Source organism: Nicotiana tomentosiformis, chromosome 1, assembly GCF_000390325.3.
Source record: "Nicotiana tomentosiformis chromosome 1, ASM39032v3, whole genome shotgun sequence".
In the NCBI taxonomy this organism is placed as follows: domain Eukaryota; kingdom Viridiplantae; phylum Streptophyta; class Magnoliopsida; order Solanales; family Solanaceae; genus Nicotiana; species Nicotiana tomentosiformis.
In genome coordinates, this window is record NC_090812.1 from 9,029,780 (window position 1) to 9,173,958 (window position 144,179).

Consider the following 144,179-nt stretch of genomic DNA (forward strand, 5'->3'; position numbering starts at 1 on the left):
TGGAATTTCAAGGAATCAAGGATTGGGATGGTTTGCTTGATCCACTAGACGATGATCTTCGCGAAGAGATTCTAAGGTATGGAGAGTTCGTCGAAGCAGCCTATTGCTGCTTCGACTTTGACACGTCATCATCCACGTATGCAACCTGTCGGTATCCGAAAGGTTCCATGCTGACACGCTGCGGACTTGGCCAGAGCGGGTACAAGGTCTTAAAAGACTTGCATGCCACGTGTGCTGTTCAAATGCCACGGTGGACAGAAAGATTTCCTAATTTGGTGTCGCCGCGATCCAGCTGGATTGGTTACGTGGCGGTATGCGATGACGTGGACGAGATTGCCCGGCTAGGTCGCAGAGACGTCGTGATTGCTTTTAGAGGTACTGCCACTTGTTCAGAATGGCTTGAAAATTTACGTGTCACGTTAACTTGCTTGCCTAATGACATGACACCTGAAAATAGTGAACCCATGGTACAAAGTGGACTCTTGAGTCTGTACACTTCGAAAATAGAAAGCAATCCAAGTTTACAAGATACAATAAGAAAAGAAATTGCCAGCATTCTCAGTAATTATAGTAATGAGTCTCTTAGCATAACAGTCACAGGACATAGTCTTGGAGCTGCCTTAGCTACACTTACTGCATACGATATAACAACAAAATTTAGTGATTTGCCTATGGTAACAGTGGTATCATTTGGAGGACCTAGGGTTGGTAACAAGAGCTTTAGGTGCCAATTGGAAAAAAATGGTACAAAGGTACTCCGAATTGTGAACTCTGATGATCCCATAACAAAAGTTCCTGGGTTCGTGATCGATGACGTGGCAAGCCGAGGAGCAGCCACGCTGGCAAGATTGCCAATCTGGCTTGGAAAGTACATGGAAGATACTGTATGGGTGTATGCTGAGGTGGGGAAGGAGCTTAAGTTAAGTAGCAAAAGTTCGCCTGATCACCTCAGCAAAGGAAATGTAACAAAATGTCACGATTTGAAGACATATTTGCACTTGGTGAACAATTTTGTTAGCTCATCGTGTCCCCTAAGGACCACCGCTAAGAAAGTAGTATTAAAGAGAAAACAACGTGAAAGAAAAACAGCAATAGATTTAGTTTGATGAATTTTCTATAATTAATCCGTAGAATAAGAATAAGAATACAACATTGTTTTACCATTTTTTTGGGTTCGCCATATTCCCATCGGTGGCCATCCTGAGAGACGGCTTTACCATTATCTTTTAAGAAAGCCTTCCCCCCTCATTGTATATCATTGATGAAGAAAACGATATTTTTATTGTATATATGAAGATACATGAGTTACTGAAAGCCAGACATTATATTCTCAATTATTTTCTCGAGTAATCCTTATAGCAAATTGTAAGTTCATTGTCTAAAAGTGAACTCAGAGCGTATTAAGATTTTTCATCGAAGCGATTGCATCGAAGGAAGGAATTATGCTTTTTGTTAAATTTCGCTGAGCGCTTTACTCCACTCCCTATGGATAGATTCTATTTTAAATATGGAAACGCAAAGATTTTAGTATTGAAATTATAGAAAGAGACATGTATTCCCTGATATTTTGTTGGTTGAAGTTATGAAATTTCTAGTGAATTATAAGATTGGAAATTCAAAAATAGCCAGATTTACAAGTGTTAATTGAAAAATAGCTACACTTTCAAAAGTAATCGAAATTTAGTCACTTTTCATGCAAAGATAAATCTGAACGAAAATATTGTTCAAAATTTAGAAAATATTCCAGCATAATATACTGGAGTTCCAGTATAATATACCGGTGCAACATAATATGCTGGAAGTTCATACACATGTGCACCAATGACCGGTCCGTGTTGCAGCAAAATAATGGCTATTTTTCAATGACTTTACAAATACTGGTTTTTTTTTAATTAGCAGTCTGAAAACTGGTTAGCCCGTGCTATTTTTACAATAATATACAGGTGTTTAGTTTCTTATCAATTGTTAATTCTTATATGAGCCAAAGAATGAACACTAAGTCATTGCTACAGTTAAAGCAAGAATGTGAAAACTAACAAATGAAAATAGTCTTGTATATATTTTGAAGAGGGCGAGGTCTTATATGCTATTTCAGGCATGCTAAAAATTGATTATTTGGAGTCAGTAAACCTTTTTATCTCAGTGCTGCGCAAGTTTACATATATTTATGTTTACCCGAAAAATGAATAGAGTTGAATTTATACGTAGTTTCGAGGATATGTGGCATAACTTAACACAAAATGTAAGGATAAATAGAAATGTAAATATAGATTGCAGAGAATGCGAAATAGATAAGGTTGTCAGGAACAATGAATCTTAGGATTCAACAAATAGAATCAATCTAAGAAATCTGAAAGAACGATTCTTTACTGTAAAAGAATATAGCGCTTTTATTACAATGCAAGCCTGAGAAAAAACTTATTTTACAGAAATGGTAACCAAGCCCTTTTATAGTGGAGGGATTTGGCTCTAAACATAATAAAATAAATATTCAGTGGGAGACCCATGATAAGTCAGTTTTTCCATAATTTCTGCCAAGATTCTCTCTAGTGGGATTGCAACGGCTTTTGTCTGCGAGCTCGATCTTGCTTAGAACCCTCGATTTTGGTTTGAGCTTGATTTCGATTCGAGCTCTTGATCTTGGTTCGAGCCCGATCCTGGCTCGAGCTCTCGAATTGATTCGAGATCAATATTGGTTGGCCTCTGGATTATCAGCATGATAGATCTACTCTGCATCATGGTTCGATTTCGATTCGAGCTTGATAATGATATCGAACTCGACACGGATCGGCCTCCCCGGGTTCGAGGTTAGTTTGTTCCACCTTCAGGTTCTTACTTCGATAGATCATCGTTCCAACTCGATCGGACGTGTTAAGGCCGAAATCTATTTCGACCGTATACAGATAGTCCCCTCGTTTCTCAGAAAGAATGTGGCGAGAAACGATATGATTTTTTAACGGCTCGATCGGATTATAACCTGACGTTTCCATCGGGTTCGATCATGACGCATCTGGTAGCTGTCCCGTCGGTTTAGTCTTTCAAGGCATTTAATGCATGTCAGGCGGTGGTCGGCCACCGCTGATACCGAACCGCCATCGCTTGAACCTATAAATAACTCTTTATTTTATCTTTTACCACTTTTACATCTTCTATCTTCCAAATTTCCCAAGTTCTTCTTCGTACTCTCCAACTTACCAGTAAATCTGTGATTTCTTTCTGCAAAAGCCCCTCCTCAATTTTACCAAATCTTTGTCATATTCCTTGCTTCTGAACTCGAAAATGGCGAAAACATCACAAACCATCCCTCAGAAAGAGAAAACTTCATCTTCACAGTGTGCCGTCGATGATACGCCGGCAGAACCACGGCCTGAGGAGTGCATTCCTAGGGCGTACGTCCTTACTTCTGATTTCAAGGTCGATTAAGGATCATCGGTGCCTGGTCGATGTGAACCGGTATCGAGGGATATATGTTCGATAACCGAGAAGCACCTCCAACAGCTAAAGAAAGATTGTAATTGGGATAAAAAAGAAATAGTGATTCCTTCTTCTGACGAAGATATCACTTCACACGTGAGAGGGTTTTTGAATGTGTATTCTTATCATTTCACGTTGGGTCCCCTCTATTCCGTTATCATTGATTTCTGTCGTCAATACCAAATAACCCTAGGCTAGGTCCACCCTTCTTTTTGGCGGATCGTTATCCTGATCCGATATTTCGTAAGCAAAATCAAGGGTTAATAAAGCTTCAGCGTCGGGCTACCAAGGCTCTGTTCTCGAGTATTGATGAGGACAGGGACCGGGGTTGGATGGGCAGGTTCATTCGAGTAAGGACTTCGGACCTGATTCCGACTGAAAAGACGCCCTTTCCCGAGGAGTGGAATATGAAACGTAACTGTGATCTTGCTGTTACTTCTACTTTGTTCTTTCATTTATTCTCTCGTCGACACTCCTCTTTTTGTGATGTAGCGGTTCCCTGGATGCCCGGAGTAGTTCCCGATCTCAAGAATTGGGTACGAGCCCTTATTTCGACCTCCACATATGCCGAGCGCTCATGGCGTGATTTGTCAAAGGGTCGGTGGGAGGCCAAAAATCACGGTAAGCTCATTTCTCGTACTCTTTGATGATCCGAACGAGGTGGTTTTCAAAATATTTTATTAAGGTTTTCCATATGCAGGTTTGGGTAAGGACGCAGTTTTGAGGCCCTTGTCCAATGAGGAGAAAATTTCGGCCTCTGTCCCAAAGCCGGTGAAGGAAAATAAAAGAAAAAGAGCCTCCATTCCCGAAGATCCAAAACCGAAGAAGAGGATGGATCATAAGCTGAACAACAATGTTATTCTTTTGACCGTGGAATTTGTTCTGCGTCTAAGAGATGAAGATGAAGAAGAAGAAAAAAATGATGAGTCCGTGCTGGCGGTCCGAATGAAGAGAACCACCGATGCCTCACCGGCGGCTGGATCGATGATGCTCCATGAGGCTCCGCCTCGAACTGAGGATATACCGGAGAAAGATTCGGGTAGAGTCCCCGAACTATCGGATATCGAAGACGTATCTCATCGGAGTCAACGGGCAGGGGATATGACCGAAGGGGCCCTCGAACCCCTTCGAACAGAGGAGAATGCTCCAGGCGATTCATTTGGGGCAGCAGCAATCAAGGATTCACCTACCTTTCCCGCTTTTTCCGCAGGGGTGATTCGGGAAGCTCAAGCTCTGGGAGCCCTCGATCTAGACAGGCCTCACGATGAAGAAGATCCCTTTTGTGACCTGTTTATCGGCATTGAGGACGTTGCCGGTGCTGGTGATGAATCATATCTTTTTCACGGATTGTGGCAGGCTTTGAATCAGGTGAGCTTTTAAAATTATTTTGCCGGTACTATCTTTATGTTCATTTTTCGTTAACTTCGCTTCTTGTTTCTTTGTAGGCAGTGGCAGTTCATCGAGAACAATGTTCTCGATCCCAAAATGAGCTGCATCGATACGAGGCCGACCTACAACGGGCTACTGATGAGAGGAACTCCCTTAGACTTTCCTTAGGACAGAGAGAAGAGGAAATAAAAGACCTCCAAGCTGAGGTGGCCAAGGCTTATCGAGATCAGACCGATTTGTCTGAGCAGGTAATGATGCTTTTGAAAGCCTATGGGCTTGATACCAGAACGATAGCTAACATTTCGGTCTCACAGCTGCAGCAAAAAATCGAGATGATGGGGAAGCTTCGTGAGGAGGTCGACGTGATAAGAACGGAGTCTTTGCGGTGGAAAGAAGGTATGGACTGCTTTGCTGCAGAAAAAGAGACTGCTCGAGCCCAGTTATCATCGTCCGAAACCCAACTTCAGAAAATGAAGGAAAAAGGTCTGGTTCAAGCAAGAAGAATTGAGGATCTTGAGGCTCGGTTGGCCTCTGTACTTGCCAAGGCCGAATCTGATGCCGAAAAGGCAAAGGCCGATGCGGATGCGCTCGTGGCTGTCTATCGGGCCGATGCTGAAGCTGCCCAAGTCCAGACAAGAGAGGCAGCCGAGTCCGCCGATACTCGAACACATTGGGTCGCCGAACTTGCTAAGTGCCGATCCCGAAGGGAAACTCTCGAGAAGATCCATGCTCGTATAAAAAGGGCCAAAGAACTCGAAGTCGATGCTGAAGCTCTGGTTTCTGATGGCGATGATGATGACGATGATAATGATGATGGGAGCAAGAGCGGATCCGAGAACGGGGGGGCTAATAAAGAAGAGACCGCTCCTGACCGAGAAGTTTAGTTCTTAGTTTTTATGTTGTAATCACCCATGCAGATAAATTTGTATATAGATATATCCCCTTTTTTGCCGACTTACTTCTGTTTTTGTTTCCTGTCTTATGAGGACTTTATTCACGCCTTATGAATGTTTTCACAATGATTAAACAACTTAATCAAATTTGGACTTCGTAGCCTCTGTAACCGAGCGAGCACTTACTCAAACTTAGAGCAATGTAGCCCTTAGGCTTATTAGTTGAGTCAATGATTCGAGCTCGAAGAAATATAGCCCGTAGGCATAATGGTCGAGTGAGTGCTTGCTCGAACTAGAAATAAAAGTAGCCCGTAGGCTTAGTCGAGTGAATGATTCAAAGTCGAAGTAATATAGCCCGTAGGCGTAATGGTCAAGTGAGTGTTTGCTCGAACTCGAAATAATGTAGCCCATAGGCATAATGGTCGAGTGAGTGTTTGCTCGAACTCGAAAGAAAAGTAGCCCGTAGGCTTAGTCGAGTGAATGATTTGAACTCGAAGCAATGTAGCCCGTAGGCGTAATGATCGAGTGAGCGTTTGCTCGAACTAGAAATAAAAGTAGCCCGTAGGCTTAGTCGAGTGAATGATTCAAACTCGAAGTAATGTAGCCCGTAGGAGTAATGGTCGAGTGAGTGTTTGCTCGAACTCGAAATAAAAGTAGCCCATAGGCTTAGTCGAGTTAATGATTCGAACTCGAAGTAATGTAGACCGTAGGCGTAATGGTCGAGTGAGTGTTTGCTCGAACTCGAAATAAAAGTAGCACGTAGGCTTAGTCGAGTGAATGATTCGAACTCAAAGTAATGTAGCCTGTAGGCGCAATAGTCGAGTAAGTGTTTGCTCAAACTCGAAATAAAAGTAGCCCGTAGGCTTAGTGGTCGAGTTTATCTTAATTCTGATTGCATAATAAATCTCAAAATAGAGGAATTTTCCTTGGATATACGATGCCGATAAAGAAGAGAACTTTCTTCGCACGTTATACACACCTGGGTTCAGGCCAATCTATATGAGCATGGTTCGCTTCGACTATTTGTCTCTTACAATTTTTCATATTGGAACCCTGTTGTGAAATAACTCTCTTGCGAGGCCTCGGATATTGTTGTAAATGTTGCACGGATCAATGGTTGCCTCATTAAAAATCTTGCCAAAAAACCCATTTGGGATAAAACCGGTCTAAGGGAAAAAGAGTGCAACATGTGCTTTCAAGCGAGAGATCCATCTTAGCCCTTGTTCGGACTTCTGCAGGGGTCAATTTTGAAATATAAACGAATATGAAAAGGTCGTACCTTAGCAGTAGTACCTTTTTAGATGTGATACATTCTAGTTGCTTGATAGTTGTTTGCCGTTTATAATGCCGAGCATGTACGATCCCTTTCCGATGTTCTCGAGCACCTGATATGGTCTTTCCCAATTCGGTCCTAGTTTTCCTTCGTTCGGATTTCGGGTATTGATGGTAATCTTTCTTAACACTAAGTCCCCGGGCTTGAAATGGCAGAGCTTGCTTCTTTGATTATAATATCTTTTGATTCGCTGCTTTTGGGCGGCTAATTGGACGAGAGCAACTTCTTGTCTTTCGTTTGATAGTTCGAGGCTGGTATTCATAGCCTCGTTATTTGATTCTTCCATCGTGAATCAAAATCTGGCACTGGGTTTACCAACTTCGACCGGTATCAATGCTTCAGACCCATATACTAAGGAGAATGGGGTCGCCCCCGTACTGGATTTTGATGTCGTCAGATATGCTTAAAGGACTTCGGGAAGGATTTCTCTCTATTTCCCTTTAGCGTCGTTCAACCTCTTCTTTAAGTTTTGAATGATAGTTTTGTTCGTTGATTCGTCCTGTCCATTCCCACTGGGGTGGTATGGCATCGATAGTATCCTTCTTATCTTGTGGTCTTCGAGGAATCTTGTTACTTTGCTGCCAACGAATTGTTTTCCATTGTCACACACTATTTCGGCGGGTATCCCGAATCGGCATATGATATGATCCCAAATAAAGTCTATAACTTCTTTCTCTCTTATTTTCTCGAACGCCTGCGCTTCAACCTATTTAGAAAAATAGTCAGTCATAAATAAAATGAATTTGGCTTTACCTAGGGTCGATGGCAGAGGGCCGATGATATCCATTCCCCACTTCATGAACGGCCATGGGGATAGGACTGAGTGGAGTTGCTCTCCGGGTTGGTGGATCATCGGTGCAAACCTTTGACATTTGTCACATTTACAAACAAATTCCTTCGCATCTTTGCCCATATCGATCCAATAATACCCTGCTCTGATGATTTTTCGAACTAATGTATCGGCTCCAGAGTGATTCCCGCAAGTACCCTCGTGCACTTCACGTAGGATGTAATCGGTATCTCCCGGACCCAAACATACTGCCAACGGTCCATCGAATGTTCTTTGGTACAACGTTCTGTCTGAAGCCAATGTGAATCGAGCAGCTTTGGTCCGTAGGGTTCTGGAATCTTTAGGGTCCGATGGGAGTTTTTCGCTTTTCAAGTATTCAATATACTTGTTTCTCTAATCCCAGGTTAAGCTTGTAGAATTTATTTCGGCGTGACCTTCTTCGATTACCGATCTCGAAAGTTGAACAACATTCCCCGAGCCTGAGTCATCTACCTCAACCGATGACCCCAAATTCGCAAGCGCATCGGCCTCGTTATTCTGTTCCCGTGGTATATGCCGTAAAGTCCATTGTTTGAAATGGTGCAAAGTGACAAGCAGTTTATTTAAATACCTTTGCATTCTACCTTCTCGAACTTCGAAAGTTTTGTTTACTTGACTCACCACTAGCAAGGAGTCTCAATTGGCTTCAATGACTTCCGCTCCCAAGTTTCTAGCTAGCTCGAGACCTGCAATCATGGCTTCATACTCGGCCTCGTTGTTAGTCAACCTGATAGTTTTAATAGATTGCCTAATAGTGTTATCCGTGGGTGGTTTCAAAACTATGCCCAGCCCGGACCCTTTCACGTTCGAAGTCCCATCCGTAAAAGGATCCATACCCCCGATGATGTACCTGATTTCAACAGGAGTTCTTTTTCGACTTCGGGTACGAGGGTTGGCGTGAAATCGGCCACGAAGTCTGCTAAAATTTGATACTTGATAGTCGTACGGGGTTGATATTCGATATCGTACCCACTGAGTTCGACGGTCCATTTGGCCAGTCAGCCTGATAACTCGGGTCTGTGCAAAATATTATGAAGCGGGTAAGTGGTTAACACACATATGGGATGACATTGAAAGTACGGACTTAACTTTCTTGAGGCGCTTATCAGTGCAAGTGCCAATTTTTCTAGGAGCGGATATCTAGTTTTCGCTTCTCCTAAGGTTCGACTCGTATAATAAACGGGGAATTACGTACCTTGCTCTTCTCGAACTACGACACCGCTTACGGCAACTTCCGATACTGCCAAGTACAAACAAAGTTTTTCGTCTATTTTTGGAGTGTGAAGTAGTGGTGGGCTTGATAGATATCGCTTTAGTTCCTCTAATGCTTGTTGGCACTTCGGGGTCCAAGCAAACTCGTTCTTCTTTTTGAGTAGAGAGAAAATTTTGTGACTTCGGTCAGATGATCTTCAAACGAACCGGACTAAGGCTGCAATCCGACCCATTAGCCTTTGTACGGCCTTCACGCTGTCCACAACGACGATGTCTTCGATGGCCTTGATTTTATCGGGGTTAATCTCTATTCCCCGATGTGACACTATGAAGCCGAGAAACTTGCCCGAACCGACCCCAAAAGCACATTTTTTGGGATTGAGCTTCATGTTGTATTTCCTCAAAATTTCGAACGTTTCCTGCAAATGGGTCAAATGGTCCTCTGCGCATAGGGATTTAACTAGCATGTCATCAATATAAACTTCCATTGATTTTCCTATTTGTTCTTCGAACATTTTATTTACTAGGCGTTGGTAAGTAGCCCCTGCATTGTTTAGCCCGAAGGGCATCACATTATAACAATACGTTCCATATTTGGTGACAAATGAAGTCTTTTCCTGGTCCTCCAGGTTCATCTGGATTTGATTATACCCGGAATAGGCATCGAGAAAAGTGAGGATCTCGTGGCCGGCCGTGGCTTCGATCATGCGATCGATGTTGGGCAGCGAAAAGGAATCTTTGGGGCATTCTTTGTTCAAATCCTTATAGTCCACACACATTCTAAGTTTGTTCCCTTTTTTAGGGACTACAATTATGTTGGCTAGCCATTCGGGATATTTTACCTCCCGAATGGACCCTACTTTGAGAAGCTTGGTTACCTCGTCCTTTATGAATGCGTGCTTTCTCTCGGACTGGGGTCTTCTCTTTTGCTTCACCGGTCTGAACCTGGGGTCCAAACATAGCCGATGCATCGTTATGTCCGGCGGGATCCCTGTTATATCTAAATAGGACCAAGCAAAACAATCGATGTTATTGATAAGAAATTGAACAAGTTTCTTCCTGAGTTCGGGGCTCAACCCCGTTCCCAAGTATACCTTTCGCTCAGGCCAGTGCTCGATTAATGTGACTTGCCCTAGCTCCTCGATTGTTGATTTGGTGTATTCGGAGTCATCGGGAATCAAAAAGATCGAGGGACCCTTTGATCATCATCCTCTTCAATTTTTTGGTTGTCTGGCTGGGTTGAAGCCGATGTCTGTGATTGCTATTTGGTGTCCCGTTCTCCTTCCGGGCCCGATCCTGTTATCGGTGAAAGTAAGGACATTGGTTTAGCATCGTCGACGACGAACATTTCCTTTGCGGCTGTGTAACGACCCGGTCAGTAGTTTTGAAGGTAATAGCCCCGATCCCCTATTAACTGATTTCCCCAAATATTTTTCTGCTATTGTGACTTGCCGGGATGATTGGTTTTGAGTTTCGGAGTGTTTTGGAATACTTAGTCCCTAAATGAGAGCTTAAGCCCTAGGATTTGGACCGTAGTCGAAACTATGTGAAGAAGACTCCGAAATGGAATTCTGTCGGTTCCGTTAGCTCCGTTAGGTGATTTTGGGTTTAGGAGCGTGTCCGGATTGTGTTTTGGAGGTTCGTAGCTCATTTAGACTTGAAATGGCGAAAGTCGAATTTTTGGAATTTTGGGCCGGTAGTGGAATTTTTTATATCGGGGTCGTTTTTCGATTCCGAAAGTTGGAGTAGGTCCGTAATGTTGATTACAACTTGTGCGCAAAATTTGAGGTCAATCGGATGTGATTTGATAGGTTTCGACATCGATGGTAGAATTTTGAAGTTTCAAATTCTTTAAGTTTGAATTGGAGGGTGATTCATGATTTTAGCATTGTTTGATGGGATTTGAGAGCTCGACTAAGTTCGTATGGTGTTTTAGGACTGGTTGGTATGTTTGGTCGAGGTCCCAGGGGCCTCGGGTGTGTTTCGGATGCTTAACGGGTAAAAGCTTGGACTTAGAGAAATTTCTAATTTATGCTGGTTCGGGTGTTTTCGCACCTGCGGTGGGGAGTCCGCAGGTGCGGCCTCGCAGAAGCGTGGCTTGCAGGCACAGATGCGAGAAAGTCGAGAGTTGGCCTGGGGTCGCAGGTGCGAGGAAGTTCCATATCTGCGATGCCCGCAAATACGCAAAGTTGTTCACAAATACGCAAGATGCGCAGAAGCGGAAAGGTTGTCCGCAGGCACGAGTGCGCAGGTGCGGCCCTTCCATCGCAGGTGCGAAGGTAGAGGTGGTAAGTGAGTTGCGCAGATGCACACGTTTTCCGCATAAGCGCACCCGCAGGTGCGAGCCAAGGTTCCGCAGGTGCAGAAATACCTGGGCAGTGATTAAAACCGAAAGGCTTCGCGATTTTTATCATTTTTGGCTTTGCAAACTCGGGTTAGGGCGATTTGTGAGAGAATTTTCGAGGATGAGCTTTCTAGTTTCATAAATTTTGTCGGGTTTCGAGACGTGGGCCCCGGGGGCCGGGTTTGAGCCAATTTCGGGTTTTTGGCCTAATTTTTGTAGTTTTCTTGTGGGATACATTCCATTAGCGCGTATTGATGTTATTGTACTGTTTTGAATGGATTCGGTCCATTTGGAGTCGGATACTCGTGGAAAGAACGTGATATCAAGTTGATTTGAGCGGTTCGAGGTAAGTGGCTTGCCTAACCCTGTGTTGGGGACTTCCCCCTTAGGATATCTTGATATTATTTGGTGTGTGGGTGCCGTGTACGTAAGGTGACGAGTACGTACACGGCTATTATTGCAAAAATCCCGTTTTTCCTTTCTAAATCATAAATTATTTTTTTTTTCCTTATTAAATTACACTAATACGTTTAATTGTGAAACTTAGACTAGAGAAGCATGCTTACGTGTTTTAGCTGCCTAATTGATATTCTGTGCGTCATGTTTAATTAAGTCCTTATTTGCCTTATCTGTGTCCAATATAAACTGTATAACTCGGTGACATACCTGCCATTTCATCTTGCATTGCATATTTAAATTGGGGCTACAGACGTATTCCGGGAGATCCCCCTGTACTGCATATTGAAATTGGGACTACGGACGTATTCCGGGAGATCCCCCAGCACTGCATATTTACTTTGGGACTACGGACGTATTCCGGGAGATCCCCCATGTACTGCATATTCATTTGATACTACGGGACGATATCCCGAGAGATTTTCCACTGTGTTTACCTTGTTCTGAGCCGAGGGCTCCCTTTTTAACTGTGTTATCGTAAATTTTACTTATATCTTTTACTGTTTAAATTACTATATTTACTCCGGTAGGGCCTTAACCTGACCTTATCACTACTTGACCGAGGTTAGGCTTGGCACTTACTGGGTACCATTGTGGTGTACTCATGCTCTTTCCTGCACATGTTTTTCGTGTGCAAATCCAGGTACGAGCTATCAGCCTTGGGATTAGCGCGTGCTGCTGATTCTAGGAGACTTCAAGGTATTTCTGCTTGCGTCCGCAGATCTTCGGAGTCCCCTTCTACTCCCTCGTCTAGAGATTTTTCTTTATTATCTTCAGACTTTTGTATTGAGCTACATAGATTATAGCAGCTTGTGACTTAGCGATATTCCGGGTCTTGGGAAATTATTTTTTATATGCTGAGTGGTACTAGTCTTGGCTATTTATAATATGTTGTTTATCTTTTAAATGTTGTGTTTCTTTATATTTTTAGCAATATTAGGCTTACCTAGTCGTATAGACTAGGTACCATCACGATACCTTACGGAGGGATAATTTGGGGTCGTGACAAGTTGGTATTAGAGCACTAGGTTCGTAGGAGTCGCGAGTCACAAGTCGATTTATTAGAGTCTCGCGGATTGGTGCGGAGATGTCCGTACTTATCTTCGGGAGGCTATGTAACTGTTAGGAACAATCATATTTATTTGATTTTCTTGTCGTGCGAGTTATTGACACCAAAAATTCTAAGATTCTATCCTATTCTTTCTCACAGATGGTGAGGACCCGCAACGAGAGGACCAACGATCAGGCACCCGAGCCCCTTGCCAGAGCCACCAGAGGCCAGGGTCGGGGTAGAGGACGACCACGCGGTGCAGCCCGAGCACCTGCGAGAGCTGCGTCAGAGGAGCCCCCAGCAGCTCCAGCTGGAGGGCCAGCGCCGGAGATCCCTATTGCTACTCCAGCCCTCTAGGAGACTTTTGCTAAGTTCTTGAGCATGTTCAGCACTCTGGCTCAGGCTGGACTATTTTCGATAGCTCCCGCTACATCTCAGGCTGGGGGAGGGGCACAGACTCCCGCAGCCCGCACCCCTGAGCAGAGGGTCCAAGTTGATCAGGCCCCACAGTATATTCCTATGCCCCCGGTGGCTCTGGTTCAGCATGAGATCAGGGTAGCTGCTTCTGAGGCAGAGCAACTCAGACTTGAGAGGTACAAAAAGTACCACCCACCTACTTTCAACGGACTAGCTTTAGATGATGCTCTGGGTTTTCTTAAGGAGTGTCATCGTATTCTTCGCACTATGGGCATTGTGGAGACGAGTGGGGTTTCTTTCACCGCTTTCCAGCTGAGGGGAGCATCATATCAGTGGTGGCATGCCTATGAGCTGAGTAGTCTGGACTAGGCAGCCTCACTCACTTGGACTCACTTTTCAGAGATGTTCTTGCATGAGTATGTTCCTCAGAGCCTCAGGGATGCTTGGCGTGCAGAGTTTGAGCAGTTGCGTCAGGGTTCTATGACTGTGTCGGAGTATGCAGTCCGTTTCAGTGGGTTAGCTTGCCATGTGCCGGCTCTGGTTGATACAGTCAGAGAGAGGGTTCGTCGCTTCATTGAGGGACTCCACCCCAGTATTCGGACCAGTATGGCCAGGGAGTTGGAGATGGACATCACTTATCAGCAGGCAGTGAGCATTGCCAAGAGAGTGGAGGGGATGTTCGCCCGTGACCGAGAGGAGAGAGAGGCCAAGAGGTCTCGAGAGACTGGTCATTATTCAGGAGCTCGTGCACCAGCAGCACGCTATGGTAGGGGTTTTGTGAGTCGCCCTATTCATTCAGCTCTTCCAGTAGCCAGTGGTGTCCCAGCTCCTCCTAGACCTCAGGAGCCCTATTATGCACCGCCAGTATCCAGTATGCCTCCTACTCGAGGTGCTATTACCGGCCAGTCCAGCAGGCCAGGTCCGAGTCAGTCTCAGTCGTCGCGTCCTCCGAGAGGTTGTTTTGAGTGTGGTGACACTCGTCACGTGGTTAGAGATTACCCTAGAGCCAGGAGGGGTGCACCTCCACAGACTTATCAGTCTCCACGTGCTCCACCGGGTCCTCCGACCATTCTTCTACCACCAGTTGCTACCCCACCTCCTCAACCAGCTCGAGGTGGAGGTCGGGGAGGTCGAGGTCGCCCTAGAGGGGGAGGGCAGGCCAGGTACTATTCCCTTCCAGCCCGTTGCTTCAGATTCAGTTATCACAGGTATCGTCCCCGTCTGTCATAGGGATGCATCAGTATTATTTGACCCAGGCTCTACGTATTCATATGTGTCTTCTTATTTTGTCCCACATTTGGGGATATCTCGGGATTCATTGAGTTCCCATGTTTATGTATCTACTCCTGTGGGAGATTCTCTTGTTATGGACCGCGTATATCGGTCGTGTTTGATTGCTCTTAGTGGTTTTGAGACCAGAGCCGATTTGTTATTTCTTAGTATGGTAGATTTTGATGTTATCTTGGGCATGGACTGGTTGTCGCCCCATTATGCTATTCTTGATTGTCACGCTAAGACCGTGACGCTAGCTATGCCAGGTTTGCCGAGATTAGAGTGGAGAGGTACCTTAAAGTATATTCCCCACAGGGTCATTTCATTTCTTAAGGCTCAGCGAATGGTTGAGAAGGGGTGTGATGCGTATTTGGCCTATGTGAGAGATGTCAGTATTGATACCCCTATAGTCGAGTCAGTTCCAGTAGTGAGGGACTTTCCAGATGTGTTTCCAGCTGATCTTTCGGGTATGCCGCCCGATAGAGATATTGATTTTGGCATTGATTTATTGCCGGGAACTCAGCCCATCTCTATTCCTCCATATCATATGGCTCCTCCTGAATTAAAGAAGTTGAAGGAGCAGTTGCAGGAGTTGCTTGATAAGGGCTTCATCAGGCCCAGTGTATCACCTTGGGGTGCTCTGGTCTTATTTCTGAAGAAGAAGGATGGTTCTATACGTATGTGTATTGATTATCGGCAGTTGAACAAGGTTACAGTGAAGAACAGGTATTCTTTGCCTCATATTGATGACTTATTTGATCAGTTACAGGGTGCCAGGGTGTTTTCCAAGATTGACTTGCATTCTGGCTATCATCAGTTGAAGATTCGGGAGCCGGATATCCCGAAGACTGCTTTCAAGACCAGATATGGTCACTATGAGTTTCTTGTCATGTCATTTGGGCTGACCAATGCCCCAGCAGCCTTTATGCATTTGATGCACAGTGTATTCCGGCCTTATCTTGATTCCTTTGTCATTGTGTTTATTGACGACATCCTAGTATATTCCTGGTCTGGGGAAGATCATGAGCAACACCTGAGGACCGTGCTTCAGACTTTGAGGGAGAAGAGGTTGTATGCAAAATTCCCTAAGTGTGAATTCTGGCTTGATTCAGTGGCATTCTTGGGCCGAATAGTGTCTTGTGATGGGATCAAGGTAGATCTGAAGAAGGTGAAGGCAGTGTAGAGTTGGCCTAGACCATCATCAGCTACGGAGATACGCAGTTTCCTTGGTTTGGCGGGGTATTACCGTCACTTTGTGGAGGGATTTTCATCCATTGCAACACCTATGACCAGGCTAACCCAGAAGGGTGCTCCGTTCAGATGGACCGAGGAGTGTGAGCAGAGCTTTCAGAAGCTCAAGACAGTTTTGACTACAGCCCCAGCATTAGTATTGCCTACAGGTTCAGGGTCATACATTGTCTATTGTGATGCCTCGAGGATTGGCCTTGGAGCGGTATTGATGCAGGACGGTAGGGTGATTGCCTACGCGTCTAGACAGTTAAAGGTGCATGAGAAAAACTATCCAGTTCATGATCTCAAGTTAGCAGCTATTGTTCATGCCCTGAAGATCTGGCGTCATTATTTGTACGGTGTTCCCTGTGAGATTTACATTGATCATCGGAGTTTGCAGTACTTGTCCAGGCAGAAGGGTCTTAATTTGCGTCAGCGGAGGTGGTTAGATCTACTTAAAGACTATGACATCACTATATTATACCACCCGGGGAAGGCCAATGTAGTGGCCAACACCCTGAGTCGCCGGGCAGAGAGTTTGGGGAGTTTGGCATATCTTCCGGCAGCTGAGAGGCCCTTGGCCTTGGATGTTCAGGCCTTAGCCAACCAGTTCGTGAGATTGGATATTTCAGAGCCTAGCCGGGTATTAGTTTGTATGGTTGCCCGGTCTTCTCTTTATGACCGTATCAGGGAGCGCCAGTATGATGATCCTCATCTTCTAGTTCTTCAGGACATGGTTCGATGAGGTGATGCCAGAGATGTGACATTGGTGATGACGGTGTGATGAGGATGCTTGGCCGGATCTGTGTGCCCAATGTAGATGGGCTTCGGGAGTTGATTCTTGAGGAGGCCCATAGCTCGCGGTACTCCATTCATCCGGGTGCCGCGAAGATGTACCAGGACTTAAGGCAACACTATTGGTGGAGAAGAATGAAAAAGGACATAGTTGGGTTTGTGGCCAAGTGTCTCAACTGTCAGCAGGTTAAATATGAGCAACAGAGACCGGGTGAATTACTTCAGAGGTTGGAGATCCCAGAGTGGAAGTGGGAGCGGATCACCATGGACTTTGTGGTTGGACTTCCTCGGACTTTGAGGAAGTTCGATGCTATTTGGGTGATCGTGGATCGGCTGACCAAGTCATCCCATTTCATTCCGGTGCTGACTACATACTCTTCGGAGAGGTTGGCTGAGATTTATATCAGAGAGATTGTCTGCCTTCATGGTATTCCAATATCCATCATTTCAGACAGAGGTACACAGTTCACATCACGGTTTTAGAGAGTCGTACAGTAGGAGTTGGGTACTAGGGTGGAGTTGAGCACAACCTTTCACCCTCAAACGGACGGGCAGTCCGAGCGCACAATTCGGATTCTTGAGGATATGCTCTGTGCCTGTGTGATGGAGTTTGTAGGGTCATGGGACCGTTACTTGCCACTTTCAGAGTTCGCTTACAACAACAGTTACCAGTCCAGCATTCAGATGGTACCGTATGAGGCTTTGTATGGTAGGTGGTGACGGCCCCCAGTGGGATGGTTTGAGCCGGGCGAGGCCCGATTATTGGGTACAGATTTGGTCCAGGATGCCCTGGTTAAGGTAAAGGTGATTCAGGAGAGACTTCGTACGGCCCAGTCCAGGCAGAAGAGTTATGTAGACCATAAGGTTCGTGATTTGGCATTTATGGTTGGTGAGCGGGTCTTGCTTCAGGTATCGCCTATGAAAGGGTGTCATGAGGTTCGGGAAGAAGGGCAAGCTGAGCCCGAGGTTCATTGGTCCTTTTGAGATATTGCAGCGAGTTGGGGAGGTTGCTTATGAGCTTGCCTTACCTCCCAGCCTAGCAGGAGTTCACCCGATATTCCACGTGTCTATGCGCCGGAAGTATCATGGTGATCCGACTCATGTATTGGATTTCAGCTCTATCCAGTTGGACAAAGATCTATATTATGTTGAGGAGCCAGTAGCCATTTTGGACAGGCAGGTCAGAAAGCCCAGGTCAAAGAATGTTGCTTCAGTAAAGGTCCAGTAGAGGGGTCAGCCGGTCGAGGAGGCGACTTGGGAGATCGAGCAGGATATGCGCAGCCAGTACCCTCATCTTTTCACAGTTTTAGGTATGTCTTTATACTCGTTCGAGGACGAACGATTGTTTTAAGAGGGGGAGGATGTAACGACTCGGCCGATTGTTTTGAGAGTAATAGACCCGATCCCCTATTAACTGCTTTCCCCAAATGTTTTTCTGCTATTGTGACTTACCGGGATGATTGGTTTTGAGTTTCGGAGTGTTTTGGGACACTTAGTCCCTAAATGAGAGCTTAAGCCCTAGGATTTGTACCGTAGTCGAAACTATATGAAAATGACTCCGGAATGGAATTCCGTCGGTTCTGTTAGCTCCGTTAGGTGATTTTGGGTTTAGGAGCGTGTCCGGATTGTGTTTTGGAGGTTCGTAGCTCATTTAGGCTTGAAATGGCGAAAGTCAAATTTTTGGAGTTTTGGGCTGGTAGTGGAATTTCTTATATCAGGGTCGTTTTCCGATTCCGAAAGTTGGAGTAGGTCCGTAATGTTGATTACAACTTGTGCACAAAATTTGAGGTCAATCGGACGTGATTTGATAGGTTTCGACATCGGTTGTAGAATTTTAAAGTTTTAAATTTTTTAAGTTTGAATTGGAGGGTGATTCGTGATTTTAGCGTTGTTTGATGGGATTTGAGAGCTCGACTTAGTTTGTATGGTGTTTTAGGATTGGTTGGTATGTTTGGTCGAGGTCCCAGGGGCCTCGGGTGTGTTTCGGATACTTAACGGGTGAAAGCTTGGACTTAGAGGAATTTCTGATTTTTGCTAATTTTGGTGTTTTCGCACCTGCGGTGGGGAGTCCGCATGTGCGGCCTCGCAGAAGTGTGGCTTGCAGGCGCAGATGTGAGAAAGTCGAGAGTTGGCCTGGGGTCGCAGGTGCGAGGAAGTTCCGCATCTGCGATGCCCGCAAATGCGCAAGGATGTTCGCAAATGCGCAAGATGCGCAGAAGCGGAAAGGTTGTCCGCAAGCGCGAGTGCGCAGGTGCGGCCCTTCCGTCGCAGGTGTGAAGGCAGAGGTGGCAAGTGAGTTGCGCAGATGCGCACGTTTTTCTGCATAAGCGCACCCGCAGGTGCGAGCCCAGGTTCCGCAGGTGCGGAAATACCTGTGTAGTGATTAAAACCGAAGGGCTTCGCGATTTTTATCATTTTTGGCTTTGCAAACTCGGGTTAGGGCAATTTTTGAGAGCATTTTCGAGGCATTTCTTGAGGTAAGTTCCTTGTGCTTATTTTTGGTCAATAATCTTGCCTTGCCATGTATTTTCCCACCTAGTTAATATGTATTTAAGGTGGGAATTTGAAGTTGGAGACTAGGGATTTGGGAGTTGGAATTGTGGATTGGAGGACCATTTGGTGTCGGATTTTAGTAAATTTTGATATGGTTAGACTCGTGAGTGAATGAGCTTTCTAGTTTCGTGAATTTTATCGGGTTTCGAGACGTGGGCCCCGGGGGCCGGGTTTGAGCTAATTTCGAGTTTTTGGCCTAATTTTTGTAGTTTTCTTGTGGGATACATTTCATTAGCGCGTATTGATGTTATTGTACTGTTTTGAATAGATTCGGGCCATTTCGAGTCGGATACTCGTGGCAAGAACGTGATATCAAGTTGATTTGAGCGGTTCGAGGTAAGTGGCTTGCTTAACCCTGTGTTGGGGACTTCCCCCTTAGGATATCTTGATATTATTTGGTATGTGGGCGCCGTGTACGTAAGGTGACGAGTACGTACACGGGCTATTATTGCAAAAATCCCGTTTTTCCTTTCTAAATCATAAATTGTTTTTTTTCCTTATTAAATTACACTAATACGTTTAATTGTGAAACTTAGACTAGAGAAGCATGCTTACGTATTTTAACTGCCTAATTGACATTCTGTGCGTCATGTTTAATTAAGTCCTTATTTGCCTTATCTGTGTCCAGTATAAACTGTATAACTCGATGTCATACTTGCCATTTCATCTTGCATTGCATATTTAAATTGGGGCTACGGACGTATTCCGGGAGATCCCCCTGTACTGCATATTTAAATTGGGACTACGGACGTATTTCGGGAGATCCCCCAGTACTGCATATTTACTTTGGGACTACGGACGTATTCCGGGAGATCCCCCACGTACTGCATATTCATTTGATACTACGGGACGATATCCCGAGAGATTTTTCACTGTGTTTACCTTGTTCTGAGCCGAGGGCTCCCTTTTTAACTGTGTTATCGTAAATTTTACTTATATCTTTTACTGTTTAAATTACTATATTTACTCTGGTAGGGCCTTAACCTGACCTCGTCACTACTTGATCGAGGTTAGGCTTGGCACTTACTAGGTACCATTGTGGTGTACTCATGCCTTTTTCTGCACATATTTTTCGTGTGCAGATCCAGGTACGAGCTATCAGCCTTGGGATTAGCGCGTGCTACTGATTCTATGAGACTTCAAGGTATTTCTGCTTGCGTCCGCAGATCTTCGGAGTCCCCTTCTACTCCCTCGTCTAGAGATTTTTCTTTATTATCTTCAGACTTTTGTATAGAGCTACATAGATTATAGTAGCTTGTGACTTAGCGATATTCCGGGTCTTGGAAAATTATTTTGTATATGCCGAGTAGTACTAGTCTTGGCTATTTATAATATGCTGTTTATCTTTAAAATGTTGTGTTTCTTTATATTTTTAGCAATATTAGGCTTACCTAGTCGTAAAGACTAGGTGCCATCACGACACCTTACGGAGGGTTAATTTGGGGTCGTGACAGGCTGGTTGTTCTCCGTACACCGTTTTGACACCTCTCGATGTCGGGAATTTGAGGGCCTAGTGTAGGGTCGAAGGTACAACTCTCATGTTGTGGATCCATGGCCTTCCGAAAAGGGCGTTGTATCTCATATCGCCTTCGATCACGTGAAACTTTATTTCCTGGATGGTTCCGGCCACGTTTATTGGTAGGATTATCTCACCTTTGGTGGTTTCACATGCCATATTGAACCCGTTTAGAACCAGAGTTGCGGGTACGATCTGATCCTGTAGGCCGAGTTGCTTTACTACCTTCAATCGGATGATGTTGGCTGAGCTACCTGGATCGATTAACACACGCTTAATTTTAGTTTTATTCATGAGTACGGATATTACCAGTGCGTCGTTATGAGGTTGGATGACCCCTTCTGCATCTTTATCATTAAAGGACAAAGTCCCCATGGGTGCGTAATCTTGAGTCCGAGATCGCTTTTCCCTCACCATCGATGTTTTAGTGCGTTTAAGCACTGGTCTCTGAGGGGTATCGATGCCGCCGATGATCATGTGGATGACGTGCTGCGGTTCTTCTTGCTCATTTTGCTTGCTGAAATCCCTGTTTTTAAAATGGTTCTTCGCCCTATCACTCAGAAATTCCCGAAGGTGCCCTTTGTTAAATAAGCGAGCTATTTCCTCTCTTAGCTGCTTGCAATCTTCCGTTCTGTGTCCATGGGTACCATGATATTCACACGTTTGATTGGAATTTCTTCGGGCAGGATTGGTCTACATGGGTCGAGGCCATTTAGTGTCTTTGATGCGTCCGATGGCTGACACGATAGCGGATGCACCAATGCTGAAGTTATATTCTGATAATCGAGGTGCTTCTATAGGATCGACATATTTATCGAAGCCGCTCTTACTCATAAGCCCCCGAGAATTTTGCCCTCGATCAATCCTTCGATTGTTCCGAGCTGCATTGCGTGCTGAACCATTTTTCACCCGATCTGCGACGTACGGTCGATATCGGTCTCTGTTCGACCTTTGTTCTCTGTCTATCTCCTTTTGGTTTTTATTAACTGTCCTGTTCTGATGAACGGGTCCGTACGGAGCTCCCAACTGATCATCCTCGACCCTAATTTTTGATTGGTATCGGTTGTGTACATCTGCCCAAGTTATCACTGGATACTCGATCAAATTTTGTTTCAACCGATGTGATGCTGTCAAACTTAGCTCGTTCAACCCTTGGGTGAAAGCTTGTACGGCCCAATCGTCTGTGACCGGGGGTAATTCCATACGTTCCATTTGAAATCGGGATACGAATTCCCTCACCATTTCATTCTCCCTTTGCTTTACTTTGAAGAGGTCTGATTTCCTTGTTGCAACCTTCATGGCACCAGCATGTGCCTTTACGAACGAATCTGCTAACATGGCAAAAGAATCGATGTAATTCGGCGGTAAATTGTGGTACCATATCATCGCTCCCTTCGAGAGGATCTCCCCGAACTTTTTCAACAACACGGATTCGATCTCATCGTCCTCCAAATCGTTGCCTTTTATGGCACATGTGTAAGAGGTGACATGTTCGTTAGGATCGGTCGTACCGTTATATTTGGGATTTTCGGGCATACGGAATATTTTGGGGATTGGCTTCGGCGCCGCACTCGACAGAAAAGGCTTTCATATGAATTTTTTTGAATCAAGCCCATTTATCATTGGTGGAGCCCCCGAGATTTGATCGAACCTGGCATTGTGCGTTTCCACTCTCTTGTTGTTGGCTTCGACTCGTTTTGTGAGTTCCTCGAGCAATTTAGTAATTCCGGGAGTAGTCCCCGATTCTTGCTCGTTAGATTTCACTATGGCGGGCTCTGTTCTGGGGGTGACTTCTCGAAGTGGATTGGAATCCGTCTTGCTCTGTGCGCGAGTTTGGCTCTGGAGCTGTGCTATCGCTACTTGTTGGGCTTATAGCATCTCGAAGATCATACGTAAGCTGACCCCGATTTCCCCCGCGTTTTGGGTGTCTCGGCCTACGGATCGAGTACCGTCCTGAATGCTTCTTTCCGGTTCGGAATGTTGATTTGCCTCCAAAGCTATTTGTGAATTGATATCCAATGGTATTTCGGCTCGAATTTCGGGTACTTCGATTCGAGCCTCGGTGCCATCGTTAATTGGCCTTCCGGCCCCGGGTGCCAAGTTGTTGGTTTCATCTTGAAGGTCGGCTTCGTTATCGATCGGTGAAGCCATTTGATTGGTGGTTATTCGTAGCTGCTCCAAAATTCAAGATGTTTTCGGAAATAAACGCAAAGCACAATTGCGTGTTTTTCAGATTTGTATCAAATAACCACTGTTATCCTCGGCCCCACGGTGGGCGCCAAACTGTTTACCCGAAAAATGGATAGAGTTGAATTTATACGTAGTTCCGAGGATATGTGGCATAACTTAACACAAAATGTAAGGATAAATAGAAATGTAAATATAGATTGCAGAGAATGCGAAATAGATAAGGTTGTCAGGAACAATGAATCTTAGGATTCAACAAATAGAATCAATCTAAGAAATCTGAAATAACGATTCTTTACTGTAGAAGAATATAGCGCTTTTATTACAATGTAAGCCTGAGAAAAAACTTGTTTTACAGAAATGGTAACCAAGCCCTTTTATAGTGGAGGGATTTGGCTCTAAGCATAATAAAATAAACATTCAGTGAGAGACCCATGATAAGTAAGCTTTTTCACAATTTCTGCCAAGATTCTCTCTAGTGGGATTGTAACGGCTTTTGTCTGCGAGCTCGATCTTGCTTAGAACCCTCGATTTTGGTTTGAGCTTGATTTCGACTCGAGCTCTTGATCTTGGTTCGAGCCCGATCCTGGCTCGAGCCCTCGAATTGATTCGAGGTCAATGTTGGTTGGTCTCTGGATTATCAGCATGATAGATCTACTCTCCATCATGGTTCGATTTTGATTCGAGCTTGATAATGATATCGAACTCGATACGGATCGGCCTCCCCGGGTTCGAGGTTAGTTTGTTCCACCTTCGGGATCTTACTTCGATAGATCATCGTTCGAACTCGATCGAACGTACTAAGGCCGAAATCTATTTCGACCGTATACAATTTACTTTTTACGACTTCCCTTTCCACGCTTGTTAAATTGCTAAAAACTGATCTTTCTAAATAAAGAAATTAAACAACTAAAACAATTACATATAAACTCGTCGTTTGATGGGAGCATAATTAGCTAGCAGAAAACATATTCAAAATTTAGACTCAGTCTGATCATCTATATGCTATAGAACCTCGATCGACATTTAGTTTATTAGTGTAGGGATAAGTGTACGTAAGATTTATAGAATCTCGAGTTTTGAAGAAATCCCTAATTAATTACCTTGATAGACAAATTACTTAGTAATGGATGAAATAGATACGTTCAAAAAGAGCAGAATAAATATAATTATGAGCTGATCAGACGTGATCGATTCATTCAATTTTATCCGGAATTTATGAAAGAATTCTAACCAAATTTTGGGAGAAAGAGAGATAGCTTCATCATGTGTTGAGTTTTTTTTTTCCTATTCTTTCTTTATGTGTGTTGAGTTAGAAAACACAAAATATAAGGATCCTAAATAGAAAATGTTCATAAAAATTTTCTTTTGCTATCCAAACATGTTTATAAGATGGGAATATGATTATTGAGGACCGCTGCGGCTAATTAATGGCTACAATAAAAATCTTATATATTCCGTATCGTCCGTTAGAAAACATCTCTTTCACGAAATGTGCACTGATTTTAACAATAATAAGAAAGAAGGGAGTCTTTTCGTGTTCATTATAGATTAATTATTGTATTATGTAAGTATCAACGCTTTTATCATCCAGCATTAGTCATTCTTGTTCAACTAAGCTTACATGAGACCTAGTTGTTCAATATCTAATCCTAGCTATATTTATTTTCTTTTATTCTCGACAACTTGGAAACAGCCTCTCTACTCCTTCGGGTAGGGGTAAGGTCTGCGTACACACTACCCTTCCCAGATCCCATTAGTGAGATTTTACTGGGTTGTTGTTGTTGTTGTTATTCTCGACAACTTGCTTGGGGAGCTAATTCTGCTTGTTCTAAGACCATTACGTTGTCCTTAGCTTCTGTTCAAATTCAGTGTATTGTGTCAAAATATCCGTTTATGTATCCTATTCAGCTTATTAATAAGCCACTGGGAATTTCTCTGATCACTATTTCAATCTAACTAATTACAACAGTCTTCAGTTTATGAATCAACTCTCTTTACTACGGACTTACATTTAGCACATTGAATCACTCTCAAACAACGTGGCTTACCAATTTATAAGCTCGTTAAAGTGCAAAAAAAAAAAAAAAAATTATATGTACCGAGTATAAATATATTTATACCATCATTGTAGTTTAACGTGTATATAGCACGCAACTTGCCTTATCTCTTTAAGACTTTAAGTTACTAATCTATTTCTTATGGAGGATTACTCGCAGTTATGTAAACGTTTGTTTACATTATCATTGTATAGAAGCTAAACTCAGAAAGAAAAAAGAAAGAAAAGGACGTGAGAAAGTACACCTAGTAATGCATGCATGAGGGTAAGAAAATATCCTTACTTGGTTGTTGAAAGATCTCTAAAGGCCAAATAAATAGACGGACCTTAAAGTTATCATAAAATTCCATTTAAACACTTTAACCGAGGCTATTACCTATCAAACACCTCAACTGTATTCAAAATGTGCCTATTGGAGACAAAATATGGTTGGCTTCTCCAAGATGGTGAAATTTTTCCTTAACAGTTTAACTTAACATAGGTTAGTTTTCCACCATTCGTATTACGTGTTTCAAATGTTATACAATTAACCCAAAATTCAGTAAAATTAAATGAAGAAAGTACTATATGGATATCATGCATGATGCAAAGTTACACGTTTCATGTGACATCATCCATGTTTTTTTTAAATGAAATAAGTAGGCACGCACAACTAAGATAATTCGGGAACACCTACGACACGTAAAGTATGTAAATTAATGGGTCTCAAATGCTTGATAAAAACTTATCATAGGTCAAGATCTGTATGTTTGCCTTAGGGTACAGGCAATAGGACCATCATATTTGAGGCAGAACGTGGAGGTGGAGCATAACTTTGTGGTTGTTTTGAGTGAAGTTGTACCAATTGATGTACTTTAGCGATTAGACATAAAATATCAACGCCCCCCCCCCCCCCCCCCCAGTTTTTTTTTTGATTACAAAATATTTTTTGGGAAGAAAGACCGATCTAATATGAGAAGAAAACAACTATTTCCCTTTTCTGGTGGAAATAGGATAGAAGAGAGGATAAGGCCGAGTTTGAACTGATCTTAAGTGACAAACTCTCTTCCACCTCTTTCAATTTTGACTTTATAACTTTGAGACTAAAAGGGGGAAGAGCATATAAGAGAGGGATCCATATTCATCTTGACTAATGTATGAGAATTTAACTAGAAACTAGACCAAGTATATTGGTTAATAGTCTAACTAAGTTTCTAATAAAATAGTATCATCCAACACTATTTTGAGAAATCCTACGTTTCATTTTTTGAAAAATTGATAATATTTGAAACATTCTAACCTTTGCAATTTGTAAGGTTCCTATTATATTTTTTGAATATTATAGACCTGGATATTAAGAGTATAGACAACTGCAAGACCTAGACTTACTGAAGTAAGGCTGGCACGTGGGCCGGGTCGGGTCCGGTCCTAAGTGGGCTTCGTGGGCCAGGCCCGATCCTAAGTGGGCCTGGCCCCAACTTAAACGTGCCTATGTGGGCTCGGGCTTTGCGGGTTTTTGTTGGAATCGACCCGGGACCGGGCCCACGAACTAATGGTCCCGGGCTAAGCAGGCCGGTCCCGGGCTAAGCGAGCCCAACGGATACTTTCTATTTTTTTTAAAAAAATTATAGAAGTTAGAGAAAAAAAATGGTAATAAAAATATCTAAGGCAATTCCTTGTAAATTATATTATAGAATTGTGACCTAAATTTTTTAATTCAAATTTAAAGACAAAAATATTGTAAAGAGATATTCAAAGTAAGGCTGGCATGTGGGTCAGGCCCGGTCCTAAGTGGGCTTTGTGGGCTGGTCCTAAGTGGGCCCGATCCCAACTTAAACTGGCCTATGTGGGCCCGGGCTTTGCGGGCATTTTGTTGGAACCGGCCCGGGACTGGGCTAAGTGGGCCCAACAGATACTTTCTATTTTTAAAAATATTTTTATAGAAGTTAGAGAAAAAAATGGTAATAAAAATATCTAAGGCAATTCCTTGTAAATTATATTATAGAATTGTGACCTAAATTTTTTAATTCAAATTTAAAGACAAAAATATTGTAAAGAAATATTCAAAGCAATACGTTATAATTAACTATAATATTAAAAAAAATATGGCAATATCTTTCTTAGTCTTCCTCCCCCTATAGAATGAGCACAACAAGGTGTTAATACCACCATTGAGAAGAAAAAGAAACTAATCAAGATGTGCCAAAATACAAGTTACATATTAATTTTTGTTCATACAAGTTACATGGTATTTCTTACAAATTTCATAAATCCTTCAAGGTCCGGAGGAATTTCCGTTGGTGGTGGCGGAAAAGAAGTTTGGTCATCACCGCTTCCGGGCGAAGCAGCATCCTCCGCAAGTTCAGCTAGCATTTCTTTGTAAGCTTCGTCTACCTCTGGTTGTGATTCAGCAAGTTCAAAATTTCTTTTTTAAAAATAAATTAGAGCCGTTGGGACCGTTTAGGCCCGCTAGGACCGGACTGATCCCGGTCTCGCGCAAAGGACCGGCCCACTTGCCAGGCCCCCCTCCCCCGGTCCCTGTCTTAAACGGTTAGGACCGTTTAGGCCCACTAACCATATGGGCCGATCCCGGTACTGGACCGGCCCACTTGCCAGGGTTATACTGAAGTGAAGAGTCATTGTGATCAGCCAAAATAGTCAAAGTGACAGCAAATGCAGAAATTACAAGGGGCAAAAAAATTGAACAGTAAACGTGCCAAACGTAAAATAGATGTCTGCCAAGCAAAGAAGTCCGTCTAGATCTGGAAAAAGAACACGCAAATGATCTTTCGATCAGTAGAAACAAATGATATATTCCTCGGGCAAAATGAACATACAGGCGAGTTTATTGTTCACTTGTTACATTGTAAAACAGTCAAAATATGCAAAACTGTGACATTGTTACAAGATTTGCGTAAGAGTTTATTTTCTAGTTTCTCTGCTGTGGTCGTATGCCTTTTCCTAGCTGCCTCCGCGAAAAAAATAACTCGGTTTACTATTCGATAGTTGTTTTTTCTTTGTTGCCTCAGATGATAGTATGACATAACCAAAGTGGACACTGCACACACTTCAAAATCCCGGTAAAACTGAGAAATCTACTATTCCCCTTGGCAAATCTGCTATTTTCTTCAGCATAGCAAGCCGGTTTGTCCTGATCCGTTCGTCCTTCTGCAAGATGCATACAGAACAATTAATATGAAGAATTAGGGAGGCACAGCTATGCACTATAGTTGCACCGGCAGATTATGCTTCAATTAGATTGAGATGCATTATAGGACAAACTGCACTTTTTTTAGATTGAGAGAGGAGTTATGTTAACAAAGATAAGCAGATGGGTACATGCACCAAGCCAGGAAGCCCTCCAATAGGAAGCTGAAAAGAATAAACTAAGCAAAGCAAACATGATACTACTCTATCCAATGCTTATAAAAATTGGTTAATGCTTCAGAACTATTTAAGTTTTTCAAATCTAAGAAGTAAAAAGAAATCAGAGGAACCTACCACCATTACAAAGACCTTGTTGAAAAAATCCTCCAGCGGTTCTATAAGCTCTGACGATGCTTCAACAAAATCATCAATTTCCATTTCTGTATATGAACAGTCATACATACATGCTTCAATTGCAAAATATGTTGGTAAAAACTCAATCAACTAGCTAAACGTTGAATGTATTTACAGTGTAATCAATCAGGATAACAGGCAGCTATATTTGTTTGAATATATTAGGAAATGCTATTCATCTGGAAGGGAGGCAATACCTGGATGAGTTTTACTTCTTAGTGACAAGAAAGTGCTCCACAAAGCTTTTTCTTCATTTGTTTCGAAAGCTTGATCATCCACCTGAATTTACAATGAGAATATGTTTTACTTGATAAGAACAAACAACGCTAATAATCAGCCAACTAAACCATTGATGTTGCAGACTTCTCACTATTCTACCAACTAATCACCAGTATGAATAGAAGAGTCATGATTCTTGAATCTTGACTAAAAAGGGAGTCCAACGCTACACATCGTCAGATGACCATGGAGCTTGACAATATTAACAATTGTATTAACTAGTCAGCGGAGAAGATCAGAAACAAATTATTTATAGTTGTGCCATAGAGAAAAGCTTCTACTGTCCTACATAACACCTCAATAAATGCCTTTGGTGTAAGGAACAGCATTTCATTACAGGTGCAATTGACATGCATAGTAATTCTATACAGGAAAATCAATGGAATGGAAAGAGAGTATGTTCCAAAACTCGTATAATGGAGTATAATAGCAATTAAACTATACAAGGAAATTTGTTGAGCATAGAATAAGATTCACCTCCGCATCAACATTTGCATCCTTCCCACGAACAATTCTTGTTGGACGAGAATATGCTTCAACAACCTTAGGCAAAAGCTCTCCTTTGGACAAGGACTCCATCTATGTATGATGGCAATGAATATCAATTACAGTTTAAAACATCACAATACTTTTCTAACTCACTCATTGCTCCAATCAGAGCCAATTGTACACTTTATATTCAACACGAAACGAAGACAAAGTACATGTTTAACTGCAATGAAAAAATTTCCAACACTTGGCCACATTTTGAAGAATTAAAGCTCAGAGTTCCTGGGTTATATTTTATATTTCTTGATAAAGAGTTATACTTTATATTTCAATTACATGATATTCAAATACAGCTGAAGAGGTAACTTTGACTATGAGTACATACAGGAAAATTTACGAAAAGAGGGTTAAAAAGAATACATCATCCTCCCAATTTATGTGGCATTCTGATGCGTCTTTGTCCAAGGTCCTGGATATGAAACTACTCAAGATATCATCTTGCCACCTTATGTAGAAATCAATGACTTAAACACAACATATTGAGGTCCAAATTGCACATATGCATAAATTCTTTTAGATAAATTAAAGAATTGATAATTAAACAAGAGTAATTCAAAAATACACAAAACATTATTATCGTGATTAGATTTTCCGAATAATTAGTGACAGAATCCTAATGAACATGTTCGGTACAATAGAACATGTTCAAAATTACAAACTTTGCTTTCATAGTCGAACTATGGTGCAATTGGGGAGTAGTACGAAAGAGTAAGTTCATATAAAATTAGAAAGCCTTAATTTTTTCGGATTGTGGAGGGCAGCCCAGGGGGAGGTTAGGGGTGTTTGGAAGGAGACAACAGTTGAACATCTAGTGCAGAAATATCATATTGCAGATGCATCATGGAAACATCAAACTCCTGAACGTTCAGATGTATCTCTAACGCGTCCAATCTTTCAAAAGGACACTGCCATCAAGCAGTTATGTGGACTACATGGACTGAGAGCAATAAGGAGCTTTGAAGAGAAAGAAAACCCATTATGGCATTTACAACATAACTGCCATCAAGCAGTTATGTTGAAGTGTGTGACCATCTCATCTAAAAGCTTAAGCTGTTAGAGAGAGCACATTTTATTTACTTAATTGTCTCTTCCACAATGTATAACGGATTGAATGGAGAAGAGAAGAACTCCTTGCACCTTATGGATATAGGATATTCTGACTTTTGTTGATAAACATAAATAGAAATTTTTCAAATTGCCATATGTAATAGAAGAAATGTTGCCTCTTAAGATATGAAAGAGGCCAAAAGTATCAGCAAAGCATAAAACAAATAAGTGAGTGCACAATTAAAGTAAAAGAAAGGTAGTTACCTTGTACACCGATTTAGTTGCCAAACAAGGTCGACTTGCACGCTCGGAAAGAACAGACCTTACGACTTCAGGGCTTATACCTTTGTCCATCTGTAATTGAAAAGCAGAACATGTCAATAAGGAAATAAAGAATGGTCTTTTTCACATGGATAAGTAATGGAATGGAAAGGTCTCAAGACTGTCAATAAGGAAATGATCATACTCTTCTTCACATGGATAATTGATAAAAAGGATCACTGAAGAGATCAAAATTATCCCACGATGTTCAAATACTGGACAAAAAGAAACCTAGAACTAGTTCACGTGCTAAGATGATAAAGATCTGGAACCCTAGAGGCAAAGCTAAATCCAGCTCCAGAGAAAACAGGGACATATTTAGAAGGACTACTAACTGTGAAAAGAAAAAGAAAAGAAAACTACAAAAACAAATAACAACAGCAGAATAATAGGTGTTCATGAAAATGAGACATACCAGAAATTGCTCTAGTCTTCGTGTTACAAATTGTTGTACCTTAAATGGAAAAAAGAAAAAGATGTATCTTGTCAGATTATGACTCCTGACTTTGTGAGAATAAGCAAAGGACCACATGCATCGTATAAAGGACGAAAACTTTCCAATTTATCATTAAAGTTTACCAGGATTAACTTAGTACTACTAGTATATAGCTTATTTAATTTTCTAGCATACAGGACCAAATAGGGCTAGTGAATTTTTCCTTTATTTCAACAGAACCAAGTAGGGCTACTGCTGCAATTCTCCAAACTAATAAACGAATAGGGTGCAATTTTACATCATTGATTGTCCTGACATCTACTTCAATGGGCTGTACTGCAGCAGCAAGCTCTAAAGCCTGTCTTAAGTCTATATTTCTGTTACTTTCAACCAAGAGTTGCACCTGCAATAAAACAAACGCAACCATTATTTTACAGTATTTTAAATGACCAAAGCTTTTCAAAGATTAAGACATACAAGACCATATGAGATCCTTCGCAGGCCAAATGGATCATTACTTGAGCTTGGCTGACAGCCAGCAGCAAATAAGCCAACAAGGCTATCCAGCCTGCAGTAGAGATAGCACTATATGAGAGACGAAATAAAAATTGGAAACTGCACAATCAAGAGAATGAGATTCAGGGAAAGACATCTATCATAGTGTCGCTAGGATATTAAGTGCATTGGAGTTAAAGCATGTAGAAGTATTGCAATATAAAAACAACCTTGCATGCAATATCAGTGGTAGCTAATTTCAAAGAATAACCAAATTGAGGCAAGCAGGTTAGTAGATTACAGACTACCAATCAGAAGAAGATTGCAAGTACACTACACTTTTCGATGCATTTCTCCCTCAGGTTAATGCAAAACACGTGCAACATCTCAGATACGAATCATTCTACACTGATCTCAAGCAACAGGAAAAATATTTGCAATAAAAAAGATGTCCCATATTTTGTTTAGAACGCTAGAAGCAATTCATATGACACGCAGTGACATGAACCATACTTTTTCATAATCCTAATGACCATCTAGAAAACTTAAACTGAAAGGTGAAAAACGTTAGTCATACCTGTCAGTAATTGCTAAAACGGCCCCAACTTCAGTTTTTGGGAGCATATCTCCAGAAAATCGTGGAAGTGAGATCTCAAACAATGCCTCTGCAATCTGTAAAGCACATGACAGCGAATCTTTTAATGTAGTTAACGAAAATGAAAATAACACCAAAACAATGAAATAAATAACAAAAGTTCGCTTTTTTATAACTGAGAAATTCCGGAAGGACAGGGGCACACGGTTCAGAACTCGGTGGATAATGGGTCCACCCCACTACCCTTTTCCACTTAAATATCAGGCTTTTGTCTCGGTAGAGTTCGGACCAGTGACGTGCGCCTAACCCACACATCACGTGTTGCCCTCTTACCACTAGACCAAAGCCCCGGGGGCTTTCACAAAAGTGTGAATCTACATTTTTATAATCAAAAGAGAGAATCAATGTAACACCAAAATAATGAAATAAATCAATAAAGTGTGAATCTACATTCTTAATCAAAGTGAAGAATATACATACAAAGTTAAATAGCAGGCAATTCTTTGAAATAATGAAGCTTTGCCTCAGCCAAGTATATCATTGGGACTTAATTACATGATAATGTTATAAAATAGTAATTAAGCAATCTATTCAAAAATCGCTCAGCAATGTTGTGCATCAAGCCTGTAACATGTGACTTGACAAAGTAGACCGCAACTCTCTGTGAAAAAAAATCCATATTGGATTGCCTTTGCCTCATGAAACTGACATCACTATGCCATTACAGGAGTGCATACACATGAATGCAAACATATTAAGCCAATGGAGAAAGACGCATCTATGTATTGCCCTTAATTTATTTTTTCTAGCCTGCGGATACCTGGTCCTCTTCTCTGGACTCTTTGTCCATATTAAAAGAAATTCTTCTCTTATTCAAAATAAAAGGATAGAACAATGAACCCTCAAGCGTTGTCAAAGGCGAAAAGCTCTAAAAAGCGCTACAGTTCTACTGGAGCTTTAAGCGCAAAGCGAGATTTAAGTGTGGGCTTTAGTACAAAAAAAGGCACAACAAAGGAAAAAAGATAAAAATATATATGTAATTCAAGAAAAAGTAATAAATTCATTCATAATGTTTTCCTTAAAAACAAGTACGCTTATTTGCCTATTTTATGTGTTATTTAGTATTGTTCGATTCAAGATAGAACTTATGGGCAGTGAAGTGCACGCCTTAGTTACTTCACTACATCGAAGTGCAGCTTAAGCGAGGCGAATCGCCGCCTCCCTGAGCTTTCCTGAGCTTCAAGGCCTAAGTGCGCTTTAAATGAGCCTTTGACAACACTAGAACCCTCTCAACATATTTGCTAAAAAACTTTCTCTCTTTGAAATAAACCTCTTCTGATGTTGATTATTGCTGCTAAAACATGAATTAAACATTGATTCCATCGGAATTTGATCTTAGTGAAGGCTAAAATCCAAGAGAACCACGCATGTTAAAAGAAACAAAGATCAGGCTAGCCTCATTTCCTCAGTGCTTTGGAAGACGCTTCTTTTGCAGTGGTGCTAATATAACGATTAAACCACAGACCAGACATAAGGTAATGTACATTTAGAATAAACACACATATGTATATGATCAATTAGCAAATACTATTAGAAGATAATCAAAAACACAAAAACTAGGATTAATCGAAAATTGAAGTCTAAACTTGCCACAAAAATATCCATAAAAATGTGGTTCTAACTACCTCCTCTGAATAGCCATCTCTAAGTGCATAGTGGCGCCCCATTGTCCCTGAGAGAGAGGTAAACTCTGTAACAACTGCGGTTGCAAGATCTGCCATGGCTAATGAGGCCGCATCTTGGATGACTTTGAGTTTGTCTTCACTAATTCCAAGAGACAATCCAACTTCACTAACCAAATTCTGAACTCGTGACATTTTATCTAACATAGTTCCTAGCTTCTCCTGCATAGACACATTATCATTTTGCAAAAACTAGATCAACAGAAATTAAGGGCTAAGAATCAACATATTTGCTTCAATCACTAGCCAGATATACCATGTGGGACTATGGTCTCATAACAAAATTGTTTGAAATTCATAAAATATTAAGAATGTTATGAAGGAATGCTCCCAGGCACATTTCCCAAGACTAAATCTTCTTAGTCTTTCTTTTCGTTCCAACCACTTTTGCAGGGGAGAATTCCGGTGTTGTGGCCGGATTTAACCAGTTCCTTACCAATATAAGTTTAAGATTACTATCTCAATAGAGATGGGTGCCAATATCATTTATTTTGCAGTGAGTTTTAAGTCATATGAAATCATCAGAAGTGAGTCCAGAGCTGAGGAATGGTATGAATGGACGGAGCGCGGCAGAAATCTTATCAGAAGAACCACTTTCAGCAGGAAGACGATGGCGTGGCTTTGCGAGATCTTGAAGGAAGCTTCGAAAATTAAAGGGAAACACGTAAAAAGATGGAAATTTCATGATCAGTTTTCTGAGTTTTTCTGTGCAAGAAATTATAACAAGTATGGTCGCTACATAACTATAATCAGTGTTCAAGGGAGAAGGAGATCTGTCATTATTATCCCGGAGAGAGCATTTAATACTGGATGGCTGGATATTGCCTTGAAGATTGAAAGATTCATTAATTACAAAGTCAGACAAACTGTTATAAATGCACCCAGAATTACAGAGAAAGGTCTTTTGTACTCGGATACTACCAGAAGATATAAATGGTCCTCCAGAGAGATGAATGAAGCTACGATCCAGACGAAAGGTGATATCATAAGTATTCCTGGAGATTCCAACATTATGCAGAATGATCTCCTAAGCAGGAGCTTGGTGGGTAGCTTGCCAGAAGAAATTTCCGATATCCCTGCCTTTTCGGAAATTTGCCGTTGGGTTAGCAGCAACTGGAAGCAGGCTCACGGCACCAACATCTATGAGATGGGCTACAATCGATTGCTTTTTGAATTTTCTTCTAAATTAGTGGTTGACGACGTTCTGAGAGGAGACTGGAGTTGGAAAAAGCATAAAATTAACCTTCAATGATGGTCTCCGAAGGTGTGCTCTGTTCCAAGAGAAAAGAAGATAAATCATGTGTGGATCAGACTTGTAGGGCTTCCTCTTCAGCTGTGGTCCCATAATGTTTTCAAAAAAGTTGGGGATTTTTGTGGTGGGTGGATTCAAACTGAAGAAGAAACAGAACTGAAAAACCACCTAAAATGGGCGAGAATAAAAGTTAAAGGTGATGGCAGTTCAGTTCCTAAAGCAGTTCCTAAAGCGGTGAAGGTGGAGTTTGAAGGTTTAATATCGGAGATCCAGATTTGGTGTGAAGCTCCAGTACGTATCAGTATCGAAGAAGACGGAGGAGGGAGGCAATCGGACCTTCGGATAAAAGAGGCTACTCAAAGTACCAAGGGAGGGGCTCAATGTATTTCTGACATGACAGGGCACGTGGGATGCTCATAATTTTCATGTAATGTGATTTGGAAATCCACACGTGACAGCTCACGTGAGAAAGGGGCACAAGTTTTAACTCCAAATCTGGATAGGGAACAACAGGTTATTAAGAGGACATTGGGCCCAGATATTTTGGCCCAATGTGTATCGGAGGAGATCTCTTTTAGGGGCCATAATCCTGAACCCAAATCAGGGCCCAGGCCCGATCCTTTTAGTGAAGAGATAAAGGCAAATAATCGAGGAATAGATACGATCATACAAATCCCATCAGGCATAGAAGTCTTCAGAGGGAGACAACAGAAAAGAACAGGAAGGAAAGAAGTAAGATCAGCAGAACCCAATTGAAGAGCTCAATGCTATGACTCTATTCGAAGACAGAGGTATACAAGATGAACTACTGGAAACCTACAGCACACACATGCAAGCAAAAGAAATGGAGAAAGCTGTTGGATGGGCAATTGAAGAAGCAATACCTCTAAACCTTCAAAGTTTAGAGGAAGAGAAGGATCCGGAATTTGATGCAACTATCTGGGTTCATCAGAATATTATTAGACTTAGCAAGGAATTTGGTGTCAACTTTCAAGGCTGTGAAAGAGAAGCTTTGGAGCTCTTTTCAAAAATCGACAACAAAAGACAAGAGAACAAAGGGAAATCAGAACTACAGGAGATGGAGACTCCAAAAAGAATGGGCTTCAAAGAGTTAAAGGGGCTGGAAATTGGGAGTAATTTCAGGAGTAATGGAACTAGAAGTAAGGGGGGATGTATCGTCATAAGAGATCAATGAAGGTAAACATTTTATCATGGAATGTTAGGGGGTTAAATCGTCAAAGGAAGAGAGTTCTTATAAGAAGTATGATGAACAGCTGGAAAGGAGATGTTTTTTGCTTTCAAGAATCCAAGTTAGAAGGGGATATCAGGGAGATTGTTAAAGAGTTATGGGCCAATAAGTGGGGGAATTTTGCACAATTAAAAGCTAGTGGGACTAGAGGGGGTATAGTTGTTCTGTGGGACAAAAGAGTATGGGATGGGGAAATTAGCAGCTTGGGGTCTCACACTATCACTTGTAAGTTTTCTGGTAAATCCCAAGAACTTATTTGGCACTTATCTAGTGTGTATGCACCGAATGACAGAAGAGACAGGGAAGAAGTGTGGTGGGAATTGGCAGGGGCCAGGGGTTTATTTGATGGACCATGGGTAGTTTGTGGAGATTTTAATACTGTGAGATTTCCATCAGAAAAGAAAAACTGCAACAGAATTACAAGAGGGATGAAGGATTTCACTGATTTTATTGAAGATATGGATCTAGTAGATATGCAGTTAGAAGGAGGCAACTACACATGGAGAAAAAGTTACAATCATAATATAGCTGCTAGGCTGGACAGATTTCTAGTATCTGTTGACTGGAATGAATGATTCAGAAACATCAAACAATCAATACCTCATAGAGTAACTTCAGACCACTCACCACTGATGCTTCAATGTGGCAACTGGGATCCAGTTAAATCTTACTTTTAAGTTTGAAAATTGGTGGTTGCAAACAGATGGATTTACAGATAGAGTTAGAGATTGGCGGAATTCCTTTAGTTGGGAAGGAAGTCCTGACTTTATTTTGGCTTTCAAGCTCAAAGCCTTGAAGGGAAAACTTAAAGAATGGAGCAAAACTTTACAAGGAAATCTGGAGTTGCAGAAAACAAGTGTCCTTAACCAGCTTGCACAATTGGAGGAGATTCATGACCACAGGCCTCTGAATGAAGTGGAAATTTATGCAAAAACTGCCCTAGCTATGGAGTTTGAAGACATCGCAAAGCATGACGAGGTGGCCTGGAGGCAAAGATCCAGAGCCTTGTGGTTGAAGCAAGAGGATAAGAACACAAAAATTTTCCACAGAACCGCCAATTCATATAGGAGATATAACCATATTGAGCAGCTGGTAGTACAGGGGGAGTTGATACAGAATCCTGGTGATATCAAGAAAGAGATTGGTACTTTCTATCAAAAGTTATATTCTGAAGAAGAGGTTTGGAGATCACAAGGTAATCTTAGGAACTATCCTATGCTTACTCCAGAAGACAATCAATTGCTCCAAAGTCCTTTTGGTATTTAAGAAATTTGGGATAGTGTGAAGGCATGTGCAGGGGATAAAGCCCCGGACCTGATGGAGACTAAATGGCCTTCTTCATTCACTGCTGGGAAGTGGTGAACGAGGAAGTAATAGCTGCAATTCAAAACTTCTATGACCAGGGTATTTTTGAAAAGAGTTCCAATGCCACCTTTGTGGCATTGATTCAAAGAAGGTGGGAGCCAAGGAACTGAAAGACTTCAGGCCTATCAGCTTGATAGGTAGCATCTACAAAATCATCTCCAAGTTATTGACATAGAGACTTAAGAAAGTAGTGAATAAGCTGGTGGATGTTCAACAGATGGCTTTCATTAAAGGTAGGCAAATAATGGATGCCATTTTAATTGCCAATGAATGCGTGGATGCAAGGATATTAAGCAAGAAGTCTGGCATCTTATGCAAATTGGACATTGAAAAGGCTTATGATCATTTGAATTGGAACTTTCTACTTGACACTATGAGGAAGTTGGGTTTTGGTGGTAGGTGGGTTCATTGGATTAAGTTTTGCATCAGCACAGTAAGATTCTCAATTCTAATTAATGGAACACCAGCTAGTTTCTTTCCTTCGCAAAGGGGCCTAAGGCAGGGTGACCCCCTATCTCCTTTTTTTATTCATCATTGCGATGGAAGGCTTGAATAATATGTTGAAGACGGCTCAAACACACAATTGGATAAGGGGATTCAGGGTAAACTCCAAGGCAGGTAATCAATTGGAGATTTCTCATTTGCAATATGCAGATGACGCCCTTGTGTTCTGTGAAGCTGATAAAGAACATTTGCTAATGCTAAGGATCATTTTTATTTTGTTTGAGGCCATATCTGGTTTGCATATTAACTGGAATAAAAGCTTTATTTATCCAGTTCATGAGGTGACAGAGATTCAAAATTTGGCTGAAATCCTTGGAGGAAAAATTGGATCATTATCTACAGTATATTTGGGGATGCCTTTGGGGGCTAAAAGCAAGTCAAAAGGGATATGGAATGGGGTCTTAGAGAAATGTGAGAAGAAGCTAGCTAACTGGAAGAGCCAATACCTGTCTATGGGAGGAAGATTAATCTTGATTAACTCAGTACTTGATGCTATGCCTACATATATGATGTCTTTATTCCCAATCCCAGTGAATGTGGTGAATAGAATAGATGCCTTGAGAAGAAATTTCTTATGGGAAGAAAACAGTGATAAGAAGAAAATTCACCTGGTCAGATGGAATTCCCTTACTTGTAACAAGAAGGAAGGGGGGGTTGGGAATTAAGAATTTGAAGATTCAGAATCAGAGTGTTGATGAAGTGGTTATGGAGATTTTCTTCAGAAGAACAATCCCTATGGAAAGAGGTAGTCAAACAAAAGTATGGTATGGAAAGAAAATGGACAACCAAGCATGTGAGAAGCCCCTATGGGGTCAGTTTGTGGAAGTCTATTAGAAACTTGTGGCCTAAGCTCGTTAACAAGTCAAGCTTCAAAGTTGGAAATGGTAGGAAAGTATCTTTCTGGGAGGACAATTGGCTAGGCCAGGCTTCACTGAAACAACTTTTTCCAGACATATATTTACTAAATCAACAGCAAGAAGCAACAATAGGAGATGTGTGGTCAAACCAGGGTTGGAGTCTTACCTTCAGGAGATTACTGTATGATTGGGAGATTGATCAGATTTCAGAGTTCTACAAGATCTTGGAACACTTCAAAGGGACCTCCAATGCTGAAGATGGTGTGACATGGCAAGGGAATAGCAAAGGAAAGTTCTCAGTCAAAGCAGCATATAAGGAATTCAATATTTCAAATAATCAAGTTGGTTGTTGGCCATGGAAATTGATTTGGAAGGTTAAAACTCCTTATAAAGTGGCCTGCTTTACATGGCTATTGGCAAAGGAGGCAGTCCTAACCCAGGATAACTTGGCCAAGAGAGGATACCAACTTTGTTCTAGATGCTACTTGTGTGGAGACGAGGCAGAGACAATCAGTCATCTTTTTTTGCACTGTAGGGTGACTTCACAATTATGGAGGATGTTCATCAACTTGAGGAGATTCTTGTGGGTTATGCCAAGAAGAATTCTTGAAGTTCTAGCTTGAACATAGAAGGCAACCTTTCCAGTCATAGAGAGAGATGGAAAATTGTCCCTACTTGCATCTGGTGGGCAATTTGGAAAGAAAGAAACCGAAGATGCTTTGAAGATAGATCCAGCAATGTCCAAAAGATGAAAATGAATTGTTCAGTTCTTTTTTACTTTTGGTGTAAAGGAGAATACTTAGAAAAACATGAATCTATTTTTGATGTATGAGAATTCTTATGAGAAGAAAAAGGATTCGGAGAGCTTCTCCTATGCTTCACCTTGTAATTATGGATGATTCCACAGTTTCTGTGTAATCTTATTATTTATATACAAATGTTACCCTTTCAAAAAAAAAAAAATTGTTCGAAGCACTAGTCAGATATACGATATGAGATTATAGTTTCATATGTATATTCATTTAATAAGTGAGATTCATTAATTGCACCAAGAAAGTGCTGGTATGTCCATCAAAAGGACTAATTTAAGATTTGATAAATTACAGACAATTCTATAAGACTTCCTTTTCACAGAATAAAGAATTCAATACTAAACCTTGTATCTAAATTTAACAATAAATAAGAATTCCCTGATCAGAGAGGCCAACAAAAGCTGCAATTATCTAAAAAACGAAAAGTGTAAGATGGAAATCTAAGACTTACATGGAAAAGAATCCCTTTCAGTTGAGGACGAAATTCAGAAAATTTTCTACTTGTGTCCATCTCGTAGAAAAATTTTGCATCTTCAAATCGAGCTCTGCACAGATGCGTATGCAGTTCATATCTTTAAGCACATACCAGTTATCATAAAGAAAGCTGATACAGGATCAAAGTGAAATCATAAAAAGTGCAAGTATCTTATTTGAGCCTGCTTCGACTCCTGCATGTAGCACCTAGATCAAAACTTAGGGAATGTTCAGGAAAAGAGTCAAACTAAAGGATAGTAACCTCAGCACAGCTTCATTTCCTTTTCTGACTACCTTGTCATCAATTGATCCATTTGCAACCTGAAAGATCAAATCCATATCAAGTTACAGACACAAATTAACATCTCACATTCAGCTAAGCATGCCACTGTTTTCCACAGATACAAGATAGTGAGGATTTCTCACCGTGATGAAGTACGGCAACAGTTTCCCGTCCTCATCTGTCATGGCGAAGTATCTTTGATGCTTCTGCATCACCTGCAATACGCGAATAAGAGCTCCAGAAATACTCAAAAATAGCGATATGCAATAGCAAGGAAAATGACAAACACAGAATGTCATTCTTAAACCAGCACCCCCCAATGACCCCGCAGTCAACACATGCTCGACAGTTACCATCACCTCAATTTACTAGGTAGGAGATGATAACAGATATGCATGGAACCATGTATTCTTCCCTGCACTGCAACCGGTAAGCAGTTATATATGAATTAAGCTATTGGTTTTTGGATATCCAAATGAAAGAAAGAGAAGTAGGGAAATGATATTATTTTGGTCAAAGAAAGGACTGTTGACACATATAGTATTTAATCCTAAAGAAAAGCTTATAGCATTCAGCCCACGCTAGCAGAAATATTACATAATCTTCCAAGAACTGTAGCATCTAAATTTCTGATCCAGAGAGAGAGATGGGTTAAAAGGGATTGTCCTTAAGTAGAATTTCAAAATTCTTATTCCCATCACCAGAGGCATTAGTATTTTCTGCACAACCCTAATAATATCACAAAATGACGAAAAGGACAAAACAATTTAAAGTTCCAGAGAGTACTCGAGTTTACCATTATAAGAAGCTCCTTTGGAAGCTCTAAGAAGGAGTCATCAAATTTGCCAAGTACAGGTAGTGGTGCCTCAACAAGATTTACGACCTAAGCATCCAGGAAAATGCTTAAATACTATTCTTCTGACAATTGAATAGGACAAGTCTGAAACTTCACCTGTTACCTCATCAAGCAAATCACTTTTCATTACAATATGGCCATGTACACTTTTCGCTAAATCATTTGAGTGCTCCATAATTGTCTTCTTGCGTTGCTGATATTTGATAAAGGTTGAATATCCAGAAAAATCATCAACAAGCATAGGAAGTACAATGGAAGTTTATAAAAAACTTGAATTACCTTGACATCAACAAGAATCCCAGCATCCTGAATTAAATGTGCATAGGTTTCTGCATCCAAAATCTGTAGTATTTTGTTGAGAGAATCCATCAGTGATTTTGCTTCCAAGGGTAAAGGAAGTAGTATAGTAATTCTCCTAAGAAAGTGAAGCTATGAATCTCACTAAAATATTTAAAATAGAGAAAAAGAAAAAAAGAACTTGAATTGAATTGATTTTTAACAACATATATAGAAGTCTTTTAGGCTACGAAAGACATGATAAGTAATTAGTCTCTATGTTGGTAAATATTTCTTCTTGATGGTAACATAAAGTATTAACAGTGGGAAAAATCTCGCTATTAAGAAAGTGAGTCTTGGGCTTAACTCACCTCAAAAGATAACTCATGAGATAAGGATCGTCCAAGACCATCTAGGGATACAACATCACATTCCCTCAACCAATGTGGGACTTCACCCTTCCTCCCCTGTACATCCAGGATCTAGTACGAGGACAACATAACATGGGAGCCCAATGTTGGGTAAACCGAGAATAGGGATGGGTTTGGCTCTAATACCATGTGAGAAAATCTAAACATCCAACCCAAAACCTTAAGGCAAGAAATGGCGTAGTCCAAAACCATTAAACCCCGTACGAAACTCTTGCATAACCGATGAGGCCAAGTATAGCATTCCCTAAACCCCTCTTGCACATGTAACTTTGTTCTAGGTTTTACACACGGATTAAAGACTTAAAATATGTTTTGTTTGCTCCATCCTTTTTTTTAAAGGAGATAGAAGAGCGGACCGGATGTATAGATAGACAGAGAGAGTTAGAGAGTATCAAAATTTCAACTGATTGGACCACTCCCCCTCGATGTCAACCATGTTAAAAAGCATATCTTTTTGGAACCCTAGGGATCCAACTGATGGGTGAGAAGCCAGACTCCTCACTAATAAAAAGCTTACAGTAATACGCCTTAACTATGAATAGTCCACGCTCCCGTCCCCACGCCTACTTGTCCTGGCTAACCTGTATTATACTGTGTTTTATAAAGCATTTCAACCAGCCTTCAGAATTCTACGACCTCCCAAATGGAAGTGTGACATTTTTCACTATCACCTCCCTCCAACAAGCATGCCTCTCAATCTCAAATTTTCATAGCCACTTTCCTGATAGGGCCTTATCAATGACTCTAAGATATTTCACCTCAAGGCCTCACCATCTCCTTAAGGATGTTAACCGCCTCCCAACACACCAAAAGAGGCTTTCTTGCTCCATCTGCTATGAAAATAGGAATTTCTTTAGGAGTATTTCCAATTTACTTAAAAGCTGGCCTATACACAATATTCAAACACTAAAGACATTCTAAAATGTCAAATATTATGGAAGAAACAAAAAGAGCTGTGACACTGAACCGACCACCAGAAGAGACGAGACTAGTAAAATTATGAAAAGAACGAAAAACTCTATCTAGGCAGGTGGTGTAAGGCCGACAGCCGAAGGCAAAAGCTGCTTATGCCTTTAACAAAAAGGTAATGGTTCTAACTTTCTCAAGAAAAAACACAAGATCGTTATGGTTCTAAAACCACGTGAAAATAGAGAAAAAAGTAAAGAGCAGTTGTATTAAATTGGGTATCAACAATGTACAAGAAGGATTCCTTTCCTAATAAGTTATGTAACTTCCTAATGTTCAAGACATAATATCCTATGATGTCTTATAAACCACAATGGAATATTGTATAATATTCGCATACTCAAATTCAATGAATCTAGACATATTCCGAACATATAACAGCATTAGTTCCCTTGATATTCAATCGTAATGAGAAAGCACACAAGGCAGAAGCAACAAAAAGATGAAAAAATGGTGAGAAAGGCGGCAGCAAAATGTCTACAATTTTGTTCACAGACCTTAACTGTAGCTGATGGAGTATTGCGTAGACCATGAGATATATTTCCACTGTAGGAAAATAAACAAATAAAGTAGTAAGAGACAAACCAAAAGCCATAAAAACCAGTAAAAACTAAAAATGAACACTGACCACATAAAATCAGGAATACTACTGATAAATGCACAAAAATATATGCAGTCCAAGTACTCATCGAAAAAAATGTGTGTATTTTGAATTACCCAGGGCTGTGGCACAAAGTCAAGATTTTGAATTTCATTAACAAATCTGGTGCTCCAACAGGATGCATTCTGAAGTAATTTGGAAAATGAAAATCAAAGCTAAAACAACTGCAGCCTGCTGAGATAAATAAGGAAAGACAGGATACATCTATACTGGAAGCTTCACAGGAAGAAAGACAAGATAATCAAGTGTATGACAAAGTCAACTTCAAGAAAAACTTTCCTGCAAGTGCACTGCCCTAAAATAGTCAGATATTGAAAGAAAGCTGAGATCACTCACTAGTTTCTTCTACTAAACTTCCATTTTCCCTTCAAATAACCACATACAACAGAGCTTTTATCGTTCTATTTACCGTTTTACTGAAGTCCCTTGACACAAATTCTCGTGACTTTCTTGACAGTGGACATCAAACAGAGAATTAGCTTCCTTTCAACCCCACCAACCCCCCTCCCTTTTGTGATAGGTGGGTGTAATAGGAGGAGATAATCAATGCCAATATAATTTAAGAGTTGACAAATTACTGAAACCTCAACCCTCCTGCTAGGCACATTTGGAATAAAGTAGTAATGGAACTTCTTTTGAACAAAAAAAAAAAAAAAAGTGCAAGCAGGTGCTCAAACTTGCCTAACAACTCCAGCATAAATGAATGGAAGAACCACATCTCCATGAAGGGCCAAAATCCAACGGATGGGTCTGCTGAATGCAACCTACATTACAATATCTCAATGCACGTTATATTCATATAGAATTTATACATTCTTTTCTAATTAAAGATTTAAACACGTGAGGAGCTGTGAAGAAAGAATTGAAGATAAATCTATGAATACATTTTGAAGAAAATGCCAATCAAAGCAAATATAGCACCAGAAAATGAAAAAGATTTGCTCCCCTGAACATAACCCAAGTTGATTACTTTGTTGCAATACTAAAAAGGATAAAAGAGCAAAGTTGAAAGGACACCATATAATATATCACTCAATTCAGGGTTGATTGTACTATTCTTTCTTTTACTACTATAGAAAGTAGTTTTGTTATAAGAAAGAGAGAGAAAAAGAGGAAGAACGGGAAGCATTCCAAATGACAACCGATGAAAAGCAGAAGTTATGTAGATTTTTCCAGAATCACAGGTTACTATTGCTGTATTTCAATGGCATAAGACATATAACTTAGTCATGTTTACTAACATTAAAAAATCATGGATAAATAGATTATGACAAACTTCTATCTTCAATTAAAAAGAAGAAAGGATATGAAAAATCAGAAAAGAAACATGATTGGATCTCTATCTACACGAACACACATACGTGCTGAATATTGGAGAAAGTTCCTTAAAAGGGAAAGGATAATGGATCCATCCTAATATAAGAGATTTAGACCAGAAGAAAACACACACACACACAAAGAAATAGAACAGAATATCTTATTAGCTTAATTAGGTGTGGTATGGCATATCAGGATAAAGCAAAACGTCTGAATATTCCAAGATTGGTTTTTTCTTCAGCAACATATGCTATGATAGAGTAAGTTTTCAAGTGATGTAAAGAGATAGGTTTTCTTCATGAATAATTGGCCGCCCATGATTGGAGGATTTCTTCTATCTGGTGTATCTCTAGTTTGGGCTGAGCAGAATTACTCCTCTTCCGTAAATCCTGCTTCTCTATCAGAAAATTTCTTATGAAGGAAAACAAAGGCTTCTTTTCTTTTTGACAACAACAGGGACAAGATAGCTGCTAAATGAATTTGAAACTAACTTTCTGGTGAAACCTCAATTTGTCATAGTAACAGCCAACAAAGTGTTTCTGGCGTTGAAGTTCAGTTCCAACCCAACTTTACATCCTAATATCTACTTGCCATCTTTTTCCCTTGCCACCCTGTAAGCTTGATAGGAAGGTTAACAGGAAGACAAATTATTCTGGCTATAGAAACCGGTTTGTTGCATAATATTCATTATTTTTCAAGGATCAAAAAAGGCAATAAAACACTTTATAATAAACAAACTGAAAAAGAAAAACACAAATATGGTCACGACTCACGAATATTGCAAAGACAAAGGGTTAGTCAAAGTGATAGTACATACATCAGAGTTCCAACGCATAGACTTGGGGAATGATATGCTGGAAATTATGTCAGGTAGCTCTTCAGACAGAACCTGTCGATAGTGACTCAAACAATGAGATCTAAGAAAAACTGAAGAATTAAAAATAAAAATAAAAACATACTTGTTATAATTATAAATTTACACAGAGCAACAGAAGAACTACACGTAGCAACTTTTAAGAGATTGTTCAGGGACACAATAAGCAAATATAATTTCCACCAGAACGGCTTAAGGTTTTATGTACTATTGGTGAGGATGGCATAAATGGAACTGCAAAATTTAACTTGAACTAGTACCCAAAAAAAAAAAGGTTAAATCTTTCAGGTGTCAGTTAAAGATAAAAATGAATAGGAAGAAGGTCCAGTTTTGCCCTTCAACTATGAGAAATGGTCTAACATTACCCTCCGTTAATAGTTGGGGTCAATCATGCCCTCGCTTTATAAAATTGGCACATATTTACCCTTTTTTGCCAACTCAGCATTCGATATCATTAAAAATATATTTCAACTTATAAAAAGTAAAAGAAAAAAGAAAATGAAATAAGATTGGGTCCTTGGACGAAAGCCAGCCCAAGTTGAACAAATAGCTCTTTGTCAAGATGTACTACCATACTCTCCAATTACAGTGGTCATTTCTCTTATCGTTCTTCATAGAAGCTGTCCAGGAACTTGACAACCAGTGGCCAGCTAACTGCCACAATGTGCTACACATCTCTTATAGGTGGTTCTGATGGTAGACCCAGGTACATCGTTAAGACTGATCCACCCTCACAATTAAGTAATGTGCAATAGCTGCTCAGTGTTCTCTACCTCCCCCCCCCCCCCAGAATAATCGAACATTTATTTAGATTGAACTTTAGATCTGAAACTACCTGAACCATAGCATTATGTGCTTGAAATGTAGTAGTTGAGACACCTCTGCATCAGAAAATACTAACATGAACAAGCATATGATGATATATCTATACACTTCCTACCCACCAGCTACTTCTTGCGGGAACATAGTGTTTTCAGCCTCTTATTCTATTTCTAGCTATTTCAAAATGGTATTTCTCCAAGTCCTATGACCTCGCGTTACTGCAAATCACTTGAAGCCTCAGCATAAACTATAATAATAGTGAACGTCGTTAGGAAGGTGAGCCTCATCCTCAGATAACTCAAAATGAAAGAAGAAAATTGAGTAACAGAATATCTTTGGTTGCATGCAGGATGCTTATGCAAAAGGGTTAAAAAGCAAGATTGACACACAAACAGACGGAGAAAGCTTCAGAAGAAAAGAAGCCACACCATTTTGATGGAGCTTGATGCCAATCATGAACATCAAAAAATGCTACTCTAAATAACACTCTTCTAGGTGTATATGTGCGACAGAAATATTTTGCAGTCAATTCGCTTACGTGGACTTGAACAAAGGTAATATACCCATTTCCATTATCCTGTTCATACAATCGTTATCAAATATAGCCAAACATCACAAGGAACAATGATTAACTCTGTAATTTGTAGCAGTAGCCTTGGTCATATACCCTACTAAAGTTAGCTAGTTGCTGAGAGGGAAATTTTACTTTTTGACGAAAACATACACAAAACACTTATTTGCTCTGTGTACCTCGAAGGCAAGCCGTGCTGGCTCCACCAAACGAACATAGACATATTCTGTTTTCCCTGCAATCAGAGGTAAACATCGAAAACACAAACATTGGTAGCATAGATGGTGCCACACGAACAAGTAACATGTAAGCCATTGACACAGAAACACTAATATATTAGCAATGCAATGACAATCTTGTAAATTAACAAGCTCTGCATAAGTTGATTCTGGCTATGTATATTTCCACATGAGCGGCATATTTAGAAGGGCCTTATCGGGATCATTAATAAGCTTTAGATCTATGGAAGTTGGGGAGAAAAAAAAAGACAGAAAAAGGTGTTGATTCTTTCTCAGAATTGTTGTCTTTTTCACCTCCCAAGTCAAAGGAGCAATATGTGACCAAAATAATGAAATATATCCTCGTTCTGAAATGGAAAAAAGTTGCAACTTATAGTAGGTTTCATGTATTTTTTAAATAGACAAATTTTATTTTTACAAAGTGAATGACTCTTTGACCGATATAAGATCGAAAAAAACATCAAATTAGCCTTGAGGTCAACTGGAGATGCACCTCCTATCAATTTTTCTGGTCAATGATGATAATTCCAAACTTCAGGTCATAGACATCATCAGAAAAGGAAAAAAGATACAGGAAAAATAATAGAAAAGCATTACCACCAATCAAAATGGCAGATTTTTGTTAACACACTTAGGGCACTAAGATCAAGCCGACACAAGTCAGAGAATATAAGTGAATAAATTCAAAGACATATTTGCTTGTAGTGTTGACAACCTTCGAATAACAGATACTTTTGTCAGATATTTTAACATATATCTGCTAAGACATTGATAAGGTAACAAAGGTTTTTGAAGGTACAAGATCCTTTACCAGACATTGAAACTTTGAAATAAAAAGATAAAATGGAATAGAAAATTCAGAGAAAATTATCAGATTTTTTAGTAAGTAATTTTCAGGTTGTCAGAGATAACAAATAGCAGATCAGACATCACAAAACAAATCTAAGTAGTTTTCCACATTTAAGCGTAAGTATTTTCTATGAATAGCATATGTTAGACTAAATGAACACCAGAATTCACATGAACAAACACTGACATAGAAAGAATGTTCATCTGATGTAACTTACCTTCAGCTCGTCTATACATGGAGTCTAAAGGCACATCATTTCTGCGACAAAAACCTTCAGCAGCCTGAAAGTTGTATGAGTTGATAATATCGAATATGAGTTAGCAAACACAAACTGATCTTACATTCATCGAAATAAGAAACTTGATTAAAGCTCTGTCCAAAATCAAATCAAAGTCTAACAAACAAGCAAAATATGTCAATATATTTCTTAAGGCACATTGTAATACGGAATAAACTAATAAAAGAATAAACAAAATTCAATTCACTCCACCTTGGTAGGATTTCCTTCCTTATCAAAAGCTTTTGAAACAGGAGGTCCACGAACCTCAACCTCATTTTCCACTTGCTTAGAAAATAGCTCCTCAACGCTAACCTGCAAATGATCTTTATCAGCATCTATAAGGTGAAGAGAAACCAGTGAATAGCGAGAATTTGGAGGAACTAAGTTAACTCGTGGAAAAGATAAATCCTCCAAGGTCAGCACAAAGCCTATGGCGCCATTTGAAAAGACCCATAAGCGATATAAACATTGTAATTACTTTTATTAACCCGATTCATTTAGCAAGAAATCAGTCAAGGAACTGTTGGAAACGCATAGTGAGGTTCATTGCATCCCTTGCATCAACTATACCAAAAAATACGAGAAGGTCTTGGACACTATTGACTATCAAATTACTGAGACTCATAATCAACCCAGTGAATTACGACAAAATGGATTAACTAGGAGACCGTGAGAGCATGGACTGGCAATATGTTCCAAGAATACACAAGGCACCGAGCAAGGAAAGCGAAGCTGAGTCAGCTCCAAGTTGGACTAAATGAACGTCGCAAAGACCGGCCACATCGGCGACGTCTTCCAACTATAGAACGAACATGAAGCCATCTAAGAAGGGAAAATTGAAGTGGCAATGAGGAAAAAAAGATAAAGAGGATGAGGAGGAGGAGGAGGATGTAATTTTGTGGACCTCAGGAATTACACTGTGTCCGATGAGGTGGAATACATAAATATGGAGGAAGTTCGAAATGATGCTCACGTAAAGATAGAAACTAAGGGAGGAAAGAGTGAAACTCCAGCTCAGCTGAGTTCGAGGATTTTCCTATCCAGACATTCTATTTTTTTTTTTTAAAAGGAACTTGGGTTTGTACTTTCTGGAACTCGTCTTACTCTTTAAAAAATATTAGACGTTCCATAAAAACAGATCCTGAAGAAACTGACTTTGTACTATTTTAAGAACTCTTGTACCATATACAGGATTTGATATTGGCTTTATTCTTATTGAACAACTCATGTAACATATAACCGCTTTAGCAAAGGTTTCAACAAGAAGTTGCATGTATTGGGGCTTGGTTCAATCTTTTCCTTTTTTAAGTTACATGGATCTGAGAACAATCAAAAAAGTTTAGTGAGAATGCTAGATAAAATGTTCAAAAGATACTGCACTCCTTTTCCTACCAGCTCCTTTCTCATAGACATTTCGTACAGCTTATCAAAGCAAAACAGAATAACAGAATATGTAAAAGGGGCCAATCAGAATGAGACAAATCCTACCACTAATCTTCGTGGGGTGCCATGCGTTTGTACTTCCCCATGAGGCAACCTTTGTTTGTCCAGTAACTGAACAATCAGATCCTTGAGCTGCAATGACCAGCACAAAAACAAAAAACAAAAAAACAGATTTAACAGAGCAGTAATACGACCAACTAAGCTGAATTGCTTGAAAAGTCACACCAGATGACATCACAACAAATTAAGGCAAGAGAAAATGTAGACCTGGTTTCTCTTTTCCCGCTTTGCTTACCATATTTACAATATAAACTTCAGGAATAGAGATTTTCAAGTAACAAAATGAAAATCACATGAAAAGAAGATATTTACTTGCTTGCATGCACTCGATACATCGTTTGGAGGCAACTCCTCAGTTCCAATTTCAAGAACAAGCAACTGCGGCTCCAAAGGCACCTGTATGACCGGAAAAGGGTGTGCAAGCAATTTTACATAATCCTTTAGAAACATATAAAGGTTATGAAGAGAATGTGAAAGCAAATCTGGCAAGTTACGAAAGTAAATGTTCCATAAATATATTCTGGATCACATCAAGAGACCATAAAAAATATGCACAAAAGTACTCAATTCCAACCCAGGTAAATTAAGAGAAAGTGGAGATGTTTATCCTATTGAGCAAAGAGCCAAGTGGGAAAATGAGAAGGAAAGGGAAAGCCTAAATAGACCCAATAGAAAAGGATGACCAGTATAGTTCATGAAGAATTAATAGAAGAAAATAACAATAAAAGAAACGGGATGAAGCTACAACTATTTTGGCAGACACACAGCAAATTAGGGGCCCAACTGATTTTACGCTTCAAAACTAGGGAAAGGATGAGACAGGTCAAAAAAACAAGAGAAAATAAAAGAGTACAAAAGCAAAGGAATATCAGCTTCTTTTCATTGTTTGGTTTGCTAGAAACATCACAAAGGAAAGAGATTTTTAATTTATTTTCTTATTGAACTAAAATTGTGGGGCCAAAAAAGGGCTTTGTCTCATTATATAAACCAAGCAAGAGAAAGCAATTTTTTAACATATCCTTGCTTTCTCTAGTTTCCGAGCGAAGCCTAAAGCGAAAAAACATACCTTTCCTGCTGCCTCCTCCGAGACTTCTCTTTGAACAAGAAGATGATCACACTGAGAAACAACACCCAGTGGATAGCCAAGAGACTCCCTTGTCTTCAACCAAAGCTGTGCGCATTGACGGGCTAAACTGCACAGGGGAGGCAAAAATCAGGCAAAGAAAAAGTGTCATTTGAAAACTTTCAATTTTTTCAGAGTAAAGTAATTTGGCACCGTAGTTCTGACTTCTCTTTGTAATAAAGATTTACTCCCTCCATTTCTTTTTACATGGCTTTGTTTGATTGGGCACGGAGTTTAAGAACTAAAGAAAGACTTTTGACACACACCAAAAGTACCCTTAGAACTTGTAGTCTTAAACATGTGACTTTTCTGTGGTTATTAGAACATGTAATTAGACGTAAAAAAGGAAGCTTAAAGTTAAAGATTTTCCGGACATCAAAAGATATCCTTAGAACAGACTAAAAAGAAGTGCCATAAAAAATGGAACATAGGGAATATATATTAAGCACGATACTAGAATTTGGAACTTGTGTGAGCAAATTTTTACATGTGACCTAAAAGGTAGGCTGCTCAATCCTCATGAAAAAACGTAAGAACACCCTACAAACTCTCCGACAAGAACAGTAATTAAAGGAAGTGATAAAAATGTCTACCTACGCATACGCCCAAAATAACGAGCACGTTCTGTCACCCCAACAAAGCCTCTCGAGTCTAAAATGTTGAAAGCATGAGAAGTCTTCAAAAGCTGATCATACCTAGCACAGTGTAGGGAATAATGTTATTCAATGTAGAAGTTAACAGATGAAGGAAAAACACGATTTCTTCTTCTCTCTATTCCCTGAAAAAAAAAACAATTATTAAGATATAAGTACATACGCAGGTATTGCAAGGCCTAAATCAAGCAAACGGCGAGCTTCTGCTTCAAAAAGATCAAAATGTTTTTGTATATGGTCAACACTAGCATGCTCCAGATAATACGCACTCATTTCCTTCCTGAAACAGAAGCACCAGTTGGGATCTCTTTTCTGAAAATGACAGATTTATCAAGCACGCATACTCCAAAGTTTCTTATCACGTAGAAAACCACATAAAACCCCTTGAGATACAGATAATTCAGCATTTTTCCAAATTAAATCATAAATAACGAAATCTTGGCAAAAAGTCTAGACATTGCCTCAATTATATGCTATGCATTATATCTTAGAGCATTTATTTGAACTAATATCCGTCCCAAATGAACCACCATGCTTAACTTCGCAAGGTTACTGTTGAAGATATAATTAAGAAAATAAAAGTGTGCTCTCTCTAATAGCTTAAGTTTTTAGATGAAATAGTGACACTTCAACATGGTATCTGAACTTGCAGATGTCTTAAGGTAAATTCAAATAATAATGGACTACACATAAAAGGTAAATATTTCATTTGAAATAAAGGAAACAATTTTAAATGCTTTTCCGGTAGACTACTACGAAATACTAATGTAGATAATAGTCTAATACATATCAGTTTGAAAATTTCATGACAGTCCGCAATTTCAAAAAAGTTCCATGCTCTAGTGCGAGTGTCTATATCTAACATGTTGATACACTTAGGTTGTCAGTAAATATGCCTAGTCCAATTTACATTCCTCCTCTGTAACTAGTGCTTTTTTTCACACATCATCAGTGTTAGAGAAAGAGCTCGCTTCCTCGCTTTAAGCGAGAAGCGACTCAGTGCCTGCTTCCCCATGTGAAGCGACTCAGGTAGAAAAAAGTGACCGCTTCCCACTAAAAAGCTAGAAGCGACCAAGCGAAGCGATGCGAAGGAAGCGACCGCTTCTTTGTTTTAAACAGAAGCCGGGTTATTTAATTAAAAACGAATTTCAGTGTCTTTTATTAAACGAAGGGTTTTCAGCAGAGCATCTGAGAGTCTAAAAGGCGATTAGGGTTCTTCTTCTTCAACTTCAACTTCAACTTCAAGTCTTCATGTTCTGATTTTCCTCCTCCTCCTCCTCCTCCTCCTCCTCCTTCTCTTCTTCTTCTTCTTCTTTCACTGTTTCAATGTCCAAATAGCAGCGAAATGTTGGCGAATTTTTTTTTTTACCTTCGGTTCTTTCTTTCTCAGTCTTCTCCTCTTCGTTGAGTTTTTCTTTCATTGTTTTTATGCTCATTTTGTGCTTTAATTGATGCTACTCTTTAGTTTTTACATTGAAGTATTGAACATTTGCTTACAATTACATGTGTTGTCTATGCAGTATTTATTTTAATTTTTTTTCAAAATTCCGCTTCACTTCAAAAAAGCGAGCGTTGCGCTTCTCGCTTTAAGCGAAATGGGGGTTGTCGCTTTTCATCGCTTTACGCTCTTCACAACACTGCACATCATAGATCAAGGTTCCTTTACTTATACAGTTAGAATTTGGATTTTAAAAGCAACATTTATGCTCAACGAAAAGAAAATGGAGTAGATATTGTTCTTATTGAAGATAGTTTGAGACTAAAGAAAGACCAGATAATAACAGTTCTGAAAGGGCAAAAGAAAACTAATGAGAAGCACCGGGATCTATCTAATAGTAAGGCAGTCAACAAGAAGGAAAAAGAAAACTTTCTAGCTGGATTAGTTTATTTACTCATTTTCCAGAAAAAGCTCTCCATACGTAATGCCATCTGCATACTGAATCTTTTTAAAATGATCAACACCCTGCAGACAAGTAATATTGAGTCATAACAAGCAAAATATTGGAGAACCAGAAGAGAAATGCTTAGGTAGTTTATGCTCTTCATTTTCTAAGATACCGGCAGTGAGGACCTCCTACATGAAGGTTTTTCTGCTAGCTAGGAGACATAGTAAATGTAGCTATCATGCTGGAGGCTCTGGTGCAAAAATAGAGAAGTGAGAGGTGCTTCAAACACACTATGATCCAATTAAAAGAATAAGGCCGTTTTCTCCTTTGCTGGGAGAAGAGGATGCAGAATGTAAACAATGAGCCTCGTCATATGTTTGAAGAAGAAAAAAGAAAGTAAGAAATCATAAGAGGAGAAAGAACAAGCCTGAAAGTGATCTCAACAAGCAAAATTAACCTGAAGTGACATAAGGATACGTTCAAGCCCATAAGTGATTTCAACTGATACTGGCATCAACTGAATACTTCCAGCCTGGAAAATTAAAAGTTAAATAACTGTATGTGCCTAGAAAAAGGACAGAATAGAAAAGCAGATGGACAAGTTCTTATAAGTCATTAGTAGCCAAAAGCAAATGAAGAATTTTAGACTTGTTCTTGTGGGAAAAAAAAGGATTCTAAAACTGCAGTACACTTTTTGTCAGAAGAGAGAGACTAACCTGCTGGAAGTAGGTGAATTGTGTGATTTCCATCCCATCCATCCAAACCTCCCAGCCCAATCCCCAGGCACCAAGCACCTACTAGTAGTTCAAGTCAACAGAACATTTAACAATACAGCTTTGATTCATGTAGCAAAAGGCATCATTAATGCAATCCAAACAAAAAGTTGGAAATTTGCCTGAACAAGGAAATAAGCACAAAGGAAATGAAGTACAAAGGAGATGTACTGTTCATGGAACATTATATGTGCATATATAGGAAAGTTAATCAAGAGAAAGAATAATCTTACAGGGCTCTCCCAATTGTCCTCAACAAAGCGAATATCATGTGCATTGACATCAATACCTGTCAATACAACAAAGTAAAATCTCAAGCCAGAACGGTTTCTAGAGCTACTATAAAATATATATGTGTATATTATATACGCACACACACAACCGTGAAACTTGCACGCATCCAACAAGTAGAAGGAGAAATAACAAACTGTAAAGTGTATCCCTATTTGGTTAAGTATGGTCGAATCTAAGCATAAAGTCACACAATTTTTAATTATACAAGAATAAGAACAAGAAAAGGAGAAAAAGACTAATCCATTTATTCAACTAACGCAGAACATTAAAACCTTCTAAACTGCTTTTCAGAAGAATCCCATTTACCATTTAAGCCACTTAAACGGACTCAAAAAAAAAAAGCATACACTTTTAGTTGAAGCTTAGCAAAGAAGGTAAGTAAATGGCTGACTATATAGCGCCAGTGTGATCAATTTCTCTATCCTGTCTTCCTTGTATATACCAGGCTTGAATTCCAGGATCGAAGTAAAATGTTTAAGCATTTTCTAGGTTAGCAATAACTTGTACCAGGGAATAAGAGGATATGAAATAAATAGTCAATAGGTGCCAGATGATTTGACGTGGGAGAAGATGTCTAGGAAGTCAAACTTGTAACACATTCGGCACAATCTCCTCCTATATAGTGGACACCACGAATCTACCAGGTCTTGTTCTTGATGACAAATCCTCAGCTTGCTCATGTAAATCTAGCCCCTTCTAGAGGAGCTCCAAGAACTCCTCAATTGCCCTAGACATGTTCTGCACCCTCATTTTCTTCCGGGATCTTACGGTACCTAAAAAACCCTCCCCAACACCCATTGAATACCCAAACGCGCTGTTATTGTGGACATCTCTTCAGTCTTCCCTAGATTTCTCCATACGATCCTTCGAATCTCTGCTCCTCCCTACTCCCTTGATTTCTAATATGAGCTGCAAGTAAAAATTCTCCTTTCCTCACCTCCAATTTCCACATGTCCCACACAAATCCTCCACCTTCTTAAAGAACTCCAAGTACCGTCTGCCGTCTGCCCTCTCAATTCTTCAGCTATCTTAAGTGCGTTTTGGATTTCTTTAAGAACCCAAGTAATATTAATAACAATGAAGTCTTCAACTGCCTCGGGTTCAACACAGACTAGCTAGTCACAGCCTAGCTAGTCTTCAACTGCCCCTACCCATTCTCTGCCCTCTTGAAGACTTTTGAAACTTGCTCTTCACTTGCGGACTGAAATGGGAATGTGGCATCACCCAATGGCGACGCCTTCAAATCAAAGCTACACCACAAGGCTTTTTCCTCAATTCCCTTTTAACATATCAAGGCCTCCAATATGAAGCAAAGTATGTTCTCTTTTATGTGAACAGTGAATTAAAAAAAACTCTAGTTTCGTTGGCCTATTCAAGCAAGGATGCTCAATCACCTATATGGAACATGTTTCCTTCAGTTCATCCTTGCAATTCTTCCTAATCGCATTTCCATCAACATGTTCTTTGCCTCAACCTTATATTATGTTCTAATCCTACTTCGAACTCTAAATTTGTGCTCTATTTCTAAAAAACCGTTGCCATGCATGCCTTTTACCAAGCAGATCAGAGACATATCCAAATTCAGTGACCACGGCATTCTAGCCACAACACAAAATCAAAAAACTATTATAAAAAAAAAAATCATGGAATAACTCCTCCATTCCTCCAATGCTTCAAGGCTTAAACATGGGATAGTTTGCAAGTCTTTGTTATTGGTAAGCTTTACAGTCTTATCACTTACCATAAGTATCAAATTGACTTATCCCGGAAATAACATCAAATTGAAGTTATTTTTACCACATAAATTTGTCCAAAAGACATAATGAAGGAAAAAGAAAAAGAAAGTAGATATAGGTTGCAAAACCTAAAGCTGACAAGCTACGGATGAACAAGTCCTGCGAATTTCCTGGATCAGGCTTCAAAATCACCTGCATTGCAGTTCAAACAGGAAAGGCATCTGTAGTAGTCAAAAGTACAATAAAATCATACAATAGTACTAAGCAATCAACTGAGATTCAAAATGTTAGACAATAAATTGAAGGAAAACTAACCTGAAATTGAGTATGCCTTTGAAGCCTATTTGGATTTTCCCCATACCGACTATCGTCTGGACGAATACTAGGCTCCACATACCTGCCATCAGACACAGTTACATTGATAGCCATACAAGAAAACAAAGTAATGTATCCGCTTCATTGCTAATATGACATTATTCTTCTTGCTCATTATCAAGATTATGAGAACCAGAAAAGAGAAAATGAAGCATCAAGAACTAGATAGTGAATCAGTTACAACAGGCACTTCCAACGGCGCACCTCAACAAAATAATATGAATTAAAGGAACTGGATATCTTGGAATAAAGCTGTATGCAACTGACTTATCCATTCTCTAGGCCGAATTCATTTTCATCTAGTTAGAATGACAAAATTTTCAATTCTTCTGAGAGGTGGGAAAAGCATGATAAGAAGACCATCTGAAATTCGCAAGAAAAGAAATGGGCATCTGCATCCCAAAGCTCCTGTCCGATTTTATAGGGGACTCAATCTCTCCAGATTCTAACAGTTACCATATCCTTCAGCTTAATTTTTCTGCATAAATGATTTTATTGTGTGCAAAACTTTTGGTTCAGGATAGAGAACATGACATGTATTCGTCTTTTTAGATTAAGAAGATCATCTCCAAATATCAGAAGCCCTAATTTTTAAGTCAGCTTGTATCCCATGTGCAATCAATATTTACTGACTCGAGACATGGACCGCAGGAGAGAGTATTAACCTAATAAAACTTTGATTTCTTTTATCTTGTGACAAGGGAGGAACAAAAGAGAATCTTACTAAAGAGTGGCACCAGGCAATGCAATCCCAGGAGCAACAAGAGAACTTATTGATGCCATAGGTCCCCCGTTTCTTCATGGGGAAAAATCATGAGAACAGAATAATTAATGCGATATAACATCCTTTCTTTATTCGCACAGTTTAGACATTTAAAAGGCAAACCTGACATTATCATTGCCAGTGACGCTAACAATGACTAAGTCTTTTTTTTGGGACAAGTAAACTATGACTAATATGTTACTTTGCATTAAAGAGACTATCTAAGATGTGCACGACTTCCCTACGCATTTACTCTCTTCTTCTAATGAATTCTGGTCACAAATATGAGAATGATAATTGTATTCAGGAACTTTATAGATGAACTGAGCTTATCAGAAAATCTTACGCAACATTCCACGGTTCTGGTCCAAGAACCCTTAAGTATGTTAGAGGATTCATAGTCCCAGCGCCAACCTGGTCAGTGCAATTTAAACTTAAACAAGTTAGTAAAGTAGATGCGAAGAACTCTAAAGATTGTAAGTTCAATTTAAACACTTAAAGATCTAATAACCACTAAAAGCCCATTCATGTTATGGCTGTACAAAGCACTATTTATCACCAACCATATGTAAGTGCAATACATATCTATCCAGATTAAGTGTGATACACAATACATATACACATGCAGTCCCAAAGTACGGAAGGAGAATATGCTCAGCATTTCCTTTATGTTTTTTTGGTAATTAAAATTATCATTAATCACCAAAGAACAGCGTTGCATAGCATAGCTTAGCTACTCCCAGCTAGCTAGATCTCAAAGAAGATACACGGAAAGACTATATCTACCAAGATGCATTTCCCTTATGTTGTTATCATAGAAAAGTTACGCATTACCTATCCAAAACAAAAAGGTATGCACGGAAGATAATACTTAGTTCTTGCAACTTGCAAATCACCATTTACAACTTTGATAAGATATCAAGTTTCATTAAAAAGAAAAGCATCAATTCCAGCAGAAAAGCAAGTTCATTTTTCCTGTTATGTGTTAGAGTATATTTTTTGAGCCCTAAAAAAGGATGATAATCATACCTCAGTGTTGCTGCATTGCATCACGGCACATCCTACAGAACCCCAATACTCCTACCATGTTAAAAAGACAGGTTAATCCATAAATAAATTTAAGACATGTATGAAGTGTATCTACACCGAGTGGCAAGGTTAAAAAGATTAAGGAGGGGAAGTCGCGGGAATTCGTTAGCCATCTACAGAGTTGAACTTTCTATTATCAACAAAAGTTTTACCTTACCAATAAATATGAATAGTACTTACCAAAAATAATTGCAGAGTTTCTTGAGACTAAGGGTAAGACTTCAAAATTGTGAGTTGGTACAATCTTGAAATCAAATAAGATCAAAAAATTTGCAACAAATATACTATGTCCAAGAAAAATGAATGAAGCTTCTCTACATTAGTTATTCAATGTATATTTTGCTCAAGAAGGGAAATTGTAACACAATTACACAAGCCCATTGAGTAGAAAAATACCTGGAGCCTTTGAATGGCTTGTTGAAAAGTTGGAACAGATGGTTTCTTTTGATGTTCTGTATTGTGAGACACGGAAGAAGTAGAAGAAGAAGTGGAGAGTGCAGAGACAGTGGAAGATTTAGAGAGAAAACGCCTGTGAAGAATGATAGGAAGAGGCTTAGTGGTGGTTAGGAGAAAGGAGAAGTGAGTCTTGTGAGGTTTGAGAATGGAAGTGAATAATGGGAGTGCAAGAATCGCCATTGGGAAACCTCGCAAGTTACTGCTTTCTGAAATTCTGGGTGGGGTTTATCCTAGAGTGGCGATAAAGAGATTACAGAAAGCAGGACATTTTCATTCCATGCCCTATATATGGTCTTAATTACCCCTGTACTTGATTCTTCAACAGTTGTTACCCCTTGGACAATCTCGTCGCCTGCTATTTTTCTGTCCATATGATTTTTTTTTTTAATAAAATATAGATTTTTACTTTTTTTAATTATGTTACTTTTTAGATAATTTTTTTCGAATAAAATTTATAATAAAACTTGGCTAGAACTACATTATTTAGGCTTATTTTTATTTTTGGCTAAAAATAATAAAGTTTTAGATATTCTTTTTTAAATTTGACCTAAAAATAAAGATTTATACAATTGAAATAAATAGTCGAGGCATCTAAAAAGTTATAAAAAATACATAGTTTGAACTTTATTATTTTGGCTATAATTTTTTATATAGCTCTAAATTATGGTGCTCTAAAAAATATTTTTTTTTTTACTGAGTTTACTTGTAAAAGTAAAAATACACAGTTGAAATACATAGTCATTGCATCAAAAGAAGAAATAAAAAGAGTGTACAATTGCAAGTTCATTATTTTGGCTATACTTTTTTTATTTGGTAAAAAATAATGAAGCTGTAGCCAAAAAAAAATTATTGATTTGCTACCATTGTTAGCTTTGTATGGATAAATTACTTAATTGTTCTTTAGCTGCCTTTATTTTTTTATTGTTAAATTATATCAATATCTTGTACACATTTTCATGTCTGGTAGGTGTCTTAAGTTGACCTCGCCACTATTCTACCGAGGTTAGGTTTGATATTTATTGGGTACCATTATGGTTACTCATACTACGCTTGCCGCATATTTTTGTGCAGATCTAGGTACCTCGGAGTATGCGGTCGTTGGTTAGCTGATTGTGAGCTGATGTGGAGACTTCAAGGTATACCTGTCATCTCGTTCGCAAGTCTCGGAGTTACCTTATGTTGTTTTCTTTACCGCTGTTTATTTCTATTTCAGAACAGTTTGTACTTAGAGATTCTTCTAGCGAACTCAATAAAGCTTATGACTTGTACTATCGATTTTGGGATATTGAACATCTATTGCTGGTTGTGGGCTATGTATATAATTTTTTGGTTCGTATTTAATAGTTGATTGCTTTGAATCTATTAATATCTCGTTATATGTTAGGCTTACCTAGTCTTATAGACTAGGTGTCATCACGATTGTGAGGGATTTTGGATCGTGACAAAAAGTAAATCTCTCACGTATAAAAATAAGAGATAGAGTCATAAACTAAAAATAAAGTAAACATCTCACATGTAAAAAAAAAAATGGAGTTATAAAACTAAAAATAAGTTTATAGAAACCACAAAATCATTTGATCCTTAGAGTTGTTAATTCATAAAATTATATTAATGTCAGTGAAAGTTGGTTGGGCTATTTGTAACGCGTGGGTTGAAGATTATGACATATATTTTACCAGTGCAATTATGAATACATGAGATTGGTTAACCTGAGACACATATACAACACTCTTGCATAGTTGCAGGAATATTAGCGGCCATTTGGTAAGATGCATTAGAGAAAATAATGCATGCATTGGCTTTGGGTATTACTAATCTCTTGTTTGATGCATTTTTTCAACATATGTATTACTAATGCAAGTATTAGTTATATAACCTATCTGGTATTATCTTATGTAAAACTAATACATAACAAACCATGGTATTAGCAATATCAAGGCTATTAATGCATACATTAACTTGGTTAAAGACAAAATTGTCCTTATAATCCCTTAAAGCTGAATAATACGGAGGGCATTTTTGTATATAACCAATTTTTTAAAAAATTATGCAATACATTCTAATTTTCAATACACCACATCAAGCACTGGATAATAAATAATCTTTGGCATAACTAATAGTAGGTTATTTGGATTGACTTTTAAAAAGTAACTTATAAGCTAAAAGTCAAAAGCCACAAGTTGGTAATACCCAACTTTTGACTTTTGGGTTATTTTTATATTTTTTATGTCTAAAAGTAAGTGCTTTTAAGCACTTTTTATCATTGTCAAATACCATAAAAACTAACAAAGTGTTTAAAAGCCAATAAGTACTTAAAATAAGTCAATCCAAATACCATTTAATACTTGCATCACTAATTCCTACATTACTAATACAACTTATCTAACACTATTTTTATACACCCTACCAAATGGCGCCTTATTGCAACACTTCATATTTTACTATTTTAGGGATCCTATATGCACCACTTTTGTAGTTAGAGAACTATTAGAGTACCTCAGTATACTTTAGGGATCATTTAGAATAAAGGCTAAAACCTAAGGGACCATTCTAGACGTTTTTCTTGACGACCACAACACCAGTAAAGAAATGTATAAAATAAACAAGGGGACGTTTTGGTACCAGGCATAAGAAGTTATAGTGTAGTATAATTTATAACAACTTAATACTTTATTTGGTTAGCAAACCTGATATAAATTATCTCGATATTAAAATTAGTATCAGAATAACTTATAACTTGTAAATAGTGTAATAATTAGTGCCGCGATAACTCATACAATATTTTTAAAAATTATGCAATTATTATTTTTAATACAATATATAAAATAATGAATAAAAAATAATACCAAAATAACTAATCCAACATAATTAATTCAGCGATAACTTATTTCAGTATAACTTATTGTGACATAACCCATATTCAAACCAAACTATCCCTAAATAAATTAATAAAAAGCACACGAGCTCCACAGAACATGTACGATAAGTCCGGGATATTTCCAGATTAGGTTCTCTGACTCCCCTCTCTCTCTCTCTCTCGCACACACACTCAATCTCCCTTCCTCGTGTACTACACTCATCATTGCGGCTAGGGTTTCACTAAATATCTTTTTCACAAATTATCTTAGGGTTTTTGTCTGTTCTTTACAACTGATTTATGATAATGGATATACGGATGAATTAAGCTTTTTCGAGGGATTTTAGACTTATAAAAAACTAAAGTTTTTTTTTTGTAATTGTTGCTTGAAAATGGCGGATTTGAACCCATTTGATTTGCTGGGTGATGATGACAACGATGACCCATCTAAGCTGATTGCTATTCAGCAGCAAAAATTTGATACCGCTAAGAAATCCTCTGCTCCGGCGGCGGCGGCTAAGAAGCAGCCGGCTAAGCTCCCCACTAAGCCTCCTCCCCCGACTCAGGCTGGTGAGCGTCACCTTTGTTTATTATGTTCTCATATTTTGTATATTAACTAAAAGTAGAGAAAGGTATTGTATTTCGATCATGCTAAGTGTATTGAGTTAAGCAGATATTCCATACTGTGCAGATAGCGTGATTAACTTTTTGGATGTTGATTTCAACGCCTAATTAATTAATATGACACCAACTTGGTGTATTGCTTATGCAATACTAACATTGATTTATCAAAACGGAAGTAGTCATGACGTGCATAGACCTTTAAATATAACAGTATATACGTGTGACAACATAGTGATTAGAAGTGCTAAAAAGGACTAAGTTTATTTAAAATCACACGAGGAATTGTCTAGAAGAAACTCCATTCTCTCAAGATTGATGTGGGCTCAACTAAGAGTATGAGAGAATCGAAGCAAAGTACTCGTGTAGATGATACCAGCTATTTAAGATTCATGCTTAGTTTTTGTTGTTTACACCTACATTAGGTCAAGGTAAGGATAAGTGTGATAGAATCCCTAATTTTCCTTCAATTATTCAGCAGTATCAGCATGAAATTGGGTTGAATACAGTGGAATATATAGAGGATTCATATCATTCACCCGTCCCCAACTATTTTGGGATTGAGGTACTTACCCAAAAAGAAAAGGAACTAGTTTGAGAATGAGGCATAGTTTATTGATATAAGAAAGATTAAGAGGGAAGCATAAGATTTTGTAATTTGGACCTTTATTTTTTAAAGGATTGGCTGTTGTGTCCTATTTCTAGTGTCTCTTCAAAAGAATGAGAAATAATCCCATTCCTGCTGTTTTTGATGCCTCTTGGTCTTGAAATTTTAGTTGTTCATATATACATACCTTTTTATATTCCACACAAGATGTCTGACGGTGACCAGTTCGCTGTTATTCTATTTCCTTATTCTCATAATTTTTGCTTGTTGCGTATATCACTTATGTCTCAAGAGTGTTTCCAACCTGACTGGTATTAAGTGGGTCCACTTGAATAATGATATGGATGAATTACTTTTTGTTTATGACTTTTGTTATAGTCATTGCACTTATGGTTCTTTTCCTCTTTTTCTTTTGCAAGTATTCAGAATTTACTTATTGCTTCTCTGTTTCAACTGTGTAGTCAGGGAGGCAAAAGCAGAGGTTGGACGTGGAGGAGGTAGAGGTGGTGGACGTGGTTACAGCCGTGGTCGTGGTGGAGGCGGGTTTAATAGGGAAGCATCCAACAACGAGAATTTTTCTCGAAACAGAGAATTTTCTGGTGGTATAGCTGCACCTGAAGACGTGGAAGGAGGAAGACCCTATGAAAGACGTGGCGGTTATAATGGACCCCATGCTTTCCATGGTGGTCGACGAGGCGGTTTTAGTAATGGAGAATTTCCTGAGGGAGACCGGCCTCGTAGGGTATTTGAGCGCCGTAGTGGTACTGGCCGCGGGTAGATACATCTTTCTTGTTTGTGTTACCATCGCCTTTTGTTGCTGTATTTGTAAAGCTTTCTACTTATCTTTCACTATATGAGCAGAGGTGAGATAAAGCGTGAAGGAGCTGGCCGAGGAAATTGGGGAACTCAAGCAGATGAAGTTACTCAGTGAGTTTTACCTTCCTACATAGTCCTAAACAGACTAGTTTGAACATCATGGCACATTCTATCTATTGATTATGGTGTTGATTTGTCTGTGTTGTGTATTACAGGATGACTGATGAAGTTGCTAATGAAGGCGAGAAAAATCTGAATGTGGAGAAACTCTCCACAGAGGGAGAAGCAGGAGACGACAAGAAGGAAAATCCAGCTGCTGAAGCTGAAGACAAGGAGCCTGAAAATAAGGTGAACCTTCTGTATCATACTCAACACAGTATTGATAGGACCTTGACGATCCCTGTATTGCTGCCTTGTTTGTTGAGACATGTCCTGCTCTGCTCTAGAAACAGATGCTTAAGAGAGCTTTGAGCAGTCAGAATCTTACACCTTCCTTTTTGGTGGCTTCGCGCTCAATTGGAGTATGCTAAATCAATTGGGTTTTTAGTGTATGCTATGACATGCACTTCACCAACATTGCTGATGCAGTTGCTCTTTAATTAAAAGAAGGTTTCTGAATTGACATGGTTTTTGCTTCATATATTGTTTCATTTAATTTCAATTATTTTATCTATATATTGATGTTTGTTTTTTTAATATAAAAAATTATTATGCTCATCTGTGTTATTAGTTATTTTTTCTGCAGTACTGTATATATTAATTTCTTTTCCCTTTGAACATACATGCCTTCGCTGCAGAGTACGCGTTTTAATAAGATTTAAGCGCTTTTTTATGTATTTCGCTTTTTACAACATTGGCCGTAAAGGTAGAAGCAGAGGTTTCGTCAGTAGTAGAAGCTTTCCAGGTGTTGTGCTAGAACTAGTACTTAATACATGGTGGAGTTGCAGGCGATAGTTAATAGGTGTTACATGTGAATGTAATTCATGTTCCTTGAATGAATAGGAGATGACCCTTGAAGAGTACGAGAAGTTGCTAGAAGAAAAGCGGCAGGCTTTGCAGGCACTTAAAACTGAGGAAAGGAAGGTTGACACCAAAGAATTTGAATCCATGCAACAGCTTTCCAAGAAATCCAGTGATGATATCTTCATCAAATTGGTGAAATTCTTGAGACATTATGTCCTCTACTCATGCTTGATGCTAGTTATCTTTAAAGCATCTCTTGAAATACTTCTATGCCATGATTTTTAGGCCCCCAAGGATAAGAGAAGAGAGTCTGCTGAGAAGGAAGAGAAGGCAAAGAAGGTACTTATTCGGCATATGCGTTCTTTCCTGACACTTGTTTAACCAGCAAATGCTTTTCTTACACTGCTCAATAGTGATTTACCAAGCTTTATGAACAATGCGTCCAATCTGTTGCAATTGTTATATGAACAATGCATCCAATCTGTTCTAGTTGTTATTCTTGCTATACACCACAGCAGTTATTTCTACTTTTCTGGATGCTGTTGCATGTGTGTCGATGAAAATGGTATCATGTAACAACATTGTTGTAGAGGGAATATGTAAGTTGTATTTCTTCTACAGTCGGGCCTTGGTTTCTTTCAGATTTTCTGGAAATTGTTTTAGACTTGCCAACATGTAATTATTATAGTGCCATGCTACAATTTTTACAATAAAATTCCATTGCTCACTCTTATACGTGTGCATGGACAGGCTGGAGTTGATTGAGATGAGAGGTGTCAAATCAGCAGAAATGAGAATCATCTAATCTTTTTTTTTTTTTGTTTTGTTCTCTGGCTTTAGGCAGTCAGCATTAATGAGTTTCTGAAGCCTGCTGAGGGTGAGAGGTATTATGCACCTGGTGGTCGAGGTCGAGGAGGTCGTGGCCGTGGTTCTAGAGGTTATGGTGAAGATTACGGTGGAGTCAACACTACGAGCAATGTGGAAGCCCCTCCCATTGAAGATCCGGGTCACTTCCCTACATTGGGTGGCAAGTGATGCTTTATTAGTGCTTTTCTCCCACGTCCAAGAGGCAAATTGACTGAAAAATAATGAAGTGAAAGGGTCAATGTTTCTGATGGCCTTTAATGTAAATTTCTTGCCCTCGTGCCATACCCTCTGTAGTTTTTTTCTTTATGTGATGTGTTACTTTTCTGATATACTGGGGTATATGAAGCACATTAATTTATGCATGAGCTTTTTCTCCACAGTTCCGTTCTAATATTGTGTGGCATTCTCATTGACAAAGATGGCAGGGTACTCGTGTTCTGATTAGGGACAAACACCTTTACAATTGACATTATTTGTGTTGGGAAGTCATAAAAGTTTAATAGCCATGACACTAATGAGACCGTAGGGGGGCGGTTGGTGCAAATCCGTGGTGAGGTTAAATAAGTTTTTACGAGTATATTTGACTTCTCATGTTTTGTCCATCCTCTTAATTTTTATTTTTTTTAAAAAAAATCTAATCACCCTGGCTTTCACCTCCTGTGGTGTTGTAGGGTTTGGCATTGACCCCTTTTTGTTTATTAGAATCAAAAAAAGATTACAATAAGGAGGGGACCTTATCTGTGTTCGAAACTGACCAAAGCTGTGATAGCAGTTCATCCTCTTAATGAATCTCAGGAATTGTTATAAAAAGGAATTTATCACTTGTCCTTTTCATCTAATGTAGTGTTCACGCTATTTCCTTTACAAGGTCCAATGTTCTTACACTTCATGGACCTGCTCTGCCGGTCTTCCATCATTCTGCGACACTACTTTGGCAAAAAGATTGTATACTATGGCTCAATAGCAGCAACAAAGTGAAGAGAGAGCGTGAACACCTTCTTATGAGAAGCAACTTGACTAACTATTTTGGCCCGTTAATTTCTTCATATGCATAACTAGAACAATCTAGATCGTGTACTCCTATAACATAGTAAAAAAATAAAAGGTGTTCCGGTAAGGCGGTATAAGGCAATTGTATGTTCTCTATCCCTATAAGCATAGATTGCCAAATTCTCGCTAGAGTGCAAAACAAATTAGCTTAGGCGCTAACACGCTGTTCTCATACTGTTGAACTATGAGAAATATATTTAGACATATATATTGAGAAGAGGATCATGCCGACCGAGCAGATCTTTGAGCTTAGCACATTTTTGTGGCAGGCGAAGTGCTGAAAGGGACATCTGATGACAAAAACGATCTTAGTCACCAGACGTTTGGGAGCGTATTCATCTTCACCAGTATAGCTTTCTATTGAACTATGAGAAATATATTTAGATATATGTCAAGCTGAAGCAGGACTAAATGTCAAGGTTCAACAATAATAATGTTCACAATTTGTACACTTACACTTCAATAAAAAAGATTTTTTTAATCAAGAAATAAGAAGATATATCTAGCTGTAAGGATTTTGCAGGACAAGTCCACAAGGTTAAACATTGATGGTGATTAGTGAGATTACAGTAGACATGTCATGGATGAGCCAACATGCAAATAACGGACGTTCTCTTGTAGTCAAGGACTCAAGATGAGCAGCAGCCACTATTCTGAACAACAGGCTGTCCACGAATATTTACAGTTGGAGGCTTGGCAGCATTTGTGGCCGGTTGGCTTGCCATACTGCAATCAGGAGAGCAAAAGAGAATGAAATAATGTAAATTGAGAGAAGCAACACATATGCCAGCTCATATCATAAATGTAAATGAAAAGATCATTTGGAGGACATTTTATACAAGGGATGGATCAAAACCAAACAAGTTGCTATATCTTTCATTCAGATTTTTTCTTTTTGGCTTGTGTAAATGTGATATTGCACGAAATGATCCATGACCATGTTTAAATCCATTTTAAGGCATCAAATAGGATCCTAACTGCAAGATGATTACGTTTACCATCTGAAATATCTCTCAAATTCTGTACCAACCATAATGTCATAAAAGGAAGTGATAAAAATATATAAGTATCCGTCTCCCAGAAAATAGAAGTAATTGAATCTTATCAAAGGTCAGGTCGCAACTTGGGAAGGCTATACAAGACACCATTGATTAGCACTATTTAAAGAGGATACGCTTTTACCTATTCTTGATAGCAGAAGTCATAGCCGTGAAAGCCTGTTCTACGTTACTAGCATCTTTCGCACTGGTCTCCAAGAATGGAATACCAATTTCATCAGCAAAGGCCTAACAATAAATTTAAGTAGATCAGTTTGTTTTCCATTTAAGGACAAAGGATGATTAAATATCTGCAAGAAGATGATTCACCTTAGCCGTTTCATACGACACAACTCTATTAGCTGCAAGGTCAGACTTGTTCCCAACAAGAATCTTGTTAACATTTGGGGTAGCATAACGATCAATTTCATTCAGCCACTGCTTCACATTATTGAAGCTCTCCTGATCCGTCACATCATAGACAATCTACCATAGAGGCCATCCAAAGAAAATGTCAAAAGGTACAGAAAGCAGTTGACATTATACTCTTCAGATAACTAGTTGCTATTTTACATTTTCTTAAGAAAAGTAAGGCAACTACTCACTATTATGCCATGGGCTCCACGATAGTAGCTGCTAGTGATAGTCCTAAAACGCTCTTGTCCAGCAGTATCCCACTAAACAGTGTCAAAATAGAAAACACCAATATCTTGATTTCATGAAAATTTCACAGCACATCGAATATCTGTAACATGAAAGGCCTGAAGCAGAAGTGCAGGTGAAGTCTTACAATCTGAAGCTTAATGGTCTTCCCATCTTGCTCCACTGTCCGGATTTTCTACATGAAAATAGTTGAACAGTTGGTAAGATCAGTAATAACATAAAAGTAAGAGTGCTCTGGCTGAAAAAGATCACAGAAGATTCCAACTGTATGTAAAATTGAGTAGCTCATAAACAATTAAAGTATCTTACAAAATCAACTCCAATTGTGCTTATGTAGCTCTCCTGATATGTGTCATCCTGATGGTAAAAAGCGATAAAATAGTCAGCCAACATTTGCAGAATAAAATTTTTAACCACATTGAACTATAATCTGATAAACTTTTCAGCAGGGTGAGAATCTCTGAGTTGAACTATAATCCGATAAACTTTTCAGCAGGTTGAGATCTCTGAGTTCACGATCAAGAATCTCTAACAATGAAAGTGACGCAACCAGCAACAAGTTCATAATTAATCATCCAGATGATTACAGTGTGAAAAATAAACTTCGTGTAAAAGAAGAGTCTCAAATATCATGGCAGATGTAGTTTTTTATGAGTAGGTGATTCATAATTTCATAAAAAGCAATAGAACAACTCCACCAGGGTCAGTAGACTCTACTAGCTGGAAAATTCAGGACTATTCAAGATAAATAATTCATTCCAAGTGGAGAATGGAATTGAAAAATGAAGACATGGAGAATCCATGGCTGATGTTCCATAAATCCTCCATTTGTTTAGTCAATCAGGAATTTAGTAGGTACATTCAGACAGGTAAAAGCAGGACTAGAAAAAAGTCAGTATAGACAATTCCAAGATATGAAAACTTACAGCAAATCTTAAAAGGAGACATGACTTCCCAACACCAGAATCACCGATAAGCAGAAGTTTGAACAGGTAGTCACTGCCGGAAAGCATAACCAATATAATTATAATATATTAGCTGGCAGATGTTAAAAGTTGTATACTTAAGCACTACCCGGAATGAAAAAGCTAAATCACTAATAGAAACAAGCGCTAACATCAATATGAGAGAAGTTTGTTAGCTTGCTATATATGCGTAATTTAGCAACATCTACTGGTCACTTTGGGATTAAATTTGATACTCCTACTTGATTTGGCTATAAAAATATGGAAGGGCAGAAGTTCTACATTTACGTATCATTCCCTAGATGTTCAAACTTACTATACTTTTTAGTAAATATTATTTCACATATTTATCAACACACCAAGACAAAGTAGTTTTTACATTATAGAAATCATCATGCACTGTTGGATGATGCAGTCTAAGTATGGTTAGATTGATACGTATGATAGAATTTGAGGAAGAGATTGTCTAAGGATTGTACCCTATTTGATAGGCTAAAGAGACAGACATGAGAAAATTGACCTACCATATCTTATCATCTACAATCAAACATAGCCTACAAGTTCCAACATAGATTATGTTTGAAGTAACTATTTTGCATCTTCTTGATGCCATTATTGAAGTCAATTACTTCATAAAAAACACAGATTATGTTTGAATGCTCTTTTCTAGGTTGCACTTGATATGATTTAATGCTACATCAGGAACACATAATCCTAGTTATCTAGAACATCTCTACACCCAAGTAAGACCAAGAAATATCAACCTAATTACTCAAAAAAAACTGACTTAGGAGGTTACTAGTTGGACCTTGTGCAAGCATGTGAAAGAAATATTACACCAAGGAATTTCAAACGATCTGAGATAACCATGAAAGCAATGTTGTCAATGACAAAAAATAGGAATTGCCAAGTGCCTACAGGAATTTAAAAGCAAACCACAACTGAAGTGCGTACTTTATGAAGAAAGGTGCATATGAAAAAAAGGTATATGCAAGGCAAGAAAATAAAATAGTAGCTGCAAATGTTAATCAACAACACAAACTGCAATTATATGGAGTTACTGAAAAAGCTGCAATTGAGTGAAATGTATGAAGCAAAAACCATTTAAAATCTCTAATTTAAATATAAAAGATACAGTTTTGAGTTTCGAATTTAACTGGTGACTAGTCTTTTTCATACTTTTTAAGTTTCTAATTTACCATTTCCTGAAAATAACTTCTATGTTTTTGGGACCGATTGAAAAAGAAATAAGTTATTAAGCTTAAAGTTGATTTTAATCTTCTCAAACGACGTTCGATTGCTGATTTGAATGAATTAGGCATTATAGGTGAAATCCACAACTGCGATAAACATAAGGATGTTTTGACAAAATCCACAATTAAACGAATAAGTATTGAAACGAAAAGAACTAGAAAAGGAAATTGAATGACAGAAACTAATATGAAGAGATAGTTCAATCCTTCACCAATAAATATTGCAAAATAAGAAAAGGGATATGCCGACGGAACTTACTATTCTGGATTCATGGCGATTAAAAGAAGACGGAAGTCGCCGTAATATTGAGAGATTTACCGGCGAGACTTGGACGGAATCTGCTTCTTCGCGGCAGAATTCAGATGCAAAAACGTTGAAAGAGGCTGTGGGAGAGCGAAAGAGACCCTGCAAAGAAGACACGTAAAAGGAAAACATTGACAAAAATGGTCCTTTATGTTTGGGAAGGTCTAAAGTAGTCCCTTAAATATACATTTAAATAGTTTTAGTTCTTTAAATTTATCAAAATTGAGCAATTTTGGCCTCTATTAAATACTAGTAATGGATAGCCCGTGCTGTGCACGGGTCCAATCATACTATGTTGGATTTTTATAGAAATTGATGATTTTATTAATTATTTATTTTTTAGTTGGTATACTAATTATATACTAATTATATATGGTTATACATATTATCACAAAATTGCCTATTTTTTGTTTAAGCGGTTGACTGAGCTGCTATATAAGTTAATTCTTCCTTTAAATATTAGAATAAGAATATATATTTTTGTTATAAAAAAAAAAGATAATTGTTGTTATTGTTGTTGTAAATTTGTGTTAGAGTCTATCTTCAAAGAAATCCAAAAAAAAAAAAGTATCATAATTTTATTGATTCGAACAATTACATGAAAATCTAATTTCAAAAGATGCTTGCATCATTATCGTTGTGTGCTAATTAGCATGAGTAAATGATCTGCTCAACTTATACGTACGGATAATACAAATTTTTACTTAAGTTACTTAAAACATAAAACAGTTATAGACAGGTTCTCAAGCAATGCTATATTCCCGTTCAAAAAATAAGCGTCCTTTAATATTTTGGCACATCATTTAAGTAAATTATTTAATAGTATTATAAAAGTTATTTAACTAAGTTACCCTTTATACCTTCTCAAAATTTACTCTTTATTTGTCCTCATATTTTATTGATCATTTATTAGATTATAGATAGATTTCAAAAATATAATTGTCACGATCCAAAATTTTCCACCGACGGGACTGTGATAGCGCCTAACATTTCACTTGCTAGGAAAGCCAACGTTAGAGAATCATTAACCAATTCCTTATTCCCATTCAGTAATTAACAATAATTAACTAAGATGAAATATATTAAGTGCGAAATATCATAAAACTATATTAATTACTACCACCCGGATCTGGAGTCACAATTCACGAGTATTCTAGAATTTACTACAAGTAATAGTCAGAAAGAAATACAACTGTCTGAATGAAAGAAACAATAGAAAAGAAAAGATAGGCGGGGACTTCAAGGTCTGTGAACGCTGACAGATCTACCTTGAGTCTCCGGATAGCGGACCGATGGCAGAATCTCGATCAACCCGAGCCGGTATCAAAATCTGCACAGAAAGTGCAGAGTGCAGTATCAGTACAACTGACCCCATGTACTGTTAAGTGTCGAGCCTAACCTCGACGAAGTAGTGACGAGGCTAAGGCAAGACACCTATAAATTAACCTATACAATTTAATAGTGTATATACACATAACGGAAATGAAGAACTAAACAGAAAATGTCGAGAGGGGAACATACTGAGGGGAATACAAGATAAATGACTACAACAGGATGATCACCGGAGCAGTCAATATACCATGAATCAACAGGACTAGTGAATACAGTAAGAAAAAATACACGACATCACCCTTCGTGCTTTTACTCTCAATCTCACCATAAAATTAATAGAAACAGCACGACATCACATTTCGTGTATTAACTCTCATATCATGGCACGACACTCACAATATGGCACGGCATCACCCTTCGTGCATTAACATTCACAATGTGGCACGACATCACCCTTCGTACATTAACACTCACAATATGGTACAACATCACCCTTCGTGCATTAACACTCTCCCTTACCATAATGTAATGCATAAATATCAACAGGGAGATAGAATAACAAGTACAAACCTTACCTCAATATTTGGTTCCGTAACATCAATCTCAACTTTGAAATAAAAACTCAATTATCACCAGAAGATCCGTAAACATGATAAGAACGATAAATTGAACATCACTAGTATAACACATCGCAATTAGGCATAGGAATGAGACAATATAAGAAAAACTGAGAAACATGGAAAACAGGTAAATTGGCGGCGCATAAGTACTCGTCACCTCACATATACGTCACTCACATGAATTTCACTTAGCAAGTAATCTAAGGTTCCTAATTCCCTCAAGTCAGGGTTAGACACAACACTTACCTTGCTCCGAAGGTCACTTAATTCTCAATCACAGCTTTTTCTTTGGAATTCACCTCCAAACCACTTGTATCTATTCAAAAATGACTCAATAATATCAAATTCTGCTAAAGGAATCAATTACATTGCATAAATTTAGATTTTCCAAATTTTCTCCAAAAAGTCGAAAATCGACCCTGGGCCCGCTTGGTCAAAACCCGAGGTTCGCACCAAAATCCATTTACCCATTCACCCTCAAGCCCGAATGTATAATTTGTTTTGGAATCCGACCTCAAATTGAGGTCTAAATCCCCAAATTTCCGAAATCCCTAGTTTCTACCCAAAATCCCTAATTCTACCATGAAAACCTTAGATTTTTAGTTGAAATCTTATAAAATGTAGTGAAAGATTGAAAGAAAACAGTTTAGAATCACTTACCTATGATTTTGCGAAGAGATGGTCTTTGGAAAATCGCCTCTTGTGTTTTAGGGCTTGAAAACTTGGGAAATGAATGAAAATTCCCGTCCAAAAGTCATTTTGTTTACGAAGCCTTCACAATCCTGTTGCCCTTCGCAAATGCGAGGAAACTTTCGCAATTGCGATCACTGACATCGTAAATGCGGACAAAAGATTGCATTTGCGATCCATACCCCTCCTAGACTCCCTTCGCAAATGCGAAGAAAAGTTCGCAATTGCGAACACAGGTTGGCCTAGCTTCTCTTCGCATTTGCGATGAGAAGTTCGCAAATGCGACTTCAACAGTGATCGCAAATGCCAATCTCGACCTCGCATTTGCGAGGTTTGAGGCCTGCAACACAACTGAAGCACACCAACTATTTTTCTAAGTCCAAATCACTCCGTAGCCTATCCAAAACTCACCCGAGCCCTCGGGGCTCCAAACCAAACATGCACACAAGTCTAAAAATATCATACGAACTTGCTCGCGCGATCAAATCGCCCAAATAATACCTAGAACTACGAATTTAGTACCAAATCAAATAAAATTCTCAAGAACACTTTAAAATTTCTATTTTTTCAACTGGACATCCGAATCACGTCAAATCAACTCCGTTTCTCACCAAATTTCACAAACAAGTCTTACATATCATAATGAACCTGTACCGGGTTTTGAAACTAAAATACGAACCCGATACTAACAATGCCAATTATCAATCAATTCTTAAAAACAAATAATTTCCAGACTTTTAATTTTTATCAAAAATTCATAACTCAAGATAGGGACCTCCGAATTCAATTGCGGGCATACGTCCAGGTCCCATAATTCGATACGGACCTACCGAGACTATCAATGCACGGATCCAGGCCCGTTTACCAAAAATATTAACGAAATCAACTAAAATCAATTTTTAAGGCATAAATTCTTATTTTTATTAATTTTCAACATAAAAGCTTTCCGAAAACCTGCCCGGATCGTGCAGGCAAATCGAGAAGGATAAAAATAAAAATTTTAAGGCTTAAAAGCGCAGATTCGAGTTCTAAAACATAAGATGACCCTTTTGGGTCATCACAATAATTAATGCATTTTTTATTCTAACTTAGCAAAATTAATTTAACTATAAAATCATCTTCTATTAACGTATAATATTTTATCACTTTTCACTTTACAAAGTGAGGCGACTTATTAATGGCTTAGAAATACATTGAGAGATGTTTATAATCAATATCTTGGTTTGTTAAACTGAATTCACATATGGAGTTTTACTTAATTGCTAGTGCATATTACAACCAATATTTGGTAAGGAACTCATCTAGAATTCTTTGGTAAGTTTGGTTTCTTACAAAAATAGGTAAGATATTTTTAGAGTTTGTACAAATCATTTATTTTTGACTTTAAATCTAAGAGTCCAAATAAAACTTTAAGTCAACTATGCAAATTCTTTGGCAGAAAACTTAATTAAAGTTACTTATAATAACAAAAAGTGTTTCTAAGAATATACAGTTTTTTTTAATAAAATAAAGACCGTAAAGTAAAGACAAGTATGCTTCTGCAAGCTGCTGTGTAAGCTGCTATTGTACCAGATATAGATAATCTTTTATCGGGGGTGATGTTTATCCATAACAGAGTACCAAAAGGATAAACTCATTGTACCAGATATAGATAATCTTCTTCCGGGGGTGATGTTTATCCATAACGGAGTACCGAAAGGATAAGCTTATTGTACCAGATATAGATAATCTTCTACCGGAGGTGATATTTATCCATAACAGAGTACCGAACGGATAAGTTTCTTCAGGAGGATTATTTCCAATAGAGTACTAAATAGATAAATATATTTACGCTGGAGTCTCATATAGATAAGCTTATTCAGGAAGCTTATTTACATCGGAGTACTAAATGAACATCCTTAATATAATATATTTATAACACTCCCCCTTGGATGTTCATTAAAAGATAATGTGCCTCATTAAAATTTTACTAGGAAAAATCCCGTGGGAAAAAATTTTAGTGAAGGAAAAGAGTACACATATTTAGTAATACGCATAACTAGTTGTCTCATTAAAAACCTTATAAGGAAAACCCTGTGGGAAAAAGCTTATTAAGGTAAAAAGAGTATAGCGCGTATTTTACTCCCCCTGATAAAAATTTTGTTTTAAATATTTCAGTCTCCGTATTCTAATCTTGTACACCATTTTCTCAAAAGTTGAAGTTGGCAACGATTTAGTGAATAAATCTGCCGGATTGTCACTTGAACGGATTTGTTGCACATCAATGTCACCATTTTTCTGAAGATCATGTATGTAGAATAATTTTGGTGAAATGTACTTTGTTCTATATCCTTTTATAATTCCTCCCTTTAATTGGGCTATACATGCAACATTGTCTTCGTATAAAATTGTGGATCTTTTATCACATTCCAAACTATATTTTCCTTGAATAAAATGAATCACTGATCTCAACCATATGCATTCCCTATTTGCTTCATGAATAGATATTATCTCAGCATGATTTGAAGAAGTAGCAACAATAGGAGCGCCATGATATGACAGTACCTCCACATATAAACACGTATCTAGTTTGAGATCGAGCTTTATGTGGATCAGATAAATAACCTGCATCTGCATAACCAACAAGATCTGCACTACCTTTATTAGAATAAAATAAACCCATATCAAGTGTTCCCTTTAAATATCGCAATATATGCTTAATCCCGTTCCAATGTCTCCATGTAGGAGAAGAGCTATATCTTGCTAGTAAATTAACAGAAAATGCTATGTCAGATCTTGTAGCATTAGCAAGATACATAAGTGCACCAATTGCACTAAGATAAGGTATTTCGGGACCAAGGAGTTCCTCATCCTCTTCTGGAGGTCGGAACAAATCCTTATTCACTTCAAGTGATCGAACAATCATTGGTGTACTCAATAGGTGCGCTTTGTCCATGTAAAAGCGTTTTAAGACCCTTTCTATATAGGCGGATTGATGAATAAAGACTCCATCTGCTAAATGTTTAATTTGCAAACCAAGACAAAGTTTTGTATTTCCAAGATCTTTCATCTCAAATTCTTTCTTAAGATATTCAATTGCCTTTTGGAGCTTTTCTGGAGTTCCAACAAGATTTATGTCACCAACATAAATAATAAGTATAACAAATTCTAATGCCATTTTTTAAATAAAAAAATATGGATAAATAACATCATTTATGTAACCCTCTTTCAGTAAATATTCACTGAGGCGATTATACCACATACGCCCAGATTGCTTTAAACCGTACAAAGATATTTGTAATCTGATTGAATACATTTCTCGAGATTTTGGATTTGCTTCAGGCATTTTAACTCCTTCGGGGATTTTCATATAAATTTCATTATCAAGTGAACCGTACAGATAAGCTGTAACTACATCCATTAGATGTATTTCAAGATTTTCATGTAGTGCTAAACTGATGAGATATCAAAATGTTATGGCATTCATAACATTTAAATATGTTTCATCAAAATCGACTCTAGGTCATTGTGAGAATCCTTGTGCGACAAGGCGAGCTTTGTATCTTTCAATTTTATTTTTGTCATTCCTTTTTCGCACAAAAACCCATTTATGACCAACTGGTTTTATACCAACATGTGTTTGGACTACTGGTCCAAAGACCTCTCTTTTAGCAAGTGCGTTCAATTCTGATTGAATTGCCTCTTGCCATTTTGGCCAATCAGATCTTTGTCGACATTCTTCGACAGATCGGGGTTCAAGATCCTCACTATCTTGCATAATGTTAAGTGTAACATTCTATGCAAAAATATTATCCACCACTATTTTAGATCGATTTAAATTAATCCCTTCACCAATATAACTTATTAAAAGCTTCTCACTTACTTGAGTCTCGGGTTCATTGATTTCTTCAGGAATCTCAGAACTAATCAGACCTTGGGTATCTTCAGGGGATCCCTTCATAGTATCGTTTTGATCATTTGTCGATTTTATTTTTTCGAGGATTTCGATCCTTAAAACCCAAAGGCCTACCACGCTTCAGGTGTGCTTTAGGTTCATTAGTTCTCATACTAGTAGATGGTCCTGTTGGGACATCAATTCGGATAGGTATATTCTCTGCAGGGATATGTGACTTAGTTATCCTTTTCAAATCAGTAAACGCGCCTGGCATTTGATTTGCTATATTTTATAAATGGATGATCTTCTAGACCTCCTGATTACATATAGGGGTACGTGGTTCAAAATGAGATAATGATGAAATTTTCCACACAATTTATCTTTGGGAAATTTGTTTCATCAAGATGACAATATGCAAATCGAGCAGTAAATAAATCTCCCGTAAATGGTTCAAGATAGCGAATAATAGAAGGTAATTCAAATCCAACATATATTCCTAACCTTCTCTATGGGCCCATCTTACTGCGATGTGGTGGTGCTACTGGCACATATACAGCACATCCAAAAATTCGTAGATGGGCAATATCTGGTTCAATACCAAACACTAATTATGACGGAGAATATTTATTATAATTTGTCGGTCTGATACGAATAAGTGATGCTGCATGCAAGATAGCATGGCCCCAAACAGTAGTGGGCAATTTTGTTTTTCATAAATAGTGGTCTTGCTATTAATTGCAGGCGCTTAATAAATGACTCTGCAAGGCCATTTTAAGTATGAACATAAGCTACATGATGTTCAGCTTTTATCCCAACTGATGAAAAATAATCATCAAAGGCTTGAGATGAGAATTCTCCAGCATTATCAAGGCGAATAACCTTTATAGGATAATCTGGGAATTGTGCCCTTAATCGAATTATTTGGGCTAATAGCTTTGCAAACACCAGGTTGCGAGATGATAGTAAGCACACATGAGACCATCTTGAAGATGCATCTATTAAGACCATAAAATATCTAAACAACCAACTTGGTGGGTGAATAGGTCCATATATATCTCCATGTATACGTTCTAAAAAGGCAGGGGATTCATTGCCAACCTTCATTGGTGATGGTCTAGTGATTATTTTGCCTTGATAACGAGCATCACAAGAAAATTCATTATTTGTAAGAATATTCGGGTTCTTTAATAGATGCTCACTCGAATTTTCAGTATTTTATCTCATCATTATTGATCCAGGATGGCCCAAACGGCCATGCCAAAGCACAAAAATATTTGAATTAGTAAACTTATGGTTTACGATAGAGTGTGCTTCAACTGTACTAATCTTTGAATAGTATAAGCTAGAAGATAAAGTTGGTAACTTTTCTACAATGCACTTCTGGCCAGAAACATTCTTTGTAATACAAAGATATTCCATATTCATTTCATCTATCGTCTCAACATGATACTCATTTCGGCGGATATCTATAAAACTCAATAAGTTTCTTCGGGACTTGGAGGAAAATAATGCATTAATATAGTGGCTCTTCCGGAGCCTTCAATCAAACTTATATTACCAGAAATTGTTAAAACATTTGCTTTTTCCTTATGCAAATAAGAAAAGTATTTCTGATCTTTGAATATGACATGAGTTTTTCCACTATCAATTATACAAATATCTTCATGACTGGTCTTTGATCCAAACATAATTTGAGGATTATCCATATTCTTCAAAATGACATAAGCAAAATAAATATGATAGTAAACATTATTATCAAAGCATAACTTTTATTTATATACAATAATTACATAACCATACTATCTACTACAAACAACAAAAATTAAAATATTTACATTTCTACATATTCATAATCGATCACATGACTTGTTTCTCCTTTCGGGAGTGCAAAGTAATCAGTTATATCCAAATGCATGAAGTCTAAATTATCTTCGGAAATAAAATTTGCTTCAGCATTTTTCTCTGTCTTCTTCAGGGAGGCTTGATACAGCTCAACCAGGTGCTTTGGCGTACGACATGTACATGACCAGTGCCATTTTCCTCCACATCTATAGCATGCATTTTTTGCCTTTACTGCTTGCACCGCTTCATGCTTTTGTTCATTCCTTTTCCACTGCTGGTGGTGAGGAGGGTTCTTTGGTGCATTATTATTACCATGATTAGAGTTTCTTCCCCAACCACGGCCATGACCATGACTGGGGCCACGTTCTCCTTCACGCTTAGCTTGGTGGAAGTTCGTTTCATTCACTTCAGGGAATTGATAAGAACCAGTAGGTCGACTTTCATGATTTTTCATTAATAGCCCATATTATGTTGCTCGGCTACAAGAGGATGTGAGATAAGTTTAGAATACTTTTTGAATCCCATCTCTCGATATTGCTGCTGCAGGAGCATATTCGAGGCATGAAAATGGTAAAAGTTTTCTCCAACATATCATGATCAGTAATATTATCACCACATAATTTCAATTAGGAAAATAATTCTGAACATAGCAGAATTATACTAACTGATAGATTTAAAATCTTGTAGCCTTAGATGAGTCTAATCATAACGTGCCTGTGGAAGAACGACCATCTTCAGGTGGTCATATCTATCTTTCAAAATATTTCACAGTATGACTGGATCTTTAATAGTGAGATATTCTATTTTCAAGCCTTCATCAAGGTAATGGCGCAGGAATATCATTGCTTTGGCATAGTCTTGGTTTGATGCTTGATTTTGGTCCTTGATGGTGTTTGCCAGACCCATCGCATCAAGATGAATTTCAACATCAAGCACCCAAGACATGTAGCTTTTGCCCGATATATCCAGGGCTACAAATTCAAGTTTAGAAAGATTTGACATTATTTAGAAAAAGAAAGTGTGTACCTCTAATACTTTCAAAGTATTGGCTCAAGATGGCAGAGTCTCGTGCTGATAACGTGTTATAAAATAAAGACTGTAAAGTAAAGACAAGTATAGAGAGAAACTGATATATTATTCAAACTTCAAACTTATGTACATAATGAACTGAAATCTCCTCTATTTATAGAAGAAAGGAAGCTGTTGTGTAAGCTGCTACTGTACCAGATATAGATAATCTTCTACTGAGGGTGATGTTTATCCATAACGGAGTACCGAAAGGATAAGCTCATTGCACCAGATATAGATAATCTTCTACCGAGGGTGATGTTTATTCATAACGGAGTACCGAAAGGATAAGCTTCTTCAGGAGGCTTATTTCCAATAGAGTACTAAATAGATGAACATATTTACGGTGGAGTAAAATATAGATAAGGTTCTTCAGGAAGCTTATTTACAACGGAGTATTAAATGAACATCCATTATAAAATATATTTATAATATTTTCTACCTTTTTAAATATAAGGGAACATCAAGATGAAATCTATGTATTTCTGTTTATTTTAGTTTTAAAAATTTTAAACTTATATGGAAAATTGGAAATGTTATGTCATGTTTTTACTATTTTGAAAGTTTAAGAAAGTCCATGCACAAAGTAGTATTTGGAAAAGGGAAACTACCAGCTATGTCCATTTATAAGTAGCTCATTACAAAATATGGCCGATTCATAAAATATTACTAATATTAGCCAATTAGCTATTTGTAACAAAAAAAGTTAAAATTTTACTTTCTTTTGAGTGAGTGTTATTTGAATAGATTGGGTAGATCTTAAGGAGCTTGAATCTCAGTTTTGGGATGATTTGGTGAAGTTTTGAGGTGGTTTGAATTGAAAATTCGAAGTAAAAACTGAACATGAAAAAAAATGATATGTGTATCACACTGTGTATCATTTGTGTATCACATAGGTATCATATTTGTATCAATTGTATACACATATATATCCATGTATAAATGTGTGTGAGATACATGTGTGATACATATGTCGCAGATGAATTTTTTGAATTCGATTTAATTACGAATTTTGATACAAAACCAGTCCAAATCACCTTCAATCTTTCTCAAATTTTGTATATTGACTTATCTTTATGTTTTCAATATATTTCAACTATATTTATTTTTTGTATTTCATCACCTTATTTGCTACTTCATCCATGAAATTTTCTTTCCGTCTAGCATATAATGTTGGTAATCACGCTTAAAAATATGGACGGAGATTTTTGCATGTGATTCTTTGAGAGAAAGAACCTTATTTATTTGGTTTTTTAGTTTTTCAATTTTTATATGTGTGTCACGACCCAAAATTCCACCACAGGCGTCATGATGACACCTAGTATCTAAGACTAGGTAAGCCGATTTCTATTACATTTTGAAACCATTTTGTTTTATTTAAAATCTAACGTCGGAAATAATTACAATACACAACCTCCAAATACTGGTAGTACTGAGTCACGAACTCTACTGAATATATAGGATGATCACGAGGATCGAATATACAATACTGTTTGATTATAAATTAACAGTACAATGAAATAAAAAGACTCCAAGGGACTACGATGACCAAGCAGCTCTACCTTGAATCCTTACAATCCCGCTTTAACTCTGCTCAAGTTCGTTATCTTCAATACCTATCTCTGCACAAAAATGTGCAGAAGTGTAGAGTGAGCACACCACAACGGTGCTCAGTAAGTATCAAGACTAACCTTAATGGAGTAGAGACGAGGTACAGTCAAGACACTCACTAGTCTAATAACATGTGCAATATAATATAAAAAATAATAGGAAACAAATAATAATAAGGGCAGGATAAAACAACCAGTGATATGCACAACAGACAACAAGAATACCATTAATATCACTCAACAATTAATAAACACAATTACACCCAATTAAATCAAGCCCTTCAAATAAATGTATTTCACATAGTTCTACCAGATAACTCTCTTTCAAATATAATTTTCTCAAATAATTATTTTTCAAATATAATTCTTTCAATAAATCTTTCCAAATACAATTTCCTCAAATAAATATCTTTCAAAATGCAATTCTTTTATATAATACTTTCTAAGTAAAAATCCTTCCAAATAAATATTTTGAATATAATTCTTTCAATTAAAAAGTCACCATGTGACACCTCATTTCAAAATCATCAAAATACGGGTCTCAGCCTATTTTCATATTTTTCGTAAATACGGGACTCAACCCATTTTCATATTTTCACGGCACTTCGTGCCCATAATTAAATCATCATATTTGCCTGGCACCTCGTGCCCTCATTTCATATCACAACTGCACGGACAATTCACGTGCCAAATATCATTATCATTTCATCCCAGCACCTCATGCCCACATTTTATATCACAACTGCACGGACAATTCACGTGCCAAAATCTGTCACGACCCAAAACTAACCCCTGTCGTGATGGCGCCAATCGTGGAACTAGGCTAGCCGATTCATTTTCAAAACAAACCGATACTTTTCATTTTAAAGATAATATCAAGGTTATTTGACATAAAACCTCCATTAAAAGAGTTCAAATCAAAGAAAAATAGAAGTGCGGAAAAGAAAAGCCCGACATCGGGGTGTCACTAGTCATGAGCATTTACTACAATCTGTTTAACAATATCAAGGCTAATTCAGCCCGAAAAATAGCTAAATACAACTAGAGGAAGATAAGAGGGAGAAGAACAGGGGCTGCGATCGCCAAACAGCTACCTTGCTATCTCCAAGAAAATCTGCAACCAGAACACTCAATGACCGCTACCTTGTCCACCTACACCTGAATCTACACACAAGGTGCAGGGAGTAACGTGAGTACGCCAACTTAGTAAGTAACAACAATAAATAAATACTGAGCAGTAGTGACAAGCAATAAAGCGTATAACGTTCATATCAGGAAATCTCAGTAAAATACCACATGCTTTTAAAAAATCAGGATTTGAATCAAATTATCTAGTTTAAACCCAGTTCCAGTAAAAATCATTTAAAGACATTTTTCCAACAGTTTTTTTCAAACAAAGGCTCAATGCAAAGGTGAGAAAAAATGATGAAATCATAAACAACCCCTCGGGCAAAACATAACTCATATACAGCCCCTCGGGCAAACCTCACAGTCACTCGTGCCACTCGGGAATACCTCACAATCACTCTTTCCACTCGGGCATACCTCACAATCGCTCATGCTGCCCAGTCACTCAGCACTCGCACTCAATAGGTACCTGCGCTCACTGGGGTGTGTACAGACTCTGGAGGGGCTCATTCAGCCCAAGCGCTATAATCTGCACGGACAACTCACATGCCAAAATAATAAAGTATGTTGCAGGCGGGCAGCCCCGATCCACACTCATCCTCACAAATCAGGCCCTCGGCCTCACTCAATCATAAATATGCTGCAGGCGGGCAACCCCGATCCACACTCATCCTCACAAATTAGGCCCTCGGCCTCACTCAGTCATAAACTTCTCAAGCCTCTCGGGCATTTCAATAAAATAGGGCATTGCCCAAAATATTTATATGCATCAAAATAGAGTCATAAAACTGAGTTATGCGGTAAACAAGTATTTATATGACTGAGTATAGATTTTCAATCGAAAACAATGAGAGGATGGTAAGAAACAACCCCTAAGGGTCCAAACAGCTTTGGCACAAGGCCCAAACATGGCATTCACCCCAATTTACAGAAATTCTTTCTAAAACATATAAGTATCATATGGTTTCAACAAAGTATGCAACTTTACAGTTGCTACGGGACGGACCAAGTCACAAATCCCTAACAGTGCATGCCCACACGCCCGTCACCTAGCATGTGCGTCACTTCAAAATAGTAGAATGATACGAAATCCGGGGTTTCATACCCTCAGGACTAGATTTACAATCTTTACTTACCTCAAAACGTGAAACTTTTTACTCTTCTATGCCTTTGCCTCGCAAATCGGCCTCAGAATGCCTCGAATCTAGTCATAAATAATTCGTCTCAGTCAATAAAATTTATTGGAATTAATTTCATAAGAAAATACTAATTTTTTATAAAAATCCGAAATTTAGTTCAAACATCGCCTGTGGGGCCCACATCTCGGAACCCGACAAAAGTTATAAAATCCGAAAGCCCATTCAACCATGAGTCTACCCATACCAATTTTACCAAAATCCGACCTCAAATCGACCCTCAAATCTACAAATTTTATTTCCAAATTTCTAAGTTTCAATCTCCGATTTACACCTCAAAATCATGTAATCTAGTCAGATTATTCGATGATAATTCAATATTATGGAGTAGAAATGATCACAAGGGACTTACCTCAAGTTTTCCTTAAAAATATATCAAAAATCGCCTCTCCTCAAGCTCCAATTTATCAAAAATGGCAAATGGGACGAAGTCCCTATTTTTATAATTCTGCCCAGACAACCTCGGTTCTGCCTCGATCTTGGCCTTCGATCGAGGTCCTCGATCCTGGTCCTCGACTCTGGGCTCGATCATGGCTTCGATCGTGGTCCTCGACTCTGGGCTCGATCATGACTTCGATCGTGGCCCTCGACCCTGGGCTCGATCATGACTTCGATCGTGGCCCTCGACCCTGGGCTCGATCTGAGCTCAGTTTCTGGGCTCGAATCTGGCAGAAGAAATTTCCAACAGAAGGAAATTGTAGCAGCTGTTGTAGTTCAATTCTTGATCCGTTAACCGTCCAAAACTCACCCGAGGCCCTCGGGACCTCCACCAAATATACCAACAAGTCCTAAAACATCATGTGAACTTAGTCGAATCCTCAAATCACCTCAAACAACGCTAAAACCATGAATTACGCCCCAATTCAAGCCTAATGAACTTGTGAAATTTCTAATTTCTACTAACAACTCCGGAACCTATCAAATCACGTCCGATTGATCTCAAATTTTGCACACAAGTCCTAAATGACATAACATAGGTATTTCAATTTTCCTAATCGGATTCCGACCCCGATATCAAAAAGTCAACCCCCCGGTCAAACTTCTCAAAAATAAAACTTTCGGCATTGCAAGCCTAATTCCTCTACGGACTTCCAAATAATATTCCGGATATGCTCCTAAGCCCAAAATCACCATACGGGGCTATTGGAATCATCAAAATTCAAATTCGAGGTCATTTACACATAGGTCCATATCCGGTCCATTTTTTTAACTTTAAATTTTTTAATTATGAGACTAAGTGTCTCATTTCACTCCGAGTTCCTTCCGGACTCGAACCAACTAACCCGATATAACATAATATAGTTGAATAACACAAAAAGAAGTAGGAATGGGGAAAATGGGGTTATAACTCTCGAAACGACCGGTTGAGTCGTTACATTTCCCCTCTCTTAAAAATCCGTTAGTCCTCGAACGGGTCTAGAAACATATCTAGAGTCTCGAATAGGCGTGGATATCTGCTCCGCATCTTCCGCTCTGTCTCCTAGGTGGCCTACTCCACAGGCCGACCTCTCCATTGCACCTTCACTAAAGCTATATCCTTTGACCTCAACCTTCGAACCTGCCGATATAAAATAGCCACCGGCTCCACATCATAAGTCATATCACCCTCCAACTGAACCGTGCTGAAATCCAAAACATGGGACGGATCTCCAATATACTTCCGGAGCATGGAAACATGAAACACTGGATGCACACTCTACAAGCTGGGTGGTAAGGCAAGCTTATAAGCCACCTCTCCTATCCTCTAAAGCACCTCAAAAGGCCCAATGAACCAGGGGCTCAGCTTGCCCCTCTTCCCAAACCTCATAACACCATTCACGGGTGATACCTTCAGCAAAACCTTCTCCCCAACCATTAATTACACATCACGGACCTTCCTATCCGCGTAGCTCTTCTGCCTGGATTACGCCGTGCGAAGCCGCTCCTGAATCAATTTCACCTTATCTAATGCGTCCTGGACCAAGTCTGTACCTAAGAGCCTAGCCTCACCCGGCTCAAACCATCCAACCGGAGATCTACACCTCCTCCCATACAAAGTCTCGTACGGAGCCATCTGAATACTCGACTGATAACTGTTGTTATATGCAAACTCCGCGAGTGGCAGAAACTGGTCCCATGAACCCCCAAAGTCAATGACACAATCACGCAACATGTACTCCAATATCTGAATAGTGCGCTCGGACTGCCCGTCCGTCTGAGGGTGAAAAGCTGTGCTTAACTCAACCTGAGTACCCAACTCTCGGTGCACGACCCTCTAAAACTATGATGTGAATTGAGTACCCCTATCTGAAATGATGGAAACTGGGACACCATGCAGGCGAACGATCTCTCAGATGTAAATTTCAGCCAACCGCTCTGAAGAGTAAGTAGTACCAACTGGAATAAAGTGTGCGGACTTGGTCAGCCGATCCACAATAACCCAAATAGTGTTGAACTTCCTCGAAGTCCGTGGGAGCCCAACTACAAAGTCCATAGTGATCCGCTCCCACTTCCACTCTGGGATCTCTGATCTCTGAAGCAAGCCACCCGGTCTCTGATGCTCATACTTAACCTACTAACAGTTTAGACACCGAGCCACAAACCCAACTATATCCTTCTTCATCTGCCTCCACCAATAGTGCTGTCTCAAATCTTGGTACATCTTCGCGGCACCCGGATGGATGGAATACCGCGAGCTGTGGGCCTCCTCAAGAATCAGCTCTCGAAGCCCATCTACATTAGGCACACATATCCGGCCCTGCATTCTCAGCACCCCGTCATCACCAATAGTCACATCCTTAGCATCACCTCTCTGAACCCTGTCCTGAAGAACAAGTAAGTGAGGGTCATCATATTGACGCTCCCTGATACGGTCATAGAGAGAAGACCTGGAGACCATACAAGCCAATACCCAACTAGGCTCCGAAATATCCAATCTGACAAGCTGGCCTGTAAGGTCTGAACATATAATGCCAAAGGTCTCTTTACTGCTGGAAGATATGCTAAACTCCCCAAACTCTCTGCCCGGCGACTCAAAGCATCGGCCACCACATTGGCCTTCCCCGGATGGTACAAAATAGTGATATCATAGTCCTTAAGAAGCTCCAACCATCTCCGCTGATGCAAATTAAGATCCTTCTGCTTTAAAAGATACTGCAGACTCCGGTGATCAGTATAGATCTCACAATGAACCCCATACAAATAATGACGCCAAATCTTCAAGGCGTGAACAATGGCTGCTAACTCAAGATCATGGACATGGTAGTTCTTCTCATGGGTCTTCAACTGGCATGAGGCATAGGCAATCACCCTACCCTCCTGCATCAAAACACAACCAATGCCTATCCTCGAGGCATCACAATACACGGTGTAAGAACCTGAAGCTGATGGCAGAACTAACACTGGAGCAGTGGTCAAAGTAATCTTGAGCTTCTTAAAGCTCTCCTCACATTCATCCGACCACCTGAATGGAGCACCCTTTTGGGTCAATTTGGTCAAGGGCGATGCAATAGATAAAAATTCCTCCATAATGCGACGATAGTAACCTGCCAAACCAAGAAAACTCCTAATCTCCGTGGCTGAGGACGGCCTGGGCCAACTTTGCACCGCCTCTATCTTCTTCGGGTCCAACTAAATACCCTCATTGGACACCACGTGCCCCAAGAATGCTACTGAACTAAGCCAAAACTCGCATTTGGAGAACTTTGCATAAAGCTTCTCCTCCCCCAATCTCTGTAATATAATCTTTAAATGCTGAGTGTGCTCCTCCTGGCTACGGGAGTGCACCAGGATGTCATCAATAAATACAACAATGAATGAGTCCAAATAGGGCTGAAATACACTGTTCATCAAACGCATGAACGCTGCTGGGGCATTGGTCAGCCCAAAAGACATCACCAAGAACTCATAATGGCCATATCGGGTCCTGAAAGCTGTTTTAAGAATATCTGAATCCCGAATCTTCAGCTGGTGATAACTGGACCTCAAATCGATCTTGGAGAACACCCTCGCTCCCTGAAGCTGGTTGAATAAATCATCAATACGAGGCAAATGATACTTGTTCTTGACTGTGACCTTGTTCAACTTCCTGTAATCAATACACATTCTCATGGAATCATCCTTCTTCTTCACAAATAGAACCGGTGCACCCCAAGGTGACACACTAGGCTGAATAAACCCTTTATCAAGGAGTTTCTGAAGCTGTTCTTTCAATTCCTTCAACTCCGCCGGTGCCATACGATACGGTGGGATAGAAATGGGCTGAGTTCCTGACACTAAATCAATACCAAAGTCAATATCTCTATCAGGCGGCATGCCCGGTAGGTCTGCAGGAAACACATCCGGAAAATCAGGTACTACCGGAACAGAATAAATGACAGGAGTCTCTGCACTAACATCCCTCACAAAAGCCAAATAAGATAGGCAACCCTTCTCAACCATGCGCTGAGCCTTCAAATATGAAATCACCCTACTTGGTACATAATCTACGGAACCGCTCCACTCAACCCTCGGAATTCCCTGCATAGCCAACGTCACCATCGTAGCGTGACAATCTAGAACAACATGCCATGGAGATAACCAATCCATACCCAATATCACATCAAAATTAACCATACTGAGCAACAATAGATCTACTCGGGTCTCCAGACCCTCAATAGTCACCACACATGACCGATATACGTAGTCCATAATAATAGTATCGCCCACATGAGTAGATACATGTACAGATGAAACTAAGGACTCACGGGGCATATCCAGAAAATGGGCAAAATACGAGAAAACATATGAATACGTGGAAGCAGGGTCAAATAATACTGAGGCATCTCTGTGGAAAACTGAGACAATACCTGTAATCACAACATCTGAAGCAATAGCATCTGGTCTGGCAGGGAGAGCATAGAAACAGGCCTGACCACCCCCTGATCTGCCTCCCCCTCTAGGGCGACCCCTAGCTGACTGACCTCCACCCCGAGCTGATTGGGCGGGTGATGAGGTAGCTGGTGTTATAGTCGGAGGCTGACTCCTCTGCTGAGATAGACCTCCATGACGACGAGGACACTGCCTCCACATTTTCCCAAGCCCCTCACACTCAAAATAACTTCCTGGTGCTGGGGGCGAAAACTGAAGGGAACCTCTAGCACCGGGATGACTAGTAGAAGAACCTGGCATGGAAGAGCCCTGAACAGGTGGAGCACGGGACGAACTCTAAACTGGAAGGGCACTAAGTGATGAGTGGCCCTGATGAGACCTGTGAGAACCATGGCCAGATGATGCACCCCGATGAAATAGCCGAGCTGACTGAGCTTGTCTGAAATAACGACCTCTACCGTGCTGGAACTGGCCCCCAAAAGGAGCACCGCTGAATCCACTCTGACCACGAGGCCTCTTGGCCTCCTTCTCAACCCTCTCCTGACCGCGAACCATCTCAATTTGCCGAGCAATGTCGACAACCTCATCAAAGGTAGCACTCGAAACCCGCTCCCTGGTCATGAGCAACTGTAGCTGATAAGTGAGGCCATCAATAAACCTCATGATCCTCTCTCTGTTCGTGGGAACCAACCAGATAGCATGACAGGTCAACTCGGAGAACCGCATCTCATACTGCGTCATAGACATATCACCTTGGCGGAGCCGCTCAAACTGTCTACGCAGCTCCTCTCTACGGGATCGAGGCACGAACTTCCCCAAAAAGACCACGGAGAACTGCTGCCAAGTAAGGGGTGCTGCGCCAATAGGCCTACGCCTCTCTTAAGTCTCCCACCATCTGAGTGCATCCCCAGAAAACTGAAAGGTAGTGAATGAGATCCCATAAGTCTCCAAAATACCAGTAGTACGGAGTATCCTCTGACACTTGTCCAAAAAGTCATGAGCATCCTCTCTCTCTGTGCCACCGAAAGGTGGTGGCTGAAGTCTCCCAAACCTCTCCAACCTGCACTGATCATCCTCAGGCATAGCAAGAACCACATAATCCTGAGCAACAGCAACCGGCTGGGCAGGTGGTAGCTCTTGTGTCTGAAGTCCCTGAATAACCTGCTTGGGTGTGCGAGCGACGGGAGTCTGAGTGCTTCCCCTGGCCTGAGAAGTGGCTGCGACCGTCGAAATAGAGACCGCCTGAGCAAGGCCAGTACACGCTGTTAGATTCTGAGCTAGGGCCTCCTAAAGGCTTGGAATCACAATAGGCATAGGCGGTGCCTGAGCTGGTGCATCAACAACTGGAACTTGGTCCTGATGTGGGACAATTGGTGGATCTGTAGGTACTGCCCCAACTGATGTACGGGCTGCACCTCTGCCCCTACCACGGTCTCTACCACGGCCTCGACCTCTCGCGGCTTGGCTGGTGGTACTGGTGGCTAGCCTTCCTGACCGGTAGTACGAATCCTCACCATCTGTGAGAGAATGAAACAACAGATGTTTAGTTACTAGAATCAACAGATTCGCACCACAAGAATTCAAGAATGTGGAGTTTCCTAAAGGTTCTGCGGCCTCCTGAAGATAAGTACAGACGTCTCCGTACTGATCCAAAAGACTCTACTAAAACCGCTCATGACTCGTGAGACCTGTGTAACCTAGGCTTTGATACCAATCTGTCAAGACCCAAAACTAACCCCTGTCGTGATGGCGCCTATCGTGGAACTAGGCAAGCCGACTCATTTCCAAAACAAATCGATATTTTTCATTTTAAAGATAGTTTCAAGGTTATTTGACATAAAACCTCCATTAAAAGAGTTCAAATCAAAGAAAAACAGAAGTGCGGAAAAGAAAAGCCCGACATCGGGGTGTCGCTAGTCATGAGCATTTACTACAATATGTCTAACAATATCAAGGCTAACTCAGCCCGAAAAATAGCTAAATACAACTAGAGAAAGATAAGAGGAAGAAGAGCAGGGGCTGCGATCGCCAAACAGCTACCCTGCTATCTCCAACAAAATCTGCAACCAGAACACTCAATAACCGCTACCTTGTCCAGCTACACCTGAATCTGCACACAAGATGCAGGGAGTAACGTGAGTACGTCAACTCAGTAAGTAACAACAATAAATAAATACTGAGCAGTGGTGACGAGCAATAAAGCGTATAACGTTCATATCAGGAAATCTCAGTAAAATACCACATGCTTTTAAAAAATCAGGTTTGAATCAAATTATCTAGTTTAAACCCAGTTCCAGTAAAAATCATTTAAAGATATTTTTCCAACAGTTTTTTCAAACAAAGGCTCAATGCAAAGGTGTGCAAAAATGATGAAATCATAAATAGCCCCTCGGGTAAAACATCACTCATATACAGCCCCTCGGGCAAACCTCACAGTCACTCGTGCCACTCGGGCATACCTCACAATCACTCTTTCCACTCGGGCATACCTCACAATCGCTTATGCCGCCCAGTCACTCAGCACTCGCACTCAGTAGGTACCTGCGCTCACTGGGGGTGTGTACAGACTCCGGAGGGCTCCTTCAGCCCAAGCGCTATAATATGCACGGACAACTCACGTGCCAAAATAATAAAGTATGCTGCAGGCGGGCAACCCCGATCCACACTCATCCTCACAAATGAGGCCCTCAGCCTCACTCAGTCATAAATATGCTGCAAGCGGGCAGCCCTGATTCACACTCATCCTCACAAATCAGACCCTCGGCCTCACTCAGTCATAAACCTCTCAAGCCTCTCGGGCATTTCAATAAAATAGGGCATTCGGCCCAAAATATTTATATGCATCAAAATAGAGTCATAAAACTGAGTTATGCGGTAATCTAGTATTTACATGACTAAGTATAGATTTTCAATCGAAAACAATGAGAGGATGGTAAGAAACAACCCCTAGGGGTCCAAACAGCTTTGGCACAAGGCCCAAACATGGCATTCAGCCCAATTTACAGAAATTCTTTCTAAAACATATAAGTATCATATGGTTTCAACAAAGTATGCAACTTTACAGTTTCTACGGGACGGACCAAGTCACAAATCCCCAACAGTGCATGCCCACACGACAGTCACCTAGCATGCGCGTCACTTCAAAATAGTAGAATGATACGAAATCCGGGGTTTCATACCCTCAGGACTAGATTTACAATTATTACTTACCTCAAAACGTGAAACGTTTTATTCTTCTATGCCTTTTCCTCGCAAATCGGCCTCCGAATTCCACGAATCTAGTCATAAATAATTCGTTTCAGTCAATAAAATTTATTGGAATTAATTCCATAAGAAATTACTGATTTTTCATAAAAATCCGAAATTTAGCTCAAAAATCGCTTGTGGGGCCCACGTCTCGAACCCAACAAAAGTTATAAAATCCGAAAGCCCATTCAACCACGAGTCTACCCATACCAATTTTACCAAAATCCGACCTCAAATCGACCCTCAAATCTACAAATCTTATTTCCAAATTTCTAAGTTCCAATCTCCGATTTACACCTCAAAATCATGTAATCTAGTCAGATTATTCGATGATAATTCAATATTATGGAGTAGAAATGATCACAAGGGATTTACCTCAAGTTTTCCTTGAAAATATATCAAAAATCGCCTCTCCTCAAGCTCCAATTTGTCAAAAATGGCAAATGGCACGAAGTCCCTATTTTTATAATTCTGCCCAGACAACCTCGGTTCAGCCTCGATCTTGGCCTTCGATTTTGGCCTTCGATCGAGGTCCTCGATCCTGGTCCTCGATCGTGGCCCTCGACTCTAGGCTCAATCATGGCTTCGATCGTGGCCCTCGACTCTGGGCTCGATCATGACTTCGATCGTGGCCCTCGACCGTGGGCTCGATCATGACTTCGATCATGGCCCTCGACCCTGGGCTCGATCTGAGCTCAGTTTCTAGGCTCGAATCTGGCAGAAGAAATTTCCAATAGAAGGAAATTGCAGCAACTGTTGTAGTTCAATTCTTGATCCGTTAACCATCTGAAACTTACACGAGGCCCTCGGGACCTCCACCAAATATACCAACAAGTCCTAAAACATCATACGAACTTAGTCGAATCCTCAAATCACCTCAAACAACGCTAAAACCATGAATTACGCCCCAATTCAAGCCTAATGAACTTTGAAATTTCTAATTTCTACAAACAACTCCGGAACCTATCAAATCACATCCGATTGACCTCAAATTTTGCACAGAAGTCCTAAATGACATAACAGAGGTATTCCAATTTTCAGAATCGGATTCCGACCCCGATATCAAAAAGTCAACCCCCCGGTCAAACTTCTCAAAAATAAAACTTTCGGCATTTCAAGCCTAATTCCTCTATGGACTTCCAAATAATATTCCGGACACGCTCCTAAGCCCATAATTAGCATACAGAGCTATTGAAATCATCAAAATTCAAATTCGAGGTCATTTACACATAGGTCAATATCCGGTCCACTTTTCTAACTTAAAATTTTTAATTATGAGACTAAGTGTCTCATTTCACTCCGAGTTCCTTCCAGACTCCAATCAACTAACCCGATATAACATAATATAGCTGAATAACACAAAAAAAAGTAGTAATGGGGAAAACGGGGTTATAACTCTCGAAACGACCGGCCTAGTCGTTACAATATCCCCATTTCATATCACAATTCACGGCACCTCGTGCCTACATTTCATTTTATAAACTGCTTGGAAATAGCCACAGGCTCCCAATTTCAACACAAATCAGATTATTATCAATTTACTAACAACAAGACAATTTGCACAAGGTATAAAAATAAACACAAGAAAATCACAACATCACATGAAACATGTCAACACCACAACCCCACATCATCACATATCGTCCCTGACAATAGCCACCCTTATCGCTCCTATAGTCACCCTTATCGCTCCGCCCAAACAATATCAATAGCCACCCTTATCGCTCCTATTTTCACCTTTATCGCTCTTATAGCCACCCTTATTACTCCGTCCAGACAATATCAATAGCCAACAAACACAACAGTAAAATGCCACCCTTATAACCACATAATATCAACGGTGAAATGCCACCCTTATCTCCCCAAAATAACAACTCACACAACACAACAATTTACACTGAAAATTATCACAACGGCGTAACAAAAATCAATTCATATCACAATTTGCCCAATGGCCACAACCAAATTTCAAAGCTACAACCAAGTCAATTAATTTCACAGCAAATAGCCAAATGCTCCCCACAATGTATACAACACCCAAAAATAATCAATAGAGATAGAAATTACTCAACATAAAGCAAAGTCTTCATAAAAGATCAAATTTTCAATAATTATATAAACACCTCTTCTTAAGCTCATTTAATTAATTATTTGCAGAGGAAAAAATCCAAAATGAAATTAAATTCCAATAATTATCAAGCCAGCAAATTCACGAAATTTCATAAATAATCAAATAACAATCACATCACATTGTCATATAACAACATAGTCAACAACAAGGGTTTAGGCACGACAAGTAGATGATTAAATATATGCCAATAATTATCCAATTTACTACACAATATGCTCAAGACTTTAACTCAATAACATTTGCACATATAAACCAAGTACGTACTCGTCACCTTGCGTACATTGTTTTCAATTACTCAAGTTGCACATAAGACTCAATGCCTAAGGGGAATTTCCCCCACTCGAGATTAAGCAAGACACTTACCTTTTTGAAGTTAGGCCGATATTCCAAAATAGCCTTCTTGCTTGAATTGACCTCCGGACAGCTCAAATCTATCCAAATTAATTGTATAACTTCATTAAAATTCATTGAAAATAATTTCGAATAATAATACGTCGACTTAAAAATTTATTCCAAAAAGTCAACAAAAGTCAACGCGGGACCCGCCTCTCGGAATCCGTTATAATTTTTATGAAATCCGAACACCCATTCCGATACGAGTTCAACCATACCATTTTTATCGAATTCCAATAACAAATCGACCTCCAAATCTTAAATTTTTGTTTTTGGAAGATTTTACAAAAATCTTGATTTTTCTTCCATTAAGTCCAAATTAAATGATGGATTCAAAGACATAATCATAAAAATTAATCAAAACTGGATAAGAATCACTTTTCCCAAACACCCACGCAAGAATCACTCTAAAAATCGCCTTCTACCGAGCTCCCATTTTGATTTTGAGTTATGAACTCAAATCCCCGTTTTTGGAACTTTTAATTCTGCCCAGATACACCTTCTTTGCGTTCGCGACCATTCCTTCGCGTTCGCGAAGGCCAAAATCCAGCTGCCTCAAATCCTTCTTCGCGTTCGCGTGACAAGAGTCGCGTTCGCGAAGGCCAACTGCTTCTGCCCCATCATTTCCTCTTCGCGTTTGCGAAGTCCTCGTCACGTTCGCGATGACCAGCTGACCAACTCCTTCCGTTCGCGTTCGCGTTCCAAGTTTCGCGTTCGCGAAGGCCAAACGACCCCAGGTCCCTATCTTCCTTTTCTTCTCCGCATTCGCGTTGCCTAATATATCACGGATTCGCTCGAAGTTTCAAATCACATCAAATTACGCCAAAAATACAAATCGCACCACACATCGAACTTATGAACTTCAAAAACTTCCAACTTCTAAAACTCGTGCCGAAACCTATCAAACCAACCAAAAATAACGTCAAATTTTGCAGGCAAGTCCCAAATAACATAGCGGAGCTGTTCCAACTCTCAGAATCCCATTCCGACCCTAATATCAAAAAGTCAACCCCCCCGGTCAAACTTTCCAAAATTTTGAGTTTCGCCATTTCAGGCTTAATTCCACTACGGACCTCCAACTAATTTTTCGGACACGTTCCTAAGTCCAAAATTATCATACGGAGTTAACAGAACCGACAGAACCTCATTCCAGAGTTGTCTTCGTACAGTTCCGACTACGGTCAAAATTCTAAAACTTAAGCTCCCTTTTTAGAAACTAAGTGTCCCAAATCACTCTGAATCATCCGTAATTCAAACTCGACCACACACGCGGGTCATAATACATGTTGCGAGGCTGCTCGAAACCTTAAGTCACTGAACGGGGTGTAAATTCTTAAAACGACAAGTCGGGTCGTTACAATGTGCTTGGCTAGTTTTGGTAAGTCTATGACTAATGACTAGAGGTTGGTAAGTTGAGACTTATTTGAGACATTTGTGTAAGTTTCACACTTAAATACACGTATAATTAATAATTATAGCTCATATATATACTACGTATTTTTTGTGAATTATAGGATTTGGTATTTTTAATTTATATTTATCTTGGCTCACACTTAAATACACATACCACAATCATACATTGTATAACCATCAGAATATCGCATTTGCTTGTGAGTCTTCTTGTTTTGCTCCATCTGTTATTGTAAGATCCTTTAATTTTCTCACCTTTGTTCCCGTAAATTTGTCATTTAATTTCAACAATGTCACAAGATAGTTGTTCGTCTCAAGAAGTTGGTTCGAGGAGGAGGTGTTTATGCGGTATGACTGCCCGCTACTTTACGGCTTACACTCTTTGCAATGGTGGTTAGAGATTCTACAAATGTCCTAAACCTAATATGAGTTAATTTATATAATTATCGCGTTGTGATTGTTCGATTCTTTTCTACCTTGAAATCATTTGTATTATTTTTCCAGAAAGCTTCGTGTGGTTATTTCGATTGGGTTGTTATCAGACAGAGTTGTGATTGTTATTTGCAAGTTGAATTCGTAATTGGATGCAACTAAGCTTGAAAGACTTAAATTAAAAGAAAAAGTTGAAGCAATGAAGGCCATAATTGAAGTTGGAAAGACCGAAACAAGCATGTTGAAGTCGATGTTGCATGCGACTTATCTCGAAAGAGACTTATTGAAGAATAAAGTTGAATAAATGGAGGCTACAAATCAACTAGAAAGGACCAATTCCAAGAAAATGAACTTATTTATTTTGATATCATGGGTCCTATTTGGTACCTTAATTGCAGCTTGTTTGATGAATTAAATGATATCCACTGTTGGGCTATTTTGTATTATGAAGTTAAGTTAGGTTGTATGATGAACTTGGCTTTTAGAGCAATGTATTGTATGTTATTTTGTTGGGTGAAAGATGAAGTTAAATCTCCTTGCACCACCTATTTTTACTGCTAAAATAGTCTGTTTTGAACCGAAAATTGTCTGTTTTGAGCCAGAAATTTGAGAGCAAATCAAACGATTTTCTGGTGAAGCTATTATAGTAGCTTGATGGTAGGCTATAATATCATGTTTTAGTCGATTATTAAATTCTAATTTACTGCACTTTGGTTGAGTTTGAACTTTAATCGCTAGTATTTTGCACTAATTGTGTCTTTTATGCCTTGTAAGAGTGATTCTGAGCTATGTAGATGTTATGGAATGAATTCAAGTGATTTGGAGCTTTGAATTCTAAGTAAAAGCCCAAGGAATTAAGCCGGAATCGTGTCCAGGGATCAACGGGTGATAGTGGAACGAAACGAAGAATCGAACAGGCATATTACGCAATGTCTAGTAAAATGCATATAATTTTTCATTCGGAACTCCATTTGGGATCCATAATATATTGTTGGAAATATAATTCAAAGGGATACAACTCTTATGTATTTCGTTTTTTCAAATTCCCAACAAGCTAGGTTTTATGATGAACTTGGCTTTTAGAGCAATGTATTGTATGTTATTTTGTTGGGTGAAAGATGAAGTTAAATCTCCTTGTACCACATATCTTCACTGCTAAAATAGTCTGTTTTGAACCGAAAATTGTCTGTTTTGAGCCAGAAATTTGAGAATAAATCAAACAATTTTCTGGTGAAGCTATTACAGTAGCTTGATGGTAGGCTATAATCTTATGTTTCAGTCAATTATTACATTCTTATTTACTGCACTTTAGTTGAGTTTGAGCTTTAATCGCTAGTATTTTGCACTAATTGTGTCTTTTATGCCTTGTAAGTGTGATTCTGAGCTATGTAGATGTTATGGAATGAATTCAAGTAATTTGGAGCTTTGAATTCTGAGTAAAAGCCCAAGGAATTAAGCCGGAATTGTGTTCGGGGATCAACGGGTGATAGTGGAACGAAACGAAGAATCGAGCAGGCATATTACGCACTGTCTAGTAAAATGCATATAACTTTTCACTCGGAACTCTGTTTGGGCCCCAAAATATATTGTTGAAAAGATAATTCAAAGGGCTACAACTTTTATATATTTCGTACAACAATTTAGGTTGTATGATGAACTTAGATTTTAGAGCAATGTATTGTATGTTATTTTGTTGGGTGAAAGATGAAGTTAAATCTCCTTGCACCACTTATCTTCACTGCTAAAATAGTCTGTTTTGAACCGGAAATTGTCTGTTTTGAGCCAGAAATTTGAGAACAAATTAAACGATTTGCTGGTGATGCTATTACAGTAGCTTGTTGGTAGGTTATAATCTCATATTTTAGTCGATCATTACATTCTAATTTACTGCACTTTAGTTGAGTTTGAGCTTTAATCGCTAGTATTTTGCACTAATTGTATCTTTTATGCCTTGTAAGATTGATTTTGAGCTATGTAGATGTTATGGAATGAATTCAAGTGATTTTGAGCTTTGAATTCTGAGTAAAATCTCAAGGAATTAAGCCGTAATTGTGTGATAGTGGAACGAAACGAAGAACCGAGCATGCATATTACACAATGTCTAGTAAAATGCACATAATTTTTCACTCGGAACTGCGTTTGGGCTGTACAATATATTGTTGGAAAGATAATTCAAAGGGCTACAACTTTTATGTATTTCATTTTTTCAAATTCCCAACAAAACAGGGTGAACGTGCGCAGCTAATACGTGGCCGTGCACTAACCGTGCATATGGGGCATAATAGTGTGAAAAGTGCGCGGGCACACTTCCAGGTGCGCGACCGCGCACGTCCAACTCCGGAAAAAATTATTTTTCGCGTCGGAGAAGGTGTATTTATTTGGTCCCGACCCTATTTGGTGTATATACATAGAAAAATAGTATTTTGAGAACTTTTGACATAATTTAGACCTAAGGAAGCTAAGGAGAAGAGGGAGGAGCAAGAGCATAAGGATTTCACCATTCATCCTTACTCAAGACAAGGGTTTGGATGTTTTATGTTTTCATTTAACTTAAACTTAATTGTGATGAATTTCTCCATATCCATAGAGTAATTCTTCCTTAGGGATTGATGAATTTGGTGTTTTGAGAATTGTTTGTGGATATTAACTCTAGTTTTATGTATTGAAGCGTTTTGAGTATTATTTTTTTGCATATATATTCACTTGTTTATGTAATCTAAAGAGACATAATTTGTGATGTTTTGTATTATCTTATTGGTTGAATTCATTGATTCTTGTTAGTAATCAAAAGAGGCTAGTTGAATTAATATTTAGACCTAGTTAGGAGGATAATCGAAAGAGGTTCTCCTAAGAATCAATCCACTACGAATTCTTGCATATCTTCACCAAGCTTAACTTAGTTCATATCGTAAGGTTGAGACTTAATCGAAAGAGGAGTTTCTACTGAATGTTTGAACATGATAGAGTGAATTCAAGAGACTCACTTGAACCATAGAAGTGAAGTAACTAGAGTTAATTCCTAAACAAGTATCTTACACCTATCCAATCAACCCCTATTCTCTCCTCTTGATATCTTCTTGCTTACTTTTGTTGCAATTGTCATTAGCCAATAGTTAGACTTTTAGTTAATATTAGTTTTAATTCACACAAATCTAAATTGTTGATCATCTTGAATAGCAATAAAGCTGTAAACTACGAAAATACTGTTTAACTCCAATCCCTGTGGATACGATATTTTCTATATTATATTTGACCAGCGAGCATAATTTTGTGTTGTGTTTTTAGCTCGTCATAGCTAAATCATGTATTGCTATTGCATTTGTTTAAAGATTCTCATCTATTAAAACATCCAAATCTAAGTATCCAACTAGATCAAAACCATCCAAATCTGGGTTTGTTCAACAATAGCTAAGATTCACATAAACTTGTTGATACATATAATATGATATTAAAATGACATAACAAACAGATTAAATAACTATTACCATTAATTTAAAATATTAACTGTTAAGGTACAATTAAATTGACTTACAAATGCCATATTATAACCCTAAATGAAGTTACCACCTAAGTCATACTATGACATCCAACTGTCACCACCAACCTAGCAATAAAAGAATAGTAGTAAATGTACTGGCAGAAGCCATAAATTACATCACCAACAAAAATTTTTTGACAAAAAACTAAGTCCCAAACCATTACTCCAAAAGCCTACTTCTCATTACTCTAACATAGTACTCTTCTTTCCCTTTCTTGCCTGCAGTTTTTTTTTTCCTGAGTTTGCATCTCCAGCTAGTTGCTAGTTACAACCTCTTTTCCTTTTCATGCGAGTCCTCTTGGTGAGCAGGGCAGATTTGAAGGCTCATTCACATAAGTTGAACCACCTTTAAGGTGATAACTCTTGTCACAGATGAAAGACTTCGTTCTTGTCTCACTTGAAGCCTTGTCCTTGTCTCTGAAATAACTTTTGGCCTTACAGCAAGGTCTTCTTCATCTATATATTTTGGAGGTAAAGGTCTCCTACTAGTAACATCTCGGAGATTTGAAATGCTATACAAAACAGTTGGGGTAGGAATGAACACAAGTGGACTGCTGGAGGCTTGACTATTTTGAGATTGTTGGGAACTTGATAATGGTATTTATTCATCAATGTCTTCATAATCTACAGTACTTTTCCTTTTCATTATCTTCTTTTCTTTAGATTGAGTATTAGATGGCTGTCATAAATAAATAACAAATTATTAGATAATAGAAAGTCTACTGTTAAAGACTAATAAGAGTAACAATCACCTTAGTACACCCTCTTGCATTATGATTTGATTCTCCACAGTTGCTGCAGTTCATGGTTCTCCCTTTCCTTGAAGCAGACCATTCACCCTGTCTCTTACTTGCCTAATCTTTTTGCCTATTTCTCTTCACCTTAGGCCTGCCAGCTAACTTCACCAAATGTGGTGGTTCCATGGCCTGTGATGGGTCTATTTTCTAGAATTTCTCACCCCTAACATGCTGCAACTTATGTGAATAAGTCTTTAGAGCAGCCTTTTTGCTATACTACCAATGCATTTGCTCCAGAGGGTCATTCCTCTTGTATATCACTGCTCTGATTGTGTGAGGATATGGTATTCATGAGAGTTGCTATTTCCTGCAACTGCATTGCTTCACTTCCATTTTGACAGTATGTTTATCTGCTCCTTCTCTAATTTCATAACCAACAACTCCATTAAAGTGAACCAGACATGTGTGAGTAATCTTCAAATAATCATCATACAATTTCATGCTTTGTGGACTGAAGTCATGAGTCCATGACTTCACTTAATCTTCATGTTCTCTCAACAATGTCATAAACTTAACTCTAATGTCTTCCAGCATCCCGATTATTGGTTTATACCTTGCATCCAAGATCCATGCATTGAATGACTTTGTGAAGTTATTGTCCACTGCCATGTTCTTGCATACAATGTCAAAATAAGCTCTACTTCATGACTGGACAGGATAATGTAGCAAATCTCTCCCAGCATCTTCATCCATATCCCCCATATTCTTCAATTGGTCTTGAAAATCCTCCTCATAAGTGCCCCATGCACACCACCATAGAAGCTCTTCATCTTCCCAGATCTCCATCTATTACACCAGTTAGCCTCAATGTGTCTAACACATTATCTATGATTAGCTTCAGAAAGTGATGTTCTCTTTTCCCCAATCAGACCCTACAAGTCATGAGCATACAGAAAAGAAAAAGTTTAAACTATAAAAAATAGAAAGTTTACTTTCTATAAAAAACAGAAAATAACTGAAATGAACTATACTACTAAACTATGAAAAAACAGAAAGTTTGCTGAAATAGACTATAAAAAATAAAAAACTACCGAAATGAACTAAACTACTAAACTATGAAAAAATAGAAAGTTTACTGAAATAAACTATAAAAAAACAAAAACAACTGAAAAGTACCTTTTGCATGTCTGAGATGAAAGTGTATCCTTCTCCATTCTGTAGGTATAATGACCCTTTTAGCAATCACAAAAACTAGTTCAAGTTCTCTTTGTTTCTTTGTCCATTGCCCATGTTATAGGATGAAAATGGTTTATTGAGTCTTGACCAACAACAACTAGAAGTTGTCCTTTAGCTTTTTTCTTAAGAAATGCCTCATCCAATCCAATGAAAAGCCTCAAACCAGCCTTAAAACCCATCTTCTGTGCATTGAAACAGATATACATTCTTAAAAATCTCCTCTTACCTTCAGCTAATGCATCTTTTGACAAGTTAATAACAATATCACTTCAAGGATTACTAATCTTTAACTCATTGGCATATGCCTCTAGCCTATTATACTCATCTTTAAAGCTTGCTTGCAGCTTATTAAGAATCAATGCTTTTTCCCTTTTGCATTTTCCATAACTAACATTCAGCTCAAATGCATCTTTCAGCTCAGCCCTCATCTTTTTCACTTTATATTTTGGATTATTTTGTAACTTTTTCTTAAAATAATATGCAATAGTACAATAGTCAACAATACCATTATCATACGCAATATAGTAGTCATTATGTGGGTTTAAGGTCTTGATTCTTACCCCTGGACAGTTCCCATCTTTAGATATTAAACAAACAAATAGGCAGCTAGTTTGACACTCATACCTAAGCCTTGTTGTATTACTATTTTTATGAATTGTCTCTTTCTTATTTACCATAGCATAGAGTTTCAGACACTTCCTAGCTTCAGAGATGTCCTTGAAGGTCATACTCTTATCTAGTTCCTTATAATCAAGGAGTTGATCAGTAATGCTCATGTTTCTTTGAGTTGCAATAGTATCTAATTCTTCAGAATCATATTCTGAAGACTCAGAATCATACTCATCACTATCCTCACCATCAATTGAGCTACAGTCAGTAGCAGCCTCACTACAACCTAATCATATTGAGTAATATTAGGTACTTTGACTTACATATCACATTCCTCAACATCAAACCAATTAATAACATTATAATCAGTATCAACCATTTCTAACAGGCATCTAATACTACTATCCCTTTCAACTTCATAGTAGCTACCAGAAGGGGCAGAAACTATAAGTAGCTGAACACCAATAGACCCTAATTCATTGCAAAACTCATCTACAATGTCTTTATAGGAAAGATGGTCAGAATCATAACTTGTCCAAGTGTGCAATAGGTTCTTATCATACTTCACTTGTGGCTCTCTACTCCATTCCCCACCATAGTTGAATATTATGTTCAGATTAACCATATTATTGATATGAAATTAAATAACATAGAGAAATATTAGATCATGAATGATAACAAATTGTAAGAAAGTTGAGCTAAGAAGACTGGCCACAAACTAAACTAAATTAACTCATTATTGATCCATGCATTAAACAATACCATATAAGAATAATAAAACAAAGAAAAACAGATGAAAAACAATAAAGTTCACATAACCTAAATCACCATAACCATAAAACCATCTCTAAAACCCTAAACCAACCAGAGAAAACAGAAAAATGGGACCATCACATCAACCAAAACACTCAATGTGTAAAAGAAATACAAAATTACTAAAATAATAAGATTACCTCACTGTAACGACCCGACCGATCGTTTTGAGAATTTAAGTCCCGATCGGCGGCATAGGTCCTGATCAGCTTTGTATTATGTATATTGATTTGTGTGCGTAGTTGAATTCAGTTAGCGGATGATTCGAAGTCAAATCGGAAGAAGGATGCAAGTTTCGGAAGTTTAAGTCTTAGGATTTTTTACCGTAGTTGGAACTGTGTGAAGATGAATCCGGAATGGAGTTCCACTGATTTTGTTAGCTTCGTTGGGTGATTTTGGACTTAGGAGCGTGTCCGGACTATGAATTTGAGGTCTGTAGCTTATTTAGGCTTGAAATGGCAATTTTGACAGGTAGTGGACTTTTTGATATCGGAGTCGGAATCTGATTCTGAAAGTTGGAGTAGGTCTGTAATGTTGAATATGACTCGTGTAAAAAATTTGGGGTCAATCAGACATGGTTTGATAGGTTTCGGCATCAGTTGTAGAAATTTGAAGTTTCAAGTTCTTTAAGTTTGAATCAGAGAATGATTCATGATTTTAGCGTTGTTTGATGTGGTTTGAGGGCTCGACTAAGTTCGTATGGTGTTTTAAGATTGGTTGGTATGTTTGGTTGAGGTCCCGGGGGCCTCGGGTGTGTTTCAGATGCTTAACGGAGGAAATATTAGACTTACAAAATTTCTGAAGTTTGCTGGTTTCTGGTGTTTTGCACCTGCGGTGGGGGAACCGCAGGTGCGGGGCCGCACGTGCGGATGATTAAGCATAGAAGAGAATTTGTAGGGAGTGGTCAAGGGCCGCAAGTGCGAGGAGAGTTCCGCATTTGTGATGCCCGCAGATGCGCTGGAGAGATCGCAGGAGCAGTGGAGGACCGCAGAAGAGGACATAGGTCCGCAGGTGCGCACACGCAGGTGCGACCTTTTGATCGCAGAAGCGGTCGATGAGTTTTAAGTGAAAACCGCACCTGCGATGGAACTTTCGCAGGTGCGGAACCGAAGATGCGGTTGAAGGCTCGCATAAGCGGTTTGACTGGCAGAAAAAGGGCTAAGTGCGAGGGTTTGATTTCATTCTTCATTTTTGGACTTGAGAGCTCGAAATTTGGCAATTTTTCTAGGGATTTTCAGAGAATGATTTTGGATAATGATTCTTAACTCCTTTATGGTTATATTCCACTAATCTATGATTGATTTCATCATTTAATTTCGGATTTGGATTGAAATTTGGGGAAACGTTGAGAAAAGTTCCTAGGCCGAATTTTTGGATTTTAATCGATATCTTGTTATCGGATTTTGGTACGAGTAAACTCGTGGTTGATTGGATGTTCGTATTTTGTGACTTTTACCCGATTACGAGACGTGGGTCCGAGTCGACTTTTTGGGCCGAATTTTTGATTCTTTGCTAAAGTCGTATATTTATTATTTAAATTAGTTTCTCGTATTTTTATTCATGATATGTAATTGTGTTTGGATAGATTTGGGCCATTTAGAGTCGGATAATCGAGGAAAAGGCATTCTTATTGATTGATTGAGCTTGGTTCGAGATAAGTATCTTGTCTAACTTCATGTGGGAAAACTATCCCTTAGGATTTGAGTCTTCTATGCTAATTGTAGTCCGTGTACGCGAGGTGACGAGTACGTGGTCGGACTTATTTATGAAAAGTTGGCCTTTTAGGGTTCTTAGGTCCTTGTATTCATTGAGTATGCAGTTGTTCTCGTTATGATCACGTTCTTAATTACTAGTTTCACTTCTACCTGCTTTAATTAGAGTTAATTGCTTCATGATCCGCCCTTGTTGCCTATTTGAGTCATATGTGCCCTAACCGAAATTGTTATCTCTTCTGTCTCCATGTTGTCTTTTTCCTAACTACTTATCTTCATTTGAAGTTATAATTATTTCTTCTGTAATTGTTCATCCTTAACTAAGGCTATGATTTTCTTTATTCTGCTTATCCTTAATTGAAGTTGTTGTGTCTCTTTCGTACTTGCCCAACCTTAAAAGAAGTTTAGATATCCTATATCTTAGTTGACTTATCCTTATTGGAATTAATGACTCGTGATATCTCCCTCGTTGTTGAACTGTACTTTGTGGGACTGTTATTACATATTATTTTCTCCCTTGTTGAGTTGTTCTTATTATGACTAGCATGCTCTATTGTGGCTACTCCTTGTGAATTAGTTCCTCCGTTCCTTTGAGTTCTGGAATTTCTGAGTTGATTTATTTGTCGTACCCTTGTATTAGTGTTATTGTTGTTGTTGTACTTGTTATTCTTGCATATTTACTTTGGGACTATGAGGCGGTACCTCGGGAGATCCCCCTGTCTTACATACTTACTTTGGGACTACGAGGCGGTACCTAAGGAGATCCCCCTGTCTTGCATATTTACTTTTGGGACTACGAGGCGGTACCTCGAGAGATCCCTTGTTGAGCATTTACTTTTGGGACTACGAGACAGTATCTCGGGAGTGCCCTTTGTTGACATCTCTTTGTTATGGGGTTGCACGAGGTTTTTTGCCGTGCTATTGTTACTATTGATATCACACATGTGGCGTAACAAGGCGGGATATATATATATATATATATATATATATGTGTGTGTGTGTGTGTGTGTGTGTGTGTGTGTGTGGGTTGCGCATGTGGCAAGACAAGGTAGGAACATAATTATGCACGTGTGGCGAGACAAGACGGGCAATTACTTTACTATTGCACACGTGGCAAGACAAGGCGGGCTATGTCAGAGATTGATTTGTGATGATTTGTGATGGCTTGGGGGCATTCTTGTTGTTGATATTTGTGTAGTGGTACACTTATCTGTGTGAGCTTTGTCTTGTGAAAGTTGTGAGAAAATATTCTACGTGTTGTCCGTTCTTTTCCTTATGGTCACTAGCTGGTATGAACTACGTTAGGACACTTGCACAAGCATACACATAGTTAAGCACTCTTATCGGGTAAGAGGTTTCCTTGATATTGTTGAGTATAGATGCACACCCTTACTTACTTGCCTTCTATGTGAGAATGGCTCTATTTGGCACGCGAGTCGTCAGTGCAGTTATGAGATGTAATAAGGGCATATGATGCTAAGTGTTAGGGTTCAGAGATCCGTGAGTTGTGATTTGTCCGAGGTTCGGTACCTCGTGGAGTTTATTGACTAAAATTTGGTGTAAAATCTGTCGTATTGTTGAGTTGTTACTTGTCCTTTCTTTATCTGTGATTATCGGACTTAAGCTGTGTTTCCGTTCATTCTTCTATGTCATTATTATGATGTTCTGCTGATAGTTGTTGTTTTCCTTCCTTATTGCAATTACCGTATTAATTGCCACTTCGCGTAGTCTTTATGTAGATATCATACTCTGTTGTTTCTATACTTATACTTGTTCAGGTTATTTAATCCAGTAGGTGTCTTGACTGTACCTCATCACTACTCCACTGAGGTTAGTCTTGATATTTACTGGGTACCACCGTCGTATACTCATACTACACTTCTGTACATTTTTTTGTAGATCCAGGTATTTCGAAGTCAGTTGATCATTAGCTAGCTGTGCGGATTGTTGCTGTGGAAACTCAAGATAAATCTGCTGCTGCATTCACAGGCTTCGGAGTCACCTTCCTATTTTGTATTCACACTATTTTACCTATTTCCAAACAGTTGTATTTAGAAATTTGTAGCAATCTTTTTAGAGCTTATGACTTGTACTACCAGTTTTGGGAATTGTAAATTTTATAGAGATTTCTATTTCAAAAGTTGTTAGATGTTATTTAGTATTGTTGTTATTCAGTAAATGTTACGCTTACCTAGTCCCTAAGACTAGGTGTCATCACGATAACCAACGGAGGGGAAATTGGGTCGTGACACTCACATATGGACCATTAGTGAGTAATATTACCCCACATGCAGTAAAGCCAAAATTTGGCCCATAAAGAAAAATTCAAAGTTGCATTAGAATAATCAGAAATTGCAGTAAAAACCATATACAAATCAACCCATACACGAATCCCCAACTAAAATGATAAAATCAAGAAACCCTAAACCCTAAAATCGACGAGATTAAACCTATAAAATAAATGTTAACTTAAGACACATTACTACAAAAATTATAGGCTAACAAGAATGACTCTATCATTTTGGTGGAATTTTAGTACCTTTACACCATAAAAGATTCAAGAATCGGCAGATGGATGGAGTGTCGTTAATATCGGTGGTCTCTTTGATTTGGGTGTAATGAGATAAAAAAAGGCTGTGGAGTCAGACCGGGTCGCGCTTGGGTTCAAATCGGGTGCAAAGATGGGTAACCAAACGATAATATTTTTAACAAAAGGGTCGGGTGTCTTAAGGTTGTGCCACGTGTTCGTTTTGACTGTGTCCATTAATGAGAGGGTAGATTTATCGATAACCCTAACGGCAGGATAAAAAAGATTGAATAGTATAACGGGGGGTACAAATAACTAATATACAATAGTACATGGACAAAAATAGCCCTTTTCCGATTTTTAAATGGAGGTTTGTTGCTGCTTCCTTAGTCTTAGTAAGTTGTGTTATTTGCTTTTTTGGGGAAAAGGTCAGATTTATCCCTGTACTTTAGTAAATTATCCACGTTTATCTCTAATTCTACTATCCATCTAAATATGTCATTACCGTTAAGAAAGTAGATAAAATCACCCCTAACCCTAACTGGTGTCCATGATCCATCAATTAAAATGACACGGTGGATTCCATGTCACTATTTATTTTTCATCAGTAAAAGAAAAATAACTAAACCCATTGTAGCGTTTGATAAAAAAGAAATAGAAGGAATTTAAGAAAAGATTCTGATTTTCATTTCATTGACACCTTACAATGAGCAGAGAATGTCCTTTTAAACTGGACAATGACAATTGTTCCTAAAATAACAACCCAATTGAGGAGACAACACGTGTCCCTCTTCTAGAACCTTTTCCTAAGCCTTCCCTCCTAAGGGCTAAAATGAAAAATGACTAAACTTAAGAGTTTAAAGATACCAACTCTTTTCTAATTACAAAATTTGCTATTAACATAATACTCCTAAGTCTTCTTCTTCAAGAGTGATGATCTCTGATCGTCACATTCCACTCTCCTTCAGCAAGAACCTTGAGGGATTCAAGGTTCGTCAAAATTCGGAAATTGAGATTTTAAGGAGTATTTTTCCCATGTTGCCTCTTCTGGTGATAAATTTGCCCACTGGACCAGCACTTGAGTTGAAGCTCTATTCCCCCTTTTAACTATTTTTTGATCAAGGATGGCTATGGGCTCTGCAAGCATTTGACCCTCCTGGTTTCACACGGGTGGATTTTGTGAGGCAAAATTATGGTTATTAATGGTTTTCTTCAGTTGGGATACATGAAAAACTGGGTGAATGTGGGAACTCAAAGGCAACTTGAGTTTGTACGCCACTGGTCTAATCTTCTGAATAACCTCATAGGGACCAAAGAACTTTGCTGATAACTTCAAATTTCTTCTTACCGCTACTGACACCTACCGGTAAGGCTGCAATTTGAGAAACACCCAATCCCCGATTTCAAATTTCCTGTCAATCCAGTGTCTATCTGCATTTTGCTTCATTTTGACCTGGGCTTTTTCGAGGTTGTCTTTGAGGATTCGAGACATTACCTGTCTGTTCTTAATGATTTGGTCTGCCGAGCTCAATGGAGATTGTGCAATTAGCTCAAAGGTGGGTTGGAGTTGTACCAGAATTCTTCTAAAACCACCCACTTGCTCCATTATGAGGGACGATGACCCGTCATGCATCTTAGTTATGTTTCTAAGAAACAATTCAATCTTTTGGATTGCCCATCGGTTTGTGGATGATATGCCGAGCTCATTTGCAATTGCACCCCAAATCCTTTGAAAAGTTTTTTCCACTGTGTACTTATGAAATGGGATCCCTGTCCGACACAATTGAACTAGGCAATCCATGTAACTTGCAAATGTTGTCTAGAAAGACTTGTGCAATTTGACTGGCTGAATATGGGTATGTAAGTGTGAAGAAATGGGCATATTTGGTATAGCGGTCAATTACTACCAAAATAGAGTCTTTACCCGACGACTTGGGCAAACCATCAATAAAATCCATAGCCACATGCTCCAAGGCCCTTGACGGAATAGGCATTGGTTGCAAGAGACCCGGATATGCAACATTTTCCTCTTTGTTGCGTTGACAAACTTCACAACCTTGGACCTGTGTTTTCACTTCACTAGGCAAGTTAGGCCAGTAAAATAAAGCCTTCAACCTTTGCAACGTAGCTAATACACCTAAGTGTCCTCCCCATGGGGTAGCATGCATATCATTGATTAGCCTTGATCTTAGGTTTCCCTTTTCTCCGACCCAAACTCTGCCACGATACCTAAGGCTATTGTAATGAGATGTTAGGTACTACACTTGGGTCCAACGAGATCTTGGTGAGCAATTCCTGAACTCTTTGGTCATTCTCATAGCTTTCTACCACTTCAGACACCCACTTTGGCTGGGCTATGGATAGTCCAAGACATTCCTCTTCCTCCCCTATTTCAAACCTTCTTGACAAGGCATCTGCTACTAGATTTTCAGCTCCCTTCCTATATTGAATGTCATAGTGCAAACCCAATAACTTAGTGATTCCTTTTTGTTGTAAGGATGTAGTGATCCTTTGGTCCCTCAAGAACTTGAGAGAAAAATGATCCGTTTTGATTACAAAGGGCCTAGGCTGGAGGCAATGACGCCCTTTCTCTACTGCAATTAACAATGCAATGAGCTCATTTTCATAAGTTGAAAGCCCAAGGTGTTTAGGACTTAGGGCCTGACTAAGATAGGCTATCGGTCTGCCTCCTTGGGTCAGGACTGCCCCCACTCCTTTGCCACTGGCATCCACTTCTACTACAAAAGGAGTAGTAAAATTTGGTAAAGAAAGCACAGGAGCTTGACTCATTTCTCGTTTCAGTTCACCAAAGGCAGTAGTGGCTGCTTCATTCCATTAAAAATTCCCCTTTTTGAGAAAACTTGTAAGCGGCTTACTGATAGTAGCAAAATTGCGTATGAATCGCCTGTAGTAGCCCGTAAGTCCAAGGAACCCTCTAAGTTCTTTAATTGTCTTGGGTTGTGGCCAACTAATCATAGATGCCACCTTTGCTTTGTCTGTGCTTACCCGTTCCCCTGAAATGATATGGCTCAAATACTCTACTTGAGCTTGTGCAAACGAACACTTTGACCTCTTAGCCACTAACTGATTTTCTCGTAGCACCTTAAACACTAGTTCCAAATGTTTGAGATGATCCTGGAGTGTTGCACTATAAATTAGAATATCATCAAAAAACACCAAGACAAATTGTCTAAGGTAAGGCCTAAAAATATTGTGCATTAAGGCTTGAAAGGTGGTCGGTACGTTAGTTAGCCCAAAAGGCATAACTCTAAACTCCCATAACCCATGATGGGTTTTAAAAGCCGTCTTATACTCCTCACCCTCCTTCATTCTAATTTAGTGATATCCCGAACAGAGGTCCAATTTAGAGAACAATTTGGCACCATTGAGCTCGTCTAGTAAATATTCTACCACCGGTATTGGATACTTATTCTTCATTGTTGCTTCATTTAGTTTCCTATAATCCACACACATTCGCCAACTTGAATCCTTTTTCTTTACCAAAATAACTGGAGAGGCAAAGGGGGATATACTGGGGGCTACCGTCTGGGCGTCGAGCATTTCAGTCACTATCCTTTCAATGGCATTTTTCTGTTCGAACGAGTACCTATAGGGCTTGAGATTTACGGGCTTGGCCCCAGGCATTAGCTCGATCTGATGGTCACAACTACGATGTGGTGGTAACCCTCGTGACTCATCAAAAATGTCTTCATTTTTGGCCAAAAAGTACTGGACTTCTTTAGGAATGGTCTCCATGCAATGGGCTGGATCATCCTGGGCTAACTCGAAGAGTTGTCCCACGTAACTGCATTGGCCCGTCAACAGCAACCTGTCTATGGTTTTAGTATCAGCTATGGACAGGGCTTGTGACTCTCGATCACCTAATAATGTTAGTCTTTTATTCTCCTTAATGAAAGTAATACTCAAGGGACGAGTATGTAGTAAAACTTGGGCAATTATGTTGAGCCAATCCATTCCTAACACCATATCACAGCCTCCTACTTTCAACAACCCCACTTGAAAGAGAAACTCTTCCTCACCCATTTTTCACTTAAAATTTGGGCTAAATTCGTGACAGTCCAGAATGTGACCGCTAGCAACCTTCACCTTCATGGGCTTTTGAAGCCATTTGACTTGGGCCTTCAAGTTTTTAACCAGTTGTGGATCCACAAAGCTATAGGTGGACCCACTATCAATTAAAATTATCATCATACAGTTCTTTACCCAACCTTGTATTTTGATTGTTTTAGCATTGGATCCCAAGCCCAATACTGCATTGATTGAAACTTCACCCTCTTCTTGGTCATGGGGCTCCAGTTCTTCCCCTATTTCTCTTGCCTCCTCAACAGTCACTTCTTCCTTCTTCTCCTCCCCTGCCATGGTATTTTACGCCTTAGCCTTACATTGGTGGCCTAGGTGGTATTTATCGTGGCAAGTGAAACAAAGGTTTTGGGCTCTCATGGTCTCATAGGAAATATTTTTGGAAGTAGTGGCTCGATTAACAAAAGGTGTTTGGGCTTTTGGTGGCTGTGTGGGAGGGGCATTTCTTTGAGTCATGAAATTGGGTGTTTGACCAGTGGAATTGAACCTTTGGCCCACCGGATTACTCTTGAAAGCACTTTTTGCTGTAAACTTTTTGTACATAGTTTCCACTTTTCTTTCATGAATATTTGCAAGGTCATATACAGCCACCAAGGTACGAGGATTAGCCAATGATACATTATCTTGAATATCCAATGCAAGGCCACTGATGATACACTCAACAAAATACGCCTCATCTAAATTAGGATTTGTTATCCCCATTAAGCACCTTAATTCTTCAAACTTCTTTTGATAACTTTCAACATCGACCACTTGCTGCACTTGTTTAAATTCCCTAATAATTTGAGTTGGCCTAATATTACCGTAGCGTATGCAGACGTCTAGGCAAAACATAGGCCAAGTTTCCCTTCCCCTTTTATCCAACACATAACTATTGAACCACATATCAATTTCATCTTTCAAATTCATAGACACATATGTCATTTTCTCCTCCTCGTCCACTCCATAAAGGTCAAAAAATCTGTTACACCTTCTAATCCATGCCCTTAGATTTTTTTCATCAAACTCAGGAAATGACATTTTAGCTTTGGGTTCTTTATAACGAGATCTGGAAGTGTCCAGCCCGTTGAATGTTTGCATGGTCCCCCCAAATGGTTGGGGTTGGAAAGAACCCAAGGGTACTGAGAAGGCAGAAGTCCCATATCCCGCTGACAACATCGGTTGGTAAGAAAGGGACGGGGTATAAGAGTGAGGCATAGTGGAAGTGTATGAGTAAGGCATTGTGGTGTTATAGGGAACTGACACAGGTGGAAAAGAGGGAAGAGAATACGGAATATGAGATATGGTGTTAAAGAAAGAGGGTGGTGGTGGTAGGCTCAAGTGAGTGGAGGTTAAGGGAAGGGTTTGCACTAATGGTCTGTAGGAATGAGCTGTCGGATTTAATGGTTGTGTAGTAGTTATGGTGGTATCCGAAAATGGTGGAAGTTGAAAAGTTGGGGTTGACGCAAAGGAGGTCGAAGGAAAGAGTGAACCATGAGGTACAGCTGAAACAGACGGGGAGACGAAGGGAGTCGTACTCCTCCAATTACCTCCTATTGATGAATAACCAGAGTCACGAACAGAGCTGCCCTGAGAAACAACCATTGTGAACCCCAATGCCGGAGAAACAATCGCTCTTCGATCCGCGTCCATCTGTATAAGCAAATGCTCGACCCTTTTACTCGAATCGGAAAGCTCCATTTGTGATGACCCAAAATATCATATTTAAATTTAATAAGAAATCATGTGTTCTAAGACCTCGAAAAGTACCATTTATAATTTCTCAACTTACGTGCGCTATCCATATAATTTATCGGAAAGTTTTTATGTGAAAAATGGATTAAAAGGTGAAATAGAGCGTTACAACGCAATTGAGTTGACTTTAGTTAATATTTTGACCAAACAGAGCTGAATTAGTGTTGTGATAATTTCGGTAGGTCCGTATCATGATTTGGGACTTGGGCGTATGCCCGGAATCGAATTCCGAGGTCCCTAGCCCGAGATATGGAATTTTTGGAATTTTGATGAAAAATTAAAAGTTTGAAAGCTTAATGATTTTTAAGAAATTACTGATGTTGGATATATTGACCCCGGGTCCATATTTTGGTTCCGGATCCCGGTGCAGGTCCAATATAATATTTATGACTTATTTGCAGAATTTGGTGAGAATCTGAGTTGATTTGACGTGATTCGGATGTCCAGTTGTAAAAATATAAGTTTTAAAGTTTTCTTGAAAATTTTCTTTGATTTGGTGTCCGATTCGTAGTTCTTGGTGTTATTTTGGTGATTTGATCGCACGAGCAAATTCGTATGATATTTTAGGACTTGTGTGCATATTTGGTTTGGAGCCTTGAGGGCTCGGGTTGGTTTCGGGTGGTTAACAGATCATTTTCGGACTTAGGAAATCTGGTTTTCTGCAGACATCAGGCTTCTGGTGTGCTCTTCTTCGCGTTCGCGAAGGTACTCTCGCGAACGCGAAGAGCAAATTGGGGCTAGCACATTTTGTGCTTCGCGTTCGCGATAGAGTGACCGCGTTCGCGAAGGCTTAAGGTTCAAAGCTTCGCGTTCGCGACTGAAGGCTCGCGTTCACGAAGGGAAAGAGACTGGCGAGGATTATTGCCTTCGCGTTCGCGAAGGCCAAGCTAGGCAAGCTTCGCGTTCGCGAAGTAGCCCTCGCGTTCGCGAAGTGTAAAATGGGACAGCACAAATTTGTGCTTCGCGAACGCGAGGCACTGACCGCGTTCGCGAAGGGTAAAAGTCCCAGAAACAGAACTTAAGTTCTGAAAAATGGGATTCGTCCCATTTTCAACCTTTTTTCATTTTTGAGCTCGGGTAAGGCGATTTTTGGGCGATTTTTACGGAAAAATATTGGGGTAAGTATTCCTTATCCTATATTGATTATATTTCATGATTTCATACTCATTTATATAATGAATCCGTGAATTTATGGAAGAAAATTCAGATTTTTATAAAATCTTCCAAAAACGAAAATTTAAGATTTGAAGGTCCATTTGACATCGGAATTGAATAATTTTTGTATGGTTGGACTCGTCTCGGAATGGGTATTCGGGTTTCGTAAGTTTCTCCGGGATTTGAGATGTGGGTTCTACTGCCGAATATTTTAATAAATTTCGGATTTTTATCCGAAAAATTAGTAAATTCATATGGAATTAATTCCTATGATTCGTATTGAGTATATTGAATTATTTGTGAATAGATTTGAAGCTTTCGGAGATAAATTTAAAAGAAAAAGCTGTGGTTGAGTAATTGATTGGAATTTACAAAGCGAGGTAAGTGTCGTGGTTAACCTTGACTTGAGAGAATAGAACCCTTAAATTATTTGTTATGTGAAAAGCATGTGAACGACGTATAGGCGAGGTGACGAGTGTCTATACGTCGTGAAATTAATTGTTTGTCTGCTTACTTGATAAATCATAAATTATTTTAAAATCATAAATAAATTATTATAATAATTATTACTCTCCTATTCTTTGTCAAATATAAATTCTTGAATTCCTGCATTAACTGTTATATGCTATTTGAATTATGGGTTTTTAATTGTTATTTGACATTTAGCATATTAAATATTAAACTGCCTATTTTCTCCTTGATTTCCATAATAATTTGCTATTTGTCATTGTTTGTTTCATAATTAAATCATAATTATTGTATGCTTGTTGTATTATAATTTTATATTAATTGTTGCATTTATTGTGAAAATTTCTTCTATATATAAATATACGACAGACTTGATTAAAAGGAATATATTGGGAGAGCGGGTTGCACGCTGCAATATAATTGAATGTGAATATATTGTGAGAGCAGGTTGCACGCTGCAACAGCATTGGTTGAAATAATAATGGGTTTTGACAGTTGAGTTGGCTTCAATTATTATAAATGAGTTACCTGATTTATTTCTATTATTTGTTGTTGTTATTAATATTGCGTACAGGTTAATATAAGCGAACTGCCTTAGCCTCGTCACTACTTCGTCGAGGTTAGGCTCAGCACTTACCAGTACATGGGGTCGGCTGTACTGATACTACACTCTGCACTTCTTGTGCAGATTTTGGAGTTGGTCCCAGCGGCGTACTATAGACTTGCTCGGATTCCAGCTATCAGAGGAGACTTGAGGTATAACTGCATGGCGTCCGCAGTTCTGAAGTCCCCGTCTATTTTACTTTAGTTGTGTGTTTATTTCCAGACAGCTTTATTTTATTCAGACTTTTATTTGTATTTATTCTAGAAGCCCGTGCACTTGTGACACTAATTCTGGGATGGTATTTAGACACCGTTATTTTTATGGATCATTTCACTATATTTCAAACTTTGCTTCCGCTTTTTTCCCCTTGATTATTAATAATTTAAAAATTATTTTAAAATTGGTTAATATTATTCTAACGTTAGCTTGCCTAGCAAGTAAAATATTAAGTGTCATCACGGCCCGAAGGAGGGAATTTCGGGACGTGACACCATTACTGTTGTTTCAAGGAACACCTGTCGCTCTCCATTTAAGCCATACGAAGCTCAGCTTCCTCAGCTGTTGCCGGAGGAGGAAGTACGACCGACGTCTGACTGCCACCCGCCGTACTTTTGTTTTTATCCACCATCGTTAATTGCGCCAAGAACAATTGTAACGTTTGCTAAAAAAGAAATAAAAGGAATTTAAGAAAAGATTCTGATTTTCATTTCATTGACGCTGTACAGCGTGAGTTAGGCACGCGGGTTGAGTTGAGTACAACATTTCATCCACATACAGACGGACAGTCAGAGCGCACCATTCAGATATTGGAAGATATGCTTCGCGCTTGTGTTATAGACTTTGGAGGTTCTTGGGATCAGTTCTTGCCACTTGCGGAGTTTGCTTATAATAATAGCTACCAGTCGAGCATTTAGATGGCTTCATATGAGGCATTATACGGAAGGCGATGCCATTCGCTAGTTGGCTGGTTTGAACCGGGAAAGGCTCGGTTGTTGGGTACCGATTTGGTACAGGATGCCTTGGATAAGGTCAAAATTATTCAGGATCGACTTCGCACAGCTCAGTCTAGGAAAAAGAGTTATGCCGGTCGTAAAGTTTGTGATATTGCATTTATGGTTGGAGAAAGAATATTGCTCCGGATTTCACCTATGAAAGGTGTAATGAGGTTCAGAAAGAAGGGCAAGTTGAGCCCTAGGTATATCAGACCCTTTAAAATTCTTGAAAGGGTGGGTGAAGTAGCCTACAGGATTACATTACCACCTAGTTTATCAGCGGTTCATCCGGTATTCCATATGTCTATACTCCGGAAATATCATGATGATCCATCCCATGTGTTAAATTTCAGCTCATTCCAATTGGACAAAGATTTGACTTACACGAGGAGCCGGTGGCTATTCTAGCCCGGAAGGTCCGACAGTTGAGGTCTAAGAGTTATCCTTCAGTTCGAGCGCAATGGAGAGGTCAGCCGGTAGAGGCATCTACCTAGAAGTCCAAGTCGGACATGCGGAGTAAATATCCACACTTATTCACCAGCTCAAGTATTTTTTTTTTTAACTCCGTTCGAGGACGAACGTTTGTTTTAGAGGTAGAGGATGTGATGACCCAAAATATCATCTTTAAATTTAATAAGTAATCATGTATTCTAAGACCTCAAAAAGCATCATTTATCATTCCTCGACTTGCGTGCGTTGTCCGTATAATTTTTCAGAAAGTTTTTATGTAAAAAATTGGTTCCAGAGCCCGGTGTAGGTCCAGTATAATATTTATGACTTGTCTGCCGAATTTGGTGAGAATCAGAGTTGATTTGACGCGATTCGGACATCCGGTTGTAAAAATATAAGTTTTAAAGTTTTCTTGAAAATTTTCTTTGATTTGGTGTCCGATTCGTAGTTCTTGGTATTATTTTGACGATTTGATCACGCGAACAAGTTCGTATGATGTTTTAGGACTTGGGTGCATGTTTGGTTTGGAGCCCCGAGAGCTCGGGTTGGTTTCGGGTGGTTAACGGATCATTTTCGGACTTAGGAAATCTGGTTTTCTGCAGATTTCAAGCTTCTGGTGTGTTCTTCTTCGCGTTCGCGAAGGTACTCTCGCGAATGCGAAGAGAAAATTGGGGCTGGCACGTTTTGTGCTTCGCGTTCGCGACAGAGTGACCGCGTTCGCGAAGGATTGAGGTTCAAATCTTCGCGTTCGCGACCAAAGGCTCGCGTTCGCGAAGGGAAATAGGCTGGCCAGGATTATTGCCTTCGCGCTCGCGAAGGGCATCTCGCGTTCACGAAGGCCAAGCTAGGCAAGCTTCGCATTCGCGAAGTATAAAATGGGACAACACAAATTTGTGCTTTGCGAACGCGAGGCACTGACCGCGTTCGCAAAGGGTAAAAGTCCCAGAAACAGAACTTAAGTTCTGAAGAATGGGATTCGTCCCATTTTCAACCCTTTTCCATTTTTGAGCTCGGGTAAGGCGATTTTTGGGCGATTTTTACGGAAAAATATTGGGGTAAGTGTTCCTTATCCTATATTGATTATATTTCATGATTTCATACTTATTTATATCATGAATCCATGAATTTATGGAAGAAAAATCAGATCTTTATAAAATCTTCCAAAAACGAAAATTTAAGATTTGAAGGTCTATTTGACATCGGAATTGAATAATTTTTGTATGGTTGGACTCGTCTCGGAATGAGTGTTCGGATTTCATAAGTTTTTTCGGGATTTGAGATGTGGGTCCCACTGCCGAATATTTTAATTAATTTTGGATTTTTATCCGGAAAATTAGTAAATTCATATGGAATTAATTCATATGATTCGTATTGAGTATATTGAATTGTTTGTGAATAGATTTGAAGCTTTCGGAGACAAATTTAAAAGGAAAAAGCTGTGGTTGAGTAATTGATTGGAATTTGCAAAGCGAGGTAAGTGTCGTGGTTAACCTTGACTTGAGAGAATAGAACCCTTAAATTATTTGTTATGTGAAAAGCATGTGAACTACGTATAGGCGAGGTGATGAGTGTCTATACGTCGTAAAATTAATTATTTTTCTGCTTACTTGATAAATCATAAATTATTTTAAAATCATAAATTAATTATTATAATAATTATTTCTCTCCTATTCTTTGTCAAATATAAATTCTTGAATTCCTGCATTAATTGTTATATGCTATTTGAATTATGTGTTTTTAATTTTTATTTGACATTTAGCATATTAAATATTAAACTGCCTATTTTCTCCCTGATTTCCATAATAATTTGCTATTTTTCATTATTTGTTTCATAATTAAATCATAATTATTGTATGCTTGTTGTCTTATAATTTTATATTAAGTATTGCATTTATTGGAAAATTTCTTCTATATATACTTGATTGAAATAAATATACGACAGACTTGATTAAAAGGAATATATTGGGAGAGCGGGTTGCACGCTGCAACAGAATTGAATGTGAATATATTGTGAGAGCAGGTTGCACGCTGTAGCAGAATTGGTTGAAATAATAATGAGTTTTGACTGCTGAGTTGGCTTCAATTATTATAAATAAGTTACCTGATTTATTTCTATTATTTGTTGTTGTTATTAATATTGCGTACAGGTTAATGTAAGTGAACCGCCTTAGCCTCGTCACTACTTCTTCGAGGTTAGGCTCAGCACTTACCAGTACATGGGGTCGGTTGTACTGATACTACACTCTGCACTTCTTGTGCAGATTTTGGAGTTGGTCCAAGCGGCGTACCATAGACTTGCTTGGATTCCAGCTACCAGAGGAGACTTGAGGTATAACTGCACGGCGTCCGCAGTTCTGAAGTCCCCGTCTATTTTACTTTAGTTGTGTGTTTATTTCCAAACAGCTTAATTTTATTCAGACTTTTATTTGTATTTATTCTAGAAACTCGTGCACTTGTGACACTAATTCTGGGATGGTATTTAGACACCGTTGTTTTTATGGATCATTTCACTATATTTCAAACTTTGCTTCCGTTTTTGTTTCCTTGATTATTAATTATTTAAAAATTAGTTAATATTATTCTAACATTGGCTTGCCTAGCAAGTGAAATATTAGGCGTCATCACGATCCGAAGGAGAGAATTTCGGATCGTGACACCATTACGGTTGTTTCAAGGAACACCTGCCGCTCCTCCATTTGAGCCATATGAAGCTCAGCTTCCTCAGCTGTTGCCGGAGGAGGAAGTACGACCGACTTCCGACTGCCGCCGTACTTTTGCTTTTATCCACCATCGTTAATTGAGCCAAGAACAATTGTAACGTTTGCTAAAAAAGAAATAAAAGGAATTTAAGAAAAGATTCTGATTTTCATTTCATTGACACCTTACAATGAGTAGAGAATGTCCTTTTAAACTAGACAATGACAACCTTACAATGAGTAGAGAATGTCCTTTTAAACTAGACAATGACAAATGTTCCTAAAATAACAACCTAATTGAGGAGACAACACGTGTCCCTCTTCTAGAACCTTTTCCTAAGCCTTCCCTCCTAAGGACTAAAATGAAAAATGACTAAACTTAAGGGTTTAAAGATCGCTAACTCTTTTCTAATTACAAAATCTGCTATTAACAAAATACTCCTAAGTCTTCTTCTTCAAGAGTGATGACCTCGGATTGTCACACCCATTAAAATTAGTCTTCTTCTTCTCGGTTAATATACCACCATTCCTGCAATTTCAAGATTCTAGTCCTTCTCCACAAAATTGTTCCATGAATTTTCATCATTTACAGTCATTGTCCGAACCACCACTCCAACCGTCTTCCACCAAGAAAATATCCACCAAAAAGCTTTACTAGAAACCATCTCTATAAATATTACCAATCATTCTTTTTTCTCCCATCTCTCGCTCCTCTCTACTAGCCATAATCGGCCAGCAACACTCTCTTTCCACAAAAAGAAGGAGAGCTAGATCCAGAAGAAAGAAAACCTCTGTCAAAATTCATTTACCAGTGACCCCCTGTTTCTCTTTAAAATTTCACCCGAGACCAGAAAAATCTTTTTCGCTCACCTCATTTTATTAAAATTTCTTCACAGCCTGAGCATATCAGAATCCATAAAATCTAAACTGAACAATATTTTTCGCAAACAAAGAAGATAATGATAAAAAAAGAATCTTTGGCCTGAAATAAAAGACTTCGCCGAGGAAAATTTTCTATCCTGAATAATGCTCTTAATGGGGTTTTAAGGATTGAGAGCCACTTGAATATTGAGAGAAATCAATGGAAGAGGTCATTTATGAACAGAAAAGAGAAAGGAGGAAAGTGATAGCTTGAAAAATAAAAATTGATGTGTGATGTTCATAGAGAATATGGTCAGAAAAGAGAAAAGGGGGGGAAACAAGGTGCAAAGAAAATGGGGAAACTAAAAACATTCTGATGAAAGGGATATATTTTTTGGCTAGAATATTCCGATGAGGTGAAGAAAGAAGGGGAAGGGTAGGATTTTCTAATTTTATTTTTTTTTTTTTTTATTTTCTCTTACTCTTTTTTAATTTTTTTTTGGACACACATAGAGTCCACCATTTCTATTTAATTACGTGGCATTTTTTATTGAAGGGATGCCTTGCCACATTGGAAATCCGTTAGGGTTCGGAATATTTTTGTCTACTTAACGACAGGGATATTTGGACGGATAGTAGAACTAGGGATAAACATGGATAATTTATTAAAGTAAATGGACAAATCTGAGCATTTTCCCTTATTTTTTGGGGTTGTTTTTTAAAATTCGATGTTATTACAGTAATCTGTTTACGTTTAAAATGGTAGAACCGCTTACAAAAACTCTTGTGTACGCCACTGGCTACACTAAACGTAACTCGGAACCCAATTAGGAAGAGCCTAAAAAAGGGATCTTTACATAAGTAGCCGCTCATATTCATTGGTTATTGTTTTTGGTCATATACATAGTTTATGCATTTATTATACATAATTATACACATATAATACATAAATTATGCATACATTATACTTCCATCGGCTATTTTTAGTTTAAGTGATTACGTGGACGGCTATTTGGATTAATTCTTAAAAAAAAGATCAAATGAATGAGGAATCAATCAAAATATCAATAAATACAGAGAAAAAATTACCAGAAGGTTTAGAGTGCCTATGTGAAAATTTGATGTGTGGATGCAATACACAGTATATATCCCCAAACCAGAAGGCAACACTGAAGTTAATACGGTCTTGAGCTTCTGAAAGCTCACCTCACCATCATCGGACCATCAGAACGGAACACTCTTAATTGCTTGCGCTCCGCTCAATTTGCTCTATTTTTCGATTCGTCTCTTCTATACCTTCGATGGTATAAGAGAAAAGTATAAAGACAAAAGTTGTGATAATTAGACTTTTTAAGAAGAGATATTCAGAAAAGTATAAGGCACTCAATAATGTCTGCGTTTGGTGAATGTGATTTGTAAGTCGCAATCAACAAATACGATTTACTCCGTTGCTCGATAATTTAAATCTCCTCGAATGGTAACTCCTTATATATATAATCAACGATTTCCAATTTCTTTAATAAGTAGATCAAGTTATTGTTGCTCTTTTTTAGATACATATAAATTCTCCGAACAAAAATGACTTAAGAAGTGTTTCTCCTCTGATTGTAACCCCTTATATAATCAACAACTGTCTATCTTTTTGATGAATATAAAACCTTATTGTTGCTCTTTGATAAATATAGTTTCAAGTGTGTTAAATATTATTTTTTATCAGTTGAATTTTCTTAGGCACTTAATAAATGTGTGTATGATATATTGAGGAATAACTCATTATTATACAACAATAATAATAACATACCCAATAATATCCCACACTGTGGGATCAATAACTCATTATTATGTATGAGAAAAAATTCTGTTTTTTTAAAGCTTATTCTCTATCCGAAAATTATAAATGAAGAGCTAAGATTTTGAGGAAAAAATTATATATAACAAATAATGAAATTTGTTATTTTTTTCAATTTGACAGGTCAATTTGAAAATTATATGTAACAAATTGTAACTGGTTATAATGTAACAAAATATTAATAGGCGAATAACCAATTATATGTAACAAAATAGGTGACATATTCAAATTGGCCGACTTTGTTTACATATTCAAATTGTAAATAGTTGCAGCTTAGCATTTCCACGATTTAACTTATTGCATTGTACTTTATTATACCTCTTTCAGAGAATAAAATTGATGTTTATGATTATGCATTATGATGAACTCCAAAAACTTCGCACCAAAATAATTAGACAAGAAACTCATGTGCGTGTACAATCTATCCTAGAAAGTGTATGATGTATGAATTTATATAAGTTTTATTCAAATGATAAAATTAGATTTTTAGATCATTTAAATTGCAACTGCAAGTAAGTTTGAATATTAAATATCAATTAATAAACCTGGAAAGATCTAAGATAGAAAATCTGTTGAGGTATAATGAGTTTCATATGCTTTTTAATTACATTATCGTTCCAGCAAATTAGTTGGATCGTAGCTCATTAATTACCCGAAATTCTTAAAACAAAAATATAAACAACAAATTAAATGACACTACATTTACATGTTTCCAATTGTAAAATTTTCAAACTAGTTACCTTCAAAATCAAGTTTTTGGACAACATTAAAGCAAAAATAAAAGCTCCATTTTTTAAAAAACAAATTGGGCTATGAACCATCTCAAGAAGGAATATGAGCATTTTCTATGAGATTCCTAAACAAACAAGTCACCTAATTTTAGGGCATAATTTCTATACTATGATAGTATAAAAAATGTATATCATCAGATCATGCATATTAAATTACACTGATAGTGTGTAAAGCCATTTTGACATGTAAGTAAGTCTAGTTGATGATTAGGACTTCACTAACTTCGCTAAAAAAATCTGATATTTGAAGACGTAATTCACATTGACTGAAAATGATGTACCCAAAACAATTGAAGTATAGACATTAAGGGAAAAATTACTGATTATTAGGAGTACATTTTATAAAGATGGATGTACTCTTCATCAATGCCTACAAAACAACTAAAGGTATTGGAATTGATGAGATCCATTCACTCTTAATAAAAAATCTTCTATTCGAGCCCCGAAAATGAAGATATCTTTGGTAGAGAATACTTTCTTCCTTTAATGAATCATATGCAGAATCTGAATTATTCGGACCAATAATACCAAATACCAAATGATTATACCAAAAAAAGATACTAACTGATAATGAAAAGGAAAAAAAGAGAACAAAATACCAAAACTGTTATAAAACAATAAAAGAAGAAGAGCATTACGGAGAAAAGTATAGAGGGAATTCTTATTGAATTTTGGGATAAATTACAATGAAATAGAACCCTTCTATTTATAGGGAAAAAGTGACTTAGCCACCAAGTAACAACCCTAAAGTCTCTCTAAAATATAGTCATTCACCATAAATAAAATATTATTTATAACACTCCCCCTTGAATGTCTATTCAATATATAATGTGCCTCGTTAAAATCTTAACTAAAATAAAATCTGGTAGGAAAAGATTCTAGTGAAGGAAAAAGAGGAAACATATCTAACAATACAGTCTTTTGGTTGCCTCGTTAAGACCTTGCAAGAAAAACCCAGTAGGACAAAATCTTGTAAGGAAAAAAGAGTACAACGCGTATTAACTCCCCTTGATGAGAGCATCAATTCACATCCTTGAACCTTCGCATTCCAATTTTGTGCACCATCTTCAAAATATCATTGATAGAGATTTGATACATAAATCAGTCATATTAACTTGAATGAACATCATTCTTGATAGATATATAATGTCTTTATAAACTGCCGTGGAATGGCCTTTTCAATAGCTCCATAGAGGTAAAAAATTCTCACTATCACATTATCATGCTTATAGTTATAGCAAGATGCATTGTGCATAAATTGCATCGAGGATGTGGTACTTCAAGATCAAGAATTGTATATGCTTCAAGCAATTGAAATCCTTCGGGGATTATCATATAAGTATAGTCAAATAAGTCATATAAATAGACTTCAGATGCATATCAAGTTTTCATGTCATGTTAGACATATAAAATAGATAAAAGTAATTGCACATACCATTGACTTTATACTTTCAAGTGTTTGAACTACATGTCCAAAATTATACGTCTTTCATATGAAACTAATTCATTGTTTCTCCAGACTTAAGATCCTCTTATGTATTTAGCGTTATCATATATGTCGTCGACAAATATTATATATCGGTTCCAATATATTTTTCATAGAGACATAACATAGAGATCTCTTCATTCATTTCTGCTACCTGAACCTCTCCTGAGATTTTATAAAGTATTATGTCATGTGATCTTCTAGATCACTTGCCTCCTTTATGATCATTTTGATCATTTGCTCATCTTCTTTATCAAGAAGTTTATTTGAAACCGATTTGTCTATATGCTTTAAGCGTACCATATACTTTGTTCTTCTAGGACTTAATAGGAGCATTTTAAGTGAGAATATAGTTACTTTCTTTGGGTCAGCAAATGCGTCTTGTATACTTTGCAATATATTGCAAATGAATTATCTTTTTATGAACTTCAAATTCATATTATCTTATTCGAGGATCTAGATGTAGAAATGATAATTCATTCCACGTAACTTTTTCTCAACTGTTTATCTTGTCTCCCCCTCGTGTTAGAAAAACTAACTTGCTTCCTCAACTTTGGGAACTCATCTTTGTGCATTGTGGTGTTAACCAAAATATACACCGCACATCAATAATAATAAGATGAAATTATTTGGTTCCTGACTCTGAACCACTTGTGAGGGGAGAATGTAATATACTTTTGAGTATAATGTATGTCAAACTAATATAGATAACTTTGTTCTCATAAGCAATAATTTAACTATTAAGTGAAGGCACTCAATAAATTATTTTGCTAAACCAGATGTGATATAAACTAACTTATCAAGATGAACTGTCTTGAATAGAAAATCTAGAAATTATGCTCTAAATTAAATTATTGAGCAAGTTACCTCACAAACACCAAGTTGCGGGTAAATAATAACCGCACATGTAACCATCTCATAGATGCATCTTTATAAGGTTTACATGGCAGGTGAATGAGCTCATATTCACCTTTGATAAATTTCATAATTCAAGGGATTCATTCCCAATTTTAGTTGGTACAATAATCGCGAGAACAAGCAATATAAGAGAATTCATAAAGAATCTTCTTCAACACTTACCCATGTTAATTCTCATTTATTTTATGCATCTAAATCAAGATTGCTCAATAGGCCATGCTTGATAAAATTGTCTGTATTAGTAAACTTCAGGTTTACATCATGGCATGTGCAATTATGAATAAACTCCAAGTTTATTATGATATGAGTTTTTATATCAATAAACTTCTACTTTATTGTGGTATTCTTTTGTTTGTGTTGTACAAACTGAAGAATAAAGCGGGTAGCTTTTCACATACATATCACCCGCTACTACTTGTAGTAATATAAGATATTGAAATTTTCCTTTATTTATAGTCTCAATATAACCAATCGCTTTTGCGAATACTTTAGAAACTCAATAAGTTTCTTTGAGACTTACTACAATATAATGCCTTGTTGATAATCAATTTTGTTCCTCCAAAATAGTAATAATTGGCTCTTCCAGAGCTCTCAATTAATTTTGTACTACCACATATTCATCAACATCTATATGGTGAATATCTCTTTTAAAGAGAAAGTTATACCACTATGGTTATGGTCAAAATTATATGTAAGACCTGTTTCTTGCATTACCGTTGTCTTTTAATAATCACATTCCCAAAATATTTTGGCGTACAATAAGTACGTGACCAATGACCATTTACGCCATAATAATGACATTATTTTCTTATTTCCTCTCAAACCTCCTTTTAGAGGTGAGTGTGGTATATACAACTAGCACGCTCATATTCTTCCAAAAATAAATATGTATTCATAAATCACATGTTGTCACATTCACATCATGAATAGACTATAGTTATATATATGTGCTTTACAAAATCTCATGTCAAATCGATGACAAATATTACTTTCACATAGTGAAAGATTATTTTGAGAATACTTATTGTTCTCATTACCACAATGATGACGATTATAATTTCGTCTATTGCCATCGTCCAAATCCATTGATACATTCATGGTGATAATTTTGTTTCTTTCAGACGTATCAAATACTGCTATCACATTCTCTTAAGGGAATGAGAATGAAGCAAATTCAATGGGACAGGTTTTCACTTCTTGTGCTCACAATCATACATGAATTTGATCATGGCAAGACATAAAAATTTTACCACTTTTAGTGGTTATAATTTCTTACAAACTTTATTAGAGTTATAATCAAAATTTATTGTTTTTACTTGTATTTAAAATCAAATTATAGAATTTTAAGAATTCAAAAGAGAAAAATAAAGTAAAATACTTACTTTAAATCCAGAATTTAATCATGAAGGAAGTTCATGGAACAATTGGCAATTATTATGCTCAATCCCAAAGCTTCTACTCAACCCAAAGCTTCTACTCAATTGGTTAGAGTCTTGTGCTGATAACGTGTTATAAAACAATAAAAGAAGAAGAGTGTTAAAGAGAAAAGTAGAGAGGGAATTCTTATTGAACTTTGGGATAAATTACAATGAAATAGAATCTCTCTATTTATAGGGGAAAAATAACTTAATCACCAAGTAATAACCCTAAAATCTCTCTAAAATATAGACATTCACATAAGATAATATTTGTAACAAAAACAAGGAATCTCACGATATATATTCGAAGGCAAACAAATGAAGAAAATAGTCAAAAATGCGTACATTTGTTTAAAACTCATGATCGATCCATTATTTCTGGAACTGGGCTCTCTGTAACGCTTTCTAAAGATGGTTTCCACTTAGAATCTCTTCTTTCTCTTCTTCTTTTTATTTCTCCCAAACAATCATCTAAATTTTTTCCGTCTTTGAGTTTCAACTGAAGCAATAACTTTTCTAGCTCTTCTTTACTCAAAACAATCTTTATTCTCATACTATTATTTCCTTTTATCTCTGTTTCTGTTTTTGCCTTGAGAATTTCACTTGTTTTTTCCTCTGTTTCTAGTTCTTGAATACTTTCCTCTATTTCTTCCCTTCGTAAACATGCTTCCATGCAATTTCCCATTATATTGGAAACACTGGTAAATCGTTCTTTCTTCTAAGAAATGGATTTTTTTTAATAGTAATTTGCTGTTTCTGAGCTGAAAGAAGAGGAAGAAAAAGCAGCCAAAACCAATAATTTTGAGAGAGAGAGAGAAAAGAGAAAATTTTGAAGTGTTAACTATAGTGCATGTGATGGTGATTAGACTTCATATATAGAAAGAATAAACACGTATTGAATAAAATATTGTATTAGTTAATTAATACGAGGGACTTTGCTTTTTTGCTATGATCATCTCATAGAGAGAATTACTACACAAACTAATTTAAATTCGTGTTGTATTTAATCTATTTAAAAAAAAATAAAAAATTATCAAGAATTGTTTCATTCTTAAATCTCTAACATTAAATTCTGCAATTAAAAGTTGAGAGATCTTATTCATCCAGACACATATAAGTAGTGAACTCGTTATTCCCAACTGCCACGCGTCCTTCCAGGTCATGCTAGAGCCTAAGACGTACCGTGTTGCACCGCCTTCGTATCGTCAAATTATAAGATTTAAAAGCTTGTCCTATTAAAGTTGTAAATTTGAATAGTTATGAACTTTTCAAACAATTTGAAAATTGAAACGCCCCAAATTAAAATAAAAAGAGTGTTATATTAAACAAAATTAAAGACTATATTTTTCTATATATATAATGTATTAGTGCAGTTTGAAGTGATCAGTTTATGCCCTTTGACTAATATTAACTTGTAAACGTTTGATTTGTAAATATTTTCTGTATTTATTAAACACATAAAAATAAGTAAAAAAGGAATTCTTATATAAATAGTCAGTAAAATTAACTATTTATTTTTTCGAACCGATATATATAAATAATACATAAATTATAAATATATTATATATTTATCGATTAATTTTAATTTAACTTATTGAATGGACGGTTATTTAAGTCAATTATTTAATACTTTATAATATTTTAATTAGCTTATAAACTTACCTCCCAAATATTAATTAGCTGCGGAGAAGGGTTGGGGTAGAGAGTAGGCAGCGATATAAATGTCGGTATTGAGTTTCATGGAAAGAGAATACTATTGCTATTCCAACATGTCAGATTTTGTCCCACTTAATATTTTTATCTTTGTTGAATATTCTTTTCCAATAGCTAGTTAGCTAGAATTGAATCACTAATAATATTTGATTTTGTCCTACTTCGTACTTTTATCTTTTTTCTTTCGTGAATATTCTTTTACTTTCCAGTATGTAGCTAGCTGGAAATTGTACTACTACCGCCATTCGAGCTTTGCTTTAGTGTTAGGAACGCAATATATTATATGTATGTAAGTTAAATGCATGTTACCTAAATAAAACTTGACTTTTAAGTAAAAAAAAAAAAAGTATAAAAATGAGCCTATTATTCACAGAGTTTCAAATTTTGCATAATTGGTTCTTAAAGACTTATAGGTTATATATAAAAAATATTGCATTATTACTATTCAATAGTATTCATCAAACGTGCAATACCTAAGGGTGTGACATGTAGTCATCGATGAAATGTGTGGAGAACGAAAGACTCGGAAGTTCAAATATGAAAAAAAACAAAAGACGCCAGAACACCACTATCATAAAAAAAATCAACTAACGCGCATATTTTCAAGCAAGTATTCATTTCGTACATGCAATAATTCGTCATCTTACTCTTTTGATTAGCTTAAAAAAAGAAAGAAAAAGGAGCATTGGTTCCCCCTTGGTTATATCCATTATTGAAGGCAAGAACAGTTGACAATTAATTAATGCTGCAGCTTTAATTTGCTAAAATGTGAATGCAGAAAAGCAAAAGGCTAATCATAACAGAAAAAGTCCTTTCTATGCTGCATGCATGTGATGGACTGCAGTCCCACCTTCACCTCCAAAGTACAACTGTCCCTCTTTCCTTCCCCTCTCTTTCCTTCCCCACATTATACACAATAAGGATTAAGGAGAGAGCCTACGTAATAAATTAAGGATGACAAGTGGGTCGGGTTGGATTCGGGATCGCAATTTAATGGGCTAAATGAACTGAGACCGTTTGGCCCGCTAGAGGTGGGCTCGTGCCGGTCTCATGAGCCGGTTCTTAGCTAGGAACCGCTAGGATCGGGCCCATCGGGACCGGTTCTTTGGCAAGCCAAACGGGCCCAACGGATATTTTTGCCAAACGGGCCCAACGGATATATATATATATATTTTAAAAAACGTTTGGCTTTTGAAAAAAAGAGCCGTTGGGTATTTAAAAAATAGTCATTTAACCCCCCTCCCCCAACTTAATTTTAACCCCAAACTTTTTATTATTATATTTTTTCCCTATTTTCTACTATAAATACCTCCTCATTCTTTCATTTTCTTACAAAATCAATATCAATCTATCAAAATCTCTCTCTAATTTTCTTCTATACTTTCTATAATTGTTTGCTTTATCAAAAAAAAAATAGTGAAACAATTGTGAGGTTGCTACTATTGCTTACTTTATTCCAAAAAATATTGAGGTTGTTACAATTTGTGAAAAAATTGTGAAGTTGGTGAATTGGAGTCTTCAAATCTTCAACGATAATCAATTTTCAACAAGTTGTTCATCAATTCGGTAAACTCGTTCCAACTCTTAAGTCTTAATATTATAGTTTTGTTTGTTTTATTTATTTGCTATTACTTGATTAATTAAGATGTCTTCCTTAAGAAATATTTTTGGTAAAAGAAAGAATAAGGGATAATCCAAGACTGGCGAATCTAGTGGTATTGTTGTTCCCTCCCCCTGCACCCAACTCCCCGAACCAAACCCCATACCTATCATAAACATATTACTCTTGATACCGATAATAGTTTATTATAATTTAGCGACACTAAATTTTGCCATAATATTACACCTCGTGAACAATTAGACCATTAATTAATGAATGATCTCTATTCTAATAATTATAATACTATTGATGGAAATGATGATGAGGAATTTTGCCATAATATTGCACCTAATGTTAAAATGCTTGTTGATTTTTTAAATCCTTGTATAAAATTAGGAGGTCCTCAATTTTGGTATGACACTGTTTATAATAGTTTAGCACTTGAAGATGATGAGTTGCCTAAACTTCCGGAAGCAATAGCCTCAATTAGAACAAATGATGAAACTATTTATAATGCTTATCAAGTTGCATTAAATCATGCTAGACCAAATGTTCCAACTCCTTCTTCTTCTGATTCTCAAACTTCTAAAAGAACTGTGAGAGTAAGAGGACTTAGTATTTGGGCGGGTTTTAGGGGTTCTTTTGGTTCTAATAGTAATGATTTTTCACAACTAAATAAGCTTGAAGCTTATTTGTCGCAACAACTTATGGAAGTGAATCCCGACGACACTTTTAATATTTTGCAATAGTGGAAGGACAAAGAAAAATACTTTTCGGTTCTTTCAAGGATGGCCCGAGACATTTTAACTATTCAAGCTTTAACAGTGGCATCGTAGAGCTCTTTCAGTGAAGCAAAACTTCAAATCGGTGATCATACAGCGTCTATGAGGGATAACTTGAAAAAATCAGTACTTTTCAGAGATTGGATCCGTTCGGAAAGAAGAAATTTTGGACTTACTGAATCACAACCAGAGGTAGACAAAGCTTACAAAGAAATGCTAGCTGAACTTGCTAAGGATGCTGCTTCACCCGGCAATGGAAATGGTGATGACCAAGCTACTTTTTCGCCACCACCAACGGAACTTTCTCCGAACCTTGAAGGATTTATGAAGTTTGTATGAGATAACATGTAACTTGTATGAACAAAAATTAGTATGTATTATGTAACTTGTATTTTGGCACTTCTTGATTAGTTCCTTTTTCTTCTTAATGGTGGTATTAGCACAAGTGTTTTAAAAGGCATTTTCGGGGCGAGGCGTACCAAAAATACCCTGGGATGATGGTGTGGGACGAAAGTCTCAAAAGGCATATGCCCGGGCGTTCGGGGCGTACGCCCGGGCGTTTGAGGCGCGTTTGTTTTAGTGAGAAGTAAATCCTAGAGACTTTTTCAAATTAAAACAAAATTTGTTGAATAAGTCGTTCATATAATACCCAAATTCTCAAAAGTCAGTTTGGTAATTACTCAAAAGGTTTTAAAAGGAACTCAAAAGTATTAAATTTAAAAGTCAAGACCTTTTTTATTGATTGAATCCCTAATTCATGGTCTTTCCTAATTCTTTATCTTGTGTGCTAATATCTCCCAAAAGCAATGAATATTTATTTTTTTCAAATACAAAGAGAGCTTTATTCTCCTTCATAGCAGCAAGTTCAAAATTTAAATTGCAGGGTAATCATCCTTTTTGTTCCTCCATGTAGAAAACTTTATTCTTTTAGACTCAAGTTACTTGTGTTTGCAAGTAGCGTATAATAGATTGTTTGGCTAATTTTTTTGTGGGGATATATATATATATATATATATATATATATATATATATATATATATATATATATATATATATATATATATATATATATATAATTTTCTTCAATTTTTATGCAATTTTACCTGTTTATAAATATTTACTATCATTATATTATTTTATAAAATGTTAAAAATTAAATACCTATGGGGCTTACGCCTCGCTGATGCATATGTAAAACGTGTAACAACCCGACTTGTTATTTTAAGAATTTACGCCTCGTTCAGCTACTAAAGGTCTCGAGCAGTTTCGTAATATATATTATGACCCGCGTGTGTGGTCGAGTTTGATTTTCGGAAGATTCGGAATTAAATTTAAAGAAAAATTCTCATTTTGAAGCTTAAATGGAAAGAGTTGACCGGAGAGTTGACTTTTAAGCAAACGACCTCGGAATAAAATTTTGATGATGTCAATAGTTTCGTATGGTGATTTCGGAGTTAGGCGTGTGTCCGTGATTTGGATTTGGAAGTCCGTAAGATAATTCGGTGCATTTTGGAGAAAGTTGGAAAATAGAAAATTTTTGAAAAGTTTAACCGAGAGTTGACTTTTTGATATCGGATCGGAATCCAATTCTAAAAATTAAAACAGTTCCATTATGTCATTTATGACTCGTGTGCAAAATTTGAAGTCATTCCGGATTGATTTGATACGTTTCGGCGCAAAATATAGAAGTTGGAAGATTTAAAAACTCATAATTCGATTTGATGCGTGATTCGTAATTTCGGTGTTGCCTGATGCGGTATGAAGCCTCGACTAAGTTTGTATTGTATTTTGTGACATATTGGTATAATTGGCTAAGGTCCTGAGGGCCTCGAGTGGATTTCGGAAGGTAAATGAAATGGATTTCGGATAAAGAGGGTTGCTGAAAATTTCTGTTGCAGAGCTGTTCGCCAGAAATTTTTGGTGCGTGGAGCAAACTTTGGAAGCTTATATATCGCAATTTATAAGGAATCGAAAAATTATCAAAACATAAAAGTTGTAATCTTTTGATTCTAGTTTCCAGAAAATTAAACCATTCAACATTTGGAAATTTGTACATAAAGTTATGATCGATTAAATGAAGGCTGGTGCAAGAAAGTTCTGGTGTGGACTTTTAGTGACGGAAAATGGACTTTTAGCGACGGATGGGCAGAAACTTAAGGATCAAAAATGGTCATTTCCTTCATTTCATTTTGAATTTTTTGAGCACGGGTTTTGGACGATTTTTGGGCGATTTTCACGAAAAATCATTGGGGTAAGTGTTCCTTATCCTATATTGATTATATTTCATGATTCCATACTCATTTACATCATGCATCCGTGAATTTATGGAAGAAAAATCAAGATTTTTGTAAAATCTTCCAAAAACGAAAATTTAAGATTCAGAGGTCAAGTTGTTATCGGAATTTGATAAAATCAGTATGGTTGAACTCATATCAAAATGGGTATTCAGATTTTGTGAAAATTATGTCGGGTTCCGAGAGGCGAGCCCCGCGTTGACTTTTGTTGACTTTTTAGAATAAATTTTCAAGTCGACGTTTTATTATCCGGAATTATTTTTGATGAATTTTAATGAAGTTATACAATTAATTTGGATAGATTTGAGGTGTCTGGAGGTCAATTCAAGCAAGAAGGCTATTTTGGAATATCGGCCTAACTTCAAAAAGGTAAGTGTCTTGCTTAACATCGAGTGGGGGAATTACTCCTTAGGCATCGAGTCTTATGTGCCATTTGTGAAATATGAAAAGCCGTGTACGCGAGGTGACGAGTACGTACTCGGGCTTATATGTGCAAAATTTATTGAGTTAAAGTCTTGGGCATATTCTGTAGTAAACTTGATAATTGTTGGTATATATTTAATCATCTAATGCCATGCCTCAAATCACAATTATTGAACTTATTTTTATATGACAATTCAATGTAATTATTACTTGTATAGTTATGTGATTTCCGTGAGTTTGATGGTTTGATATTTCTTGGAATTTGATTTCATTATGAATTTTCCCTATGCAAATAATTAATTAGGTAAGCTTAAGAAGAAGTGTTAATATAATTATCTAAATTTGGATTAATGAAGGTGTGCCCTATGTTGATTATTTTTCTATCTATGTTGATTGTTTTTGAGATTTTATATACATTGTGTGGAGCCTTGGGCTTATTTGTTGTGAAATTAATTGATTTTGTTATACCCTTGGAATTGGTTGTGGCCATTGAGCAAATTGTGATATGAATTGATTTTTGTTACGTTGCCATGATAATATTCCATGTAAATTGTTGTGTTAATTGAGTTATCATTTTGAGGATATAAGGGTGGCATCTCACTGTTGATATTGTGTGGGCATAAGTGAGGTATTTCACTGTTGTCATGTGTGTTGGGGTATTATGTAGGTGGAGCGATAAGGGTGGCTATAGAAGCGATAAATGTGGCTATTGATATTATGAGGGTTGAGGGATAAGGGAGGTTACTATAAGAGTAATAAGGGTGGCTATTGTCAGAGATGATATGTAATGATTATGTGGAGTGGTTGCATTGGTGATTTTATGTGATGTTGTGATTTTTCTAGTGTTTATTTTTATAGCTTGTGCAATTTGTCTTGTTGTTGGTAAATTGATAATAGTCTGATTTATGTTGAAATTGGGAGCATGTGGCTATTGCCAGGCGGATTATGAAAAGAAATATGGGCACAAGGTGCCGTGAGTAAATAATGATGATATTGGCACGTGAATTGTCCGTGCAGTTGAGATATGAAACGTGGGCATGAAGTGCCGGAAAAAATATGATGGTTTTATTATTGGTACGTGAACTGTCCGTGCAGATGTGATATAAAAAATGGGCACGTGGTGCCGGAAAAATATGATGATTTAATTATGGACACGAAGTGCCGTAAAAATATGAAAAAGGTTGAGACCCGTACTTTTATGATTATGAAATGAGATGTCACATGGTGACTTTTAATTGAAAGAATTATATTCAAAATATTTATTTGGAAGGATTTTTATTTAAAAAGTGGTATTTGAATGAGTTGTATTTGAAAGATATTTATTTAAAGAATTTATATTTGAAAAAAATTTATTGAAATAATTGTATTTGAAATATATTTATTTGAGAAAATTATATTTGAAAAATATTTATTGAAAGAATTATATTTGAAAGATATTTATTTGAGAAAATTATATTTGAAAGAGAGTTATTTAGAAGAATTATATGTGAAAGATATTTATTTGAAGAACTCGATTTGATTGGGTGTACTTGTATTTATTATTTGTTGAGCAATATTAATAATATTTTTGTTGCCATGCCAGGCATATCACTGGTTGATTTGTGTTGCCCTTATTGTTATTTGTTTTCTATTATTTTGTATATCTTATTGCACAGGCTATTAGACCAGTGAATGTCTTGACTGTACCTTATCTCTACTCCACTGAGGTTAGTCTTGATACTTACTGGGTAGCGACCGTGGTGTACACATACTACACTTCTGCACATTTTGTGTAGAGCCAGGTATTTGAGCTATCGGACTCAGACAGAGTTAAAGTGTGATCGCAAGGATTTAAGGTAGAGCTGCTTGGCCGTTGCCGTCCCTTGGAGTCTTTTCGTTTTATTGTATTGTTAATTATTAATCAAACGATATTGAGTATTCGATCCTTGAGATCATTTCATGTATTTAGTTAGAGTTCGTGACTCAGTTGTCACAACCTGAAATTTCCCACCGACGGGACCGTGATGGCGCCTAACATTTCACTTGCTAGGCCAGCCAACGTTAGAGAATCATTAACCAATTCCTTATTTCCATTCAACAATTAACAATAAATAACTAAGATGAAATATAATAAGTGCAGAATATCATAAATTTGTATTAACTATTACCATCCGGATCTGGAGTCGCAATTCACGAGCATTCTAGAATTTACTACAAGTAATAGTCAGAAAGAAATACAACTGTATAAATGAAAGAAACAGTAGAACAAAAGGGATAGACGAGTACTTCAAGGTCTGTGAACGCCGACAGATCTACCTTGAGTCTCCGGAGAGCAGACCAATGGCATAATCTCGATCAACCTGAGCCGGTATCAAACTCTGCACAGAAAGTACAGAGTGCAGTATCAGTACAACCGACCCCATGTACTGGTAAGTGTCGAGCCTAACCTCGACGAAGTAGTGACGAAGCTAAGGCAAGGCACCTATAAATCAACCTGTACAATTTAACAATGTATATACACATAACAGAAATAAAGAACTAAACAGAAAATGTCGGGAGGGGAACATACTGAGGGAAATACAAGATAAAGGATTACAACAGAATGATCACCGGAGCAGTCAATATACCATGAATCAACAGGACTAGTGATACAGTAAGAAAAAATGCACGGCATCACCCTTCGTGCTTTTACTCTCAATCTCACAATAAAAATCAATAGAAACGACACGACATCACCCTTCGTGCATTAACTCTCATATCATGGTACGACATCACCCTTCGTGCATTAATACTCACAATATGGCACGTCATCACCCTTTGTGCATTAACACTCACAATATGGCACGGTATCACCCTTCGTGGATTAATATTCACAATATGGCACAGCATCACCCTTCGTACATTAACACTCACAATATGGCACGATATCACCTTTCGTGCATTAACACTCTCCCTTACCAGAATGCAATGCATAAATATCAACATGGAGATAGAATAGCAAGTACAAACCTTACCTCAACATTTGGTTCCATAACATCAATCTCAACTTTGAAATAAAAACTCAATTATCACCAGAAAATTCGTAAACATGATGAGAACGATAAATTGAACAACACTAGTATAACACATCGTAATTAGGCATAGGATTGAGACAATATAAGAAAAACTAAGAAACATGAAAACCAGGTAAATTGGCGGCGCATAAGTACTCGTCACCTCACATATACACCGCTCACATGAATTTCACTTAGCAAGTAATCTAAGGTTCCTAATTCCCTCAAGTCAGGGTTAGACATAACACTTACCTCGCTCCGAAGATCACTTAATTCTCGATCACAACTTTTTCTTTGGAATTCACCTCCAAACCACTCGTATCTATTCAAAAATGACTCAATAATATCAAATATTGCTAAAGGAATCAATTATATTTGCATAAATTAAATTTCCTAAATTTTCCTCCAAAAAGTCGAAAATCGACCCCAGGCCCGCTTGGTCAAAACCTCGAGGTTCGGACCAAAATTCATTTATCCATTCACCCCCGAGCCCGAATATATAATTAATTTTGGAATCCGACCTCAAATTGAGGTCTAAATCCCCAAATTTCTGAAATCCCTAGTTTTTACCCAAAACCCCTAATTGTACCATGAAAACCTTAGATTTTAGGTTGAAATCTTGTAAAATGTAGTGAAAGATTGAAAGAAACCAGTTTAGAATCACTTACCTATGATTTGGGGAAGAGATGGTCTTTGAAAAATCGCCTCTTGTGTTTTAGGTCTTGAAAATTTGGGAAATGAATGAAAATTCCCGTCCAAAAGTCATTTTGTTCAGCCGCAGACGTCGCATTTGCGACCTGAGCTTCGCAATTGCGAAGGGGCTATCGCAATTGCGAAGCCTTCACAATCCTGCTGCCCTTCACAAATGCGAGGAAAGTGTCGCAACTGCGATCATTGACCTCGCAAATGCGGACAAAAGATCGCATTTGCGATCCATACCCCTCCCAGACACTCTTCGCAAATGCGAAGAAAAATTCGCAATTGCGAACACAGGCTGGCCCAACTTCTCTTCGCATTTGCGATGAGAAGTTCGCAAATACGACTTCAACAGTGATCGCAAATGCCAACCCCGACCTCGCATTTGCGAGGTCTGAGGCCTGCAACACAGCTGAAGCACACCAGCTATTTTTCTAAGTCCAAATCACTCCGTAGCCTATGCAAAACTCACCCGAGCCCTCGGGGCTCCAAACCAAACATGCACACAAGTCTAAAAATATCATACGAACTTGCTCGCGCGATCAAATCGCCAAAATAATACCTAGAACTACGAATTTAGTACCAAATCAAATGAAATTCTCAAAAACACTTTAAAATTTATATTTTCTCAACTGGATATCCGAATCACGTCAAATCAACTCCGTTTCTCACCAAATTTCACACACAAGTCTTACATATCATAATGAACCTGTATCGGACTCCGGAACCAAAATACAGACCCAATACTAACAATGCCAATTATTAATCAATTCTTAAAAATAAATAATTTCCACACTTTTAATTTTCATCAAAAATTCATAACTCAAGTTAGGGATCCCCGAATTCAATTCCGGGCATACGCCCAGGTTCAATAATTCGATATGGACCTACCGAGACCGTCAAAGCACGGATCCGGGCCCGTTTACCAAAAATGTTGACCGAAGTCAACTAAAATCAACTTTTAAGGTAGAAATTCTTATTTTCATCAATTTTCAACATAAAAGCTTTTCGAAAACCTGTCCGGACTCTGCACGCAAATCGAAAAGGGTAAAAAATAAGATTTTTAAGGCTTAAGAGCGCAGATTCGAGTTCTAAAACATAAGATGACCCTTTTGGGTCATCACATCAGTACTACCAGTCTTGGGAGGTTATTATATTCATATTTGTTCCGCTGTTGGTTTTGATTATCTATTTAATTCAGATTCTATTTTTTTTTAAATGGCTTTGAAATGTAATGAAATCGGCTTACCTAGTCTTAGAGATTATGTGTCATCACGACGCATGTGGTGAGATTTTGGGTCGTGACAAAACGCCTCGCCTTACGCCCACACCTTTTAAAACACTGATTAGCACCTTGTTGTGCTCATTCCATAGGGGGGAGGAAGACTAAAAAATTGTCATATTTTTTATTGCTATAATAAAATTACAAGGCATTGCTTTGAATATCTTTTTACAATATTTTAGTCTTTAAATTTGAATTAAAAAATTAGGCCACAATTCTATAATAAAATTACAAGGCATTATCTTAAATATTTTTTTAGCATCTTTTTGTCTCTAATTTCTATTTAATTTTTTTTTAAAAAATGACTACATAGCCGTTGGGCCCATTTAGCCCGTTGGGACCGTTGATCATTAATTCAAAATATCAGCACCATCATTTCTTTTAAGTATTCTAGTAAATCAAAAAAAAATTCGTAACGAAGTAATACGACATTCTAGATAGGAAAATACACCCCTTCAATTCAAACATACATAGTTTACATAATTGAATCATAGCCACAATTAAATTTCCACTTATTGATGATTGACACATAACTATAAGCAAAACAAGCCAAAGCAAGTTCAATAAGAAAATAAATACACCGCTTCCATCAATAATTACAAATAAAAATAATATCCCTTGCTCGTGTATTAAGGAGTACGATTTATTTTTTTATAGAAAATTATGTAGCGGGCACTATAAAGTATAAACATATTGGGTATGCACCTGATTATATCAGTGTGAATGGACAATATCATCCTTGTTATTGGGCGTTTATCTCTTACTCACTAGTGAAATGGGCTAATGAATTGAAAATTGAGCCTATGACAATTTGGTCATTGGGCTCCCTTTCTTTCAAGAAGAATTAACCCAAATAGCCGCCCACCTAATCTCTTAATCTAAAAATAGCCTATGAATGTATAGTATACGTATAATTCGTATATAATATATGTATAACTTTGTATAAATAATGTATAATCTATGTATACCGGCTAGAAAAGATAAACATTGAATCTGACTGGCTATTTGTCTAATAATCCCTTCTTTCAAGGGAAATACTCTTGGGCTTCTAAAAAAGAAGCCCATTATTAATGGGTTACTTAACCGGGCCGAGTTTGGAGCAAGACTAAGCTGTTCCGGTATCTAGCATTTGACAAAGCTGACGTGGCACTATTTATCAGTACATGATGTACTGTACATCTCATAAATTTTCAACGAGGTACTTTAATTTAGAGAACATACTAAACACACTATATTATAATTTAATATCGGATGCACCTCTTATATTTTTTTAAACACTCATACCCCTTATATTATAGAAATCCTACACTTAAACCCCTATAAGGTATATCTATAGCTAAATATATTAAAAATAATTTAATTCAAATTAGTTTTAAACAAACTAAAGTCTATAATAATCTATCCTTCGGCGTCAAAAATATCTTAAAATTACTTAATTCGATGAACTTTATTTGTGTAGGATTTCAATTCTATAATAAGTTTAAATATCTTTAAATAGGGATACCATTATATTTAAGAGTTTTGAGAGGTTTTGTTTTTTGGCCAAATAGTAAAAGTCTGGGACAGACAAGTACAAATTTTAATCCATATTCATCCAACACCAAGTATTCCAAGATTCATTCAATGTAACTATAATTATAGTATGTTGCAAACAGGTCGAAATTACTACTCAGCTAGAATACAAATCCAGGAAAACCAAACACTTTGCTGTAGTAAGTCAATGTCGAGAGTAGAATGAAACCAGTACCCAATCGATGTTACATGGTAGAAAGAATTGATAAGAGTTTGAAGAGTCTACCGGCCACGTGCGATTCAAATTTCAGTAGAGATAAAAAAAAGTATTTTGTGATTTTTTTTATGTGTATAAATATTAGTTAATAAGATACCCGATGTGAATAAAAAGTATTTGTGATTGAGGCGTGTAAATTGATCTGAAAACCATATATCATTTAAAAAAAAAAAAAAAGAGTACCGCCTGTGAATAAATTACTTTATGATTGTTGTTTGGAAGAAATTAAATGGTACTTGTAATATTGATGCACATAGTCAAAGGAAATATGATACAGTCCACGGTTTAATACTCTAACCTCTATATGCATGAGCAGTTTTTCAGGTGAATTCCCCCAATTTAAGGTGATCGAAAACAAACATTCAAGTATATGAGCTAGACATAACAATATTATCGATATGACAACAGCAAAAGTTATATATTACTAAGTATAAATTTATCTTCTTGTCTCCACGTGATCAAGAGAAACGCAAACCTATGCTATTATTGGTCAATAAATTTCTCACCGCCAGATATATCCAATAAACAGCACAACCCACCTTACACTTTCGCTTGCAGCTGTTTTGTAAATCTACTGGTTTTCGAGTTTGTCAAAAGTATATATATCGAAAGCAACAAATAACAATACACTACTCTTTCTGACGCACTAAAGGATATTGAAATTTATGACATCCAAAACCAAAACCATGCATGTATGTAGCTAAGATCTGTAGACTGTAGCCAGCATTCGCGATTACTATCTCTTTTTCCATTTTTACGTACCAGACCCCATTTCTTTTTCAACGTAACTTCCTTTTTCTTATTAGAGAACCTTCTTTTTGTTATTCGGGATTCATAGGCTGGCAATTTAAAAGGGTAGGTTCTTCCGATCCCTTTTTTTTTTCTTTCAAAACTTTTAACTTTAGTACACTAAGTAATGTGATAAATCATTGTTACATTAATTATCTAGTAATATAAAGATAATTACATGGAAATATATAAGCTATATACCTAGAAAAAGAAGCAAATCTATTACTTGTTACGCCACGTTAAATTATAAAGATAGTGTAAAATTATGTTAGAGTATATAAATAAAATCATTTTTAATATAAATCCATTTTTGTTCTTTTTTGTTTTCCTACGCGTGTGTGTGTGTTTTGTTTTCTTTTTTGGTGGTGTGGCTGGATTACTGAGGCATGTTGTTCGTATTTAAAAATACTGTGGGCAAAGGAAAACCTAAGAGCTCCATCAGTGTATAATATAAATTCATTGTGATATATAAGACAGCTTAGAGGCATTTTCTAATAAGGTGGTGGAGAAAATGGCGAGGAAGAGGAAAATGAAAATATATAGTCAACATCGTTTGATCACTTTGGTAACTCTAATCAAGAATGAATGCAAGAGATATTATGCATGGTATGCTTGCATGGAATTAACATGATTTTCGTGTCTTTTTTTGGATCCATTATATTACAACTTCCTAATAATATCATTTTCTTCCTTCTTATCTTTGACTCTTTATTTTCCTCTGAGGTTGTAGACTTGTAGTTTGTGTGAATGCCTTCGAATTAGATATAAAATACATTCTTCTTTCATGTTTTTATAGGTAAGACGGTCATGTTTGGAGACATTAATATTATATCATTGGATCTAAAATTTGAACAAGCTTAAGCTAGCAGAGCATGCATAGGCAGTTTGTATGTTAAAACTTGGCATGAAAAGCTAATCTTATACTATAGTTTTTGAGTTTTCAAGTCTAATCTTGGAACCGTTCTGTCATTTAGGTAAATACAATTATCATGTATAAACTCGTAAGATATTCAATATTCTCTTGGACGTAATTTCTTTGTAGTTTCTACCAATTTTACTAGTATTAAGTTTCTTTGAGTACTTTTGCTATTCTTTTTTATGTATATATTGGGATCCTTTCTTTGTGATTTATGATTTTCTTGATAATCCATAATTAAGCGCATGTTTATTCTTTTGCATTGATATATGCAATTCTTTTCCAAATACATAGCTTTAATCATGACTTTCTAATTTCTATTTATGCGTTTGAGTTGTTTGTTGTTAGGTCGAAGCAATTCTTAGAAAGTGAATTCAATATTCAATTTTTTCCCATCACAGGAAATTTTATAATGCCTCTCTTGGTTTATTGATTTAATAATTTTGAAATAAACAGATTCTTACTAATATGTGATTTTTTTTTTTTTTTTGAGATGGTTATCTTGCTTTAAGGATGAGACTCCTCTACATTTTCCATTCTCTCACTTTTCCCTAGTTCTGGATGAGAGCCACATGGCATAGTTAAGATTTAAGAGTTAAATGTTGAGATTTAATTAACTAAAGCAATGTTCTAACCGTGGTTAGGATAATTAGTATTTGCTTATCAATTTCTTAAGTTTCCGATAACTCTTCTTTTTTCTAGTTTTATGAATTTCCATAATTTCTTAAGTTTCTGATAATT

At 37.9% G+C, this 144,179-nt stretch overlaps 4 protein-coding genes and 3 long non-coding RNA genes across 9 annotated transcripts in view; 3 read left to right on the forward strand and 4 right to left on the reverse strand.

Annotated features, from left to right (window-relative positions):
- The window catches only part of LOC104094436 (phospholipase A(1) DAD1, chloroplastic-like), a 1,697-nt gene extending 534 nt beyond the window's left edge, over positions 1–1,163 (forward strand). The window contains exon 1 of the mRNA XM_009600372.2: positions 1–1,163. This exon is cut by the window's left edge and continues 534 nt beyond it. Within this exon, the coding sequence (XP_009598667.1) occupies positions 1–1,106 (1,106 nt within the window). The 3' untranslated portion in view covers positions 1,107–1,163.
- A 26,613-nt stretch (positions 1,164–27,776) lies between these two features.
- Positions 27,777–59,869, reverse strand: LOC104100260 (glycine--tRNA ligase, chloroplastic/mitochondrial 2). Of its 3 annotated transcripts, XM_009607458.4 has the most exons (36): positions 59,545–59,869; positions 59,089–59,139; positions 58,406–58,473; positions 57,237–57,318; positions 57,050–57,113; positions 55,125–55,180; positions 54,835–54,912; positions 54,576–54,650; positions 54,125–54,195; positions 52,396–52,512; positions 52,173–52,274; positions 51,523–51,649; positions 50,769–50,852; positions 50,442–50,528; positions 49,164–49,265; positions 48,891–48,954; positions 47,764–47,819; positions 46,135–46,206; positions 44,682–44,764; positions 43,837–43,885; positions 41,946–42,008; positions 41,770–41,859; positions 41,607–41,693; positions 40,954–41,025; positions 40,790–40,848; positions 40,505–40,598; positions 33,958–34,176; positions 32,255–32,349; positions 31,660–31,750; positions 31,481–31,585; positions 31,162–31,200; positions 30,690–30,779; positions 29,307–29,408; positions 28,748–28,829; positions 28,491–28,576; positions 27,777–28,157 (listed from the first exon to the last, which is right to left on the reverse strand). In XM_009607458.4, the coding sequence occupies exons 1-36, from the start codon at positions 59,782–59,784 to the stop codon at positions 28,059–28,061; spliced, it is 3,201 nt and encodes a 1,066-aa protein (XP_009605753.1). In that variant the 5' UTR covers positions 59,785–59,869; the 3' UTR covers positions 27,777–28,058. The 3 variants fall into 3 exon arrangements, with proteins under 3 accessions (XP_009605753.1, XP_070033259.1, XP_009605754.1); XM_070177158.1 differs by lacking the exons at positions 58,406–58,473; positions 59,089–59,139; positions 59,545–59,869 and having other exon boundaries at positions 57,050–57,142; XM_009607459.4 differs by lacking the exons at positions 57,237–57,318; positions 58,406–58,473; positions 59,089–59,139; positions 59,545–59,869 and having other exon boundaries at positions 54,835–54,915.
- Positions 59,870–62,574: 2,705 nt separating this feature from the next.
- LOC104100261 (RGG repeats nuclear RNA binding protein A-like) lies at positions 62,575–66,714 on the forward strand. Its single transcript, XM_009607460.3, has 7 exons — positions 62,575–63,031; positions 64,151–64,463; positions 64,551–64,616; positions 64,721–64,853; positions 65,508–65,660; positions 65,754–65,807; positions 66,309–66,714. The coding sequence occupies exons 1-7, from the start codon at positions 62,854–62,856 to the stop codon at positions 66,501–66,503; spliced, it is 1,092 nt and encodes a 363-aa protein (XP_009605755.1). The 5' UTR covers positions 62,575–62,853; the 3' UTR covers positions 66,504–66,714.
- Positions 66,715–67,793: 1,079 nt separating this feature from the next.
- Positions 67,794–71,759, reverse strand: LOC104100262 (ras-related protein RIC1-like). The gene is made up of 8 exons (XM_009607461.4): positions 71,563–71,759; positions 70,012–70,084; positions 69,395–69,442; positions 69,213–69,260; positions 69,028–69,099; positions 68,753–68,908; positions 68,568–68,671; positions 67,794–68,111 (listed from the first exon to the last, which is right to left on the reverse strand). Exons 1-8 carry the CDS (start codon positions 71,574–71,576, stop codon positions 68,015–68,017), a joined length of 612 nt encoding a protein of 203 aa, XP_009605756.1. The 5' UTR covers positions 71,577–71,759; the 3' UTR covers positions 67,794–68,014.
- Positions 71,760–101,805: 30,046 nt separating this feature from the next.
- Positions 101,806–102,954, reverse strand: LOC138903583 (uncharacterized). Its single transcript, XR_011412954.1, has 2 exons — positions 102,879–102,954; positions 101,806–102,634 (listed from the first exon to the last, which is right to left on the reverse strand). It is a non-coding gene; the product is annotated as an uncharacterized lncRNA (long non-coding RNA).
- Positions 102,955–124,576: 21,622 nt separating this feature from the next.
- Positions 124,577–128,980, reverse strand: LOC104098451 (uncharacterized). The gene is made up of 3 exons (XR_686772.4): positions 128,468–128,980; positions 128,087–128,202; positions 124,577–125,365 (listed from the first exon to the last, which is right to left on the reverse strand). It is a non-coding gene; the product is annotated as an uncharacterized lncRNA (long non-coding RNA).
- Positions 128,981–142,906: 13,926 nt separating this feature from the next.
- The window catches only part of LOC104098449 (uncharacterized), a 2,903-nt gene continuing 1,630 nt past the window's right edge, over positions 142,907–144,179 (forward strand). Inside the window, exon 1 of the long non-coding RNA XR_686771.3 lies at positions 142,907–143,128. This is a non-coding gene — a long non-coding RNA (uncharacterized lncRNA). The remainder of the gene's footprint in view (positions 143,129–144,179) is intronic.

Excerpts from the sequence above, each read along its gene's own strand:
- LOC104100262 (XM_009607461.4), bottom strand. Across the intron at positions 69,443-70,011 it reads GTCTCCTTTTAAGATTTGCT|GATGACACATATCAGGAGAG; the intron begins GTAAGTTTTCAT and ends TTTTACCATCAG. Across the intron at positions 68,672-68,752 it reads TGTCGTATGAAACGGCTAAG|GCCTTTGCTGATGAAATTGG; the intron begins GTGAATCATCTT and ends ATTTATTGTTAG.
- LOC104100261 (XM_009607460.3), top strand. The coding sequence starts at position 62,854 with ATGGCGGATTTGAACCCATTTGATTTGCTGGGTGATGATGACAACGAT. Across the intron at positions 64,617-64,720 it reads CAAGCAGATGAAGTTACTCA|GATGACTGATGAAGTTGCTA; the intron begins GTGAGTTTTACC and ends TGTGTATTACAG. Across the intron at positions 65,661-65,753 it reads ATGATATCTTCATCAAATTG|GCCCCCAAGGATAAGAGAAG; the intron begins GTGAAATTCTTG and ends CATGATTTTTAG.
- LOC104100260 (XM_009607458.4), bottom strand. The coding sequence starts at position 59,784 with ATGGCGATTCTTGCACTCCCATTATTCACTTCCATTCTCAAACCTCAC. Across the intron at positions 46,207-47,763 it reads CAGCACGGCTTGCCTTCGAG|GTTCTGTCTGAAGAGCTACC; the intron begins GTACACAGAGCA and ends CACTATCGACAG. Across the intron at positions 31,201-31,480 it reads ATGTCAGGACAATCAATGAT|GTACAACAATTTGTAACACG; the intron begins GTAAAATTGCAC and ends TTTCCATTTAAG.